At 42.0% G+C, this 142,621-nt stretch overlaps 5 protein-coding genes across 12 annotated transcripts; 2 read left to right on the top strand and 3 right to left on the bottom strand.

Moving 5' to 3' along the window:
• Positions 1–34,335: 34,335 nt before the first annotated feature.
• Positions 34,336–59,678, top strand: ppp2r3b (protein phosphatase 2, regulatory subunit B'', beta). The gene is made up of 14 exons (XM_069663021.1): positions 34,336–34,461; positions 34,951–35,344; positions 46,643–46,828; positions 47,179–47,282; positions 47,925–48,027; positions 49,378–49,452; positions 49,561–49,647; positions 50,459–50,615; positions 51,198–51,246; positions 51,354–51,443; positions 52,533–52,708; positions 55,342–55,460; positions 55,546–55,652; positions 58,608–59,678. Exons 2-14 carry the CDS (start codon positions 34,991–34,993, stop codon positions 58,744–58,746), a joined length of 1,746 nt encoding a protein of 581 aa, XP_069519122.1. The 5' UTR covers positions 34,336–34,461; positions 34,951–34,990; the 3' UTR covers positions 58,747–59,678.
• Positions 59,679–60,236: 558 nt separating this feature from the next.
• Positions 60,237–78,583, bottom strand: LOC138592343 (cohesin subunit SA-2). 2 transcript variants are annotated; one of them, XM_069663120.1, is made up of 33 exons: positions 78,526–78,583; positions 78,363–78,424; positions 77,906–77,997; positions 77,742–77,829; positions 76,020–76,178; positions 75,798–75,894; positions 75,645–75,721; positions 75,491–75,562; positions 73,405–73,609; positions 73,176–73,327; positions 73,024–73,097; positions 72,824–72,947; positions 72,636–72,734; positions 72,154–72,233; positions 71,393–71,500; positions 71,199–71,319; positions 70,985–71,102; positions 70,739–70,842; positions 69,880–69,972; positions 69,708–69,794; positions 69,058–69,258; positions 68,782–68,858; positions 68,614–68,701; positions 68,446–68,526; positions 68,212–68,304; positions 67,957–68,131; positions 65,165–65,301; positions 63,517–63,618; positions 63,266–63,417; positions 63,050–63,178; positions 62,783–62,973; positions 62,641–62,686; positions 60,237–62,566 (listed from the first exon to the last, which is right to left on the bottom strand). In XM_069663120.1, the coding sequence occupies exons 3-33, from the start codon at positions 77,947–77,949 to the stop codon at positions 62,431–62,433; spliced, it is 3,510 nt and encodes a 1,169-aa protein (XP_069519221.1). In that variant the 5' UTR covers positions 77,950–77,997; positions 78,363–78,424; positions 78,526–78,583; the 3' UTR covers positions 60,237–62,430. The 2 variants fall into 2 exon arrangements, with proteins under 2 accessions (XP_069519221.1, XP_069519220.1); XM_069663119.1 differs by lacking the exon at positions 78,526–78,583 and having other exon boundaries at positions 78,363–78,478.
• Positions 78,584–79,211: 628 nt separating this feature from the next.
• LOC138592680 (uncharacterized) lies at positions 79,212–81,938 on the bottom strand. Its single transcript, XM_069663526.1, has 8 exons — positions 81,500–81,938; positions 81,080–81,198; positions 80,860–80,920; positions 80,708–80,775; positions 80,534–80,636; positions 79,985–80,103; positions 79,728–79,873; positions 79,212–79,647 (listed from the first exon to the last, which is right to left on the bottom strand). The coding sequence occupies exons 1-8, from the start codon at positions 81,558–81,560 to the stop codon at positions 79,539–79,541; spliced, it is 786 nt and encodes a 261-aa protein (XP_069519627.1). The 5' UTR covers positions 81,561–81,938; the 3' UTR covers positions 79,212–79,538.
• Positions 81,939–82,976: 1,038 nt separating this feature from the next.
• med14 (mediator complex subunit 14) lies at positions 82,977–99,504 on the bottom strand. 2 transcript variants are annotated; one of them, XM_069663757.1, is made up of 29 exons: positions 99,093–99,504; positions 98,423–98,449; positions 97,557–97,662; positions 97,260–97,433; positions 97,024–97,153; positions 96,803–96,931; positions 96,552–96,659; positions 95,543–95,675; positions 95,275–95,425; positions 95,066–95,177; positions 94,469–94,594; positions 94,223–94,301; positions 93,820–93,979; positions 93,521–93,712; positions 92,858–92,992; positions 92,654–92,730; positions 92,384–92,544; positions 92,009–92,155; positions 91,675–91,919; positions 91,225–91,494; positions 89,712–89,961; positions 89,083–89,205; positions 88,688–88,864; positions 86,923–87,161; positions 86,653–86,832; positions 86,432–86,539; positions 85,389–85,514; positions 85,103–85,292; positions 82,977–83,734 (listed from the first exon to the last, which is right to left on the bottom strand). In XM_069663757.1, the coding sequence occupies exons 1-29, from the start codon at positions 99,266–99,268 to the stop codon at positions 83,661–83,663; spliced, it is 4,305 nt and encodes a 1,434-aa protein (XP_069519858.1). In that variant the 5' UTR covers positions 99,269–99,504; the 3' UTR covers positions 82,977–83,660. The 2 variants fall into 2 exon arrangements, with proteins under 2 accessions (XP_069519858.1, XP_069519859.1); XM_069663758.1 differs by lacking the exon at positions 89,083–89,205.
• Positions 99,505–102,842: 3,338 nt separating this feature from the next.
• usp9 (ubiquitin specific peptidase 9) lies at positions 102,843–142,420 on the top strand. 6 transcript variants are annotated; one of them, XM_069663753.1, is made up of 48 exons: positions 102,843–103,119; positions 107,572–107,840; positions 110,370–110,515; positions 112,008–112,087; positions 112,233–112,345; positions 114,836–115,054; positions 116,576–116,691; positions 116,802–117,053; positions 117,153–117,288; positions 117,382–117,534; positions 117,794–117,898; positions 117,998–118,204; positions 118,294–118,430; positions 119,112–119,150; positions 120,379–120,512; positions 120,631–120,721; positions 121,278–121,391; positions 121,497–121,725; positions 123,702–123,797; positions 123,939–124,150; positions 124,373–124,613; positions 124,815–124,964; positions 125,177–125,297; positions 125,417–125,547; positions 126,268–126,546; positions 126,649–126,786; positions 127,022–127,147; positions 127,474–127,640; positions 127,742–127,850; positions 127,966–128,112; positions 128,279–128,425; positions 128,517–128,724; positions 128,817–129,037; positions 130,039–130,226; positions 130,306–130,479; positions 130,592–130,733; positions 130,848–131,604; positions 133,548–133,671; positions 133,761–133,986; positions 134,109–134,238; positions 134,387–134,572; positions 134,873–135,093; positions 135,176–135,264; positions 135,355–135,511; positions 136,591–136,803; positions 137,642–137,671; positions 139,671–139,769; positions 140,295–142,420. In XM_069663753.1, the coding sequence occupies exons 2-48, from the start codon at positions 107,739–107,741 to the stop codon at positions 140,538–140,540; spliced, it is 7,848 nt and encodes a 2,615-aa protein (XP_069519854.1). In that variant the 5' UTR covers positions 102,843–103,119; positions 107,572–107,738; the 3' UTR covers positions 140,541–142,420. The 6 variants fall into 6 exon arrangements, with proteins under 6 accessions (XP_069519854.1, XP_069519852.1, XP_069519856.1 ...); XM_069663751.1 differs by having other exon boundaries at positions 127,010–127,147; XM_069663752.1 differs by lacking the exon at positions 102,843–103,119 and adding an exon at positions 103,171–103,209 and having other exon boundaries at positions 127,010–127,147.
• The last annotated feature ends 201 nt before the right edge of the window (positions 142,421–142,621 follow it).

The raw sequence follows: 142,621 nt of genomic DNA, 5'->3' as shown, positions 1-142,621 counted from the left end.
GACGGGGAGGGGAGGGGGAGCCTGAGCTGGGGGATGACGGCGTAATTTAGCGCTCCACTTCAATCCCAGTCAAATTAAAAGGGAATCTTAATGCATGTGTCTCTCCCAGCATTGATGTGTTCTCTCTCTGTGATACGGCGGCGGGATGGTAGCGGCAATATGCCTGACAATCTATTCCCAGCCTGGCCTCGCTGCCACTCAAACCGAGCAGAGCGCTACTGTAGCTATTAGACAGGCGCTTTTGGGGAACTGATGGCTTTGCAGTGGAGAGGAAACCATCAGCGCTCTGTTGTGTATGTTTTTGTGAGTGTGTGCATGCAGGGCTACTCGGTTATATCAGCCAGTTAGCAGGCTAAACTGTGCGTCTATGCGTGTGTGTGTGTGTTCAGCATGTGTCAGAACTCAGGGGCCTTGTAATCAGCACTGAGCGAGGCCATTCCCCACCGCTGAGCATTGTGGGGCGGCGGCAAACCGGAACTTAAGACAACATCGCGCACAAAGTGGGTAAACAGTGTTTGACATGTTTTCAATATGGTTACATTAGAACAAGCTGCGTTTGATTGAAAAGCTAATATTCAAGCCATGCAAATCATCAATCATGGGAAAAGGCCCATTAATTATTCAATAAAACAGTCTAATTCAAGAATCAATGTAGGGAAGCGGAGCGAGGGATGAGGGGGCTCCCAGCAGAGAGAGAGAGAGAGAGAGAGAGAGAGGGTGGGTAATATAAAGGAATAGGGAATTACCCCTCTCTCTCTGAGCTGTGGCCCATGTCGTCCCGAGCTGTCAAAAACAACTGCCGCTCCCGCGTTTCATCTCGCCAAGTTTAAAGACGACTTTGGAAACACTTCATTTTCCTCGCGAGAAACTCGTTAGGTCTTTGTTCCTCATTAGTTCCTCTTCTTTTCTCCGTCTCTGTCTCCGTTACTCCTCCTCTGTTGTCCCCCCCCCTCTTCCTATATCGCTCCTTTCTTTTTTCTTCGAAGTCGTCGTTACGGCTCTTACGACCGCCTGGCTCGGCCGTTTTGAAGTTTGGTATTGTGCCTTCTGATCTCGGGGCAATTACAACTGGGCCAAATCTCTTCCTTGGGAATTCATTATTTACGTTCAATTAAACAAATTCATCAGCGGTCTCCTCAGTAGAATTCGGGGCGTGTAAGTGGTCGGCTGTAACGAAGCCGGGGCACAGACCGGCTCAATCAGTTCTAATACAAAGACTTGTAGTGTTTCCTGCAGCCGGGCCCCCCGGCCCCCAGCACCTCAAAGGTGTTTTCACAGGCTTCATTAGTCACTGGGGACTTCTAAAGTCCAACAGTACACCCACTTCAAAGCTCATTAGTATTTATTATTAATGAATTAATATCCAATATCTTTGATAGACCCAGGCTATCGTTAAAAGTTCTGGACCAAGAGTTAACTTCATTGGAGCCTCGTTTGGCTGCCAGCGTCTGAACTTCCTCCTGTGACTTTCTGCAGATAATTTGGGTTACGCCGGGCCTCGGCAGCTCTCTCGGTCGCAGCGCTGTGAACTCTCTATCCTCTCATGCTCGTAAAAGTCATGAGGTGTCTATGAGGCGTTTAAAGCCACTCAACCACACGGCCACAGCTGGCCTATCTGATAACAACTGTGCGGTGCAGGAACAGAGGAAAAGTCAATAGAAAGTGGTTGTGGGGGGAATTCAAGGAAAGGCTCGGGCCGACCGGTGAGTTCAAGAGGATTTCTGCGCAAGTCACACAAGATGTAAATCAATTTACAGACAAGCTGTCGGCATATGAAGTCAGAATGTTTGAGAGGAGATGTTTCAGGACCCGTATGGACACGAGGGATGAGTACAGCCAGCAGAATATCCTTTAAAATGTGCCATTCATTTGCTCTTGAAGATTTTCTGTACGTCTTCTCCAGTTTCCAGAAGTATGAAAGAGTTTGAAACTATTGTGAGACAGTGATTGTTGGATCTTTTAGCGTAAGAAAAGTACAGAACAGATTTAGTGTATTCTTCGGGGGCCTTAAACAATGACACAGTCAAACTGTGAGACGGTCAGCACACACACTAACGGGGCTATAGTGTGACAATGATGCTTCAGATAGGGAAGAGTACTTGATCCATGAGTTTGCACGTTAATCAGATGACAGGATGCTGCACAGTGGTTTATCACACAAGATTTTACCGGTCTGGAAAGGTATCACATTATCACTCAATGGCAGCACTCTTTTTTTTAAACAATATGTTTATTTCCTATTAACAACATAGTTATAAGACATATCATATACATAAGATATACCTTACACAAACTTAATATCCACAGCGTAAATAATAGGCATAGAAAGGACAACACAACAAATAAGGATAATAATAATGACAAAAACATAAAAACTGGAAAAGAAGGTGAAGAAACAAACAAACAGACAAACAAAAATAAATCAAATTAAATTAAAACCAAAAAAAATTCCCAGACAACGCACATAATCACATCACTAGAGGTACTTTAAATCGGACCACAGACGATCACCGGCAGAATGGATCTGTTCCATTTATTCATTTTTTAATTTAAATGTATTTGCTTCTGTTCATTGTTTATCAAAAATTCAAAATCTTTGCCGTATCTGGGGTGTGTGGGGGTGAATGGCAGCACTCCTGATGTAATGAATCTGATTGGTAACACAGTGCGTTGCTGATCAAGTGAACAAAGTTCAACTGTTTTTCCCCATGTTTGAAAAAACGTCGAATAAGTGCCCTCATGGATGCCCCCGTTGTAGATTTAAGAAAGTTATAAAGTGCCCTCTGGGTGCCCTTCCAGTGGATAAATGGTAAATGGACTGTACTTCTGTAGCGCTCAAAGCTGCTTTTACACTACATGTCACATTCACCCATTTACTCACTGATGGCAGATGTGGCTAAGTGCCCGACTGTCATCAGTCATCACATTCACACACTAATTTGGCATTCAGTGTCTTGCCCAAGGACACTTCGACATGTAGACTGAAGGAGCTGGGGATCGAACCTCCGACCTCCCGAAGGAAAGACGACTGACTCTACCACTGAGCCACAGCTGCCCCAAAAAATGATGATGTGGCCTCTATAGTTAAAAATGCCCACGTTGTTGTTTCGCATCACAACTTCGGAGCCCCATGGCATACAGCAGGTGCCCCCCTTTATTTTGCCCCTGCCCCTCAAAGAGCCTGAGTACGCCACTGTGTAGACTCAACACAGATACGGTTTAAATGATGCTTTAAACACAGAAACGAACAATAATCTGACTAAACTCGCAGCTAATTCTAATCATTACCTGAAGTGAACCTCCTGTAACAGGTGAGGCCTGACACTGAACACAGTCAGCTTGTGAGCAACCAAAAGTTAGCAGTTCAGAAAAGGCTGCGTACGTACTTGAAACAGAAGCGTGCGCAGGGTCACAGGCACAAAGAGGAGACAGAGGACAATCATAGGGAACACTACTGCAAAAATCTGTCCTCTTTCTCTCTCTCTCTCTCTCTCTCTCTCATCGCACGCACACACAGCAACACACACGTTCAAGGAGGATCATGAAACGCTACACCGAGGGCCCTCTCTGTGCATGTTAAACAATACTCTGACTGTCAACAATCAGGCATAAATTAGCAGCCGTGGCCTCTACTGTATTTATTCTGGTAATTACCTCCCAGGAGGGCACACACACACACACACACGCAGACACCACAGCGTGCCACGACACACTTGCAGTGCACCAGCCAGTCGCCTCAGAGTGCGCGAGGGAGGGAGGGGTCTGTAGACACCCCGTCAACAATGTGTGTGCGCGCACAGAAACATATGCGTGCAAGACGAAGAATTATTTGTCCCTTTGATTGAGCGCGAGAGCTTTAAACCTCACGAATCAGTGAGCCGATAAAAGCGAATCATTCGCTTCCATTAGGGGACAGCAACCTCCGAGACAGATAGTGACTGATTGATTGACAGTTCAGAAAACAGAACAGATTCGGATATCAGAGTTCAATAAAAAACCTGACAAAGAAGAGTGAAACAGCGAGACAGACCGAGCGAGGGAGAGAGAGACAGGAGGGGAGGAGGATGAGAGACACGGGAGCGAGAGAGGGAGACAGAGGGAGACAGGGACACAGGCAATGACAGCCACATGAAATCTCATCTCCATTTTTGACAATGGGGGAACCATCTGAAGAGCAGAGAACAGAGGGAGGAATTTAACTGCTTTCATCTTGTCATAATTATCTCCAAGAAGCCACATGAAAGGGAAAATCTGTGTTTTTTGTTTATAAATTAGAGAACAAGGACATTTTCTGTGTCAACTTTGATGGCATTTTTCCTCTGTGCATGGCTGAGCAGTCCTGGGCTAATGATCCCTTCTCTTCTTAAAGCGGAGGAAAAAAGCACTGATGAAAATTGCAATAAAAACGACACTAAACACAATTTAGCAAATGAACGGAGAGCCGAAGTGTCAGAATTCAGAGAGCATCATTATCAAAATTACTTCAATTGTTGTGCACTCAAACGTCTGCGAATGCATCAGCATTTCATCTCATCCAGGGTCTGCGAAAACAAACACAACACGTCCATCTGGAGGGAAATTGCGCCGTCTCTGGCCCGAGTCTTAGTGGGTGAAGCAGTTATTTCTCCGACGCTCAAACATCATTAAAAAGAGCCGAGGTCATTTCTATGATCCACGCAGTTGGGCTTTCATGGGCAGATCAACAAATGGAGGCAGAAACCAACGGCAACAGCGATCAATAGACGCACAGGAGCACTCTGGGTATCCATCAATCTCCACCCTCAGACAGGACGTTAACCACAAACTGGAAATAATAACTGCATTGGTTAGTTGGCGCCTTGTTGCCACAACAACTCTTCCCAGTGACACTTTATTATAACTGCGGAGGGGGATTGCTTACACGTACGATAATAAAGTTAGCTAACCCAAATTACAGAATGTTTGTTTTTTTTCCCTCCAAAATTATGCACTGCTCTCTAAGTAGGAGGAACTGGAACATTGTGACATTACTTTTAAATGTAAGTTTGCAAAGCTTTAAACACCGCAAACAAAATCCAATGTCTCCCAACAGCACTGGTGTGATGCTTCTACTAAAACCATCCAAATGACTGTATTAGCCCGTGGGGTGAGTGGGGAAATGTGGGTGTTTTTTGTGGTGTGGGTGAACCGGCTTTCTAAGGACATGCACATCCACTCACTGAGAAACCAGCAAAATAAAGCCCCTGTACACGCTATACAACACTTCTCTTACAAACAGTAACTTTATGAAGCATGTGACACAGTCACTATAGTCTTCTTCTGAATGTTTGTGGTGTTATTTCTCTATTTTGAACCTGCAAACAATCAGTGTTTCTGTCTACATGCAGTATTACTCACCAACATGTGTTGTGTGTATCCCCGAGGCCGGGCAAACATTTTGAATGCATTCACTTCCTCTAAAAACATTTACATGTTGCCAGCACTCTTCTTTGCCCCTGCTTTTTTCTGATGCATCACAGTCTTCCTGGGCTCATTACTGCCACCTGTAGGAAAACAGGAATTGCATGTGTGGTCAGAAGGCCCCATTTCTGGTTGCCTTTGGTAGCGGAGAGGACTACGTGTGTCTTTGTTTTTAACATTACTGTGAAGAAGCTCCTGCTGGTGTTGGAAATCAAGAGGAATCAGGAGTTAAATATTCACAAGAAAGTTACATTTTTTGCACTCTTTTCAGCATGTGGCTTCATACAGTCTTCCTTTCTGTTTTACACACAGGAGTTGTGGAGAAGCCTAAAATCGCCTGGCAGCTGAAGACAGACAGAGGACTACTTGTAAGATCATATGAAAATGTATTTAAAATTGCCTCTATTTTGACTGTATAACTGTAACTTATTCTTCCATCCATCCATTTTCTATACCGCTTATCCTGTTCAGGGTCGTGGGGGGCTGGAGCCTATCCCAGCTGCCATTGGGCGAGAGGCGGGGGTACACCCTGGCTCACACCGACACCTACAGGAAATTTAGAGTCACCTTTGAACCCAACAAGCATTTCTTTGGACTTCTATGCTTTATCCAAAAGAAAAGTGGACTTGGTTGAAGTTCTTGAAGACGCCTCTCATCCGAAAGCTAGAAATATAAGCCTCTGTAGGTCATTAGTAGCACACTGAAACGTCTTCAAGAACTTCAACCAAGTCCAGCTGCCTTTTGGATTAAGCTTGGAATAAGCATGACCTGGATGACTGAGGACCTTCACAGACATGTCTTTGGACTGTGGGAGGAAGCCAGAGTACCCGGGGGGAACCCACGCATGTACAGGGAGAACGTGCACACAGAAAGGCCCACTTCATCCGAACCGGGGTTCAAACTAGGAACCTTCCTGCTGTGAGGCGACAGCGCTAACCACTGCAGCCCCAATTTATTCTTAATTAACATATTTTCTAAAGAATAAATTTAGCTATGACACTTATGATTAATTTTCCTAATTGAATCAATACTATAACTATATTTTATAACCATCTGCAAAGATTTGATGCACTTTTTGATTAATGCGCACTGAGAAACGAAGGCATATAGGCGGAGACCAGACACTGACCAGCCAGAGCCAACTGGCCTCAGCCCCAAAACCAGTCCAGCTCTCCTCCTCAGACTTCCTCCGTCAGTCTGCCAACTGCTGAGCTGTAGCAAAAGGGTTTACCAAAGCCACACTTTATAAAAATGCCTATCATCTATCACCTAGTTTAAACACAAATATCCCATGTTCTTTTCCTTTTTTTAACAGTGCGAACACTGTGAACTTTTTCTCACACAGCTGAAGTGTTGTAAGATCTGTAATCAGCGGCTGCAGGCCCGGCCTAATGTGGCCAGAAAGGATGTGAAGCCGATCCAAAACACGCACGAGGCAGACCGAATCTAATTAATGTTTATTACGAGTCAAAGCAGGGGAAACGGCCAGGTTAATTTCTGCTACTGCGATCTCAAATCCTGATGACTCACATGAAAACCGGGGCCAGCCTCCATTTGGAGGGCTGTTGTGTGCAGCGATGTGCTCGTGTTTAGAGAGAGCGCACAAGGACAGCCCAAAGTGAGCCATATGTCCTCACTCTCTGCACATTAGGCAGCAAAATCTGTGCTCATCCATCACTGCCTTGTTAGAGGGAAGAGAATCCGGGGAGGGGCGACATATTGCAGCAACATATTGGAGGAATACCAACACATAGACGGGAGCGTAATGTAGATTTTTGCAGATCTATGTTTCAGACTCGTATAACCTCGAATCTATTCTCACGTGAGATTGAGAATCTGCTTCCTGTCCCTCTGTCCAGGCGAGCTGTCTCCAGCCATCTGTGGCCCCTCTCACCTTTGACCTTTAGCAGAGGTCAACACAGGTCAGGCGTCTCAGGTTTGGCTATTGTTTCAGATAAGCAGACGGCTGCTGTCTCAGACTGTTCACAGCTTTATCTTTAACATGTTGAGAATGATAAAAAATCACCCCGAATAAACTTTTACAACTCGGTCGGTGTTTCACTTTAAAAAGGGCAACTGCTAAAATTCAGCTCTATCCTGACCAACATAAATATATAGAGAGCAAGAAAGGATTGCATAGTGCGAGGGGAACTATCCAGAGACATCATGCAATATGTAAATCACTCTACTGCAGGGAGGGCGAGGGGCCACGAAATCTGCGGGTGTTATACAACCAAACAGAAACCAAAACAACTCAGCAAAACACCGCAGAAAAGTTGTCTGCGGAAATTAGACAAACAAGCAGCCATAAAGCAGCGGGGGAAAATACTCAAGGTTTTTCCTCTTCACTTGGCGGTCGTACACGTTTTGTTTCACCAACACCTCTTCGCCCGCTTTTCTTTTTTAGCCTTAATTGCAGTTTACAGGGAAAGGGTAATCACTTGTGAAACAGGGCGTGTTATTTTCTTGCCCAGAGTGTGAATCCTAAGCAGGCCAATCGCCGGCTCTATCGCTCCATCTCTCCGCCGGCTGAATCCTAATGGCTGGATGGAGAGAAGGAAGGAGCGCGGGGAGCTGGGAGAGAGAGAGGCTGACAGCGGGGCTTGACATGGGCATTAAATCATGCCCCGAGGAATCCTCCATCCACGGGCTCCTGACAGCCGCGCTGTCATCACGGCCAGGCCACTTCCTATGCCTCTTGACAACACTGGAGCAGAATTAGTCAGAGCATCAGATGTAAATTGGCGCTGTTCAAGGATGATAATGAGCACCAAGATACATGTCGGTGTCACTGACGGGACGCCATCATGATTGGCTGTCCCTCACACCGCGCTCCATTAGGTCTAATGGTATTCAGGCCAGGTACGGGCGGAAGGCGGGAGGAAGCAAGGAGGAGGAGGGAAGGAGGGATGGACAGGGAGAAAGTTTTCTGTTGTGATCAGTTTGTTGCATTTGTGCGTGTTGTGTCGTGTTTCTGTAGGACCCTGTAGGACCCTGTGGCCAGAGACGGGGGCTTTGACACAAGGTCCTGACAGCCACTGAATTCAGCTTCCCACTTACCGACATGCTGTCCTCTTAAGCCGCTCTCCCACTGGTCAAAAAACAGCTTTTTTGCTTAATGGGAAAGGTAACAACCGGCATTCAGACCCGGGTAATTATGGCCTCGGCTCTGATCGGCATTGATGGGGACACAAAACCTGTGTCGACACGCTTATCTCCGCCCCCTTTCCGGCTGTGCTCCGTCGGTAACTTCTGCGACTCCTCGTCATCTCAGCTACAAATTCTGCCCGTCTCCGTCTGAGCATCACTCGAACATTATTCCAATTTGTCGGCGCTGAGTTTGATAAACAGACTGAATGAGTGATAGATACAATAGAGGCCTAACCACCGTAACATCATCACTGTTTAGTAACTCTGCTTTGTGCGTGTTTGTGACGTCAGACGGTGACGCAGCAGAAAAGAGACCAACAGGAGTATACTTCACTGGTGATGGGAAAAGAGACAATCGTCATTTATAAGCGGGTCTTCCCGGGTCTGGGAAAGGGGTATTAGTCTATTTCACAAACATACAGCTCACATATTATCTGTGTGCAAAGATTAAAACAGTTTGAACAAGAGTTTGTCCGATAATAATCGGCCCATACCAATATCTGTATCAGCCGATACTGATACTGGTGTAGATATCGGCCTGTTATTCTGCCTAAAATGCGTTATTGTGTATCAGCAAGTATGCCAGTCAATGCATCTGATACTATAACCAATTAGCCGGAAAAAATCAACTGGTTTCAGGTAAATTATTGTTTGATGCTGTTAACAACAGCAGTGTGGTGTTAGCAAAGAGTGTAATATTAGTCAAAAGAAGCAAAATGCCAATGTTATTTATATCTTTTTAATCACACCTGTATCGGAGGTGTACTCTGTATCGGCCAATGAAAATGGTATCAAAACATCTCTAGTTAGAATGTCGAAATACAAGAATTCAGTTCCTCTATACCTCATCATGTGTTGTGTTTTTATGCATCATGGTGCCAGCTTCAATATGCCACCTGTCCAAGAAGTCACAAGTCGAATCCCAGTCTGAACTCGTGAGAAATCCACACAGTCACTTCCAAAATTTCCAGCCCATTCAGTAAAACTCTCACTAGTTTCCTCTCTCTCGCTGCAGTCTGTATGCATGCAGTGTGTACAGCTTGCTAACATAATGCAGTAATAGTTGCCTGTGTGCCCATGCTAAGGATGAGCCAGGCAGAGCCTGCCCCAGATGCATACATTTCCCATAATGAGGCAGGTGGCCTCGACAGACGGCTCGGTCGTTGTGGGTGACACCGTGTACACCGCAGCTCTGGGCATCTGACTGACAGACAGTGCCAGTCCCTTCCCTCCTCTGCGCTCTCTCTCTCTCTCGCTACGTCTCCTTCTTGCTCTCTCTCTCTCGCTTTCCCTTCTTCAGTTTCCTGAGTTTGTGCAAGTGTGTGTGTTTGTGTGTGTGTGTGTGTGTTTCCGCGGCTTTGTTTCACAGTGGGGTTTAAGTAAATTCCTCCGCTCCACGGCAATTTCAAATGAAGATAGCTGAAGGTCATTAATTGAACTGCCGCCGTTGTAACAGGGTAAAACTCACTGTAATTAAGAGTGAATAAATAATTGATTATGTATATTTTCTTGTAATTGGCTCCTCGTTACCCCTCTACATGCGGAATGCTAATTGATGCTGGGAGTTAATTATCATTTCACTGTGAAGTTGGCAGTATATCCAGAGACATGTTGAAGATGAAGGTCCCATCATCACCATTTCTATAACACACCAAGGTCAAGCCAAAAAATTAGCAGGAAAAAAAAGGAGGAGTGGTCAGGACTTGGAGTGATACAAAATGCCCCGCCAGCCACCTAATTGAGAGTATTTAGCAAACTAGCTTAGGAAGTGGTAAATGGCAAGGATTAAGCCAGAGGCCCTAAGCAAGAGGATCTATTAACAAGGATTCCCCAAGGCCTAACTAAAGACTACAGATTAAGACTCCAATCTGAATGTAGGTCTGCCGCAAGCTGATTAAAAAAAAGAAATCACATCTTCATCGTCGGATAATATTACTCGCGTTTACTGTGATTACACAGATCAGAGGTCAGATTGAAGAAAGTGCCTGGTGTAGTGATCCTCCTCTTCTCCTCCGGATGTCAAGCTGCAGTTTGACACGTCCTCACTTTATGTGTCACGAAATCTGAACTAAAATGATACAGCAGCAAATGTGTGTATTTTTACATCCTTCAAAAAGAGTATTTGGACAGATTTGTGGAAACAGAGTCTAATATCACACCTCTGGGTTGAGCTTTGCGTGGCAGCTGTTGACATTCGAGGGCCAGTGTTGGAGGAGACATGCTGTCAACTTTCAGGATGTGCTATTGTCTGCAGCACGTCATAGCCCTGTATAGCTAAACGCTGATACAAGATGTTTTTTCCTTCCCATTTTCAACAAGCACACAAAATGGCACAATTTAAGACATGTGCGTCTTTAGAATATCCAATATTTTAGCAGCTAGAGAAGTAGATTGGAAAGTAGAGACTAGTTAGCTTAGCCTGCTAATTTTAGCAATGTTTCTTACTTAAATTCGCTTGTCATTTATGGTAATTTAGCACCTGCTTCTGCGTTATTAAACAATTACAATGGAAAACATGGACTTTGGTTAAAAAAAAAAATAGGGATGCACGATATCAGCATGTTATCGGTATCTGCAGATTATGGCTTGAAAATGACATTTTTCTGCCGATATTTTTTTTTTTTTTTTACGATTATTTTTTTGGCCTTTGGCTTTATTTATAGGACAGCCCAAGATAGACAGGAAATGTAGGGAGTAGAGAGTAGGGGATGACATGCACCAAATGATCGGCAGACCGGGAGTCGAACCTGCGCTCAGTGCGACGAGGACTGTAGCCTCTGTACATGGGGCGCCTGCTCTGCCGACTGAGCCAATGCTGCTGCCAATATTTTCTGATGCTTAATTATACTTATATGCTCGATATTCGCAATTAGGTCGAAAAAAACCTTTGCCTAATATATCGGTATCAATATCAGCAAACAGCAAAAAAGGGTTGGAAAATATCGGCATATTGGATATCGGCAAAAATTCATAATAAAAAATAAAATCTAGTTAAAAAATTAATATAGATTTCTTTAATTCAAGCCTCCTTGAATACACAGATGTAGAAGCCGTTGTCATCGCAGAAACATTAATAAAACTTTCATTTCACTCTTTTTATTATTAAAAAAACAATTAACTTTAAGTTCAGCTCAGAGTTTGAGTTTTGCTGTGTGAGAGAGCAGAACAGAAGAGAGCACAAGCCTTCCGCTAAGTTGCTTGCTCAGTCAGAACAGACAGCCGTCGCCTCGTCTGCCAGCCTTCCTAAATGGAGTAATAACGTGTCCAGCCGTGAACAAAGACCACAGACTCCTCTTCACACTGCCTGCCTTACAGGACCCCTTCTGTCTGTCTGTCTCACCGACTGAGGTGTCCTCTGACTTGCCTGAATTAATTTCCTCAAACAGGCCGAGCCTAGGGCAGCTGTGTCAGCATTTCATGAGCATGTTGAGGACTGCGGTTTTTTAGCACGTCTGGTCTGCAGGCCCGCATGTTCTCTGACAGTCCTGTCAGGGAACCAGAGGGCAGGGATGCTGCTCGGCTCCTCTTACAAACGCCTGTGTGATCAGCTGCCTCTCTGGAAGAGCTTTCAGAGTAGGGAAAAGGGAGAAAATGCTCACTTAGCAGTGTCTAACATAGATGGAATATTAGAGATACAAAAATAGATTTGTGTGGCAGCTTGAATTAACTGGGAATTCAAGCAGGGCTTAAATTTCCTCTAAATGAGACAGTAAGCACTTATTTTTTACTCATTGTTGTCTGTAACTTAAAGTACCGTGTCTGTTCCTGGAAAGACTGGGATTCAGCATTGGTGCTACTTTGCAGCAGCAGACAGCTGCGGCGTATTGTACGGTAGCGAGCAACACATTTTCCTTTTTTTTTTGTTTTTGGATGCGTTGTTTTTGTCTTTGAACGCTCCTTCCCTAGTGTCCTCCCGCTGCTTTCTGCATGTTTAATGTATCAGTCATTCAGGTGGGGAGTGACTGGTATGGCATTGTCTTTTAGAAGCTGAGAACTCTGTGTTTTCCAACTGCTGCGCCAGGTGTAACTGAAATTGACACGTCTTTCGATACATGCAGGAAATATGTTATTGGAAGAGACGTCTTTTATTCTCCAGAACTTTACATCACACGCTATCTTGGCCGAGCGCTCTGATCTGGATCCCTCTGTGGATAAAGGGGAGGGGAGGGCTGAACATGTATGTGTGCGAGTGTGTGCGTTAAATAAATAAGTCCAAAGGCAAATCGATTAACTCAGAAGTGAAAAAGTTTTCTGTTGAAACTAGGAGAGAAAAAAAGTTCTATGGAAGTACCGCAACAGAAACACTGTACGAAATGTAGGATTATCATTGTACACACTGCTGCTGTCTGCATCGAATATACTTCAAAGTTCAAAGTTCAGACTGTAGGAGGCAGACGGCTTTGTATAATTTAATCTTTATCTTAAAATTTTGAGCGATATTTGCAGGAACAAAGCATTCGAGCAGAGACTGGGGAGAAAAAAATCAAGCGTGAACAGAATAAAGCGAATGATAGATTGAGGACAAAAGCTATAAAAGGTCAAAGGGCAGCAAAAGAGAGTATCATGGAATATGTAGCATTGCCAGAAAATATGCTTCTCCGCCGCTATATGTAGATAATATATAGTTCTTTTGTCAAAATCAATAACTGTATTCTGAGCGTTATCAAAGCGAAAAATAAAACAGTGCAGCAGCCCTGCGGCAACTCTCTGCCCTCGTCCTCTGGACACTGATAGCGTTAGCACCCTGGGCTCCGGACAGCGCCAAGCTAACACCTGGAGCACGGCCTGAGCTGCTGAGGGACAGGCAGGTGAAGCAGGCAGGAAATGAGAGGAGGCTGATCCTGGAAGGGAGACGCTACTTGGATCCATACGAGTGTTTTCAGCCCAGGATGTTTGAACATAATGTAATTCAGTCGACGCACACTGCTTTGTAAAACGCGCACGCCTCTGTTGGAACGTATTAGAGCTCTTCCGGATGTTTCCTGGCCCGGCTCGTCTTGCTTAGATGTGTTCTTTCTGGCCTGGTGAGAGTGAATTTAACTTGGACTGGCTTGATACATTTGAACGCAGGCCGGGGTGTTTGAACTTGGGTGCCGTTTGGCTCCGTCTGTCCAAGGCCTCGGCTCACCGTCACACACACAAGGCACACACGTTTGCACTCGCTCCCTCACGGCCCTTTCTTCATCCCTTTGTCGGAGTGTGTATAACCGTTGAGGGAGTGCCAAAGTGGGCTGAGATGCTGATACAGGAGAAACCTGCGCTATCCCTTTAATGAGTACACACACACACACACACACACACACACACTTTCCACTGCTTGGCTATTAGGCACCAAGAACAGGAGGAAAACTATTTGAAAGTGAATTTTAGATTTCCGGTCGTGGAGCTTTGCCTAGGAGTGGCAGCCGAGCAGAGGTGCGATCAGTGCACACACACACACACACACACACATACACACACACACATACGCACACACCTCGCTGTTTCGGCTCCAGTTGCTCCTGCACACAGCATGGATGATCAAAAGAGGCCAACGGCTGCCGACCATTATGCCAATGACACTTTGAGTAAGAGTCCAGAGAGCGCAGCGACATGACAGCCATTAGGGATTGAAAGTGGGACTTTAAAAGGAGGGCTGAAGGACAACTGTCAGTGCAGAATCAAAGGCAGAAAGTGAAATCTTCATAATGTATTGCGCTGGAAAAATTCCTTCACTTGCTGTCTCTCTCAAGCGCTCACTCAGAAGTATCCCATACACAGCTATGCCGTTCAACTCCCCCCAAAAAAACATGAAACGGGCAGGAACAAAGGGCTGATGAGCGGAGTTCAGAGACTGGCACTCTGTAAATGAAAGCGAGCAGCGGTGTGGGCCATTGTGCGGGTGGTAGACAGATAGATCATTAAGGACTGGACTGGGTTACAGTCAGAGCAGAGTACGACTAGCTAGCAACTCCGACACTGCACCTCTGATTCCCCCCAGCTTAGATCCAGCTGACAAATGTGAGTGAAGCAGTATGGCAGCACAATTAGAGCTAATGGATCACACTCTGTCACAGTTGCAAAGAGGACTCAAACTTTTTCAAAAGCGTTAGCGGACGCCTTTTTTCTGCCACTCGTCTATAATATCGCTTCATTGCGGCAATACATAAAAATCAATAATGTGAGGCACGATCAACTCCCTCTCTTGTAACTTTTATCCGTCCACTTGTGGTTAAAATTGACAAAACAGAAGGCGTTTTTTGTGTGAGCTATTTAGCGCTTTTCGCTGGTGAAATCAAGGCCTGCTGCTGGCACCGGCCAAACACTCTGCTGCTCTCTCAGCTTGGCAGAAAACTGCCTCTAATGTGTCTCTCTGTCGCATAATCAAGGATTTCACACTCTAAATCTTTGATCTGGGAGAACCCTCTCTGATGGGAGAACCCTCCAACCGCTACCACACACACACACACAAACACACACCCATCTCGGATCTCTGATCTCCCTCCAATTAATGATGTCAAATGAGTGTGTTTACAGGCTCATTAGATTACTGCTGCAGAAGTAGAGCACCGCCCTGCATCGCCCAGCGCACACACACACACCCACACACACATATGCATGTATCCACACCCAGACCAAGACTCTCTCTCCGGCTTGACACGGCCCTTGGAGGGAAGCCTGATGGCAAATCACCAAAGTGCTTCTGCCACCACAGTCATAGCTGTGGCTCTGTATGGTAACTGAGCCATGATGGCACAAGGCCCCATACACACACACATACACACACTAGATGTCCAACCCAGCTGGACCAGTTTGGAAGCTGTTCAGGGCCAGTTAGGCTGCAGCCAAGCAAATCCCCTGAAGAGCTCCCAAAGCCCGGAGACACAGGCTGAGGCCAAGGCCTGGGGACACACTGACAGGTGTGCGGAGTCACAAAATGAAGAAAAAGAGGCGGATGGATGGATGATAGAGGAAACAGAAAATGTGAGAAAAAGCAGCATCAATTCCATCCAGAAATTCTTCATGTTTCATTTATTAACCAATCAGTTTCCCCTTCACAACAGCTTGTTACCATGCAAAGCAGCATGTTCTGTAGCCTTAAAAAGACCTCATGCGCAGAGCTGTGGACAGCATGCAGGCTGGGTTCAGTACATCTCCACTGCCCCCTACTGGGTTGGAGGTCAGCCCCAACCCCCCGACTGAGAGCGCCACGGGCCCGCACTCTCACCTTAGCGCTCGCCGAGGGGCTCGCTCAGGCCCGCGCCTTCCAACCGGCGGTAATTATGACACTAATGAGAAGAGCGAGAATCAGAGGGTTACACGCGGACAGGAAGACGGCTTTGACACGCTGCTTCAATTACAGAGCAGTCTGTCTTTGTAGAGCCCAAAGACGAAAGGGTTTGAGAGGAGTTAAGGGGATGAGAGAGCGGGGGGAAGAGGAGGGGAGGGGGGGGCTGATACGGCCTCTGTAATTCATATTTAATATCTGCATCTGTGTTTCACAGCACCTAGCAGGCCACCGGTGACGTAATCACCTACTTAATTGGGTTGTAATGATTGTTAATGCATGAATCATGTGAAGCAACATTTCCCATTAGATAAAAACACAATACTGAATTCACCAAAGACGTGAAATATGTTGGAAACTGTACGAAAAAGAAAAACGAATTCCTGTTGTTTAACACTAGGGCTCGAGAAAAGTCAATACAGCGTAGTATTGTGATTTTTTTTAGGCAATATTGTATTGATACAAAGCTCCAAGTATAACTCTTTTATCATATTAATTTTGAAGGTTTTAGTGCAAATGCAAATTCTGTATCTAAAATAAAATGAACAGCAGTTTCCTTCCAAATCTGCCGGCTGCTGAAGCGGCCGCATAACTTAAAAGTTAATCTTTAAAATTCTTGTAATTGTAAAGGAGTCCACAAACATTTGCATTAAAGCCCCCCTCCAGTGAAAAGTGTTTAACCCTGTAAACATCTCCATGTGGTGTTCTTCATGTGCTACAAGACATATCAGGGACAACATCAGCAGTCATCTCCATGGCTGGGCCTGTCTGCTTTTAACCTGCAGTGTACCAAGGACAGGCTGAACAACACGTTTTCAGATTGGCAGGTTTGAGACGTCACAAACCTAAGGAGCCAATCCCGTTAATGGACAGGGTGACACTATGCGTATCATTATGTGCAACCTATGGCAACCACTTCAGCGATGTGGAGCCAGCTGTAACCTTCATCATCATTTTCAACGTTAACGTTACTATCACTGATAACTAAATTTCAAGCTAGCTAAGTTTCCAACATTAAATGACGGCAGAGGCATGTTTTGTTTTTGAATGTTATTTTACCAAAGGAGAAACGTAGCACATAGTGGGCGGGGCCTATGCAGATTCAGGAATTATGAATGAGGGAGAAGGAGGAGATGCCTTGAGAGGATTTTTACAAGGCAATTTAACGTATTTTGCAGAAAAAAACAATTTATTATTCCAAGCAGAGCATTTTATGTCTTAAAACATGACTGGAGCTGCTCTCTAAGTTGTATTCCATAATACACGTGCAGTTCAGGGCCTTGCACAGACATTTTTGGGGGGCAGGGGCTCAAGCAAAAAAAGGGCACTTGCCCCAACAACATGCACTAATTCCCACGCTGATGTTGTCACACCGCAGATGGGAACTGTTTATATTTTACTATAGTCCTACTGACCTACTTTATCATTTCTTTTTTAATGGATAACATAAAAAGTAAGTTTTGTTGTGCTTGATTTTATAATTAATAAATACATTTATAAGGCATATTTTTCATGAATACTACTTTACATTTCAGTCTTTATGTTTGATAGAATTAAAAAAAAATGAAATTTTTTTTCCCTTTTTCTTTTTTTGTTTAATTAAGGGCACTTTTCGACTCCGGGGGCACAAGGGCAGGGGCTCAAGCCCCCCTTGGGTCCTATGTGTGCACGTGCCTGGTGCAGCTTGTCAGGTGTAACATATATGGCAGGTTTTTATAACAGTGTTAAAATCTGCTTGAAAATCTATTTTTGATGCAAAAAATGACTTAAACATCTTTCCAGTCTTTTCCTTTTTTAAATATATTTTGCAGTTAAAAAAGATTCAAATTATTGCAATACCGAGCCAAACCAAAAATGTTTTAATCTTCAATTAAATTGTATCGTCTCTTAAGAAATATCCCACTACTAGGCCTCTGGCTATTTCTCCTCCTATAGAACCGTCACTGGCATCTTTCTTATGGGAGCAGTGGACACAATCCGCAAAGCTCTGTGAGTCTGGTAGTTTTCTCCTTAAAGGAATTCAGTTAAAGAAAAGCATTTCCTGTCAGCGTGTGCGACACCGTGACCTCAGCTGGAGTGACATAACCTGTAACAGAGTGCGCTGGCTCAGCAAACACGGCTGTAAACAGTCACTCAAAACATCACAACGCTCACACGCCCCGAGGAAAACACTTAAACACACACACACACACACACATTCAGGAGCCAAGAAGTGACACTGACAGTGACAAATACCTCTTTCAGGTATCATGCTCAGCAGGTCTGCACTTACACACACACATACCAGGAGGAAGTACACAAACAGGTGAGAAGTGGCACACACACACATTACTATTCCATCGAGGTGCAGCAGCACTACTTTGTCCTTCCACCGGGATATTCGATAAGCAGGAAAATCCATGATTCTCCTCTTCTGCTGCCTTCCTGTGCTCTTCCCAAATGTCCTCTTCCTGTTAAGACAAAAACACAGGCAACAAGATTCCTCAGGCTCGATCACATTAGAGCCATTACATTTTTTTTTGTTGGCCTGTATGTTTTAGCCCGGGCATCTTTTTTTTCTATCCTCTGGTCCTCTCTTATCTCGTTACACACTCTTCAGGCTTTGTGTTTAAATTATGTATTAAGGTCAATGTCAAAACACGGAAGATGTGTAATCTGCAGGGAGTTTCCTTTTATTCATTATTACAGTGAAGGCTGAGCACAACTGTCAGCCAGGCGCGGTTGTGCTCAGCATGGAGGCTTTATGTGCTCAGCGGGGCCTCTCTCCCTCGCTCTCCACCTATCCCTTGGCTTTCTCCCCCCGCCTCCTCCCACATACACCCTCTTCATCCTCCTCCTCCTCCTCCCGAACGGACCCCTGATAGATTTACCCAGCTAACCCACCTCACTTTGGGATCTCCCTCTTCTGCAGCGCCAATCTGAGAGCTGTCAAGTGCACCTATATGCCGGTGTCATAAATCTGAAGGAGAGGAATGTGCACGGCGTAGAGACCAAGGGGAAAGAGGAGGGGAGTTCGGGAGAGAAAGAGGGGGGTTGTCGGGGGGAAAGAGGAGGGTGTCATGCCATCAGATTGTAGTTTAGGGAATTTGTCTAATCTGGAATCATGTCAGGATACAGCGAGGTGATGCAAGGCACTCCCTCTCCCCCTCCCATGTGGGATGAAGAACGAGAAGAACAAAATCAAGAAGATAGAAAGAAAAGCAGAGAGATGTTGCCTTAATAGTTTTCTTTGTTTTAATTCAAGGTAAACTGACGTTATGACAGGACAAGATATCATCTGCAGTCCTCCACGGGGGATTTAGATCTGGGGGGTTCACACCTTCCTCTCTCCTGTCTCACAACAGCTCAACACTTGACCTCTTGTTTGCTCAATTGCTGTCAGTCAACGTCAAAGCCCCTTTTCTGCGTCAGATATGTACTGACAGCTGTGGCACGGCCAGCTTTAAGGTACGCCGGGCGCCTTTAACCTCAGCAGGCTTGCAGAAAATCTCCTCCTTTCCCGGCTCACGGGAAGCAGTTTGATAAATCTGGTCCAGCTTTGTTCCAGCCAGCGTAATTATCTTCTGATTAGATTAATTCAGTTAGGCCTCGGTCGCATTTACAACACTAACCGCATCCCTCGGAGGCGTCCACTCTGTCATGTTAACCGTTACACAATTACGTCTGTAAGTGATAATAACTGCTGTTATTATCAAGCATGCGACATGCAAAGAGCCATAAATAAACATGTGCAACAAAGGCGGACACATTAGGATGAAACAAACAAGCACATATATGCAAAATGGTGAGGAAAGAGAGGAGAGGACGAGGGTAGATTTAACAGCTTCAAAGCAAAGAGGAGGAAACAGAATTAAAAAAAAGGGCACAAGAAAAACAAAGTCGACAACCAAGGTTATCACGTATTTTTTCCACTGATGGAGTGAGTGATGGAGCGAGGTTAAGGCACCTTGGTTAAGGCCAAGGTTCGCTTATTTTTTTCAAAAAAACCCACACCCTCTCCGAGCCTCCCTCCTCTCTGCAGCCCCTCTCCTGGTGTTTGCATCCTCTCCCTCTCAACCTCACGTGTTGTGCTTAGGAAAATGCCTCCTGACTGGTGGGCCTAATTACTGGCTCTTCGCTGACCCGCGCCGGGCCGAGGCCTCGTCAAAACACTGATTCGACATGAGCCCCGCACCGGCCAGCACCTCACACTAATGAATACTAATGAATAATTATCAGTGCCTGGCTGGTGCGTCGGCCCACTGCAGGGACACATGCTAACACACCCACTTGTAGATCGGTGGAAGAAGTATAGAGGCTCTTACACGGGGAAGCACAAGGCTGTGCAGGAATATGCAGCAACTGTCCCTGAAGGGATGCAGAGGAAGCAGAGACGCCCTGAAGGTTAAACAGAAGTAACACAGAGCGGACTGGAGAGCTCTGACCTCTGTGTGGACTGTTTTGATTGTCATGACCTGCGTAAGCCTTCATGAGTATCTGGGTTTGCTGTGGCAGTAGATGCAGGTCAACCAGCCGCCCAGAGACAGTGAGCAGCAGCTTGTTTGGTGATATGATGAAACATGTCAGCTCAAATGAAGTGTCAACAATCCGGAAACCTAAACCTAAACTCTGCTTCCTCTAGCTTTACTGTGAGAAAACTGAACTCTGTGTGACTGTGCAGGGCTGCTTATTGGATTTCAACCAGAGACATAGGGATGAATTAAAAGGGTGGCAGCCTATAACCTCAAGTCAACGCTCATCATAGCACATCACAACCAGCACCTGAATGAAAAGATGATCTGAACCATTGATTAATGTTGACAAAATACAAAATACATATTGATCTTTAGAAAGCAGTGTATGCATTCAAAACAAACGACATGTATATCCTGTCAGTTTCCTGATGATGCATCACTACAGTGTGACCGAGCAAGGGTGAAAAGTAGGGATGCACGATATTGTTTTTTTCTGCCGATATCCGATATGCCGATATTTTCCAACCCTTTTTGCCGACTTCGATAACGATATATTAGGCACGTTTTTTTCCACCTAATTGCAGAGAACATCAAGTCTCCCCTGTAATGGAGTTGATATCATGCCTACTCTGATTCTAGTGGCCAAAAACTGCAGACATCTTGCATCCTTCCTCATGCTTGACAGAAGAGGTGTTGTGCATGCAGTGCGCGTGCACACTCGCAAGTTAATGTCGTAGCATTACGTCAGGCTTTTTCAAGGAAGTATCGAGCATTTAGGCATAATTAAAGCATTGTTTTATTGGCGGAAAATATCGGCAGAAAAATGACATATCTGTCAATGCCAATGTGTCATTTTCAATCCATAATCTGCAGATACAGATAACGTGCCGATAATATCGTGGATCCCTCGTGAAAAGTAACTCATTAACTTAAACCTCCTGTGGGGAATTTGGTTTGTGTCGATTTTGGCGCCTCTTGTGGACAAAGCGTACATTTGATCTCTTTGCTGATCTCATCCTGTACATGTAAAAGTTGTGTTTTCAGATGAAAAAACTCATCCTGCTTCAAACATATCACTCATGTTAATCTTTACTGTGGAAAATGTAAAAAAGAAAAGCTGTTTCTGCAGCAGGATTCATCTCACACCTAGCAGGGCAAGGCATTAAAAATAGCTATATAGAAATAATCAGTCTTGTCGCTGATGTTATCGTTTGCTTTTATAGGTCATATAGAGGCATCAGTGTTTATTTCAGTCTGTTTCCTTAGCAGCTAAAAACTCCTCACAGGAGCTTTATGCTCTAAGTTACCTGTACTTACTTAAGGTAATTTCATTTTCCATGCTATTGTATACTTTGCTACATTTTAGAGGGAAATATTTTAAACTACAAGTTCCTTTGCATATTAAGATTTGTTACACAAAACATGTGATGATCTTACAAAACACGATGCATTTTTAAAGATTAAAATACACCGTAGAGCTGCGACAATACGTTGAGCCAATCAAAGAAAAGTAAATGCCAAGTATTTTGATTATCATTTGATCGCTTGTGTTATTTTTCAAGAAGAATTGTCAAACATTGGCCGGTTTCATGTTGCTTTTTGTCTTCATTTATGACAGTAAATAAAGCCTTTAGCTTTTGGACAATGGGTTGGACAAAAGGAGCCATTTAAAGACGATTTTCCACAAATTTGTTGACATTTTATAGACTTAACAATTTATAAATGCATCATAAAAAATAATCATTAGTTGTAGAGAATGTTAATCTATCAAACATAATACTTAACTTACTGTCATTTCTGACTTTGGTTCTCCTCATAATAATATTTACAGTCAACTTTACATCATGAAAAACCCAAATGAGCCAAAGCAGTCAAGCTTATACTCCATTTAACAGGTGTAAATCCATCATATCAGTGGAACTGATTTTTGGATGGAATTACACTAAACTACTCAGTACTGAGTATGAGTGTGTTCTACTGTGCATGTTTGCCCGTGTGCGCGCGTGTGTGTACGTGGGTGAGGGAGCGTGCACGCGCTGGTTTTCCCCCATGTGCGGAAATGTAAAACTTCTTGGTGTGTTATTTTTCTCCCCACCGTTTGTTCTTTTGATCTGTGTGTACATTATCTCCAGCTCTTTGAATTTCAATTTCACTGTCATGTTAGCTCTTTTCATCACAGCCGACGGTTGCAGCTCTAATAATATTCAACTTTTAGGTCACAGTGGAATGCTAATTAGATTGCTATTTTAATTAATATGTCCCTGCAGGTTTCCATATCAAATCAGTTTTAACACTGTATCGTGCACTTTGAGCCAATAAATTACAATGAGAACCCCAAAATAAATCCACTTCAAAAAAGGAGGATTTTTTTTTAGGTGTACAGGAGCAGCGCTCGTTTGAACTGTGTTTACATAAATTGCTTATTGTTGCTTAATAAACCGCATAATAATAACCACATTGGGGTATGTTTGAAACTGTTTCAATAAGCCATAATGGGTGTTTCTATTTTCTACTAATAAATCCATACATGAACCTGCTCACAAGATAAAAGCCTCAGCTTAGCTGGTTATTTTCAAGGGCAGTACAGTGTTAAATGTGCTTTAAACAGGAGGAGATAAGTGTAGGTGTTTCAATATCACAGCCTCTCTCAGTGTGTGTGTGTGTGTGTGCTGCTGGTGGCATTTAAGGACTTAAAAGTGCTTCACTTTCCATCAGTGTGTCATTTGTCTGTCAGCATTTCTGTGTGTGTGCACGTGCATGCAGGTGTGTGTGTGTATGTGTGTGTCCTGCGCCCACCATTGGTTGTTTTGTCCTGCAGCTCGGAGTGTCCCATTCATCATGTTGAGAGGGAACGGGGAGGCCTGGGATATGAGCACTGCTGTATTCCTCTCATAATCAAAGGTCAAACTGGGGGCCGGTGTTCAAATTGCTTTACTTCACTGCAAAGCAGACACTCACACACGCACAGACACACGTGCACGCACACACACACACGTACAGAAATTAGTTATAATGCCAAAATGATATCTGAGAGAGATATCAATCTACACCTGCTTCAGTTGTTTTGTTGTCTTTGCAAACACAGCATCTTTCAGTGACCTCTCGTTATATTCTTCATCTTTAATTCGTGCTTTTATTCTGAAAAATATTATTAAAGTTATGTTGTTCTCCACTTGAACCCTGCTCGTACTGTATCTCAATAACTCTTAAATTCTTCCTGGATCACGTTCACAGCTTCTCTCCGCACAGCCTCCTTAAGAATCGCAGCGCCAGGCTTTTGCACACTAACAGAAATTGATATTCATGGATGGGGAGGGAGAGGGGGGACTATTTGGATGTTTATTATACTTTAAAATGAAGTGATCCGCATTTCGCTGCCTGCGAGGTAATTAATGTGGGGAAATCTTGAATTAAAGATGTAAATCCTGACACTTTGGCAGGGGGGCCGGTAAGGGACAGTGGTCTCCAAGGTCTAGATTATTCTTAGCGTATACCAATTAACACCATGTATCTTCTTTTATGTTCACTTCAATTAAGAGCCTTTACAATTTTTAAGTTCTTTTCTTCTCAGTAGTTAGAGAATGTCAGAGAGACTGATCAAAGGCATTAGCTGCCGTCCGTGCACCATAGGTAATGCTGCTTTGCATAAAGAAATCTGCATATTGCTAAGAAGGTTTTTTTTTCATTTCATTTTGCATGAATTACAGAGCTGGAGATGCAGTAGTAGATCGAGATGTGTGAGGTGTGAACGCACAAACATACCAGACAAAGCATCCAGCACTGAATCATCAAACTTCTTTAAACCTTGGAGGATATTTATTTTAGCATCATGGCGTCAAATCCAGATGAAACAAGCTGAGACCAGATTTTTTTAGTTTCCTGTTGTTCCAGCTGTTGGGATTGTTGGGTTACACAAGGCTTCTGTTACAAGCTGTCGCTCACTATTAAGAGTGTTAATAACGTTAAAGAGTGAGCGCAGCAGTGTTAGCACCCAATAACTGCAGCTCCTGAAGTAATCACACCCTGATTTATGTGGGTGATTTCGCTCCAACTGTCTCACAAAGCTCTGCTTGTTTTCTGCATCACCATCTTTTAATGGGCCTGCAAATCAGAGCGGGGCCTAATAGCCTTCTATTCAAGTCCACTGCTTTCTCATTTGTTTTTCTGCTCTTTTCTTTTATTGCCTATTCTTTAGCCTCAGGACCAGTGGAGGCTCAAACGAGACGTAATACACCCAGAACTTTGGGATTCAAATAAGAGACTTGTTTCATGTGTCACATTTGCAGATTTGAATGCATGTGGCTGCATACGTGCACATGAACTTCTGCACCACCAGTGTTGAAGCTCTATAAACCGCAGCGGACAGATGAAGGCAAAACAAACAAACAACCTGTTTGTCCGTGATAATCACTGCTACTTAATTCCATTACACTGTCAGCTACCGATAAATCAATGCGCAAATGAACTGACCGCCTATGAGGAATAGCCATCCAGTGTGCGTCTGTATTATTCTATTGATGTTCCACCAACCGTCGTCCTGGAGATATTGAATGCTCTTTAAGCGAAGTGCTGACATCATAATAAAAGGCCACCACGAACCGGCCGGCTGTGCGGTTTGGGAGCTCCGGGCTAAAGAGACGGACGGCCTCTGAAGAAGAAGAAGAAAGGCAATCTTCAAAGTCGATACTGCAACCAAGTGCTCTATGTGGTCGCGTTTACTGCACATAATGAAACTACAAATAGCCTCTTACACAAAACACACACACAGTGGATGCACTAATATAAAAGCCAAGCATGGAAACGCTGCAGTCGCTGGAATAACCTCATGGTAATGATAAATAATGTGTTCAGAGGTTTCTTTTGACACTAATAGTACCTTTGACTTGTTTTGAAATCTGTCAGATTAATTGAAGTCTTTACTGATGCGCAAACAAAAAATCTAGATTTGTCGGATATATATCAAAATTGACATTGCATAGAGTTTATTTTTAAACCTACTCACATGCACTTTCACCTCAGTGAGTGCGCATCTGTACCTGACTTTTGTGATGACAGTATATTTAATCCCTTGTTCATGACTTCTTTAAAAAATGAAGGGTTGGCAAATTCAAACATCAAAACATTAAGTTGTGTGCTACGTCTGTGTAGCTGTGTGTTTTCATAACCCAAGTGTCTCAAAGCATTATTAACAAAAATCTTTTGCTCAGCCTTGCATTTCCAGGGCCAATGAAAGCAGCACGGCGAGGCTGCACGGGTGCTGATACAAGGCATACGTAGCACACACAGCCATCTAGTGTCGGGAAGGAGCAGATGCACGGATACGGCAAAAAGGGGGAAAGGCACTTCATTGTTGCCTACACACACGTTCACACCTTCATTTGGTTTTAAGGGCCACAAATGCAGCAGATAAACAGAAAAACATGACAATGAACTAACAAAGCCGGGATTAAGCACTGAGTTATTTGTTGTGTGTCATCATTACACCCACAAATTGGAAGAAAAACTCTCGTTTGTAGTCGGACACCAGGCACAGGAGCTACGCTAATGGTCAGAACTTGTCTTTTCAGCCCACACAGAACACAGCGCCGCCTGGTTTAGCTTAATAGCTAGCCTGCTGAAAAGAGCTTATAACCTCTCCCAGGGATGCTACTGAAATAACAAGGCATCCGCTCCTGGAGACTGCGTCCGTCTCTTTTTACGGGAATCCTTTCTTTGCTATTAGCCACTGCTTGCATTAGAATAAAAACAGTGTTTCTGTTAATGTATGCAACCCAAATAAACAAATATCATAAACAAATGTGTGCTATTGTGTGCATATTGGGGAGCATGAATATGTATTTGCCGTGCGTTCAAACAAAGACACAAAGGGAGGCCCAACCTGTTGTCGGCTCAGCCCCTTTTTCTCCCCGCTGTGAAAAACCCTGCTCCCTTAATAATCGCACATCGTTATGACAATAGATGTTAGGCAAAACACATAAGCAACGCGCAAATCACACGAGGAGACAGACGCACAGGCGAGACAAACACATAAATACTGTACAGCGTGCATAACATCACAGCTTATCACGTGCGAGGATCTGATTCCACCTTGTTTAAGATCTAAAAAATATCTGACACGTTTTCACACTTGATCCTCTTGTTCTCCTCTCCGCTGTAAAGGTCTCGGCCTCTGTAGTCGCGCGCTGCTGCCAGAGACTTATCATCTAATTGCTTTTCATTGATCCTGTCCGATCAGGTGCCTTATGTTCATCCTTTTTCCGACACCGTCTCCCGAGCGCTTCTGTCTTTTTCAATCTGAGAGGAGCTTTTCGGTGCTTATACAACAGCCAGGCGCAAAAACAGAGAGACTATTGTTTCCATTGAGAAACCTCTATAAGAGAAACATTTGCTGGTGTATTTATATGCATGAAACCAGATATCTCCTGGCCTGTTGTCAGTTCCCATGCAGACCAGATGAGGACACTTTGTAGCTTGGAATATTCTTAATGCATTGTGGACAGGCCATAACAGCGAGAGGTTTCATTACCCAAAGACAGGAAGACAGTCTGTGTGTCTTGGACAAGAGCGAGTACAATAATGAGTCTGTTTGCTTTGGAAGTCAAACAGGAGGGCTCATCCTGTAAGGTGAACCAGATCAAGGATTTGGGACAGAAACCCAAGCTCCTCCTAAAGATTAAATGATGTCAGCATCAGAAGTGCAGGCCAATGTGTGTTGGCAGGCGCTGAGCTGGACTTCAGAGGGATATTACAGTTTGTATGACTATCAATGGACAGCACATAACTCTGAATACATTTACTTTGGCTTTTTTTGTAATAGCCTTATCCTGGACTACAGCCATCAGCCTCACACACACAAAACTCACCCGCCTCTCAGGAGCTGTATCGCGGCATCGGTTTAATATGCAGGCCAGTTCTTGGTGGTATCAGATCAATGGAGGGTTTCAAATCAGACACAGCCGCTGAGACAGACAGAAGAGAGCATCTTTGGCGCACATTAAGAGAACACTTTCCTTCCCCTTAAGATCACAGTTATTGCTTTTTTGATGGACCCGTGGAGTAAGACTCGACCGTCTTGTGATGCTCGTTAAAAATATTAACTTTAAATGTGGAGATTTTTATCTTTTTTTTATCGCACCAAATCGTTGGATTGGGTTACTTTGAAAATAATGGCCTAATTAGAGTAACTTAATGTATTATTACGCTCGCCCATCTCTGGAAAGATGTAAAATGGTAACCTTGAGAGCTTTGTTTCCGATCCCTTTGCAGGTCTGCTGTTAATACTTTCCAAATTCCTTCAAGAGAGAGTCTAATATCTGCTTTTAAGGTAGAAAAAGATGACACACTTAGCTCACATTTCGTTCACATTATCCGCTTGATCTACAAATAATTTTGTTTTTGCACAGCCTGACTATAGAAATCAAAGCTTTTAAGGCTCTTTTCATTCATTTCAATGTGTTTTACCGTCTAAATCAAGGAGCTGCACTTCTGCCTAAAAACAGCTCACCTACATCCTGCTTTACCTTGTAGTGCAGCGATGCAAAATCCAAGCAGCTCTATGATCTATTCCTCTCACTTCATATATACCCTAACTGTTTCATATACGTGTTGTAAGGAGGCAATCATCCGCGCTGTTGCCGACTCCCTTCCAGCTTTCCCCTGCCTTTTCCCGTGCATTATTCAGTCTTTTCCTGAAGTAACAGCCGCCCTCTACACGCCGACCACTAACACACCACCACACTAATGTTATGTAAAAATGAATGATGAAATTCAAGGAGGCCAAATGAAAGAGAAACTGATGTGTGTGTGTGTGTGTGTGAGCGAGTGAATGCCGGCCCTGGTGTGAGCTGGTGTGTGCGTTCAAAGGTGAGGCCTTGGGTGATGGAGAACAGGATTCCCTTACCTCCTATAAGTACAGAGGAGGATAAAAGCACGCTGTAATGACCTTGGTATAATGAAGGCCTTGCTGATTTCCATGATTTTCTTGCTTTCATGCCACGAATCGGCCGTTTCATAGGAGGGGCAAGAAGTAAAAATAAGGGGGCTTTGTCTGGCCAAACATTAGCAGACAACAACATTAGCTCAGAATCGAACTCAAACTCTTGTTCCCATGTTCGAGTCATTATGTAAATGATTTTTATCTTGAGGCAAATTAATACATGAAACACAGTTTTCTTAATGGGCTGGTCCTTTTTTCCCTCTTTCTTTTTAGGTGACCAATTTACGTGCAATTTCCTTAATTCATGAAGTTATTTAGAAAGTGATGTAATGCTTGTTTCTTTTTATCTTGAAAGCAAAGGCAGCACGTTGTCAAGGGCTGCTCGGTGCAGCTAATATGGCACAACGAAATGAAAGGCTTCAAACGCGCTTTTCCACTCGGAGCTGATGTAGTGCTGTGGCTGACCTCCAAATATGATTAGACTGCGGTAAACACAACAATAGCAAACAATAAACAACTGGTAATTGGTGTGATCCTCTGTTCCAACAAGATCTCTCTTGATTTGCTATGAATTATGAGCGTTAATGTTTGTGCTCGCCATGCCCCTCTGAGGATATCAAAAAGCTCCCGCTCCGTCTTGATGGGCCTGTCTCATTAAAGGAGAAATGGAGGCCAACGTGGGGAAGTGATGTTCGGTGCATTCATCAGAATAACTGGCATGAACTCACCTCTAATTCATTCTGTCTCTGTGCCTGATATAAGATGATTATACTCTGATGAATATTGTTTATATGTGTGTGTGAAGAGAAGTAGAGAGAGATGGGAAAGGTGTAGCCCTGAAGCATCCCAGGTGAAGTGTGCCCTCTACAGGCAGCTGTTATATACAACTTTATATCCTTGTATATAAACCAAATATAGTGCGAGGCAGATTTTGCAAGTTTAAGCAAAGATTTCTGAAGAAAAAATCACATAAAACATCAAATATACGCAACGTAGCCTGTCATATATCTGTGCACATAAAGGCAGCTCTCCTTAGCACGCTCACTACCAGGTTTTCCTGCTTAAGCTCTCCAACTCCATACATGCCACCTCTTTCATTAATACGTGATGAGAGAGAAAATCTCCAAAGACCCCAATAGGCAGAGGCATTGTTTCTCTTTTAAAGTCATCTCAGATGGAAGGAGCAAACTTCAGAGCCTCAGTGAAGTGTCTAATGAAAGAAGTCTCCTCCTCTGCGGCTCCGTTTCGCGCAGCGTATTAGGAATCTAAATGTTGACTGAAGACAGTTTGATTCTCTGTCTGTGATTTTCTTAAGGAATAAAAACAGTGTGGCGTGTTTACAGTGTAAGCCATGAAAGAGCTATGAGAAGGCTCATCACTACCCGATGCCATTTTGGGAGGCGGAGAGAGTGAGGTTCATACCACGGTTCATTTGAAAGCCATATCAAACGGAGAGAATGTTTAAGACCAAGATCAAAGCCAAGTCTGGTCAAAAATATCACGAGAAGAGCTACATTCTTGTAAAATTGTGACTTCATGCTAGCAGTTATTTCAACAATGTCTGGCTATTATTGGAAATCAGACAAGAGGAGAAATATCGACAAATCTCTGCTGCCTCTTAAATTCACAGTACGACTTTATAATATGCACAATGGGTAACGGCAAATAGACTTAAAATCACAGGACAGTGCAGGTAGCTCAGCTGTATAAGATTCACCTGACGTATGAAAGTTTGAATCAGCCTGTGATGACCGACAGCCTGTAACTCTTTTTCTCTTTGTGCAACCAAGCAGAAGTGACCTTCACAGTGATCTTTTTAGAGGGATGATTTGAGATGATTTCATAGCTATTGTAGCTATTGTAATACATTTTGTTTAATAGGTTTCTATTTCTATTTTTAAAATAAGAAGTATTGTATTATATGTATATGTAATAAAACAATAGGTATTCATATTTTGTTGTATACGCCTGCTTATAAAAACGGCTTTGTACACAAGTAAACATAACTTCTGGATAAAACAGTAGAAGTCATTTTTACTTTAAAACTGTAATGTACTCCTCAAGTCCAGTGGTTCTCAAAGTGGGGCCCTAGGACCCCTGGGGGTCCGCAAACCATAGCCTGGGAGTCTGCAAAATAATTATAATAAATTATAAAATTGTGCTGTATCATTAAAAACTGCATGTCTACACATGAGGACCATTTGCGGCAATGAAACAAGCATATTGTGTCCATTACTTGCACCCACGTTAGCTTTGACCAATAGAAACTGTTATGATTGTTACACATCAAGTCAATCTGTCATGAATCACTCAACTAACTCAGGTCGCAACGAACCGTTCCCGCGGCCGTCTTACTGCTGTACATTTTCTAAAAGCTTTTAAGATCAATTACTTGAAAAGTATAAATGCTGTGAAGTTGAGTCCACAAGAAATTAGAATAAAATGAGCCTCTGTTTTAAAGTATATATGAGGTATTAACATGATTTTCTGTTCATCACTATGAATCAGGTCTGAAGTATTTAGATTAGTTTTACAATACAAATAGTTCCAATGGCATCTAAGAGCGCAAATGGTATGGATATGTTCTCCCCTGTAAGGGGTCCCTGGCTGGAAAAGTTTGAGAACCCCTGCTCGAGTCAGCTGAGTGAAAATGTAATCTTTCACAGATTAACTACTAGTTCAATAAAATACCTAAAATCTGAATCTGAAAAACAATTTAAAAGTAATAAAGTGAACTAAGTTTGAATCAAAATAACCGTAGCCAATCGCCTATTCTACTATTTGACAAGACTACGGTCTAAATAACTCTCTACAGAACATAACTACAACACAACACTTTCAACTTTATTCACTCCCCTTATTAGAGCAGATTGCTTATCGCCTACTTCACAGAGCACCCATATAGCATAGCTGTCAGCAGTAAGGGAGAGCTGCATACATGAACTCCTCACTAACACTTTCCTACGCTAACCAGCTGTCCCCCTGTGGTTTCAGCCTCGGCCAAACCTTTGAAATGTCCTTCAAGGCGTAAAAAAACAACATGCACACTGCTTTGGGTAAAATCCTATTTGTACACTGTAATTACGCTTTGAAAAGTTGCAAAGTTTAAAGTTTCAAGACCTTCACTTTTTTCTCTTCTCATTTCTGATATTGATTAGGCTCTAAAACACATGTTTCTAAAACACACAGTGTTCTGAAGAACAAAGAGGTTTCTCATTACGTGCTGCGCCTCAGACAACTTTGAATGCTTCAGAATTGGTTTGCTGGTGTTATCAAGGGAAGCAATCAGAAGACTGCAGTCAATATTTTTCACAACTGTGCACCCACCATTAATTTGCGCTACACTAAAACACCACAGGCGCTATATTTGTGGTTATTTACAAGATAGAGGTTTAGGGAGGTAGTTGTCCCTCATGTCCTTCATGTTGAAAAAAATAACAATAATAAATGTTGTTAGTCACTGTAACTGTGAAAACATCTTCATAAAGAATGAATATTTTCACTATTTGCTTCAAAATTATTGACAAAATGGCGTAGATACAATCATTCATATCAAAGTAATAATGTCAAAGCAAAACAAAATAGAAGTTAGCAACAAATAACTAAAAAAATGACAAAAACAATAATAGGTAATTATGATTTAGACTGTTATTTGTCATTGTTAGAAGGGACAGATTATAATATGCCTGGATAATAAGAATAATTACCCCGCCACACGGACACACGAAGTAATTGAGTTGTTTACTTTGGTTGCAATGCTTGTGTAAGAATAATTCCAAGTACAATTGTTATTCCACCATTAATGTCTGACCTTGTGATCATGAAAAATAGTTTCTGTAATTTCCATGTTACATGTTAGCTTCTCAAGCGCAACCAACATCTGTTTCATCATCTCTTTAATATGCCTTAAATCAAGATGTTGGTCACTGAACCTGCTTTCTGGATTACGTACGAGATACAGAGTTGGAAAGTCCCATTCTGCCCAAAACATTACGCTCCATTTTTTGCCCCTGATGTCAAATATGGTGCTCTCTTCCCGCACTGACCTTCCCATGTGTTGCTTGCTTTCTATGCAGGAGATACAGCGAGAGAGGCTGAGATGTCCGGGACCATTGTTCCCAACAGTAATCAATGAGGATCTCAAGCTCTATACACGCCAGGTGCTCTGTCCAGCTGCATCGAGGAGACGGTATGCGGATAAAGAGGAGAGAGTGGAATCAGATCACAGATGTATCATTATTCATGCAGAGAGTGAGGAACAAGTTCATAAGAGACTTAATTGAAGGACTTCTTTCCTGGAAATGAGTGCTGCACCAATGACCAGTGCAAGCTGTAATTTGACAAAAAGAGTGCGATAAGTATCAAGGTAAGTATGTATGTGCCTCAACTTGCAAAAATCAAGAATAAAGTTCATGTAAAGGTAGAATAATAATAATAAGAACTAAGTACATTTACTGAGCTACGGAAGCCCTAAGCAGACATGCATCCATATATTTTATTTACTCTGAGTAATTTCAAGTTGCTTTCTCGAGATCTCAACTTATTTATCTCATTATCTTGAGATAACGACGCTGCACTACCGTCACATCAGATGATCATAACTCATATCCCCAGAGCCATCCCCAAATAAACATAGAAGCAGGCTTAACTTACCTCATTAGTGTGGGCAATGGCCGCATGGCATGTCCTGGTCTGTAATGTCACAGTGACCAGCCTGTTGTTTTGTTTTCTAGATTGACAGAAAATTGTTTTTGTTTTGTTATCTCGAGATAATGGGCCAAATTAATCAGTTATAATGGGAAAACCAGCTTTGTTTTCCCCTGATAACGAGAAAAATAAGTCGAGATCTTGAGAAAACGACCAGAAATAAGTCGTTATCACAGTAAAACAAAGTAAATAAAATGTATGCATGCATGTCCACTAAGGGCTTCCGTACTGTGCTGTACCTGAGTGCAATTTTTTAGTATTTAAATTTTTCCTACCTCTTACTACTTACTACCTTGTGGGATTTCATCGGGGAATTGTGTAATTTTTACGCTGCTACATTTATATAAAGCATATGGTTATACGGATTAACTTGGCCTACAGTGAGTAGTTAAAGCTGCTGTGAGGAACCTTTGAATTTTGTTGATTTTGGCGACCCCTGTGGCGAAGCCGTACCTCTTATTTCTTTGCTGATTTTGTCCTGTACAAAAAAATCTCATCCTGCTTTCTTTGACAGTCATATCAATCACTTTTAATTTTTGCCCTGGAAAATGTAAACAAAGGCAGCATGCAGTTAACTGCTTCATCTAACACCTACCCCTCGCCAGTGGTTTCAGGCATTAAAAATAATCAGCCTCGTCGCTGATGGTCTGGTTTGCTTCAGTAGGTCATATAGAGTAATCAGAATTTGTTTCAGTCTGTTTCATAACCAGACAAAAACTCCTCACTCAAGTCAAGTTACTCCAGTACTGTAGCCCACTTATGTACAATTTTGAGGTATTTCATTCGAGTATTAACATTTTCTTTTACTTAACACAACTAAAAATAATACTACTAGAGAAATATTGCATTTTTAAGCCTTCCCTCTGTAGTTTTATTTGAAATACTAATACTAATCCATTATTGTCTTCTCACTGTCAGGGGCCATTAAGCAATATTATTATCTTATTTTCATATATTTTTCAATCATTCTGATGGTAATACTCACCTTATTTTTCCTAAGGATGATATCGTTTGCAGGACTTGCAAATGGAGCATTTAAATCGCAGTGTTGCTACTTTTACTGAAATGAACGCTGAGAATTCTTCATTAAACCATAAAACTGGGGCTTAAAATGAGGGAAACTTCTACAATATACTATGCTGTAGCACTAATGATGGAGACAGTAGAGATATATATTTGCAGGCTACACAACGTCGAACACTGAAGCAGACTTCCTTAAGGTGGAAGGTGAGAGGACTTCTTTTTGAAGTAGTAACCGTTGGGTTGAGAGTTCATCTCACCCTACTGAAGATCTCGCGATAGAAAGTAGTGGTTACCAGGGGAACGCGAGCCTGCCTGAGAGGTTGCGGTTCTCTGCACTGTTTTCATTCAGTGATATGAACACCGGAGACACATCGTTACTTTTCTAATTCAGAGGTAAACAGACATGCGTACAACATCTTCGAAAATGAAGGAAGTAATGTAGCGTCTTCTCAGCGTATTTGACAGTACCGTTTATTCATCCCAAGGTTGGTATCTTTATTAACGACTCAGCGTTAGCTAGCTTGCTAAAGCTATCGTAGCTAACAAACTGTTTGTCTGCTGCTACTTAGCGCAACTTTACCAACTCTGTCGACCCGGAATTGTCTTTCCTTAGTACACTGACAGCTTTAAGTGAGGCTGGTTAAGTAAAAACTGAATTTAAGCAGCCGTTTTTCCTCACAATGTAGTTAAAAATAGCTAACTTTAACGGGGTCGATATGGGTTCACTATTACTTGCCTGTGGGCTAAGTCATTGACGTTTCGCGCTAAAACTCAATAACGTTAGTGAATGTTTTGTGTGAACTAATAGCAAGGACGGCTGATATCAAGCTATTGCAAGTGTTATTTTCTATCAGTCACTGCTTTTATAGTAACTTGGATCGCCTTCAGTTTTACAGTATCGTCATATTCATTTAAGATGTGCTGGAAATACAGAATGAAAGTGTGTTTTTAACGTTACTCTTATTTCTACACAGGCACTTTTGTCAGAGAAGACAATTTGCAAAATTCTGCAAGATGCCGTCACCACAAGTCCTCCAGCCAGTTCTGAAAATGAAGGTGGACGAGCTTTTCCTCAACTGGTTGAGTGATCATGCAACACAGTCACTACTCAAGGATTATCTTGACCTAATCAAAAATGGACAAAACATTGATTTGAGCAGTGGGCAAGCCCAGGACAAAAGGTTGATGACCTTCAATGAGAACAACAATGTGGCATCCCAAAAGAACCTAGCAGAGAAAAGGCCTGCTCCCCTCGGCACACCCTCCAGCCCCCCATCTTCCAGCACGCTTCCCTCTGGTAGTAGCAGTAATACAAGAGTGACTGGACCTAATGGCAGAGTACTAAGGAGGTCTGTCAGCACAAAAAAGGTAAATGACTACAGGGCATCCAAGGTGTTTCATAAGAAATATATAACAAGGTGTGTCAGCCTTCTTCTAGGAGCTATTTGAGGCACCTATAACTTATGGGTGTGTTACATTGTCAAGGTAAGCCCTGTTGGCAGCGGGTGTTGGCAATAGAATCTGGTGCAGGTAGACCTCTGGGATATGTGATTATGTTCTTATGTAAGTGAAATACTATTCAATACCAAAGTCATATTCATCACAGAGATTAAAGTGGTAATATATTCTTTAGTAGTATGTACACTATAAATTAGCAGCGCATTATGATGCATTCCAATACTGGAATGAATTCCATATTTCCAAAGTTATTAACCAACAAGCATGTGCTTGTTGACGTCACGGAGACAAGAGGATTTGTCACACTTGCAGAACCAAGGTGTCTGAACATTATGTATGTTTTCAAAACTGAGTTTGAAGAAAACATTTCACAATTGAACATGAAATGTAGAAATACATTAAAGGTTGCCTAAAACAGTTTGCAACAGGTCTGTTTTTCATAGAAGACATTTTGACATGTAGAAAAATCACAGAAATCACACAGAAACATTTTAAAGTGCTTTATATAAGCAAAGAGAAGCATTTAAAAACACATTAAAAAATAATGTAGGTAGAATAAAAGAGTCCAGTGCAGTTAGTGTACTATGTTGTATGTTTTCCTATCTGCACCCACATAAATAAAAACATAACCTCTGAACTAAAAACCTAGATTTCATTGTTTTGACAGTAGTTATATTTTAATGGATTTGTTAACAAGTGGATCCTGCTGTAAAGGTTGAAGTTGCACCTCATCAGACATAACATAAAGTACCAATTTTTCCTGAGTCAACCTTGATCTTTTATGCTTTACACCCCAGTTTGTAGAATTTCCATGTGATTGTGGCAGCTTTCAAGCATATAGAAGGAATATAAAAGTAGTTGAAGTTTTAAATCTTACACACAGTGGCTTTAATTTATTTAGCAATTAAGATCTAAATTACTAGTTTCTTAGGCCTTGCCCTGCTTAGATGTTTTATTTTCTCAGGCTGACCACAAGAGGCTGCTGAGTGGCCTACAGGATCAAAGGCATTGTCCACTGTGCACTAGCATAGTGGAGCCTCCGTGTCTGTAGGCATATGTAGTGATTGTTAGTCAAATACTTTCCAAATGTTCAGGCCTTACCCACGAATTAGTGCGGTATGAGAGGTGGGAGTGTCCAACCTAGCCTATCCCTGGCAGTCTGGTTACTCCTCTCAGCCTGTGTGTTGCAAATCTTGCTATGCTGTGACTGAGGTCTCCAAATGTAAACAGGATCTGGGCTGCTTTGATAGGAGAAATCAAGGAGCACTGAAACAGTTAAAAGGCCCAAAATGTTTTGTATGTCTTTTTAAGGACTCCCACTCTGAGATGATGAGACATTGTGCACACAGTAAGTGTGATGACAGTGTCAGCAAGACAGCTGAGGCACGTGCTCTTAGAGACTCCCCCTTCTACATGTTGTTGACATGCTAAGGACAGGCATGAGGAGGCGTTCAAGTGGTCACTGGTGCAACAACTGTTCTCTCTCTAACTAAAAAAACCAGGGCTGGTAGAGCTTGGTCCAATGTCTGACCCAGAGCAGATTATGATTTTCTTATTATTGTGTTATGCAAATAACTAAAACCTTCTTGTACGGACTTCAAATACTACTAGATTACTCATAAAGCATGTTTGATATTCACCAGCTACAAAAATGGAAGTTAAGATTTATAAGTCCATCATGCTTTATTTTCCTGTTTTTTAAGACACATTTAGCTTACTAAAATGCATCTAAATTAAAGTTTCATTACAGTTTTGGATTGTCCGTACACCAACTTCCTGAGGTGTAAATGAAAATACAAGCATAGTCTTACTAACACCTTTTTGGTGACCTGTGAAAAATGTATTCCGTTCTAAAACCTCCTAACCACAGATGGAAGAAAAGAGCATTGCAGCAGCGTGCTGGTTGACTTTTGCAGGTCTCAAATTTTAGTTTTCCTCGCAAGAGTAATAAGCTGGCTTTGAATCTTCTTTAACAAGAGCTCTCTCTCTCTTTCTGTCTTGTCTATTTAACATGAGCGAGAATAATGCAACAGTAAAATGGGCTAACAGATGGCTTTTAATTTTTTCCCCCCAGTGACCAATGGACCCTAATACAACTCTCTCACCCCAGATTATTATAAAGCAACTGCTGGACAGTACGTGTATTCTGCTGTGATGTGTCATGGCATGTGGCAACACTGTGTCACTCAATATTAAAGGGATTGTGAGGTTGTATAAAGTAATACTTCTATTTTAAGACAACAAAATGAATTCCTGCATACAGATGCATTCTTCAAAGGATTAGTCAAAAATTCAATTTATGTCACGCTGCTGCAGCCGGGAACAGCTGGTGTGACTTTGACATCAGACACTGATATAGATAGCCTTGGTTCCCTTGTGTTGGCATTAGATACCCAGAACTCTTGCCAGTGAGATGAGGTGTGGCAGGAAATTCATCCTGTATAATTTACTCTGAAACAACTTCTGTTAGATGCTGCTCATTGTCAGAATATGTGGAAGTAGATCTTGTATTTACACCATGTACAGTAAATGCCAGCTCCCAAAGAAGGCTTCCCTTTCAGTTCTGCTGTGTAGCTCACAATTTTCCTCTGTTTTTATGAGTGCAATAAGTCACACTTACAGACAATTTAGTGTTTACTTTTTCTTCTCTTCACAGTGTCTACATTTATCACTGTTTATTTCTCAAGACGTGTTTTTATTTTTAACATGCTTAGTTGGTCTGAGCAACGTTGAAGCTATTTGAAGCAGGGGTCTAGGGTCACATTATCGGTTGCCTGACCCGTCAGAGTACAGGGTGTTGAACTGTTTCCCGCAAGTCCTTTTATTTTGGAGTCTTGGGAGTGCAAAGTGTACGATTGCTATTTTGGGTTTTGGCTTTGACTGAGCAGATTGAGGCCTTAGCACAAAGAACTACTTGGTGTCTGTCAATGTCTGCATATTAAGATTATGGCGACTTCTACATCTATCAGATTTGAGCCAAATTCCAGTTTATTTTTGTTTTTTCCCAGGCTGATCTATCGGTAGGCTGATGGCGCAGCTAAATCGATAACTGTGTATATGTTTTCAGATATGAGCCGATATAAAAACTTTCTGTACAGAACATGCAATGCAGCAAACTCCTTTTATACAATATTCTCAGGACTGTCTGCAGCAAATGTATCAGAGCATCACAGCTGAGCAGACTGTGGTCCGCACTGGATTTGGTTGACAATATATAACAATGTTACATATACTGTAATACAGTTATTTGTTCAAGAAAGCAGCCATTTGGATACCCTAGCCTAATCATGTCTGAGCAAAGTTGGAGCTACATACATAAAGAAAATGTTTAAGATTATTATATTGGCCGTATCTGTAATCAGTGAATTTCCCCCTCAAAGTGTTGTATCAGTAACAAAAGTCAGCTAGGCTCTGGTTTTGTTTTTGTTTCTTTTAGTCTTAGTTTTTAATTGGTTTTAATTGACCTGTTGTCTGTGCAGCTTAATTCCATTTTAAACAGATAATTGAACTAGGTAAATATGTACAAACTCTACAAACAACTGAACTGAACACTGAACTAATCTCCTAATCTTTGTTTAGTATATAGCCACATCTTCACTCACATCAAGTAAAAGCATGCTTTACATGCAGCCTAACAAACTTGCATGTTTTTTTTAAAGTAAACAGAATATGCTCTAAAGCTGTTGTCTCTAATGACTAATAAACTGTCAGTGTTTACATAGAAGTAATACTGTTGTGTAAATGTGTGTCTGTGTGTGGGGTGGGGGCTATTTACAGTAACCCTTATCTGCAGCTTCTCTCTTTAGCGTTTTGACCCTCTGCTCCCCCTCTGGTGCCATGTAGACTACATCGACTTTACAGCAAACCTCCATGATAGTTGTCAGACTCTGTTTTTGTGTTATTACTCTTATGCAAGCCAGCTGATCTGCTCACATCATGTTCTGCTTGCCGGCCCTCCCGCAGCCCACCATGCTGTCAGTCAATCAGGCCTATTTTTGGCCCATGTTCACATGTGTCCCAAATCCCCGTCTCAGACATCTGATTGTGGTGGATTGAGCTGGAGCTTTCTGGATTTGGGTTCCGTACCCAGTGCTGTGAGCCAGTTGTGGATCTACCCCACTGTCATGGGATGGTTCGAGTCACCTCAGAGGGCACATGTCACTGGTTCAATCATGTTAGTGATGCAGATACTGAAGCCAACCCGGCATAGTATTTGTGGGACAATGTGTGTGCTTGTATTGACAAGCTGGGGAAGCCCTCTGGGGAGTTTTGATCACTTTTGCTCCACCCTTCTGTGATATATTCCACTTCATTGTGGTTGCCTTTCTGCCCTACATGTTGTCTCTTGTATGCCGCTGTTTTAAAGCATCGGTGTTGAATTCCTTTTTAATTACAACTCATCAAATTAACAACCTCAACAACCTGTGAAAAGTCATCTGACTGTGAGGGGCTCTGTAGCCTAGACCTGTGAATAATTTCTAACTCCCGACAGTGTGTTTCATAATCTTAGCTGTTATGTAATGAAGTAAACAAGACTGGACACATGTTTCTGTGCAAATCAGATTTGGCAGTTTACAGATAAGACATACTGTGGGGTCAGCCGGGGTTCTCGTGTTGTTCTGTGTGTCACAGTGACCTATTAGAGTGTGGACATAATACTTAGTACAGCCTGTATGATTTAAAGTTATCTCTGAGGTTGATGTTTTTCTGATACTGATACCAGTATCGGGTATGACAGAACCTAACATGTAGGATCGGGTATGAGATTTTGCCTATTCTTGCACCAATTCCATATATTAACTTGGTGTACATTTAGTGGGGTTTTTTAAAAACATAAAGTGTACAAGAAAAAGATAAGGATTAGGACTGCTTAAAGGGCCATTTCCCTGATTTTCAACCTCGGTCCTTTCATGCTATTATGGGGAGCTAATGCCTTTGGAGAACGCGATCCGCTTCTCCAATGGGCCCTGGAAAACCTCCGCCAGATGACACGTTTTACGTCAGGGAGGTCTCAGTCTAGGACGCCCGCCTCCGACATCATGCCTCGTTCAAAATCGTCAGGTTTGAAATGTATGCTGCAGACCTGAAGATTTTTTAGACGATCCACCGGTATATTCTCATCGTATTTCGGATTCTGTACCACTCTGAGCCATTGCCTGCAGCGATCAATGTCCTTCACTGGAAAATGGTAGTGTTTCACTCCAGCGTTTCTCGCTGGGCCATTCCTTTCAGAGGGAGGGGCGCGATGCATGCTGGGTGTTGTAGGAATGTAGAATGGACGAAACCACAAGCTGTTTGTACAGCTTTCTCCACAGCTATGGCGCGAATTTCCAATATTATTGCTTCTATCGATTACAGAGAACACCAGCTTTGACTGACAGTGGCTTTTTCCTGGGGCGAACTGCTCCTTTAAAGAATATACCAGTTCAGATTGTTACTGCAACTGTGGATCTATAATGGCTGCCACAGACAACTATATAAGGTTTTTAGCGGGATTGGAAATTGGATCGGTACAAGGAATGAGAAGATTTTCCAAATTCAGGTGTCAGAATAGATATCGAGAAGGAAAAGAAGTATTGGAAATTCTCCACCTGCAACCGGCCCCTGAGACGATTTAGTGGTAATGCTTGCTGGAGCTTGTCTTTCAGGTTATCTAAAAGTCACACGCTTCATACAATCCTGAAGGGAGCGTACATTCAGAGCCTGTGTGTGATTTTGCATCTGCGTCGTTGCTGTTCACAACATGTGTCTTGGATTTTAAAACACCAACCGAGCTAGCTGCCTCATATGTAACCCACCACATCATTATCCCTGCTGCGTTGTGATCTGTTTGTAAAACACTGCAGTTTTGTTTGCTCAGACACAAAAACGGTCTTCCATGCGAGTTGACAATTCCATGTGATCTACCAGGTTATTTTTCGGCCCCAATGCTTTCCTTTCCATATTTGGTTTAAATTGATGAGCCCGAACAAAAGGCAGCCAGTGTGAGAAGCCAACATACAAACAGCTTATCGAGCGTGTGCAGTGTCCTGTGTGGAGGATAACAGGAAGTGGGTTTGAGCAGAAAACAGTGGAAAACTGCGGACGTTGTGATCCTATCATCTAAAAATAATGTGGGTGTGCTTTCTCTTTCTGCGTAAAATAACAATAACATTAAGACAGATTGGCTTATTTACGCAGTTTAATGATGTGGACATCTGTATAACATTTCCTTTCCATTAACTCTTACATCAGTAGGCACGTAGGTGTTGGGCTTTCCCTTGTTTACAATCAGTGCAGTGAAGGCAACCCCGGAGCTGTTAGATCAGCACATTTGTGGAGAATTGATGTAATTGCCATCACTCCAGGACAGCAGCAACCGGAAGCGGATGTTTGTTTGCGGACTAAAGATACACCCTTGTTTCTCCAGATCTTGTTTCTTGGATTGCCCAAACAGTGTTTGCCGGCGCTTTTAATAGGCGCAGACTGTTTCGGTCATCATTCTTTGAATTTGACATGCACCCCCCCCCACCACCCCCCTTCTCTCTATCGCCCATCAACTATAATAAGACGTGGAATGGCTGGCAGCCCAAGCTTGCAAGGAGAAGGCAAAACAAAGACCACCATTAGATCGGAAGCAGAACAGTTGATTATATTTACAGTGTCTCTCCTCGTGTGTGTGCATCATCTGGTGATTGACCTACACCCTTGTTAGTAGTCATACCTTGGTTCTTTGTTGTCTTTATTTGCCAATCCCTCGTCAAGTTTATTTTGTCCGCCTGTGCTGCTCTTGTGATATAATAACAGATGCAGGCAGGTTTAGCTGAAGTCACGTGTGTCTTTTATTATATTCTGTCACTTTAGCGGTTTCGTTCTGAATTTTCCCGTTGGCAAACTTTCTCTGAAGTTTTGGTAGCTTTTTCCGATAAGACGCCAGTGAAGATGAACATTATGGTACTGAGGTGCATCCTTCAATTGGCTCTGGTAGCTGCTGCGAGCTGCAACAACAGGTCTGTCTCTTTACATAACCTTCATGAGCAGTGAGGAATGCAAACTGGAAAGGGCAGATCCATTGCACACACCCCTCCTATTCCACACATACACTAAGTGACTCCCACACACATACACCCCGTCACTTCTTATCTCCCCGGCAGCTTTGAGGCAAGGGCTCCCTGACCCTGTGCAGTGTGTGTGTGCGTGTGTGTGTGCACATGTTATGCAGAGACTGGGACAGAGCGGCAGGCAGAGCTGAGATTGTGCGACCAGATCTGGAATGGGAGAGAGAGTCACAGTAGCAGCTGCTCCCTTGCATTAAGAGGCTCTCACTCTGACAGAGGACAATCACAGGGACACACAGGACCTCCACTGCTGCCACTGCCTCGTGCTTACAGTGCTGACTGCCGCTCAGTGATTTGTACAGTCAAGAGGATAACACTGGATTGAGGGTTGTGTTTGTGTATATGTGTTCCCCGTCCTGTCCGGAGCAAGGATGAGGATGAGGGAGCTGTCTCTGCGTCAGGACCCTGACCTGAGGAAGGAGTTGGCTCTGCTGGCACGCGGCTGTGACTTTGTGCTGCCCTCTCGGTTCAAGAAGAGGCTCAGAGCCTTCCAGCAAGGACAGGCAGGTGTTTGTACGAGTGTGCTCTGTAACACACAGGCTTTTCTGGCCTGTCAGCCTGTGGGCATGTCTATAAATGTGGAGTGGTATTTGTGGATTTCATGTCTTGGTATTCAGATTGTATTACAGGCCTTTGAAGTAAAGTCATTTACTAAATTCCTCACTGTAACCAATTATTCTGAACTAAATGGAGGTTTTTGGAGCCAGTTTCGCCAGTGAGGACAAACGCAGTTACATCACAGGCATTCAAACCTGTCATTAAATAGATCATACATCATATGTAATGTAATTGTGTGTTGCAAGCATTTCCCCTTTTGTTAGTGTTGGTTTTTTGGGGGGAAAGGTATTCTTAATTGTTACTGAGAGTAATGAGATGAGCCTTTGTTATCTGATGATGTTTCATCTTGTGTGGTATGTTGTGCTCAGCTGCTTTGCTGTCCTCTTTCAGACCACATCATTGTGGATGTGCAAAATGTCATGGGGCTTAGCGGTTTTGCTCAAGAGCCCTGTTAGCGGTTAGCTTGAAGCGAGAGAGAGAGATATAGAGGGATGGAGGGGGGACAGCGCTGGGCAGGGCAACAGGAGATGTTTATGTCCTTTTATAGCCATGGCAGACACCAACACATGGGACAGAGAAGAGCAGAGGATCAGCAGCATTTATCATTTAAAGGGTTATAATGAGCAGACATGGCTGGATTTTTTTTATTATTATTTGAGTTGAAGATCAAATTTTACAAAACATTTTAGAGTATTCCCTTTTTTTAAACCAAACCAAAAACAAACAAATACAACACAAACTTAGAGATTAACTAGATTAAGCCCCTTTTCACGACTCTCTAATTTTAAAGTTTTCAATCTTGTTTTTACAATTCTTGTACAAGTGACGGTTACACGTAGGCCCTTAGGAAATTTACCTATAATTGAGAACAATGAATGTTTTGTTCCAACAATGACTAAAAAAAATGTATTTTTATCTCCTCACAGAGGGCCGTGGGGGTTTGTTTATGTGATTATTAAAAGCCATGGAGGCTGAGCTAGTTAGCAGATTTCTGAGTCATGTAAATAGTCTTGATGATTGAGCGTGAAGCATGCTCGGCTCAACCTGTTTTTAGTAACTGGCTTATACTCATTTGGTTCCTAATGTGTTCTAGCTTTTTATATGTGTGGCTGTGAAAATATCTCCTCACAGTATGTCAGCAGTGACCAGTTAGCTAATTAAATCCCATTTGTTTGGGATCAAATATGTAATGACATAAAGACACAGGCCCAATGTTGCATGATGTCACTGTCACAAGACTTAAAAGCATATGCTGCAAAGCTCTGACACACAAAGCTATAACTTAAAGATTCAATCTTGAAGATTTCAGCTTTCTCTATGGTGGCACCTTTGGCAACAAACGGTAACTAAGGGAGTAAACTTCCCAATTTAACCAGACGTCTTCGGTTGGCTCCCTTTGTTACGGCTGTTAACTCACTGACGGTCACTTTCCTTTTTAGACTGTTTGCCTTCATCTGAGCGTCGAATTGTTTTTTTTTCTTTGGATTCTCACTTATTGTTGAAGTTGTATCTGTAGTCATCCATCTTTTCTTTGTTTGTTCAGCCATAGTAGATTACTGTTTACTCACAACACTTGCAGAGACAGGAAAGCAGCCTCCTACCCTCTCTGGCAGACCAACCACTGCTGGCTGATGGAAAACGCGTCACTAACTGGGCGCTGCTTGTGATTTTTTCCGCAAATGTCGCCACAGACAGCCAGTCTGTAATACTGCAAATGCAAAGGCTTTCATCAGTGGGCCATAGGCTCAATCACCATTGTGTTACCTCATTCGGCGATAGATAGTGACTTAACAGACATTTATTTAAATGAAAATCTTCGAGGTTAAACCTTTAAGGTCCCAGGAAGGTTTCTCTGTTGGAGTTTGTTAGAGCTGAGTTGCTCAGGTACTGTGAGTTGAGATTTTAGATAATGGATGTTAGATAGTGGATCATAGCTAACAGATCCTGAGGCCCTGCTGTACCTCTGCAGTTCAAACCTCAGACACACACTGATGCTACACATGTCCGTCCTGCTTCGATGTATACAAAGACTGCTTTCCTGAAATTGGGTACACTGTTTAAACCAAGACAGGTAGCTTGTTCGCTGTTTTTTTGCATCTTGAATTGTAGCCTTTCTAGTCCTATAGAGTGGCGGAAAAAATCCTTTGTTATAATTAATAGATTTTGACATGCCAAAGCGTAAAAATAGCAGCTATAATTAATAACATGAGTATTGCTGGTATTTCATTAAGGTCTTTTGCTTCAAAGGCCATTATATGTTCCATGCTGGCTCACAGTCGTAGCTTACTGGGACACTTAAATGAGCCTATATGAAACATGTGTTTCCTTCTCTGGTGTCAAATATCGAGAAATGGGAAAATTTCCAATTGATTGATTTATTTGATATTGATTGCCTCCAGATGTTTGTTAAAATTTTACAAGCATTCTGTGTTTTCCTCAACCGACAGTTGGATATATTGGTCTTTTAAAGGATAACTTAGGTATTTTAAAAACTGGGCCCCATTTTTTTTTTTACAAATTTGGGTGTCGAAATAGCTCATAGGAACAAAAACTTTTGGAACAGGTTGGTGGAAACGTGAGCTAAAGTTGGAGAGAGGATTTGTTTACGTAGAGGACTGCCAGCAAGATTATATTTCAAAAGCCATGGCTGAATATTTACCTGATCGACGATGAAGATGAGGCATTTGAAGCACCACCCTGAACCATCTCCTTGAGCGAGACTTCTGTTTCTGGTTACACAGAAAGGATCTTACTCTTGGAAAAAAAGGACAATCTTTGTAGGGAGCATTTCCGTAATGTTGTCGGACACCTGGAGTAATAATCTGAGCCTGTCAGTGGCAAAAACAAGCAATTTTAGTGGATGTACTTTGATCAGGCGCATTTGCCCCAGGGGATTATGTTGCAGCCACTGTGGCCATATCGCGGCTACGGCTGAGGCCAACTACTGGACTGATTCAAACTTCTCCTTTGATATAACTGATAAAAATTACACGTTAGTCAAACATTGTCTTGTGTCACTATATCTCATGTTGTTCAGAGCTATCTTTTTGTTTACACTTAGATCACAGATTATCTTGTTAGAGCCAAAAATATATTTCTAAACACTATTGTGATGCCAAACAAAAGAGCTCTTACTTAGTCTACAACCAAGACTGTTAATCCCTGTCACTTACTCATGCATGTTCAAATGCTTGTGTTTATCTTATCTTAAAAATGTGCACTGGTTAAGTCTTAAACATGACAAGGTTAATCAGGGTTTTATTTATGATTATCAGTTTGTAATGACATCTAATACAGTGTAAGAATCTATTAGTAGGGATTGTGTATGACAGCGGTAGCTATTACAGATAAATGGATAATAATTATGATTGCTAATTAGTCACAACTCTTCCCTGATGAGCCATAGGGCTGCAGAGAGATGTGGTTAAAGTGCAAGCAGTGTAGAATTGTGTTAAGGCGAGGCTGTGCACATGCTGGAATGCTTCAGCTATGGGTGGTTAGCGTTTGCTAGCATCAGTGGCTAACAGTCTTTTTTTTTCTGTGTCCGTCTCAGGCCCAGGTGAGGACCGAGGAGCCCGTCACCACCGCGCTGAGTGAAAGCATTCCAAAGTTTTACTTCCCACTGGGCCGGCCCCAAGCCAACATCAACATCGACAGCCTCATTTCCAAAATTGAGAAAATATTTTCCCAATTCCCAAATGAAAGGGCCACCATTGAGGACATGGGGCAGGTTGCCAAGGTGAGAATGTGATTTGCGGCATCGAGGTTCAGCTGCCACCCAGCAAATTATTTTCATTAGCACCATTTAGCTCCTGACTTTATGAATGTTTGCTGATTTTTAAAACCTCTCGGAAAATATTATCTCTCTCCCCGAGGAATGTTAGCAATGGCCAAAGTGTAACCTGATGAAGAGAGAAATGACAGCTAGGTTTCCTCAGGGAAGTCTTTAAGTGATGCAACACTGACTCTGCCCTTGTGCTGTCTGTTCTGCCTTAAAGATCACATGTGGGTCTACGAAGTTCAAGAGTTTGTTTTATTTTTTCCACGTCTCTTCATATTCTCACCACACACTGCCCTATCTCCCCCCAGGCCTGCGAGTGCCCTCTCTACTGGAAAGTGCCATTGTTCTGCTTGGCTGGAGGCGACAGGACCGGCTTCGTGTCTGTTCACAAGTTCGTGGCTATGTGGAGAAAGTAAGACAATGCCTCCTCTTATTCTCACTGGACCACTGGTTTACTCATAGCCAAATGTCTCACACAGACGCCTCTGAACAATGATGACCACTCGCTGAGATTACACACACCACATGCAGCTCTCTGCTATAATGCCATTTTTCTTTTCATTTGCAAACAGAAGTCATTGATTAAAGGCCTCGTAAATGCCCACGAGGGAATAGAAGCTGTGCATATACAGTATTTGAACGAAAACATCCATTCTGTGTAAAATTGAAAGGAATACCATAGGGCTTTTGTAACGGCGGCTGCACACTTAGCTAAAAGCTGAATGCTTTGTATGCAATAGGCATGCTCTTGTATTAATGTGTGAGCCTCCAGAGAGCTGGACAGACCTGGCATTTGACTTGAGCTCATGACTGAGCCATTCTTAGATGCGAGGCCACAACACACGCTCGCATTATTTCCCTGTTGCAGCTCTAACACTCACCGGGAGCAGATTCAGAATCCTAATTTCAGAATGTATTATGGTTGCACTTGCACTTTTGAGTGGAACACTTTCAAACTTGTGCTCTTGGAAGAATGATAAAAAGGATGGAGGGAACATAAGAGCGAAGGAGGGGAGTAACCTTGCAACCATCTGTTCTCTCTTTTCTTCTCCAGAACTCTGCAGACCTGTCACGACGACGCTTCTAAATTTGTGCACCTCTTGGCCAAGCCTGGCTGTAATTACCTGGAACAAGACGACTTTATTCCATTCCTGCAGGTACTGGCTTCAGCACACCCAGGGAGAGGGCCGGACTTGGCAAACGCAGGATGGCTAAAATTGCATTGGCTGGGGGGGGGTAAACTGGACTTAATTTTTGGACTGTCCTGCTGAGGCAGTACTTTTTTTAATGTGGCGGCGGATTAATTCAGGGACGTTACTGTAAGCTAGTGATATAGTGGAGGGTTCCACTGGTGCAGGAGTCGAGGTCAGCAGAAATTAACGAAGTGGAGAAAAAGATGGAACTTGGTTTAATGTAATACAGACATTATAACACCAGAGAAAGTTGAGGCAGATTTATCAAATTGTTCCATAAGAGTAGCCTAATTGTTTGTTTGGTCTTACCATGTGGACCTGCTGTGTTGGCTTTCTGTATTCTCATTCCCCCTGACAAGCTGTTGCTGCTTCACACTGGCCCCGCCCTACACCTGATTCATTTTCATGCTGGCAGGAGCTGCTGGGCTGCACTGAACACCCGTTAGCATACCAGCAGAGATGCCTTGTGGCATACGCTGTTTAATTTGTTTGGTTCCACTCAGCGAATCGCCTTTGACTGTTGTGATGAATGAAAGGCGGATTGCAGTGGAGTAGATTTGACTGTCCCCGCCTGTTTCCTGTGCCCTGTGATTTATGTGTTTCTCTATGATTTAATTTCTCACAGTAAGAGTCAAAGAGGCACGACGGCTGCCCTGAAATAAGGCCTTTTAATTTCATTGCCGCCCTCGCATTTATGTCAACAATTCTTTCCCTGAGCAGAAAGGAAGGGGGGGAGAATAAAGAAAGGACAACGGGGAGTTCCATTGCAAGGATATAGCTACAGTTCATTAGAGATGCAGCACACCCCCTGTGACTTTATGGCGTGAGGAAGCAGAGAAGGTTAAGAGCAGTCACTAGCAGACGTCTTTCCTCCGGCCTTCTCACCACTAAGCTGTCAATCAGAAAGCCTTAAGCTCATCCCCAAACCGGTCGACCCAGTGTTTTCCGACTTCAAAGACACATTTACATTTGATGGCCTCTCCCAACGAGGCCTGGTGCCTTTTATTTATATAGCACGATTTCTAAAGCATATGGTATGACAGAATGACGCAGATAGACACTGACAGCTTCTGATGTTTGAATAAGTATGCATTTAAATGCCTTCTCCGAATGTCATGTGTCAACCAAAATAAGAAAGACAGATGTGGTTTGCCATTAAACTCGTCTCTGTAACTGAACACACTGTGTGTGCTCGCTGCAGGTCACCGAGTTGCTCTTTTGCAATCGTGTTTGTTAGTTTTGTCGGGTTTGTTATGGAAATGAGTCAGATATGCAGGAGAAGCAAAGTGAGCTGACTTTACTTTGTGTTTTCAGGATGTGGTGAACTCGCATGCAGGCCTGGCCTTTCTGAAGGAGGCACCGGACTTTCACTCACGATACATCACCACGGTATGGTACATTAATAAAGTTAACAGAATATTACACCTGGAAAGATTACAACCCATTTATTAAGTGTTAGTATTAGTATTCACGGCCATGCTGTCAATTGTTTTCCAGGTGATACAGAGGATATTCTACAATGTGAACCGGTCATGGACTGGAAAAATAACATGTTCTGAGCTCAGGAAAAGTAACTTTCTTCAGGTATATGAATTTTTTTTCCCCTTGTGTGTTGCTAAGTTCTTCTGCTCAATATGTTTGAAATTGACCAGGTTTTTAAAGTGATTAAATTGGTCTTGGATATAAACATTATTTCACTTAAGTCACGTTTTATATGAAAGGTATTAAAAGAAATCTTAGTCCTTTATAGTGATAATCTCGAAGATCTCAGTTTTGTTCTTTTTGGCAGCACCTATGGCGATAAACGGTAATTGCAGGAGCACACTTCTTGGCACCCGTTGTAGCTCTTGATTTTCCTGGCTGGCGGTCGCTTTCCCTTTTAGACTGTTTGCTTCATCTGAGCGTCGAGTTTGTTTCTTTTCTTTGGATTTTCACTTATTGTTGAAGTTGTATCTGTAGTCATCCATCTTTTCTTTGTTTGTTCAGCCATAGTAGATTACTGTTTACGAGCAACACTTGCAGAGAGCGGAAAAGCAGCCGCTTAGCTCCCAGTCACCCAGTCTGTAATACTGCAAATGCAAAGGCTTTCACCAGTGGGCTATAGGCTCAGTCGCCATTGTGTTACCTCATTCGGCGATACATAGTGACTTAACAGACATTTATTTACATGAAAATCTTCAAGATTATTACTTTTACGCTGAAACTAATATACAGTTATAATTAAATTGCTATTTTCCCTAAAGAAACCCTGTGTTAATTATGTAATCTTAGTTGTAGGTTGTAAACATGTTAGGAGTGTTTAATTATGTGACTTTTATTAATGATTTTTGGTGTGTGCTCCTTTAAGTATTAAGTCTTTCTAAATTTGACCGTAGCTTCTCCTCTTCTGTCTCAGAATGTGGCGTTGCTGGAGCAGGAAGAGGACGTGAACCAGCTGACAGAGTTCTTCTCCTACGAACACTTCTACGTTATCTACTGCAAGTTCTGGGAGCTGGACACAGACCACGACCTTTACATAGACCAGAAGGACCTGGCGCAGCACAATGACCAAGGTGCATACACCCACAAGGCTGGACTCAGACTTTGAAATATGTTGCAGAACTTGTATCTGAATGAACTTTTTACAGTCGAAAAACAAATGGCGTAAGACAAGTGCTGATACCCTTTCATTCACACTAAATGAACCTAACCCTCTTGGCATTTGTTGCCACAGTCGTTAGGCTGAAACTACATGAAAAGCATTTGTAAATGTTATTTGGTCGAGGTCTACTACTTGCACGCAGACTCCTTGTCTTTGGCGCTTCCTCCCACACACTCAACACCACATGTTCCTGGTTGATGGCCTGCGAGTGAGACAGGGGAAATGAGACACAAGATCAATAAAAGAGCAGCGTATATACTCTGCTCGAATGACGCCATGCCTGGAACAATTTCTGCCACTATATGGTCAGAATGATGACCAGAGGATTTATGGCATTGTCAAGATAAAACAGAGCTACATTAGCCTCTCTGGATTTACAGTCTGTGAGAATGGATTACACATGTTGTGAGAAAGTTGTACATTAACTGAGAGAGCTGTTTTTCCCCTGGAGTCTGGATTGTAAGTAATCTCTTTGCTGTTTTTTTTTTCCCAGCCCTTTCCCATAAGATGGTGGAGAGAATATTCTCAGGAACAGTTACAAGGCAAGTGAACTATTTAATAGAGGATGATTATCATAAGTAGTGAACAAATCTTTTTATGTTTTATTAAACTTTGGATCCAGTAGTGATTGTCTGTTTCGTTCCATCAGAGACAGACGGGTGTATAAAGAAGGGCGGCTGAGTTACGCTGATTTTGTCTGGTTCCTCATCTCTGAAGAGGACAAGAAGACGGACACCAGGTATGTAGATACTTTTTCACTTTAAGTTTCTTCTCACATGTCCTCCTCTTCTTGTCGCTTATCCTACCAAGGATTTGAGTAAGAGCAATCTCAGATCCCATCGGCTATAGTCTGACGCAGTATAGCCTCTGGGGACACCGGTGAACATGTCGGCCGACAGTTAGCGATAAACGACTTCCTGTCAAGGCTTCCTTTTCCGCGTGCTGCATTGCTTACAGAAAACGAACCCTGACTGACTTCAAGTAACGGGTCTTACCTTAGCCGAAATTTTAACATCATGATGCCGATAAGTAAAAAGTAAAAATGAAGCTTTGTCCGGTCTGTCCTCAAGAGGAGAAGAAAACACCTTTTAAAATGTTCGTTTGTTGAACGGAGGTCGGATCAATCATGATGCATTTGAGGAAGTCGGGACATCTGAACGGCTTTCGTGGCACCACGTCAAGTGAATTTATCTCAAGTTGAATTTTAGATCTAGAACAGATTGTTAGCTGTTAGCATGCAGATGTCTGTTTAAAGAGATTAATAAGAAGCTAAATCGTTAAGATACCAGAAACCAGAACCCTGCCTACAGATTCTACATTTCTATGTAGCATCTGTAAATGGAGATTAGAGTAAGAGATGCAAGAAAGAGAAGAAGAATAGAGGAGCCAAAGCTACATCATCTTAGATAGATAGATAGATAGATAGATAGATAGATAGATAGATAGATAGATAGATAGATAGATAGATAGATAGATAGATAGATAGATAGATAGATGGATGGATGGATGGATGGATGGATAAGATGCATACATCAGTAGATAGATATGATGATTTTAAGCTAATTTTTAAGCTTTAAATTTTAACTTTTTGTTACTTGTTTTAATTACTCTGCCTCTTCGTTTGCATTATTGTTTTTTTTACAACAATATACCAGACAGCTGCATAAGAAAGTGTGCAAAAACTGTTTAACGTAAAACTGCTTAATGTAATACTACAACAGCGGAGGACCAAGAGTCAAACTTATTGTATCATCTGTTTCTCAACAGCGTTTACATCTTTTCTCACAAGTATCTCTTCTCACTGCTCTGTCCGTTCATCTCCCTCCAGTATAGAGTACTGGTTCCGCTGTATGGACCTGGACGGGGACGGGGTGCTCAGCATGTACGAGCTGGAGTACTTCTACGAGGAGCAGTGTCAGAAGCTGGAGACCATGGCCATCGAGCCGCTTCCCTTCGAGGACTGCCTCTGCCAAATGCTGGACCTCGTCAAGCCTGAGGTCGAAGGTCAGCCCAGTTTTACTTTTATGCACACTCTCAGAAGTTCACTCACTGGACGGTCTGACAGGCTCCGCAGACACAGTTTCAGGCCGGGGCATTGATCACTAGCTAACTAACTGATCCGCACTGCCAGCTGTCAGTGTCATCCACACCGTCGACAAATTCCCTCCAGCACTTAGCTTTACTGCTATTGCATTTAGAAGACACTGGTCCGTGGTGAGGGTATGCATGTATAGTATTGATAGCCACAGCAAGAATGTGACCCTAAGCTGACCTGCTGGTATGCTGCAGTACTGGTGCTGCGTAATAGAACATGTAATATGAGATGTTACAACTTCTTGCCAGCTCCTGACAGCACGACTCTATATGTTTTTAACACATTTAAAAGCCTATTTAATGTGACACCAACACTAGTTGTAGATGTAGATGTTGGGTTTGATTCCAAGGAGCATGACATTATATGCAGAATAGCAGTGTCTGATTTAGTCGTCCTAATAACCTAGAATATGTCTGAAATCGTCGAGGACTGCAGAACTTAATTCTTCAACCAAATGAGTCTTTTATGAGGATTTTTGAGAGCTTCAAAGATTCAGGCATTGCATTAACTTATCTGTTGGGATAAGAGGTGATTTTAAGATTTGAAACATCACAATTAAAGCACATTAATATCTTGTCATAAGGGAAATCAGACATTTTAAAATGAATGTGGGTAAAGCGACAGCCGAACATCAGGCTCTGCTCCAGTTCCAGAGGTTTCATTTGAATGCTTAAAACTAGAGATAGACCGATATGGTTTTTTCAGGGCCGATACCGATTATTAGTAGTCAAGGAGGCCGATAACCGATATTTGAAGCCGATATTCATTTGCAGTAAAAGTGAAAATATTGGCGTCAAAATTCTGAATAATACAAACTCCAACATTTAACTTTGTTTAAATGCCTTTAAGCATATGCATCAGAGCCAAAATAACCCAGTTTTAAATTGATCTCTTATCGGGCGTCGGATTTAAAAAAAAAAAAAAAAAAAAAAGGCTGATGCCGATATGCGTCAAAATGCCGATTATCGGCCCTACTTAAAACTAAAGGCTGTTGGGTCTATCACACATGACATATTTAGGCTGGCAAAATCAGTAAGACACATGTCCACATATCGCTGTTTTCTGGCAGGAAAGCACTTGTGCAGTGAGAGAAAAAATGCTGCACACAGGTTTTGTTTCTATGACAACAGTAAGTTAATGATAATGCTCCCACAAATTCAATAGCTTTTCGGTCTCTATTAAAAGAGGGGGGAAAAGCGCTTTTCGGAAAAGTTCACAGTAGGGATGCACAATATTATCGGCACGTTATCGGTATCTGCAGATTATGGCTGAAAATGACATATTGGCATTGGCAGATGTGTCATTTTTCTGCCGATATTTACAGCCGATAACACAACGCTTTAATTCTGCCTAAATGCTCGATGATTCCCTAAAAAAAGGAAAGAAAATGTTACATACAAATAAATATGGCATCTGCCAGTGGGCCACTACAATAAGAGTAGGCAATATATCAATTCCACTACAGGGGAGACTTGATGTTCTCTGCAATTAGGTGGACAAAAACATGTGCCCAATATATCAGTATCGAAATTGGCAATCGGCAGAAAGGGTTGGAAAATATCGGCATATTGCAATAAATCCAGTATCATACATCCCTAGTTCAGAGATTTTCAACTCCAAGCGCTCGGAGAAAAAGGCGGATCGCTCTGAAAAAAGACGCTGGGTGCAGCACTTTCTCTCTCCGTGGCATACGCTCAGTCCTCTTTGGGAACAATTGAAAAAAGGTGCAGGCGTAATGTGGACACGGGGCCTAAGATGTTAAAAAACCAGCCAGTTCATCCAGATATTATGAATCATATAATCTTTTCTGCACACAATTATTTATTTCATTTCCTTGATTCAGTTAAATTCCAAACATTTGTTGGCTACAGATTCTCAGTTGAGACGATGTGCTGCTTTTCTGTTTACACGTGTTTAAAAATTGAATATCTTTGGTATTTCAACGAAAACAATTTGTCACAGAGCTCTGATAACTTCTTACAGACACGTTGTTTTACATTTCAAACACAAGAGGATTCAGTTAATTGGAAAAAAATGATTGACAGGTTAATAAATAATGAAAGAAAAAGATTAGTTGCAGCCCAAGTTTGAAACATTGTGTCCCAGTGTTTGAAGTTTGAGCAGTAGGCAAATGATCACATGTTTAACCGCTGACACAGAAGACTGTTCATGTCCATAAATCTACTTTTACCGAGTCAGGCTGATTCTAAAAGCTGGATTTGATGGGAAAGTTTGGCTACAAAAAACTCATAGTTAGACCTTTTAATAGTTTAATAATATCATAATTGTATTGTATTGAAGGGGCCGCTTGTTAAGCTCAGTTGTTAGAGCAGACGCTCCAAATACAGAGGCCATAGTCCTTAACGCACTGATGGCAAGCTTGACTCCTGGTCTGTGAACATTTGGTGCATGTCATCCCACACTCTCTCCTCCCCTCATTTCCTGTCTCTCTTCAGCCATCCTATTTAATGAAGGCAAAAGCAAATAAAACAAACTTTGTATTTAAGAAACTGTCTGAAGTGCTTTTTTTTTTCCCATCCAGGTAAGATCACTCTGCGGGACCTTAAAAGGTGCAAGCTGTCTCACATCTTCTTCGACACGTTCTTCAACATTGAGAAGTACCTGGACCACGAGCAGAAGGACCCGTTCTCTGTCATAAGGGTAAGAAGGGCAGATGTGAGATGGTATCATGACTTGTTTTCCTGTCAGAGGTCAAGTGGCTCATGTAACTGGTCATGTTTTTAAGGAGGTGGAGACAGACGGACAGGAGGTCTCCGACTGGGAGAAATATGCTGCAGAGGAGTACGACATCCTGGTGGCCGAGGAGGCGGCCAACGACCAGTGCAACGATGTGTAAGTCTAACAAACCCATGTGTAAAGTCAGAATCAGGTTTATGGCCAAGTAGGTTTACAAGGAATTTGTTCTGGTGATTTTGGTGCAGAGCAATTCTAACAGAACCTGAATAAAAATAAGTGAAAGAAAAAATACCCAATAAGAATAAAAATATAAAAAACAAAACGTATAATACAAAATATGTTCAACAGGTGTGTTAAAAACTGTACAGTTGTGCAGGATATTGGTGAGTGCAAAAAGCTTACATTATAAAATAATAGTGCAGTGTACAGACAATATAAAAGTCCAGTGTGCATTTATGTAATGCATAGAGTGTGGATGAGGCTGCTACCACAATCGCGGGGAACTTCTGAAAGACTATCTTTTGATATTTTTCATTTAAGAGATATTTTTTATCCTAATCATTTTTTTTTAATATCAATTTCATCTAATTTCCTATCATTTTAATCCCTTTTGAATGTTAGAAAACTAATTCGATTGTTGTTAATTTCAAGTCTGAATTGCTACAATTTTACACAAATAAAATCAACTTTTTGAATAATGAAATAAAATAATTTTTGCAGACACATTTTTTCTGTAAAACGTGTTGATTAAAACACAAATACAAAAACAACAATGCAGATGAAGGTGAAATCCTTCTCTTTGATTGGCTATTCCTTTTTCTATATATACTTGTGGTTAATCAAGTATTAATCAAGTTATCACTTAAAGGTTTATTCTTATATGTTAAGAAGGAGTTTATTGCTTGTTTACTGTGTCCTATCTTTCCTGTGATTTAGTTTTTTACCCCCAATTTTTTCAAATGTATTTATAGATTAAATTATTCTGAAAGGGACAATACATGTAGGCATTGTTACATTTAAAGAGAAATGCAACAAATGCATTGTTGTCGGGTTTTTTCAGAGTAACAGAATTTACGTATTTGTCATGAACGGGGAAAGGAAAACAGTTTCTGTTCGACTAACTTGAATCTGTCAGTACTCATTCGACAGTAATAATGATGTAAAATCCTCCATTCAGTAAAACTGTATTAATTTACAATACAAGCATGTTCTGTATAATGTGCGGCTGACTTATATCCATAAAAATAAAACAGTCAAATATTATGAGCTACAGTTTCTGTGTAAAAATACACAGACAGACCTCCTAATCCATTTTATGTGTAATGTTTAGAAGTCTCCTAAAAAAGGGGCCCTGGTTATTATATTGTCTGTTATAATTACATATATTTATCCACATTATGAGTTCTGTATTACTGATGTTTTGTGGTTTTCAAATGTGGAAACATATCGAGGCTTTTTTTGCGGCGTACATTTCAACATGTCGTGGCAGGAAAAGCGCTGGTGTAACTGACAACAGCCAGAAAATGATGGTTTAGAGCAAAGTTAAAGTACTTACAATGCTAACATTGTTTTTAATGTTGGTGTGATGTAGATGTTTGTAAGTTCAGCTGAGGTAGAGTAGATTGTAAACTATTTTCTGTCTAAGTGGAGGATGAATACAGCAGACTGACAGAGTTTGATGTCTCCTAGCTAAGGCCGGCGTTGTGTCCGGCAGCAGAGCCCCTCTGAGAGTCAGTCAGTGATAGATGAGGCTGTTGACAGGTATGTTGTGTGGCGGTTTTAGGAACACCACCGACTTCTAAAGACAGGCTGCTAACCAGAGCAGGTAAGACACTCAGGGCACCAGCAGGGACTCAGTGTTCTCCTCCTCCTCCTCCTCCTCCTCCCCCTCTCTTGAAAGTCTAGTCCTAAACCCACTCCTAGCTTCTGCCCCCAACCCCGCAGTGTGAGCAAACTGTTGACAGCAGATCCTTGTTTTGTCAGAGAGCACAGTGTCGTGTATGTGGCACGTCTTCGAGAGCTGGGAGTCTGTTTTTGGATTAGATAGCCTCTGTTTTTATCCTTCCTCTCTTTCCTGCACCATCTTCGTCCAGCCTGTATGTGCTACTCCTTTGTCCTTTTCAGTCACACTGGTTTGTTGAAAGTCTGTTTTAGGAATAGTTTTACATTTTGGGAACTAGACTTGTTTGTCTCCCGGATATTTGATTTAAAGATCAACACCAATCTCATACCATGATTAAGAATGTGAAGCTACCACAGGCAGCTTGCTAGCTTAGCTTAGCATGTAGACTTGTAATGTGGAAAAGCTCAGTAATTAGCATGTTGCATTTAATTTGTTTAACCTTTATTTAAACCAACGTTTAAGCAGTGCAAGTCATGGTTTAACTGGGTTGTGCTAGACTGTTGGACTAGAATCATGTTGTTATTGTGTGGAGACATTTTTTCAGGATTAAACAAACAAGAATGACAACATGCTAATCAGTGCTTTTTAGATGTTTATTGTGATGTACTTTGTTACCTTTGTGCAGAGCCAGATTAGCTGTTTACCACTGTTTTTAGTCTTTGAGCAAAGCTAAGCTAATTGGCTTCTTGTGGTTGTTTCAAAATACCCCTTTCCCACCAAAATTAGCGTATTGGCGCAGGTTTTTCAGACGCAGGAAGACCCGCTAATAAATGCCGATTGTCTCTTTTCCCATGGCCAGTGGCCGCTCAGTAATTTGGGACGATGTTCAAGCGCTGCTTGGGCGGAGATGGGCGGGATATTAGAGTGTCGACGTGTTAGAGTGTTCCCATCATTGCCCTTTGGAGCCGAGGCTATAATTACCCGGGTCTGAATGCAGATTGTAAACTTTCCCACTAAGCAAAAAAGTCGGATGTTAGCAGGTGTTAATGGGTTTAATTACCAGTGGGAAAGGAGCGTACGTCTTCTATAACTCTCTGCAAACTGAATTCTCAAATGTGGAACTATTTCTTCAACAAGGTTATTCTTTAGCACGTTCACCAGAGTACTAGTTCTCTAAATGTTGAATGTGTTTAATGTCACTGTTAGCAACTACAAGCTCTCTTCCTTGGTGATATATTACTGATCATTTTCTCCATGTTTCTGTTTAGGTATGATAATCCCTTGAGCCCGTTGGGGCAGCACATCTCCAGTGAGCTGGGTCTGACAAAGAGACACTTCTTTGAGATCCCAAGTCCGCACTGCAACCTGGACCTGGATGAATATGAGTATGAAGACGACTTTGAATGACCCTCGATCACGTAGCGTTTTCTTACGAGGCTGCTACAACAGCATCATGTTAGATATGCCCAGGTTCAGGCCCCGATTTCAGGACACACTTCAATAAACAGGAAGTGCCCGCAAAGCCAGAAGACTCAGAGCAGTGGTGGAGTCAGGTGGGCCGGAGAATTAACACAGAATCACACATTTAAGGAACAGGAAATGGAAAGTGGTCCGAGCAGAACACTGTTCTACACCAGATGTTTTCACCACTTTAAGAGGTCTCTGCAGCTGATTTAATGATGTCACAGGCAGCACATTCAGACCTGTCTTACATCCCCACATGTTAACAGAGGAAGTGTCGTGATTTGCATGTAATGCTTTGCACTGATAATGTTTGGGGCGAGTGTTATTTCATCGGCGCTGTGTAATCACACTCACATGAGCTAAAGTCACATTGTTTGCACACTGGAGCTCGCTGGATTTTTTGCACAAAAAAACACGAAGATTAAATTCAGGTTTTAAACTAATTATCATCTGACGTCATTGGCTAATGTTACATTCCAGTGATAATGGAAGACTGTAAATTCATTCATGGTTTGTTGTTGAAATGAGGAGTTGCTGTAAATGCCAAATAAGCCACCGTAAAGCCTGCTGTACACACAAGCACACAGTGCAGACTGCCAGACACACACACACACACAGAGTTTATTGTACAGGTCTGTATTCATTATGATGTAGAGTTTCTGTCTGTGTGAGATGGGGTTATAAATTATTAGAGATGAATTTATAAATAAGTGTAAATATTTATTTGGTGCTTGCTGTGTTGTAAATGATTTGGGCAAATGTTTTAGACATTTTTTTCTATGTAATAAAGTCATTTGAATGTACTTTGACAGAACAAAAGGAACCAATTTTAAAATGTTTTGCTTTTCTGTAAATTGATAATAAAGCCTTGTTAATGGAAGAGTAAAAATAACAGACTGTGCTGTTTAATTATAGTACTTGAGGTCCTTGTTATAAGCATAAGTTAACAGGTAATAAGACCCTTTTAAGATTCTTATTAACGTTAAAGAGGGGGTATTATGCTGTTTCACATTTTAAGACATATATATATATAATGTTATAATGTTGGATGTCCAGACTAGGCGAGTAAGACTCAATGAATGAGTTTGTAATGCTATTATAAACAATTATAAGAAACTTATAAGGCTTTTATTAACACTCTTAAGCGTTTAAATTGTTTACAAATTTCTTATAAGTGCTTATAAATATCTTATAATCTAACAATAAACATGATTATGATACTATTATGAAAACTTACATAGTCTTATTAACATATATCTAATGTTAATAAGCATCTTATAAGGACTTATAATGGTCTTAACTAACGCTTATTACAAGGACCTTAATACAAAGCGTTACCTATACGTTTACTCAAGATGTCTGTGAACTTAATACCACAGGAACACAACATTTCAAGAATGTAAAAAATAATACAACTTTGGAAAATGCTCATGTTTCTTTATTTAAATTAATTTACAATACTCAAGTCAGTTTTGGCAAACTTTAACCCAACTATTTCCTATAAGGAGCAATAATAAAGTGGCAAGCAGAGCAACATTCCTAATGTACTCTGAGATAATTAAACAATTGGAGTGTGATAATAAAAAATAACAAAGGTAGATTATTTAGCATCACTTGTTACTCAAGTACTGTAAAGAAGTGTAGACAAATATTTTATACATACAGATACAATAGGTCCACATTAAAGAGAATCTGAGGTCGACGCTTAAAATAAGGAAAGTGTTTCTTCAAATCCAATGATCCACCGCAAATGATCGCAATTATGTTGTTTCCCTTTTTTAAATTAAAGGTTCTGTAACCTAATAAATACATTTTACTTATACAAGAGTAAAAGTGCATTTCAACAAACTTTAAAAGCCAGTTTTTGATAATTCAAATCAACTATTTTCAGCTTGATTCAGAACAAATTTGATGACAATTGCTTAAAATTGTTCGGAAGAAAATCGGAAAACAAATTTAGACAAAACTCAATATGGCAGTTTGTTTCTGAGACTCAGTTCAAGAGCTAACGGCTAAACCAGTTTGGAGTTATAGAACCAGCATCTGCAAATGATCAATCGACATGATTTCAAGACATGTCCACCAAATGTGGCTGCAATAGGACATTTTTTGTAGTAGAAGCACTGTCTCGAGCATTAAAGCACAATTTGAGTGTCAGTTATCACAGAACTTGAATATAACAGAAAAATCCTTGTTCCAGCTTGGTCCAAGATTGTTCTGTGCCATATTTGGTGATGTTCAAAATATTTCAACAAAATTCAAAATGACAAAAACCATCGAGACAAAAATGGAGTTATTCAACTGAATCCATAAAAGCCAAGAAAAATGATCAATCAGGGCCTGTGTCCACTAACGGTGTTCTTCGTGCTGGCAGTGCCCATTACCTCAATTTCAGAGCGTTTCTCACCGGCACTAACTGTTGCTAGGTTACAAAAGCTGCCTGGCAGCTCTTCCGCTTCCCTTGGTAGTGACCAGTAAGTCTGTTTTAAATTCCTCTGTATGCTTTAATTCAAGGAACTTTTACGAAGAAAACAGAAATGTAAAGGAAGCGTGTCCTGGCATTAGCAGCAGCTCTAGACCTGGAAATTGTACCCGCGAAAAAAACGAAAGCATTAACTTTTCCTTCGCCATTGTTGTTGACAAAGTTAATATCAGAAGTCCCGCCCCTACTTGACTTTGATTGGTCTGCGAGGGAGAAGTGACATTGACGAGCGCGGCGATGTTCCAAAAGTTGAACTCTTTACAACTGAGAGCGCAAAAAAACTGAGCTGCATTGGTTATGTTTAGAAGATATTTGCTGCCAGCGCAAAAAAACGGCGTTAGTGGACACGGGCCCTTAAAGTAATTGAAGCTTTTGATTTAAATGTATCGCTGAATGAGGTAACACAGTGGTGACCGAGCCTATGGCCCACTGATGAAAGCCTTTGCATTTGCAGTATTACAGACTGGGTGTCTGGTGCGACTTTCCCAGAAAAAATCCCAAGCGGCGCCCAGTTGGTGACGCGTTTTCCATCAGCCAGCAGTGGTTGGTCTGCCAGAGGGTAGGCGGAGCTAAAGGGCTGCTTTTCCGGTCTCTGCAAGTGTTGCGAGTAAACAGTAATCTACTATGGCTGAAAGTAAATGAAAATCCAAAGAAAAAGAAACTAATTCGATGCTCAGATGAAGGCAAACAGTCTAAAAAGGAAAGCGACCGTCAGCAAGGAAAATCAGTTACAACCGGAGCTAACCGTGGACGTCACACATGCAACACTGTCTGGATATCTGGGAAGTGTGCTCCCGCAACTACCATTTATCACCATAGGTGCCGGCAAAGAGAACGAAACTGAGATCTTCGAGATTACCACTTTAAGGTCCAAAAAGTTACAATCCAAACTGCATCAAATGTGACACTGCACTCCCTCTGGTCATCAGCAAAACACCTGCAAGGGCTGGAGGTCGATCAGAAGTATGGTTGTTACAAAAACAGACATTAATACAGACAGAGGATTTTTTTCTATACAGTTTGACATCTACATATAAAACATGATGTACTGCATTTATCAACACCTGTATTAACAGAATAAATGACACAGGGGAGTCTCTTTCCAAGTTTCCAGTTAGGTCCAGACTGAAGCACCGATTTCTCTCTTACACCTCGACTTCCACCGTGTCGTCGTCCGCCTCGTTGCTGGAGCCGAGGATTGATCCCTCCATGATCAACCTTTTCGCTGGCGGTTCCACAGGGACAGAGAAAGGATCCATATCTGTCGTCTTTTCCTGATGGCTGAGGATTTAAATGAGGAAAGAGTCATTCATTTGGTGTAAAATAAAACAGCGTAATCTTAATTAGAGTCTTACCTTGGACTGAAGCTCGACCTGTGAACTTTACAGGGGGACCTGCTGCCTAAAAATACAAAAGATACACACATGATGCAGCTGCTGCTTGGGGACTATAATGATATGAAAATTCTGTGTTTGATTTTGTTGTTTAGAGTTGTACCTTCTAGTTTTTGTTTGGAGAAGGGAGAGCGATTGTGCAGGTGCGGCCTCCTATCAGAGCTAACATAAGACACAGCATCCTCCCCTTCAGCTGCAGCCAATAGGGACGCACGATAGTAGATAAGTGGCTGCCAGCACTCCTCCCTGAGGTCAATGATGTGCTCTGCCGTGTGCTTCTGCAGGTAGGAGAACCTGCACCGACAAGAAAAACACTCTCAGAAAGTCAAACATTTAAAAACCTGTTTGTAACCCCGTGTGCTGCACTTACACTGTTTTCTTGTCTGGTTTGAGCAGCTTGTTGGAGAACTCGCTCAGGATGGTCAGGTAGGAGAGGTATGCAGGTGTAGGTGTTTCTGGGGTCTGACTAAACTCCTGGAACACAAACTCTATCCCGTTCCTGCACATAAAACAACACACAAACTTTTGGCACAAAAGAACAGCACAAAAAGCCCCCAAGAAATGAGAAATAAGAGCCCGTGCTGACCTGTGGATCATGACGACGCACTCACGGAACTTCACGAGGTCCCCGAACGTGAGGGCGAAGCGCCTGGCGAGCTCTTTGATGCTGGTGAAGGTCTGGACTCCTGGGTGAGCCCTGCCGCCGCTCTCCTGCTCTCGCTTCAGGCGGACAAACAGCTGGGGGAAATGCAGAAAAACACTTCAGCATCGTGCAGCTCACAAAGGCCAGAGAACAGATGAATCCTGTTTTTCAGGATGAGCATCGAGCCACTGTACCTGCTGCAAACAGAGCACCAGAGTACGAGCGCTTTCTATCTTATCTATCTGCCTGGTGCGGTACATCGTCTCCTTGATGATGTCTCCGAAGTCGTTGTAGTACTGAGGACAAAGAGGGAGAAGTTAAAACAGGACTCTCTAGCCAGGATCTGTTGTAAATGCTAACATTAAAGGATAACTAGAATTCTGTGCCTCCCCCAAGCAGCCAAGTTGAGGTATACATAAATGTCAGTCAAACAATATAGCAGTATGAAATGCAGAGAGGGAGAGGTATTGTATTGTGCGACGGTATTTTACCAGACGATGGCGCTATAATCTAGCTCAAGCTTCGTCACAGACATGTGCCGTCATGATCCCCAGTGCAGCCGCCATCCTCACAACAATCACCGTTACCATAGGCTGAGCTCAACTACCGCACCGGTAGCTAGCAGGGTCGCAAACTCAACATGGCGAAAACAAATGGTAGGCTGTAATTTGTGTGTGTTTTGAATGTGTTGAAATAATAACACGTTTGTATTCATAAATAGCTATTGAAAAACCTTTGTCCCCTCTGGGATACCCCGCAAAAACAGACTGCGTCTTATATTCCAGTGAGCCTTATATTCTGGATTTTACGGTAATTATATTTGGCAAATAATATTTTTGGCAAGTTATCACTAAATGTACGATTCCAGTACAGATGAGCGCATTGATGAAATGGGACGGCCATGAGGTCACATGACATTTGACGAACACAATCCAATCAGTTAATTTGCCTATAACAATAAGTCTCAAGCTCACTAACATCATATCAATTTTTGCTTAATCCATACAAAAAGTGTGTCATTAAGTCCAGTTCTTTTTATTAGTTTTGTTCATCATCTTTTTATGATCTTTGTTATCCGTTTATTTGTACGGCTTTATTGCTTTAACTACCTTTCGAGATCACTTTTATTCTTGTTTAGCTTTTGCGTTTGCATTTTGTTCTTGTCGTCTCGTTGAGTTCCCGCCTTTGTTTTGTCTGTGAAAGCACTTTGGAAACATCTGTTTCTAAAGGTGCTTTATAAATAAAGTTATTATTATTATTAATATCATCATTATTACATTGGTAATCTTTAAGTCGAAGGTCTCGTTTATTAAATCCCATTTACCCTCTTGAAGTAACTGTATTCCACTGTTAGTACAAATTAAACACCTTCTTTATTTGTTTCAAATTAAAAGCCATCTCGCATTAAGTAGACAGAACTTCTTAATTTCTTTACAAAACTTTTATTTTGAAATTCTTTTTTTTCTATTATTGCGCTAAGGAGAATGTAGCACAGTTCCTACACAGCACTGACAAACTTTAGCTACTGCCCTCTAGTGGCAGTTTTACGTTACTACAAAATACAGTTTGGCATATAACATGAATGAAGATTATATAATTGGAGTTATTACATTAGGGACTTTATAGGGAATTAGGCAGTTTATCCACCTTTGTGTTTTTTCTCTTGGTGTATTTGGGACTGGATTTTGTTCGTCCATGTCAGCCCAATCCCCGATTTGACTTTACTACCAGCTGTTATTACAGGAAAGTATGGTATCTATCATACAGACAAGAGAGTGGTGTCAATCTACCCTTTCAACCCTTAGCAGGAAAGCTGTTCCCAAAATGTCAAACTACCTTTACCTTCATATAGTACATGAAGATCTCAGCGGCCATGCTCATCTCCAGCACTCCATGCACGATCAGTTTGCAGAAGGCCGCGAGAAGATTTCTCCGTCTGTGCAGGTCCTCCAGCCTCTCCACTTCAGAGTTTTCACTGACTGAGGGGGCCAGACGGAGTTGAAGTGTGTGGTCGGACGTGAAGTGGTCGAGAGCGAGATGAGAGGAAAGAATAGACGAGTGATTAATCATGGGAAATCGTATAACAGAGAGAAAAGAACAAAGCAGAGAGAGTGTTAAAGTAAGTTTCGGGACAATGGCTTTAGCAGGTGGAAATCAAAGATAACATGAGACGAGAGTTATGGTTGTGACACCATGTGGCTTCAATCTTTCACAAGGCTAATAAAATAGGCTCGGAGGTGAGCCAGAGTTAATGGAATTTTCTCACGGAAAGAGATTGCCCTGATTTTATGATTTAACTCAGTGCCCTTGCCCTCCGAGTGATCTCTGATCCAGCAGCTAATAGAAAACACTGTCTATATATATAACAAAACCATAACCAGGCAAATCCAATAAAACAATCGCTTTTTATTACATGTTCAAAAACCAATAATCCCCTATTGCATTCGGTTGAACATTTAAGAGATTCCCACCAGGACGGCGACTGCCTTCTCTGAACTAGCCCATATTTGGATGCAATATGTCTCTGAAAGCAGAAGCTGTGGTGGAGATAATAAAATGTTTAAGTTACTTTCAGACATGAATGAAATCACAAGTTTACCTGCGGGACTTCAAACAGAGAACGCCGTGTGTTTCCAATATTTCCCTCTTGTTTTGCTCATTTTAACACACGCTGCTGTAACAATGTACACGCTTCATCGCTTTGCATGCTAAGTCTCTACCTTTGATACAAATGAGGCAGGCTTCAGTGAGGTTGTTAACCGGGCGTCCTTTGTAATTGAGGGTTAATTGTCAGGTCAGGTTGGAAAGCAGACCTGGTTTGCAGTCAGTGAGCAGCTCTGCAGCGAGTTATTAAGCTAAATGTGTGGCTGTGCATTTAATACCTGCGTGTTTTGACCACTACAAGCTGCAACACTGAGTCAATGCTTCACTCAGAGCCTGGAAGGAGCAGAGAAAAGAGTGAGAGTGCCATCTACTGTGTGACGCTGCAATGTGTTTACTCCTCTGTGTCTCTGATACAGTCTGATGTGGAAACTGTGTTAATCTCAATGTGTTCAGTCCAATTGTTGTGAGGACAGTTTCAGTTTGGAAAGTAACTAAGTACATTTATTCAAGTATTGAACCCCTCACATTTATTACTCTTTAAAGTGTTAATCTCGAAGATCTCAGTTTCGTGCTCTTTGGCGGCACCTGTGGCGATTAACGGTAATTGCAGGAGCACACTTCCCAGATATCCAGGCAGTGTTGCATGTGTGACGTCCACGGTTGTAACTCTTGATTTTCCTCGCTTTCCTTTTTAGACTGTTTGCTTCATCTGAGCGTCGAGTTTGTTTCTTTTTCTTTGGATTTTCACTTCTTGTTGAAGTTGTATCTGTAGTCATCCATCTTTTCTTTGTTTGTTCAGCCATAGTAGATTACTGTTTACTCGCAACACTTGCAGAGAGCGGAAAAGCAGCCGCTTAGCTCCGCCTACCCTCTCTGGCAGACCAACCACTGCTGGCTGATGGAAAACGCGTCACTAACTGGGCGCCGCTTGTGATATTTTCCACAGAAGTCGCCACAGACACCCAGTCTGTAATACTGCAAATGCAAAGGCTTTCATCAGTGGGCCATCAGCTCAATCACCATTGTTTTACCTCATTGGGCGATACATAGTGACTTTAAATGAAAATCTTAAAGGTAGCCCAACCACTACATTGTAAACTAGAGGACTACTATTCCTTACTTTGTAACTAGCTTAGGCTCCAGCAGCTACAAAAGTAGCTTATTAAATACTGACACAAAATGCAGCACCGTGACTTGCAGTGAAGTACTTTTACTTCTGCTAAGGAGGTTATGTTTCTCTGCCTTTGGTTTGTCTTTTTCTCTCTCTGTCTTTCTCTCTTGAAACTTGGAGGACGGGTGAAGCGTGGCACAAGGAAGGACACACCTCTACAGTCCAACTTCATCCATCCATTATCTATACGGCTTATCCTGTTCAACGGGTCGCGTTGGGGCTGGAGCCAATCCCAGCTGTCATTGGGCAATCACAGGTGTGACACATAGAGACAGACAACCTTTCACACTCATACTCGCAAGCTGGAAGGAAGCTGGAGTACACGGAGAGAACCCGCGCATGCACGGGGAGAACATGCAAACTCCACACAGAAAGGCCTCCGATGTCTGCACCGGGATTTGAACCAGGAACCTTCTAGCTGTGAGGCGACAGCACTAACTACTGCACCGTGCAGCACGGACCAACTTCAAATAAAGTTAAAGAAAATGCCCCAGAAAGATTTACATTTTATTTAATTAAAGCAAAAAAAAATGTATGGGATAATACAGATACCTGCAGACGTATGGAAATCTCTCCCTCATTGACGAATCTAGAATCCATTATGATGCAACTATCTTTCATTTAATTTCAACTGTAACTTCTGAATATATATAGAATATTTCCTAAAAAAGTTTATTTGTGCTCTGGTGGCTTAGAGTTTCCACATCATACTTCTGTAACTTGCATATTAGACAAAGACTGGCTCACACACTAAATGTAAAGTCAGTAGATTTAAGGTGAGCCAAAGAAACCTTCCCTCGTCAGCAGATAAACTCCAATTAAAGTTACAAAACACATGCTTCATGTAAAGAGGTCTCACCGCCGCTCTGGCTGTCACAGTCTGCTCCGACAAACACGTGCTGGCATACAAAGGTCAACAGCGCCCTCTGCAGTTTGGGACTGGGAGTGTAGAGCAGCGGACCGAAGGAGGTGGGATCCCACACGTGTAGCTGGTAGGAATGAGCCGTCAGAGCGTCACACACACCCAGGAAAGCCTGACGAGGAACAATGAGAGAGAGTTATAAAAGCGGGAAGAAGAAGTTAATGATGCTAACATTTATAAACTCTGTTTTACCTGATGTCGCACACTGTGGTCAGAGTGAGACAGACAGTGATGACCTCTCTCGCAGAAGAGACGCAGCTGGAGCCTCTGGGCCACAGCCTTCTCCTAAAACACACATGTAGTACTTCAAAGCCAGGAACACAAATACACGGCTGATTGTGCAGCATATATGCACTAGTTAGAACCTGCATGCTTGTTTACATATTTGAAAGCATCAGTTTAAGCCCTCAATCAGATGTAACTCACTCTGGAGGTTAAAGTTTCACCACTCGTGTTCAGAGACCAGATCATGTAGTAACACAGACACTGCAGCACCTCCAGCAGCACCTACGCAAACAGGAAGAGGAAGAGACACTGAGGATGCTTATAACAGAAACATTGATTTGAAAGAAGCTAAATTCTCAGCGCCTGTACCTCAGGCGATGGTCCTCCCTGATTCCCCTCCACTGACAGGAGAGGAGACAACAGCTCGAACAGGTTCCACTGGGAGAGGTCGTGACAGCTGACAGGAAGAGAAACACACGATAAATACACGACACTGGCAGAATATTGTGGGGTTACACTTTATCTCTCTGTTCTTACTTGTGGAAAGCTCTGAGTTTCTTCAGTGTGACTAAGATTTCTTCAGTTTTCTGCTCGTCAGCAGAGAAACTGTCGACCTGCAACAAAGAAACCGAATCAGAACATGTGAGGCTCTTTATTCTTTGCATCCATCAATGTTTAGGAAGCCTCTACGCCAAGGGTTCCCAATCTTCTTGCCGTGTGACCGCTTAGAGTAAAGAAACGTCTGCTACAATGCTTTCGCTCTTCTCTGGTCCAGTAACACAAATAAAAACACACTGAATGAAGTGAACTTACCTTGAGTGATTCCCCGAGCAGGGCCGTCAGTCGGTCCACCCAGCCCTGGATCAGAGAGTCTCTGGCTGCTCCGGCCGCGGAGCAGCAGCTCGTCTCCTCCCCGCACAGACTGAGGTACGTGCGGGCTGCAGCCTCCAGGACGGCAGGGCCTGAGTGGAGGTCCAGAACGGCTCCAATCTCTGCCAGCAGGTCGGACAGCGCCTGAGGAAGAGAACCGAAACAATGCAGATCATTTTAAAATATGCGGAAATATTGATGATGTAAACATGCTTGTTACAGGCACAAAGATGTTTCATGTGATTGGAAATTTTCATTTTTCAGGAAGTTAATGAACAAAAAGAAGAATTTCAGAACATCATGCTTTGTTTCTTTTGTATTTATACATATTTCTGGACTATTCATAAAGTAATTTCACCTTAACTTTGATCAAAAACTACGCTTTTAATAGCAAAATAATTAATTATGAATTAAGAGGAAGGAAGTTTGTCACACTTTCAATTTTCATTTAATTTAATTCTCTTCTGTTTTTGTTTTTCCCCTGTTTTTAAATGTAAAGGGTCATGTGTGTTGTGCGTAAGGTGCTATATAAATAAAGTTGAGTTGATTCTTCACGATCGTGTTTGACGGATCAGAAAGGCCGGGATGCAGACCTGTGTGTTTCCAGCCTGAGGACACTCGAGGATGAAGTGCTGAGGGATCTTCATCAGGGAGGCAACAACATCACAACTACCTGAGAACTGCAGACGCACAAACAACATCAAGTAATGTGACGAGATCTGAATTTGTAAAACAGATTCAAACTAATATATTGAAGTACGTCACCTTGGACAGTAACTTAGGAAGCACCACGATGAGATGTTCAGTGAGTTTAGTCGAGTCATCAATCTGAATTTTCTTTTCCCGGGCGCTCAGGACCTGAAATATAAAGACACACTGATTGTATTGACTAAGTCTTTCAGTGTTAATCACATTTAAACTGATGTTACAAACAGAAAGGCTCTCTTAAACAGTAGTTGGGATGTTCCTAGGTAGGTTAATATTGTACTTTTAACTCTTCTACAATTATTAACAGCTTGGGTTACTTTTTAAGTAAATTGAATTAAGTTATTTTTTAAGATTTTACATTAAAAAAAGGTAATAAAATTCAACAAACTTTCAGATTAAACCAATAGTTTTGAGTCTTTTTGGATTTTGAGCATGAGCTATAGTGGGTTCCACCGCAGAGGCGCTTACTCCTCTAAACTCCTCTGATGGTTTAATTCAAATAACTGTTTAAAAATCAAACTACGTGGGGTCCGTTTCACAAAGCAGGTTCAACCAACTCTGAGTCTAACCCTGAACTCTGAGTTGATCTTCTCTGAGATAGGAAACTCTGAGTTTTCGGTTCCAGAACAGCTGATCAGAGTTAGTTCAATCAACTCTGAGTAGGTTCAGCCAGAGTTAAGTGCGTGCAAGCTGACTGTAAAAAGCCAGCACTAATGGAGCCCCGATACCACGTTTCACCATGGCAACGGTACACAAAAAGAGGTCCTCCTACGTCACACCAGTGGAGCTCGAAATCCTCATGCGGACGTTCAGCGAATACGAGTATGTTTTTAGACAAATAAAGTAACACGGCTGCAGCTGCAGCTTTTTGTGAAACAGACCCCTGCTCATAAATGCCAATGGATCTCCCACTAACCTTCTTTGCTCCGCTCCGTCCTGCGAGCGCTGGTCCCTCTGAGGCCTGACGCACCGACGCTACCAGGATCTCAAGCAGCACAGCTTGTTCTTCATGAGAAAGACCTGAACATACACACACACACAATGCTGACCGCGATATACTTACTGCATGTGATAGTATTTAAATCCAGAGAAACTATTTCAATCAAATCAACTGAACGATTTGTCAAGCCAAATCTCCTCAAACACACACACACGCAGTTACCCTGACTTTGAGAGGGAGGCTCCTGTAGCAGTACAGACGTGAGGGCAGGCCAGTCCTTCAGCAGAGCTCCACCACAGTCCCACAGACTGTCCACCAGGTACACCACGTGCTTGTGCAGCTGAAATCATACACAAACACACACATATTAGTCCCTCCATGTCATGGAAGACAACATAATTCACAAGGTTAATTGAATTAGCATGCGTATCTTCACCTGTGACTCCTGGTAGAACTGCAGCAGAGCTTTCAGCCTGGCAAATGTTTGTTGTTTTTCTGCCTGCTCCTCGTTTAGTTCATCCTGAGTATCTGATGTAGGAGCTGCACTGTTGAGAAGTCTGACAGAGACCAACAATATGCAGTCAAACACTGATTGACTGTTTGTTTTGTTTTACAAGTGTTTGAACTTACCTGGAGAACAACAGCTCCCCTGCAGTGGCCGCTAGAGGGCGCTGTGAGGAGTAAACAAACTGCAGCAGCTGTTTGTAGTCGTCCGGATTGAGGATATCGTCAGAGGTCCTGAGGGGACGGAAAGAGTTTGACGTTGAGAAATGAAGAAGGAAAAAATTAAGACCCTGAGTCTGGGTGGGGAGTGAGTCTCTGCCTCAAGTGAAGAAGTATCTCGGGGTCTTGTTCAAGAGTGATGGTAAAATGGATCATGAGATTGACAGATTGTCTCCACCGGACCGTCATGGTGAAGAGGGAGCTGAGCCTGAAGCCTTTCGATCTACGTTCCAACCCTCACCTGTGGTCATGAGCTTTGGGTAGAGACCGAAAGAATGAGATTGCAGATACAAGCGGCTGAAATGAGTTTCCTCCGCATAGTGGCCGGGCTCAGCCTTTGAGATAGAGTAAGGAGCTCAGACATCCGGAGAGAGCTCGGAGAAGAGCCGTTTCTCCTTCCTATCGAAAGGAGCCAGTTGAGGTGGTTCGGGCATCTGGTTAGGATGCCTCCCGGGCGCCTCCCTTTGGAGGTTTTCCGGGCACGTCCAATTTGGAGGAGACCCTGGGGTAGACCTAGGGCTCACCGGAGGGGTTATATATCCCACCTGGCGCCACTGATCCCCCAGGAGGAGCTGGTAAATGTTGCTTAGCCTGCTCCCACCGCCAGATAAGCGGAAGAAAATGAATGAATGGATGGATGGATAACACCAAACAGGCTGGTGACTCACTTGGAGATGAGAACCAGTAGTTTCATGGTCTGAACAGCCACTTCGTTGTCTTTATCCAGAGTCATGGAGATCAGACGTTCCTGGAACACAGACAATAAACACGATGCATAGAGTGCAAAAAATTAAAAGTGAAAAGGTTTTATTTGTAATGTCAAAGGCAGCAGATTATCACCTGAGATTTATTGTTTCGTTAAGTCTTGCCGCTCTTCATATATCTGGATCTTACCTGCTAAATGCTCCACTGTGTTCACCTGCAGGTCCTTACCTTTCTCTGTCTTTTGTTTGGAGCTAAGCAGGTTGTGTAAAGTAACTTTTAAGCTTTTCCTCTTACAGCAGAAAAACTAAATTCAAAACTAGCTATTATTGCTCTAGGTTTGCTGAAACATTGACTATCTAAATGTATATCTAAATCTTATATCTCTATAACTGTTGATTTTTGGTGGTTGAGAACCAGTCAGTTAGTTTTAGGCAGAACTGTTTACCTTGAAGCGACTGGTGAACAGGTCAAGTTTAGGTAGCAGTACTGGATCTCCATACAAACCCTGAAGACTTAACACACACTTAAGACGCACATCTGGTACCTGCGAGACAATATGCAAGTCAGTGCAGAGACAGTTCTTTTTGTGTTACATCGCATCATCCCTGTTGTTATGTTTCTGCTGATGTTTACCTTGTCGTGCATCATCCAGCCCACGTATTTGAGGTAGCTATCGTTGAGAAACACGGAACTGTACAGCTTCATCCACAAACCCAGCTCCTCCATGCAGATCGAGCGGATTTCTGGAAGCACGTCGCTGCAAGAGAAACACACAGAATCAGCTCCAGTACTGAAAGAAACGCTGCAACAAAAGGAGTCAGAGAAAAACTTACCGGTATCTTTTCAGAAAAACTCCTTTGAAGATAATATCCATCATGCTCTCTATCTCCGTCCTCTTCTCCTGCAGCTTCAAGAGCACGAGGAAGCACCAGTTAGATACTTCACTCAATGATAAAAATCTTTACACTCCTCTCTATAAAGTTACCTCTGTGATCTTCTTCTGTATCCTCTCCAGCTGCACGGTGCTCTTCTGTCTCAGCGTCTTTGTCTTCTGCACCTCAAACAGCTTCTGACTGTTCTCAACGCTGACGCTCAGACTCAGAGCGACGCCCACCAGAGAGCTCAGCAGCTTCACCGCTTCTCAGGGAGCAAAAAGCACAGATTAGTCTATTGAATGTACGTATGTATAAGTGTGTGTGTTTTTTCCTCCTTACCTGCTAGCGTGCAGGTGTGTCTGAAAGCCCGTACGTAAGAGTTGGACAGCTCGGTGAGCAGCGAGATGATGGTGTTCATCAGGTAGCTGTCGAATATGACGCTGTGCTGACACTGAGCCACCAGCACCGAAAGAAAGTCACAGAACTCGGAGTGAAACCAGCGGCCGTACGGTCCAGACTGTGTCAGAGGATACTCCACACTGTCCTGCAGTTTAGAGAAACAGATCAGTTATTGGGCTTCTTCACTTTCATCAGGAGTGTGTGGGGACAGAACATAAGATGATGAGGATACATTGAGACACATTCAGAGGCTGTCTTGGCCACATATGGCTGCATTCCTTAAGCAGTATTTGTCCTGGGTCACATTAAGGAACCACCTACTCAACTGATGTCCTCTGTTTAAGCAGATTGTATATATTTTATTATATTATTAATCTGCCAACTGCATCATAAATAAAGAATAAAACACAAGAGACTGAATAGATTCTCGTGCATGGAGCACACAATAAACACACTTTATCCACTGTTTGAATGCACATCACCTCGGTTTTAGCATCTATTCATTGGCTCCCGGTTCGTTTTCGGATTGATTTTAAAATTCTTCTCTTTGTTTTTAAATGTTTTCATGGTTCTTAGTCCGTAGTTTTTAACGAAACATTTCAAAAACAGCTTTGTTCCAGCTGCAATCACACTGGTAAACAAGCTGTAGAACCTTTGCACAAAACTGCACGAGTCACTTTGAAGCATGTATCTTATATCTTACTTTTTGAGTATTGATTGGTTCTTATCCCATTTTTTTATTCTATTTTATTGAACTGTTTTTATTCTTTTAACCTATGTCTGGTAGGAATTTTTACTTGTGGCATTTTTTAATTATCTTAATTATTTGCTTTTATTCCATGCTTGTATTTCATGGATTGCAGCACTCTTGTTTCTTGTTTATGTTTCTTGTTTTATGTCTTGTCTAGATTGTCAAACTGTGTTGGATGTTTCGACTCTAGACTGCAAAACTAGTTTACCCTTGGGTATCAATAAAGTAACCTGAACCTGAACCTGAACCTGCCCTTCAGTATCTGTCTGACCGGCCGTACGCTCCCTCACGCTCCCTCAGGTCAGCAGATCAGTTATTGTTAGTCGTCCCAAAGACGAAGAGGAAGTCGAGAGGGGACCGAGCCTTTTCAGTTGCTGCCCCCAAAACTCCGGAATGAGTTGACCTTGCACATTCGGCAGGTCGACTCACTTCCTGTTTTTAAATCCTCTTTTAAAACACATTTTTTCTCTTTGGCTTTTAACTCAGTTTGAGATGCTGGCTTTTATTGTCTTCCATTGTTTTAACTGTTTTGTGTTTTTATGTGTGTGTACAGCACTTTGGCCAACTCTGTTGTTTTAAAGTGCTCTATAAATAAAGTTGAGTTGCATTTGTAATTTGCAAACAGAAATGATGTGTTTAGCTGCATATAAAGTGGGGAAAGTAAATACATTTACATTGGTCCTTTAAGACACAGTTTGAGATGCATTCTAATGCCAGGTTTGCACTGACACACTTTGAGCTGTACTCTTGTTATTTAGATATCCGAAGAAGCATGTTAAAGCCGGGTGTAAACAGGGACAAAACAAGGTGTTCCTGCAAAACAGGATTCATGCTCAGTGAAACAACCCTGGATAAATAAAGGAAGCGAAACACGCGGTCAAAATTACTTTCCGCATTTTACCAGCACCGAGGGACTGAATTCAAAATGAAATGCACTTTATGGCTCTGCAAAAAATGTTATGAAGATGTCAAAACTACAAAAACACTTGCAGCATACAGAACAACTTTAACCCTAATGAAGGCCACAAGCAGAAATATGAAGGTCTGACAATAAAGTTTTGCTGCTGAAATGTTGTGGCCTCTAATCCCTGTTGCGTCTGTATTTGGACAGGGATGACAGGTACATGATGATTGTATCAAATATAATCATGCACAAAAATTATGGCTTAATTACTCTTAATTCTTGTGCAAAATTTAGATGTGTTAATAACTGAGACCCTCTTATAAAGGACATTGAAAGATGTAACTGTAAATACAAATCCATTAAACACTGACTGTATCCATGGGCCAGGTGACTGTGAGGATCCACGGAAAGGCCAGAAACTTCTTGTACTGCAGACCTGCGACCTGTAACGCACACAGTTCAAAGTGCTGAAAGTGATGCAACAAAAAACAACAAGGCAGAACCACAGATTGAAGAACCTCGTACCTCATCCAGCTCCTCCACCATCTTACTCATGAGGTCACTGTCCTCTTTGTTCTGACACATCTCTGCTGTGACCACACCTGCAGAGACAGGAGCGAAACATAGACCTCGTTCTGTGTAGTCTATGTGTGCATGTGTATGTGTTTGGTGTCTTACCTTTGCAGCCACAGCTTTGGATGAAGAAGCTGATGAGATCGAGGAGAGAAGAGTCTCTGTCCGTCACATAAGCCTCGATCCAATCATCAACCACCGCCTGCTCAGACGTCACACAAGCGTCAGTAACTGTGCAGTTCATATTCTGCTAATGAGCTTTATCCTCGTTAACGTCTGAGATTGGACATTTCACCTGACCATCCCTGAATATACCTGACGTCGTACCTGCATGGCGCTCCTGCCCATGGTGATGACCTCGAACAGTGTGACGGCCTCCACATGCTTCTGTTTACTCCCTCTCCCTCTGCTAACGCTGCTGCAGCTGACTTTGGCACTTTCGCTCTTGACATTTTCTGACCCTTTGTGAGCTCTTCTTCTGCGTCTCTGCAGGTTTTAAAAATGTGATGTGATACAAGACAGGTTAAACAGGTGCTTCAAGTTATTCACAGTCGTATAACAAGGCAATTTCTGAATGAGAAACTCATCCTTAAAACAGAGTCAGACACTTTACTCCTCTACCGGGGCGCTAACGAGCTTCATTACACATCAGTAACACTTAGCAAAACAGCTTTCAACACCTGATTATATAGAGGATTTAGCAAGACCTTTACAGCTGCATGTAAGTATATTCAATTCCTCCGGTTATTTTCTCAATTACTCAAATAGGTGCGTGTCTTATAGTAGTAAAATAAATCTCTCTTTTCCTTTCCCAGAGGCCGAGTTAAATTCTTCAAATTCCTTATGTCACCTGCCCAGCAGTCCAAAACACAAAAACATTTATGAAAATATCAAATAAGCAGCAAATCCTCACAGTTGACACTTGTGATTGTAAATTGATTATCAAAGCGGTAACCAATCAACTAATCACAAGTGTTACTAAGCACAGGTTTTTACTAAAAACAAAACGATGACTAACCCTGCATTAATGTGGTGGTAGTATAAAGCCGTGGTTCTCAACTGATGGGTCAGGACCCAAAAGTGGGTCGCGGGGCTGTTTTTAGTGGGCGGATGTGTGCTTGAAAAAAAAAAACTTCTATGCTGCACTTTTATTTTGAAGGACATGGGTTTCCTATGATGTGCGTGCAGCAGTAGTGTAGTTTATTCACACTTACTGTATCCACTGATTGGGTAATCCACGCAACAATTACATTTATATTCTTGAAACTTGATGAGCCCTACAGTAGTTGCATTTATGTTGCACTTTTTAGTCTATTTCTGCTGAAAAAAAAAAAAACACTAATTGGATGAATAGTAGAAGGAATGTTTTCCTTGCTCTGCTACCTGCTTAAATCAAGCCTGAAGACCCACTTGTTCACAGCTGCCTTTTATTAAACTATTTTAATACTTTTATTTTAATAACTATTCTAAATTATTTATATCTGCACTGTAGCGTTTACCCTTATTTTTTATTTTTATTTTTATATTTTAGCTTCTATTTTAGCTGTTTTTCTTCACTTTGCTTTTTAATGTCCTGTTTTCTTTGCCTTCGTTGTTCTATGTAAAGCACTTGGAATTGTTGCTGAAATGTGCTATATAAATAAACTTGCCTTGCCTTGCTGGTCATTTCGCTCAACTATTATAGTACTGTGTTTTGTGATGTTGACATACTGCGATGTTCCGTCTCAGGTCCAAACTGAACCATCTTTCATTAAAGAAATTTGAGTGGTTGAAAAATTGCAGAAATTTGGGTCGCAATTTGTCATTAAGGATGTTGAGAACCACTGGTATGAAGGGAAACAAAAGGTACTGGGAAACTACACGCGAATGCCCCCCTCAAGAGGGAACAATAACTCTTAAAGTTGGTGTAAATTTTGGTACATACATTATCACCAAGAAGGCTGTACATAGGGCTGTACATTATATGTGCTGTTTGTGTTTTTTCTACTATTATTTGACAGATTCAGGAGGAACCTCTGCATGCCAAAAAGTCAATATAACAACACCTACCACGCTCTTCTGTCTGTTCTCATTCCCAGAGTCATCCTCTGAGTGATTGACAGCTCCAGAAGAGTTCGCTCCATCCCGAGAGTTCTTCCTGGGAAGTAAAAAAAACCCCAACATTAAATAGGATTACATGAATAGGAAAAAAAATTGCACTCAAGGATGCGTACCTCTGCCTTGAGGACCTGGATGCAGCTGCAGGCTCTGGTATCATCTCCTCCTCAGGTCTTTACACACCAGGCTCAGGTGTGTGTCTCTGCATCTGGAGAGACAATTCAGACACTATGTGCATCAAAAATATCACATAAATATCATATAACTCTATAGAGTGATAATGCATGTCATAAGCAGCATGCAGCCATTCACAGGCAGGAAAGGTAGGGGTTTAAAGGGTTGCTCCAGGACACTGAGGCAGAGCAGATGTTTATGTCCCCATGGGGCTTTAACGGTTTAAAGACAACACTCTGCTATCTTCCGGCTCTGTTAGCAAATATATATTTTTCTTTAAACTAAAATATCAGTAATTATTTTCTTAAAAAGTCCTATGATGTTTTCAATGTAACAAAGATTAAACCTGAATGACAGGTAAACAGACAGCTCAACCGTTCTAAACTTTTAAAAACTCACCTTCTTTACGTAGATTAATCCTTCCTTGATGTCCATTGATGAATAATATTAAGGGCTAAAGGCTAAAAGGATGTCAGATAAAGAAAACTCACATAATAACTCGAATATCCTGCTTCTTTTCCCACAGCTCTCATAGTCAAGTTACCCGGACAGCCTAACTTACCCTGATTGGCTGACGAACTAAAAGGAACGTAGGTGATTGGTTCTACTGACACGTCACTCACTGTTGAGTCCCTCCCCCCGGCGGCTGTGACAGACAGAACTCGTCCGGTTTGGTTTTCTTCAAACCACAGCGCTCAAAACATCTGTTGAAAGAGACGATTGACACGTATGGAACATGAGCTGGTCGGTAAACATGAAGCATACAAACACAATAACACAACACCTCGTATTGTGTCCTTCCTACATTTAGTTTGGTGTTAATTGTCTTAACTTAGCTTTGCCTGTGGCTGTTGTTTATTCGACTTGAAAACACCAGTATAATTCAGAAGGGAGCAGTGGCGGTATTTTCTGTTTTATGAACATTTTGCAGGAATTGAACAGCAGAGGGCGCCATTTACTCACTAAAGAACCAGTATTGGGTTAATTCAGACCAGTGAGAGGAGCTCAATACAAAAAATTCTAATACTAATTCTAATAATTAATGTATGTGAGTTATATCTCTTGTAACTTTATTACAGTGCCATGAGTGTTGCACAAATATGGGGCAGAGGAGCCTTAGCTTATCATTCCACCTGAAACAACACGTCAAAACTTCTGCCTTAATTGTTTTTTTCCTGTGTACAATGACATCTTATTCACCTGTCTGGAGTGAGGACATACACACACCCATTTTTTCTGTTGCATTTAATTAGTTTATTCCACTTTAGGTATAAAAATTCATAACAGTAGGTAGAACAGTAGTGCAAGGAGGGATTCACCAAGCTTACATTCATTTCCAAACAACTGACTCACTGTAAGGACTAGTATTCGCCACATCATTGAGGACAATATAAAAACCTACATGATTTGTTAATGAAGTAGGCTCTCTGTTCCCACCATCAATCAGTTCAGATGTTGTAGCACCTTTTCACAATTGAAACATATTCAGTTCATGTAGAAGCAGGCAACTCCCAGAGAGACCTGATGCATCCGAACGTCAGGGTTCATAGACATGAAGGCATTTGTCTGGGTAAGTCAGGAGAGGAACTGTGACACAAAGGTGACGGCCTGGTGAAGGTCTTCAGTCAGCTCCTCCGGCAGCGACAACACCATGGAGGTTAAGCTTTGAGTTACTTCTAATATCCTGCATGGAGAAGAGCACACGGTTGTGATTGCTGCATTAATTATTATCTCTACAAGCTTGACATTTGAATTTTAACTCACCAGTTGATGTATTGAGCAGCCAGCTGAGGCTCATGCCTGGAGCCTTCCTCTACCACGAGACACTGCTTCATCTGTTTGAAGTTGGCCTCAATGTCTTTCTTTATGTCAGAGAAAGCCTGAATTCCTCTGAACGAGCTGACCACTTGCTGCACAAAAAAAGAGACATTAAAAGGCACAAAATGTAATAATATAACATAGAGGCTGATGCCTTTTGAAAACGAGGGGAAAGAATAATTATTTAGATTTATTCTCCTTACATATATGACTGAGAGCTGGTGGGCGATGTATTTATGACTTCCGAGGTGCCTGATATCTTCTTCCAACTGTTGACTCAGCACCAGGAGCTGGTTCAGTTTGGCAATGTGGAAGAAGTATTCTGCAAAGAAAAGCATCAGCTTACATTCAACATATTCACACGGTGGCCATTTTTCTCTGATGTCCTGTTCAGGGTAGGAAACTGAAATTCTGTTCTGCTGTGTTACAGGTTTTTGAGTTGAATAAACGTAGTTATAATGTCACACTTTTAGTTTTACCATCAACAGAAAAGATGATGGAAAGTGAAACTGTAGAGAGATATTTAAACATAAAAAATAACTATTTCAGTATCGACAGCTCAACCAATTTTTAGCAAATGATGCCACTGGCCAGGAATCTCAAACTGCAAAGAAACTATGTCTGTCAAGTGGAGTCTTGAACAAAAATGACAGTTAGTATTAAAGGTTTTTTAATCTACACACGATCTTTCATGCTATAACAGATTGAAATACCTCATATTCCTCTTGGCTGAGGATACTTTACATCCTTACCGTCCATTGGCGGCCTCTCCAGCATGTCCACCGGGCTGCCTTGAATGAGGAACACCTCCACTCGAGGAAACATTACCGACAGACCCACCATGTCCAGGTAGTCCTAAAGAAACACGAATAAAACCTCTATTACTCTGTTACATTTGATATTTGGACAGTATTATTGGTTGATACCTCCAGCTGTGGCATAGGCTTTGGTAGGTGTTCAAGGCACTGCAGCATCTGGTCAAGAATCTCTGATCCTGGAAGAAAAGAGCCAGAAAGACATCAAACACACGGGAGAATTACAGGTCAAATGAAACACTTGGATGCTTTGTCTCACTGACCTTGAGCCTGGAAAGTGTCTGCCTCCTCTGGGCTGCAGCCTTGTCCTAACTGCTCCTGAAACTGTAACATATGGCCGCTCATAAGCTTTGGTTCATTGATAGAGGTGAAGATGGGGCAACAGTGACTTTTGCTTTATTAACCCGACACTTTAAAACTGATAAAAAACAGCAAGGAAAGTGGGCATAGATGTGTCAACATGTAGTGTTCAGGTGACTCTACCTGCTGCATCTGTGCCCTAATAAGGAGGTCCAGCTGCCCACACAGACACAACATCTCCAGGCCCACCTGCTCTGGACTCAGCTGGACCGGCATCAGAGGTCTCTTCACCTGTAGCTCCACTGACCACACAGCAACCCAATCAGTTTCAAATGCACTCTTTTTTATCCCGCCTTTGCCCCTTCACAAACACAAATATACAACACAGGTGCACCACTGCAGGCTATGACACAACATGCATTATGTCATCTATCTATCCTACAGGTCCAAGGAAGGAAGGAAGGACACTAATAAGGACAGAAGGGGAGTGGTCAGAGACAGTTCCTGCCGGGCGCACTTCTCCCAAGATGCAATTAATTTCAAACAGCAGTCAGATTTCAAAATAAAGACAAATAAAGACAAATGGGTGATGCTGGGACTTACCTTTAAAAGCTTCATGGTAATCACACGGCAGGCAGAGCGGCTCTGTAATGCTTACTGCCATTTCTGATTGATTATCACACTATTCTCCTAAATTTGCCCCGCTGATAAAAGCCATATAAGGCGCGTGGAAGCAAATGGGAATAGCCTTGTTAAGACTATTTTACATCTATTTGTATTTTTAAGGCATTTGGTCGGGACTACCTATCGCAAGTGGTGCGTTCGAGTGCCAAACGTTCGAATGAAAATCCGATATTCATTCGTTAATCGTCGTTTTCCTGCAGGTGACGATGCTCACGCGCAGCAGCAGCAAGGTAGAGAATACATCCTTTTATCCTGGAGGATCCATGAAGCTCAGTGTAATACAAAAAAAAAAATAAACAATGCCCACGCCCTTTGCAACAACAGCCGTGCAGTCACAGTCTGGGATTTGCGGTTTTGAACGCCCCCCTCCACATTGACAGACTGAGCGCGAGCCTCTTTGTATGATGTCATGTTTTAAGGATAAAGAGCTCAGCATTATGATTTGGATGCGGATTTAAAAGAGAGCTGTTTTCTACTCACGACTTAAGTGATGTTAATTAACCAAGTACTGAACAGAAATGCAATTATAAGATACTTTAATTTTATACCACTTTATAATCTACATTGATGATGTAATGTTTATTCTCCAACGACTATTAGGGTTGCATCTAATTTGTTATTGATTCATCTGCAGATTATTTTCTCAATAAAACGTTTGTTTTTATAATTTTAAAGTCTCCTAAATCCCAAAATGACAGTTTATAACCGAAAAGATCTTCAGAAATATTCACACAGGGAATAAAAAGCAGCAAACCCTCACAATTGAGACTCTGCGACAGGGAAAGGATTGGATTCCAATTAATCGCTTGCCAAAATAGTTGCATTAAACCACAGTCGCTCCTTTGATTACATGTAGTTATTTGTTGCCTTTCAGAATAAAATCAGTCATAAAATATGATCCATTGTTACAGATTAAATCCCCTGAAATTATATGAAGCTAATACATTCCTCTTTGACCAGCAACACTGAAAACTGTGCATTTGCTTTTCCTGTTTGCACATGTAATGGTTTGAAATACTGAAAATGTTTAATAAATATTTAAGTGAAAGTTTAATTTAAAATCAGAAAAAGGTCAGATGGGTTTAAGTGAAGTTGTTATAAGTGTCAGAAGGAGACGAAGAGCAAGATATGAAAGCTGTTTTCACTGCATAACGACACGTATTGGTTGATATATATTATATAACGGTTATAACCTGGTCACTATACATTATCCCTTTCTTAATATATTAGTTTAGGAGGAATTATTCTGCATAATGTGTACTTACTTTTGATAATTTGTGTTCATTCTGTTGCCATAATTTCTTTCCTTGTGCGTAAATTAAACGAGTATTTTTATAGTGTGATTCTGCTTTTTTAATAAAAGGAAATATTTTTTGGCACTGCCAGTGGAAGATCCTGAAAGCACAAACCGACTCTGGGCTTGGTTTATTAAATAGCAAAGTCAGACAGTTTGTTTCAAATCCTTCAATCTGGACTCAAAATGGGTCTTAATAAAATACAACTGGCTTATAAAGTTTGTTACAGTTTTCCAGTATCCAAAGTGACAGTTTGAAATAAAAATGCAGAGGTCTTAACAAACAAAAAGGCGTGGAAACATTTAAATAGTGTGCTAAGGAATATATCTTCTGACACCATAATAGTGTCAGTCTGGCGTTATAAAAAGAAAAAAACAAGGAAAATTCTCTAGCAAAAATCTAACTCACCTGATTCTTTTCAATACTCATATATACAACAATGTACATATTTTCGTAAACAACCTTAAATTCAATAGATAATCTTGTTTACAAGTGCACCTGGAGGAAAAAATAACATTTATACCCTTATACATGAAATGTCCCCTGTCAAAGATTGACTTCAACAGTGAGTCCTGTTTGTAGCTTCAGAATAAAGACTGTGGTCCACATCTGTACATATTTTACTCTCTTTCATAACAGCAATTATACATCAGGTCAACAGTCCAGGGGCAGAAGCAGAGAGGAGACATGCTGCATTTTGACATCTTGGGACCACAGTCTCTTAGCTCGGGGATGAACCCGTCCTCAGTCTCGGAGGGACTCCATTAATGGCTCTGAATGTCTTCCTACTGACGAGTGCCGGGGGGTAGAGTGAGGTTGGCCATCAGCTCGTGAACAGAAGCGAATATCGTACACTCACCTGAAAGACGGACAGAAAAAAATATCCAGCATTAGCAAAGTCATTTTCAAGTATGGGTAATAAAATGGAATATTCAAGTTGATACAATTAAAAGATATCATACATGGAGTGCTGTTATAGGGAATATTAGCACGGCTACAACTTATGCTGCGTTCACATGGATTCAGGCAGATGGTAGGCGGCAAACCGGATATCGCTTTAGTGGACGAGAGCAGGACGGTAAAATGTGGTGATCACCGGCAACGATAACGGTAGATGTCATTAAAGTTAAAATTGTTTTAACTTTTTGCCATCCGTATAACCGGATGTGACGTACCTCCCTCACACAACAAGAAAACATGGGCGATCTTGACAACGAGAGGTCAACCGGTCTTCATCCATCTTCAGCTCCTGGATGAGCTGATGAAATTCCCCACGTATTATGCGCTCTTGCAGAATAGGCTGCACCCACATGCGCTTCTGTTTTTGTCGTCTCTTTTTCAGACGCAGATAAACAAGCGATACACAATCGGCAGTTCTCCTTTCACTATCTATATTGTAAATGAAAGACTTAGCTTACGTTTAAAGGGAAATCTAACAATTTTATGTTTGCAATAGAATATCAACAATAATAAGCAATAATCACATCAAATGATGACACAAAATAATTTTTCGTTTTGCAGTCCTGCCGTTCCGTCCGAGCGTTTGTTTACTTTTCCTGTGCCGGGCAAAAGGTGTTGTCTGCTGTCTACTGTCTGCATGAATCCATGTGAACGCAGCATTAACCACAGCCGTGCTGATATTAAGTAAACAGCATGACATTGCTTTCAAATTAGACTTCTAAAAAGCGGCAGATAATAGTAAACAAATGTGTATATTATTAGGACTAATCATGTATTTGGCTCTACAACACAATTCAGTCAGCAAATTGACAGAAGCTGAACTGCAAGCAACCAGAACATTTCTCCTTGTGATATAATAAATATAATTTTATAATTGCACCAAAACCACCAAAACAAATTCCTTGTGTGTGTAAACCTACTTGGCAATAAACCTGATTCTGATTGTCTGTGTCTACTCACCAGATATTTTGCATTATGTAAAATTATTTATACGTTTCGATTTATCGTGCAACCACTGAGTAGGTTACCAGTTGCTTTAGCACTCTGTGTGATCAACAAGGGCTGTTTGCTGTAACATTATAAACAGTATTTCAAACACCAGCAGCAGACTGACTTAAGTTCAAAGTCCCAGTGCAGTTATACTCTGTATCAGCACTACTGGAATGCCTCTTGTCCAATCAAATTACTTAGTTGGAACTAACTGTTGTAAACGATTTTTCTATCACTTTTTCAGTAAATTATTCAGAGCTGAGAGTAAAAGTCTCACCAGGTCTGGCGGGGTGCAGTTCATTAAACCTCTTCAAGATGTTAGAAACCATCATGGCTACGGCCCCAGAGGAGCTGTGCTGTCTGGGGATGTCGGCCTGCTGAGTGACGCCAGTGGCCATGTCGTACACGATGGGCACAATGATGCTCACTGGTTCCTGGGGCACTGGGATACGCTGGGTCAGCTGCAACTGTGAGGCAAAAGAAAACCAAACACACCATCAGTTGGGTCTATGTGTTAAAAAAAATGTGTGAGAGCTAAAAGGTGAGGCCTTGTAAAGACTTACAAAGAAGAGCATCTTGGACTTGAGCACCACAGCGATGGTTCCAGGAGGGGCGATGGGGGGAGCGCTGGGAGGGATGGTTAGACAGAACTGGACGTTCCACTTGAGCTGTGCAGCCTGGTCAGGGAACTGCAGAGAGAGACGAGACAAGTTAATAAACAAATCAATTGATCGTTGCAGTTGTCATGATGTACATAATTATGTTGCTATGACATTAAAGCATTTGCATGTGTATAGTGTGCACACTATGCAGGGACAAAGACGGGTTTATCCTGGCATATGGTGCACTTATTCTGTATCTTGTTTTTCCTACATTATTTTAACAGCTACAATACCAGATGAGTGGAGGGAACTTTCGTGCATTTAAATGTTCTTGTATGTAACAACCGTGTACGGCTGTCAATATCTAGTTTGGATATAAATTGAACATACTGTAAAATTCAATGTATAAGACGCACTTTTAATACTTTTTTTTCATCTAAAAAGTGGGCTGCGTCCTCATACCGGTGCGACCAATATACTAGTATAAAATGCAGAGATAGGTATGTTATTGTGTTACGGTATTTCACCCAGATGATGGCGCTATAATCTAGCTAAAGTTGTCTGTTGTTAAGTGGTGACGTCACACCTCCGTATTAAACTCTTTCTGGATCCAAGCCGCTACAACGTCTCCTATCTACAATATGCCGCAGTGCTATTCCTCTCTGTTTTAAGCGAGGAACTTGATTGTTGCTGACGCTTCGTCATCAACATGCTACAGCACTGGTAGCTAGCAGGATTGCAAACTCGACATGGCGAGAACAGATGGTAGGCTGTAATTTGTGTGTGTTTTGAATGTGTTTCAAATCAAAATAGTGTTGAAATAAGTTTACACATTTTATTTATAAATAGCTGTAGAAAACCTTTCTACCTCTGGGATACCCCCAAAATAGACTGCGTCTAATATTCCGGGGTGACTTATATACTGGATTTTACGGTAGATAAAAATCAAACTGACTAGGCTCATACACGATCATGCATTAATATATGTAACAAGAGCTACCCACCAGTTCCAGCTTCATGATGCGCACACAGTCCCTCAGGATGTTGGTGGGCGCCCCCAGCAGCTTAGTGAAGGCATTCAGAGTGTTGTATTTAAAGGGAGGACCAGCAACCTAGAGAGAAGATAACAGAAAATGGATCAATACAACATTAATAAGAGTACCTCAGATATATATGCTTGACTAAATAATGAACAAGGCTTTAAGTGGAAGCTGCTTACACATACCCGCGTCTCAAAGAACTTCTCCAGCACCTGAAGCTCCTCCTGCGACCAGGGACCTGTGTTCTCTGGAGTGACTTTGAGCTGCAGTGTCTGGTAGTTCTTTGGGTTGAGAGCCACGCGGCACTTGAGCACATCCGTCTTGAACATGATCACCCCCGGCTCGTTAGAGTTCACGATAGACAGCTGGAGGAGAAATGACAGAGAAGGGGAAGTTAGAGGAGGAGCAGAAAATATAATTTAACTCCAAATGAGGATGAATTGTGCCGCACTTACGTTGGCCTCCTGCTGGATGATCCTTTGCAGGTGCCGTCTCATGATGACTGAACCCAGAAAGCGCTCCAGTGGTGAGCAGAGGTAGCTTCCTGCCAGGCCCGGCACCAGGCAGGGAGTGGGTGAGGGGAGCAGAAGCACATGCAAGGCATTGTGGGTGAGGATGGTAGGAATGGAGGCGGCCCAGGGGCGCTGAGGTAGCTTGCGGGGTGGAGGCATACTGGTAGGCATGACTTGTGAACCTAAAGACAGGGAGAAAAGAAAGAGACATTATTAATAGAGAGGGATTTTTTTCAGTGGTCAATGTAAGCTCACAGCAGTTGTACTGGTGTTTCTTTACATGCTTTTCACATAAGTAAGATTAAATTATTTCTTCTTATTTAGATGATTTAGAAACAGTGTCACCTTGTTTCTGTTATATAGTTTGCCCACCAGAGAGCACTGCAAGGTTCATTTATCATCTGTTTAATTTCCTACTAAGGATGTGCTTTGAAAAAAATCTACAGCACAAGTATCCAGGTGTGTGAATCTTTCAATCTCTCACAATTCGATTTGATTCTTAAGGTCGCGATTCGATCATTCGACATTAAAGCACGGTAAAATGTGCTCAAGATTCTGCAGCTTTTATATTTGATACAATAAGGTAAATACACAGAGGCAAACCTAAGACAAAGACAATTTATTTTTGATTGACTTGCAAAAATAAAACATTGTTTAGTACCGGACTTCAACTGTAAAATTTTAAGGAAACACAAGTTCCAGTTATGCCAAATAAGAAATACTTCAAGTTAAATAAGACCAGCTACCTCTGTATTTATCACAAACTTTGCATTTAAAATTATATTTTTACACAAATAACACTGTAAAACTCTTATTTTGTATGTTGTTCAAAACAGTCAAACAATAATGTTCGACGGCAGATTCACGTTCACAGCTGTGTGGCTTTCGTGCATCACTCGCGTTCGTATACGAGACTCGAGCTGCCAGGCATCCATGATGTAATGAGCGGTGAATGTTATAAACGACTGGGTGGCTCGAGAGGGCCACGCATCGCAGGTAAGAGCTATTCTGTGGGCGTTGATCGGGGCTTTCCCCGGACATTTACCAACGCCAAGAGCTAGCTAACGTTAGCAGTGCTGCTGACTCGCCAGGACCGACACACTCCTTGCTGGAACCGTGTATAGCGGAAGCTGGAAAGGGTGCACGGTAAACAATGCATGCAGTGGGTTTGTCGTGCGCAAACTGGCTGCTGGTGAAAATATACACAAAAACATTTCAAATCGTTTCAGAATTGTAGAATTAAGAATTGCGATTCTGACATGAATCGGTTTTTTGTCTTATGTTATATGTGGAAAAAAGTAATGTTGCTATTGCCGTTTTATTTTCACTGATAAGAAAAAAAAAACAAGGACATTTCACAAGATCCATGCAGTGTATTTTTGCACTTCATCCTACAGCCTTTTGGAACAGAGATTAGTTATATGTTTAAACATATAAACAAATAAAATATACAACATAAATTACACTTAGACTTTGTCATTTGGATAATTTAAAGATCTTAAGTCTTTACAAAACAACCCCCCAGTTTCAGTTAATTAACTCGACATCGCACATCCTGCGATGTGATAGCATTCAATGCCAATTGTTTTTGAAACAATTTACCTGGAAGCCCTAGTGTTTATATAAATATAAAACGATTCTGCAGATTCTAACTCCCAATTATCAAAGTAAAAATAATGCAAGGAAACACTGAAAAAGCGGAACTTACTGGTCCCAGCCCGTGGAGAATGAGGGTCAGGGATAGGCGAGTGCAGCGATGGGTTACCAGGGGACATGCCGGGGATCCTTGCCCCAGGAGAAGGCCCTGAGACCTGGGGAGAGCCCGGCCACTGACCCCGGTGGCTGGGAGACACCATGGCATATGGAGAGCTGGGGTCCAGAGCTCCTAAGGTGAAGGAGAGAAGACGGCAATTAGAAACAGAACAACACTGAATATACAACATTAAAAACACATGAATACACCACTGTGTGCCAACTATCTACAGGCCTTTTATCATAAGCTAGTTAAGTCTGCAGCCTAGATATGCCCAGTGAAGATGTTCGGTTCAGCCCGTTCCAGCTCTTGCCCAGCAGACCAGCGTTAACTACCACCCTGCTGCTTACCGTGGGGACTGGCAAAGCTGGTCTGACCCATCGCTATGCCCAGAGAAGACGGCGATGGGGTGGGCCCGAAAGGAGAGGGTGCCCTCAGAGCTCCACTAGGGGAGCCAGAGGCATGGATGTTCCCTGCACACACACACACAAACAAACACACACACACACATACACCAAATGGCTCGTCAGACTCTGAGGTTGACAAGTTCTCCTTGCACGCACACACAGAGACTCACACATGTACACACACGCTAAAGCAGGGCGGAAGGACTGCAGTCTCTGGCTGGCGGGCTGAGATGGAGAGGAATGGAGGGAGCAGGACTAAATGCATGCTTTGTTCCCTCTCGGCTGCGAGGCGTGTGCACGTTGCATGGAAAACACAACTGATATCATGGTTTCACAGAAATTAAAACCGGCACACATGGTTGCTTTTTCTCCTCTTTGGCATTCACACAATTTGATCTTGCAACAAATAACACAAGGCAGCAGTGAGGTTGATGACAGCAGTGTGATACAGTCATAAACAATGATTTGTTGATTACAATCTTGTATAGCGGCTTAAAAAGCTCAGATGACACAGATATCATTCACTCACATATACTTTGACAAACACCAAATATCAACTGGGCTATTATTACCTGGTGACTGGGTGGGCATTATAGATGGTGAGGGGGTTACATTAGCGTGGTAGTTCGGCGGTGGTGAAGTGAGTGGAGGGTATACACCTCCCGCGCCTCCTCTCATTGTCTGCGTCTGCTGTTGAGCTTGTAACTGGTTCATCAGACTGTCCATCACGTCCACACCCACCGGTGAGGGCGGGTTATCGTCTTCATTTACGGAGCGCCTGCGAGCATCCTGATTACTGTCTACAAACATGTTCAGGAATGTCTAGACAGGGGAAAGATGAGAAGAGCAACAAAAAAAAAAAATATATATTAGTCATTATAAAGCTGTGTCTACCATTTACCTTTGGAGTCCAGTTGTATTCTTAAAGGGCCAGTTCGCCGATTTTCAACCTCAGTCCTATCATGCTAGTATGGAGAGCTAATGCCATTATGGTAGTGTAGTAGTAGTATGTGCCTTTGGAGGGCGCTATCCGCTTCTCCATTGGGCCCTGGAAAACCCCTAGGGAGGCCAGGAACTTGGTAAACTTCACTTCCTCAATCTAGGACGCTCGCCTCTGATATCATGTCTCGTTCAAAATCGTCAGGTTTGAAATGTTGACTGCAGACCTAAAGATTTTTTGGACGATCCGCCGATATATTCTCGTCGAGTCATTGCCTGCAGTGAAATTGTAGTATTTCACTCCAGCGTCTCTCACTGGGCCGTTCCTTTCAGAGGGAGGGGTGCAATGCACCCTGGGTGTTGTAGGAATGTAGAATGGGCGAAACAACGAGCGGTTTGTACAACTTCCTCCACAGCTATGGCGCCAATGTCAAATATTATTGCTTCTATCGATTACAGAGAACACCAGCTTTGACTGGCAGTGGCTTTTTCCAGGAGTGAATTGCTCCTTTAAGTTCTGTTTATTAGAAAGAGACCCTTTAAATTCTCATGGCACAGGATGTAAGATGCTTTCACACTAAAGTGGTAACCAAGATAATATTAGTTAGCTAAGCTTAGCATTAAGACTGGAAATAGGGAGAACAGCTAGCCTGACAGTGCAAAAATAACAAAATCTGCCATCCAGCACCTCTAAAACTAACTTATGAATATTACATATTTAGTTTGGCTTAATGGGGGGTTTAATGGCCAGTCAAATTCTAGGTCAGCCGCAGCATCTTCCTGGGGCTTCCACAAATAACCTGGCAGATGAAAAGACTCTAGATGAGCGACTTTAGAGGTGCTGTCAGGCTAACGGTTTCCTCCCATATTCAGGCTTGTGTGCTGCATTATGCTGCGGTATTTATTTCAAAAGAAAAAGTATGACTTTTCCATTTAAAGAAGACACATTTGGGACGCTCAGAGGCTAAATCGCTTGTACAGAGGCTACAGTCCTCAATGCGGCAACCCTGGGTTCAACTCCCACCCCTTTGCCGCTTGTCATCCCCACTCTCTCTTCCCCGTTTCAGACACTATCCACTGTCCTCTCTCTCTCTCAATAAAGGCATAAACACATTTTTGGTTTAGCAGATTACATGGAAACTATACCTTGAGTCCAGGAGCTGGGTAGAATCCCTCTACAATCTTAGTGTTGTCAAAAAGACTGTAGGCTCCATCTCTGATAGCCACCACACCTCGGCTGCGGCAGTAAATGTCGATGCAGTACATGTTTCGGAACGCCAGGCGGATGTGTGTGGGTGACTGAGGTAAGATGGAGAAGCACTGGTAGGCAGTGTTGGTGCGCTGGGTCAGGCCCAGCATGGGCACTGTTGGTAGCTTGTTGATTGCATTCAGAGGGGCCTGTGTGTCTGAGAGCACCTGAGGGAGATGATGAATAGAAACATTACCCAGGCAATTACACAGAAAACTTAAGAGTTGAAGCAAAGAGGAAAAAGTTTCTCTTACAAAACAGAACTTTACTGATTTTAAACAATCAGGTAGTTAAAACGCACGGATGTAAGGTGAATAGGAACCCTGCATTTTTTTATAACTGTGTACCTGCAGGAGCTGCATCACATTTGGACTCTTGTTAAACATCTCCTGTAGCTGATGGAGGATGATATTGTGGCAGTTGGAACAGCCAGAGTTTGGCCCGACAGTTCCCAGGGCAAGGTGGAAACGATGGCTGTTGGAGTTCCACTGGATGGTGACGGAGCTGCCCTTGGTGGTGCCGTAGCACAGCACCAGCTTACGGTAGTTGTACAGCCGCACCTCGGAGAACAGGGTCAGGAAAGATGGCATCTCTGGAAGGACGTGCAGCTGTATTAGACTTACTGGCCAAATTCAAATGAACTGACTTTAAAGTGCGACCGCTGCGTTACGGAGGACATACCTGGCAGTGCACGAGAGAAGTTGAGGACACACTGGTAGAGCTGGCTGATGGCGCTCCAGTCATTGAGGAACATCTCCACCACTTTCCGCCCGCCCACCGGCTCCGACAGAGGGTTTTCATAGGTCAGGTACACGTGTCGTGTTGAGGCTAACGGACAAGACAGATAGGTATTTTCAAAATTCACATGAATGCCATATTTAAAGCAAAGCACGTTCTGTTTAATGCAAGATAATTTGTTGTATTTATCTTCGTGAATCTCTTGGGTTTGGTGATATTTCTTTTTTGGATTTTGATTTTTCTTTTGCATTAATCTTCTTCAAAACACTCTTGAATGATGTAAATGTGAAAATGTAGGGGTCTGTATGTGGTGTGTACCTTGCTCCTTGCTGTGTGTGCTGTTAAGAGGACAGTTAGCCAGCACGAGTTCAGCCACCCAGGTTCGGTTGTTCCTGCCCTGCAGTCGGAAGGTGCAGTCCAGTAGGGACCGCTCTAAAGCTCTCCTGGTCTCCTCTCCTACACCTTTACAGGCAGGAATCCTGCCGAAAGGGAATTAAATGTAAAGTTAAATCTTTTTATTTTATCAAAATTTGAAGATAAATGACATATGGCTGGTATTGCGTGTGTATAAACACATGCATGTATTACTTCAGTAGACGAATCGCATGACTGCTGCCATCACCCTCCACTTGGACACCCTGGTTTGGGATCTCCATGTTGGACAACTACTCAAACAGACAGACAGACAGACCTGCAGCATTAGCCAGAAAACACAAAACTGGGATTGCCGTGCATAAGCCGGTCTTTAAGACATCTTAAAGCGGTGTAAAAGGTTTAAACCGCCTTACTTACCTCCGTTCTGAGGCCAATGAAAGGCATATTGGTGTCACACATCGCTACTAGGTGAGCCAGCTCTTTGTTGAAGGCACACATCTCTCCAGAACGCTTAGGCTTCTTTGGCTCTGGGTCTCCCTGGTCCCCTGAAATCTATGGAGCAAAAGAGGCAAAAGAATGAGACATTGAAGACACATTTAGTTTGATTTATCAAGCTGCTCAAGTCAGACCAGAAACACCAGAAAATAATACACATATATCTGGATTGTAGATGTTTTTAGATATGCCACCCTAAGAAAACATACTTAAAGAAAATGTAATGCTGAAAACAGCGGCTGCCAGTTGTCTAGCAGAGCGCGTTTTGACTACATAGTTTACAATACACTTCTGTCTGCAGTGTCTGCAGCACTTGTAGTACAGCATCACAGCTGATGGTCTGCACAAGAATTTGTCCACAATGTGTGAAAAATGTTGAATATTCTATAATTGAGTTTAAGAAAGCAGCCTTCTGAGGACATTTGCACAGAAATTTCATTGCAAAATCAGTGTACAATCCTCATAGAAAAGGACAAGTTTTACCCCTTCACATTTGCATTGGTCTAAAAATCCCTTATAAGCAACAATCAAGCAAACAATGTAATATAGTTTACTTTGGTTTATAGCTAGTCTAGCAGTGACTACCTTTCTCTTAGTTCCGGGTCGGATCCCTCTCGTGTTGGTGTCCTGTACAAGATGTTCTAGGTTGGGTTTGAAATGCTGCAGGAGCTGTGCACACATGGGTCCATCCTCTCCTTCCAGCTGAGACACTGACAGGAAAGAGTACTTGTACTGCAGCGCTGTGGGACTGCTAGGCACTTCAAGCATTTCCACCACCTATAACAACAGACAGGAGAAAAAGGAGCGTTATAAAAAAAGATTCTATCTATTTAAGACCCTTTTGTTTTGGTCCTTTCAACAATGCATCGGGTTAAGGAACTCACAATGTAGTACTGCGGCAGACGTGTGAGCTTTATGAAGAGTTTGTGTTTGGACAAGTTGCCAACAGGGTGAGAGGCTGAGTTTGACAGGTGAAGGACATCGGTACACACAGTGGGAAGGTGTTTTACAGACTGTCGACAGCGCTGCTCCCCCAACCAGAACCTGAAAAGGAAAAAAAAAAAAAGACTCAGTGTCACCAAAACATCCAGGGTTGATGGCTCACACTTTTACTCTCAGCATTCACACTGTTCACTAGTGCAAGACTCGTGCAAGATTTTTAACACCCATCTTGCAACCTGCTAAGCCACGTGTTGCCAGTGACAGACCACTGAATTGTGACAAGCTGGAGCCTTAAATATATATTTCATGTGCATACCTATTTAAAAATTGAGGAAGTCGACTTACTTCAGTTGTTGAAGCCAAGTTATGATGCGCTTCATATCATCGTTAATGGTCTTCTCAATGTCGTCAAGCATGGACTGATCTAGAGAGAAAAACACAACAAGGTTCATAACAGTTCAAGTTGGATCAAAGAGAAACTAAGTTTGAATTAAACTCATCCTAGCAAATGTGTAAGCCAAACTGTTCATGTATTTGACACTGAACAAATACAAAACAATATTAAAAGGTTCATTTTTATCTGTTACTTACCTAGGCCATACAGCATGGGTTGGAACATGCCAGAGTGCAGGTCGACAAAAATGTGCAAGCACTCCGAACGACCACACGGCTCAAGAATTGGAATAACCAGTGTGGGTAAAGCAGTCTCGATGAATGCTGAAATAGACAACCACACGTGTCACCTTTTAATACTGTAGATGTCTCAGAAAATTAAAAATGTTCATTACAAAGTACATCACTTAAAAATAGAGAATCAGGGATATGTGACATTGTACATTTCAATGGGCTAATGGGGATTTTGAAGCGAAAAATAGAGTCTGTGCACTGGATCATGCTCCCAAGTAGTTCTTGTGCCTTCTCTGCCCAGCACCTGGACTTTATCGCCTGGATGTGCACGCTTTGGTAAACTTTTCTAATGGGGATTTTGAACATGGAATTCATCATACTTAATACCATGAAAAATGATGCCTTCTGCATTTTAAACAATACCTTTACTTTCACGTGTTGTCAGGAGTTAAAACAAGGCTGCAGCTACTGCAGGACGTAACACTGGTCTCTTTGAATTTGCTCATTATATACCTTGTATGAATGTATTTTAATTAACAAGACATTACGGTAAATACATACAGTTGTCACTGGGATTGCTGGTCTTTAGAATGGCCTTAAGTTCCTGCAGCTTCTGATGGGACCGGGCATGCACGCTGTCGATTAGAAGTTTCTCCACTGACAGATGGTCAATCTAAAAGAAGGAAAACCGACATTATTAAGTTGCAAGATATTTGTGTTAATCCGTACTGCCCCGTACGCAGCAATACACTGAAAATACATGTCCTTACCTTCATAGCTCTCTCCATTAATTTGGAGTCACAGGCAGGAAGAGGAGGTTCATGGGATATTTGTAATGGCTTAGATCCATCAGATTCATCAATCTTGATGGTGACTTTATGTACCGACGCCGTACCTGTTTTCCTACCCAAAACCTGTTGGCTGGAGAGAAAGAAAAAGGACGATTCAGAGTTGCAAAGTCTATGAATACATGTTGGTAGTATTTTGAGGACACAGTGTTCTTGTCCATAAATGTGAGGGCAATTCATAAAGTCTTACTTCCACACAGTGAGAGTGAGGTACTTTGCAGGCACGTATCTCTCCTCCTGCACCAGGTCGCCCCATCGCTCTCTGATCAGCATCAGAGTCTGAGAGTGGAGCACTTCTAGCTGCAGTGACAGACAGAAGGAGTCTGGAAACAATGCGGTTAAAGAAAACACAGTGTGGGAAAGTACCAAGTCCAGGTGAGTAGAGATCAAGCACTACACACATCTCTCGCCATTAACATTCAAAACACACTCACACACATATCCCCAAGACACATACGCTTTGTTAGTAAAAAGGGGTATTTGTGCCCAGCACAGACTGCTCTTTGACACGGTAAGCTGCACCGCTAGTGGTGGTGGGAGGAAGCGCAGAGAAGAGATGTACTGATTAGCATTGTGATAAGCACAGTTGTGCTCAGCTCGCATGCTTGATTAGGGTCTTAGATATTAGCATGAATGCTAACGAGGTGTTGTTTCTCCCTACATTTTACTGATAGCTGACTCTGACTGTCAGGTCAGAATATATCCTCTCCTACGTGTGTAAGTTACAATAGCATTATGAAAGTCACAAGTATAACTGCCTGACAATGACAACGTTACATGACATGTTGGTATTCACACTTATTTAGCTGTCATTTCTAAGAAGCACGAAGACATAAAAAAACCTTGTCAGTACAGTTTTAGCAGGTAACTGAAACAAACATCTCCATAAGTAGTTAACTGAACCTCACATGACCTGACTGGGTGACAGGTTGTAGGGAGAACAGTGCTGCTCTTTCCCTGTCATTAACAAAAGAGGGGGTTCAGAAGGATGCAATTCTGCAGCTGTGTTTCTCATTTGAATGCAGCACGGGTCTGCAGGACTAGTCAATACCCTATATGCTCAGACACACACTCCCACCCTACTGCAGCAGTTCACATCAGACCAGGACCTAAGCCAAGTGCTTTTTTTTCTTGCAGGACTTTTAAAAATGTATGTGCACGGATGTGTGCAGATAGACAAACATACAAAGAAAGGATACGTAGGCAGTTGTACATGTCCTGTAGGGGCTTTTCATCTGCACACAGTCGTGCCTGGACCAACTCATGGATGAAGTTCACCTGCAAACTGTGCACCAAGGCTCGGCCATCTGTCAACATAGATGGATAGATTGCGTGCGGGAAAGGGGTAACAGACAGACAAGTTGAGAGAGAATGAGAAAGTGAAAGACATTAGGGATGAGGTGTAAAAATGAAACAGTGTGGAGGAGAGCTGCATTAGCGCATGACTTACCTCCAGTTTCTTTGTCCTCCACCAGAATCTCCAACTTCAGCAGCCTCCAGGGAATATCAGGGTCATCTCCCATCACCGTCAAAGTGGCCTCAAATTCTCCTTCCACACGAAACTTTACACGCCCATTCGCTACACAAATTTAAACACAAGCCCTTTCTTTTACAAATGTATTTAAAAATAGACATGTAAAATATTGTAGAGCGGGTTTACAAGCTGCTTACCAACTGTGAGGTTTGCTAGCTGTGGTGGCAAGTCTGTGGTGACAAGGCGGTGTCGTAGAATCTGATTAAGCTGACTCAAGGTGGTCTGCTTCTCATTCTTAGTTATGGGATCTGGAGGAATGATCTTATCCTACACAAGCAGGCACAGAGACACAGAACAGTTATGTTGACATACCAAAAATGCAAGAGAAAATCTATATACACAAAGCTATAGATTAGTACCGAAATTCACTTACTCGTATACATGTAGGCAAGCGTGGGTATGACCCTGTGGTAAGAACATCAATGGCAAAGGGGATGGCAAAGCTGGGCAAACGAGCATGTACAAGGGCGTCTCTGGCCAGCGATGCCAACCTATCAGCGGTATCCACAAACAGGATGGTCTGCTGATCCAGAAAACTAGAAATCATCTATAAACAAAGAAAAAGGTAACATTAAGTGAATTTGTGTGCTGATGGAAACTAGACAATTTGTATTTTATCATCACCATACAGAGAGTTCAGGTGAATCAAGTCAAACTAGACACAACATACCGCACACTTCTCAACTTTCCCTGCATTGCTCGCCCACTTCACCAGGGCCAGCAGACGCACAAATAGCTGCCTTGTACGACTGGCAAACTGGACAATCTCCATTTTCCTGGGGGAAAAGAAACAAGAGATAAGAGATAAAAGATTGAAACTATAGACTGCATAAAAAGATGGACGACATGACAGCTCCCTAAACGTGAAGCCAAAACATTTCAAGGGCCCCTGCTGACTGGCTGCAATATAGGTCATTAAGCTCCTCCATGTTAACAGATGGGACATGAGTCAAACTATAAAATCAAAATACACGTCAAATAAATTTTTTGTCAAACATGGTTTCTGTCTGCTGTTTTATGTCAAAGTCTTAATTTTCCTGTCAAGTTTATTTGATGCTGTCAAAAGAACGATTGACAGCTCTGTTGACAAATACGACTCCTGCAGCTGATCTGTTCCGGATTAGCAGAGCAGAGAAGGATCGACAAGTGAAAACGTAACTAAAACAATCACTAAAGTCATTGAAGTTTCCATATCTGTGAACCTCTGCTTCGGACCAACACAAGAAGCTGTTCTGCTGTTAAATACACCGACGTGTAGGATCCTTGCTGTTTTTTCAGTAATTTGAGTGTGCGTTTTGGTTAGCGGAAGTGGCTACTGCATCACCACTGCGCAACTCTGGCTCCAAATGACGTCACCAACGCAAGATGGCAGCGCCTATCACAGGGACGACTTTGGCATCAATTTCGTACAGTGAGAGCAGTTGGAGACATATCGGCCATCTACAGTCATTGGTTGAAACACAACAGTGTAACAGAAATTGTTTCTTCAAATGTGGAGGGATGAAGAAGTAATGAATGAAATTCATAGGCACATACCTCTCCATGTCCGTTTTCCTAGGAAGTCTGAAAAATAAAACATTGAGAGGTTAAAACAAATAGTATGGTATGCTTAATGCTTTTGAGTGATTCTATTTGCCTTATATCTCATTATATTTTTTCTATGTGATATAACATGTTTAGTTTTAATGGCTTTAGTCTCTGCCTTTGACATGAGCACGCTGTAACTGTGTTTTGAAAGTTGCTATATATATACACAGCTTTTATTTGTATTATTATAGTTACATACACCGGTATGATACAGAAAATGAACATAATCTTTTCAGTTAGCAGCTTGGGGATAAGGGACCAAGATACAGATATAGTATCTTTGGGAAAGTAGACTGATGCAAGTAATCCATCGTAACCCTGGTGTCCAACAGAAAACCATTCATTCAACTTTAACTTTTGGACCTTCAGATGTACTGTGTTGTTTACTTGTACGCCCCCTCATAAAACAGTAGTGCTAATATCTGTGTTTTAAACTTAGTATAGCTCATCTACAGTGTCAAAGTGGAAAGCATCTTCAACCTTCACCACCTGATGAGCCCGTTAGAGTGAATAAAAGAGGCTGAAAGAAGAGCATCCTCTGAGTTTACAAACGCTAGCTCATTAGCCCGCCTGTTAGCCCGGTTAGCATTGAGGCCTACAACGCTAGGATGTTACTTACAGTTCTGCCAGCAGGGTAATTTCATGGTAGGTCCTCTGGAGAAGAAATTCAATTAGCAGGCTCAGCCGGACCCCCTGTGTGGCCGGGGTCCCGGGTGGTGGTGGCTGTGGACCCGAGACCACCGGACCTCCAAGTGGGACGAGCTGCCCATCTGACCCAATCTGCACCGGAGCCATTTTACAATGACGATACAGGCTAGTTAGCTACTGCGATGAACACCCAGCGCTACAACGGGGAACTAGCGAGTTGTAGTGGCTAACTCCTTGTGAAAAGATTTTCTTCGCAGCCTCACAACATTTCTTTCACGAAACGAGCTTCTCTGCATAGGCTTAATTTCCTTGGTCAGCTGTAAACTCAACAAATTCGCCAAATTTGGGAACTCATTACGGAGAAGGCTCAACGCCGCTCAGCCGCCATCTTTGCTGTCGGGAATGCTTAGCATAGGGAGGGAGGGAAAGAAAACCCTAAAAAGAGCCTTAAGGAATTGGAGCCATGAGTGTTTTCTTGTTGCTGTGTAGTACACAGGTCATTGGTTTTTCAAACCTGGCTAACCGTGAGAAGAAACAAAATGTTCAATGTTTTGTAAAATAGTGTTGTTAGCAGCCTTAGCTCGGTACCTTTTTATTCATTAACGTCTTTAACGGTCTTATCTGTTGCCCTGGTAACAAATTACAATATGTAAAGGTAAGCTCACATGAACAAATCAATGAAATCTGTGAGGATAAAAATACTTAAATAATGATGAATAATAATGTTAGCAGGCTTAGCTCAGTAGCTTTTTTATTTATTAACGTCTTTATCTTATTTGTTGCCCTGGTAACACATGACGAAATGCAAAGGTATATTAACAAATCAATGAAATTCAAAGACTTCTTTTTTTGTTTAAGGTCTTTATATTGGTATTTTGAGTCATATTTAGTAGCATTCTTCAAAGATGGAATTAACATATTATTTGCCTTTTCCTCCCTTCCTTTTCCCCATGTCTGCTCAGGACTCAAGGGCAACAGTGGTGTATGAAAATGAAGCAAAAGTGCTCTCTTGGATGCCCCATGGTGGATAAAACATGATAACGTGCCATGTATGGTAGTCCAGTGTGCAAGAAAACATAATAAATTGTTCTCTAGAGTGCCCTTACCTTGGAGAAAACGTGATGACATGCCATAAAGGGGGCCATTCCATTGGAGAAAATTGTGGCAAGGCCCTATTGGAAGCGCTTTCATTGGAGAAAATGAAAAGCAGGGTCATCCAGGGTTCTCTTTTAGGGGAAAAACTTAGTGAAATTACCTCTAGGATGCCCTTCCAGCGGATTAAACCTGATGCAGTGCCCTCTTGGTTGCCCTTTCAGTGACAAAAACGCATGTAGGGTCTTACAGGGTTCTCGACCAGTGGAGAAATTTGAAGCAGGGCTTTCTCCGGTTCGCTTCCAGTGGAGAAAAGGTGAAGAAGCATACTCTAAGGTGCTCTTCGAAAGGATAAAGGGCCTTCTAGGGTACCCTTACAGAGGAGAAGATGGGATTAAGCGTCCTTTATGGTGCCCTTCCACTGGAGAAAAATCCATCGCAAGGGCCTCTAGGTTGCCTGCTCTGTGGACTCAACAGAAACAGGGCCCTTTAGGTAGAACACATGAGGCAGGCCCCTCTTGGGTTAACCTCCCCTGGGGACAATGCAAGGAAGTATCTTCTTAAGTACCCAAACTGAGGAAAAAACATGATTAAGTGTTCTCTAGGGTGTCCTGTCAGTGGAGTAAAACATATTTCATGGCCTTCTTCAGTTCCTGTCAAGTGCAAAAAGCGTTTAGCATGGTGTTCCAAGTTGTTCTGCCAATGAAGAAAACGTTTTGAAGTACCCTCTAACATATCCATCCAGTGTAGAAATTGTGTTAACATGACAGGGCCCTACCAGTGGTAAAAATTGTGATGAAGGGCCCTCTAGGATACCCTTAGAGAAAACAAGATAAAGGGCTATAACCAACATAGTAAAATTACAATATGGACAGTTAGAGTTACAATGTCCTCCTAATATTAATCATTTTAGTTTTATAGTGGTTCGTTCCCAGGTCACAGCTTATCTGTATTTCAGTTTATTGCTATATCTCAACCCCTACAGGAAGCCCTCTCAGTAGGGGTTATGAAAATTATACTGTATATTGTATTTCAGTTGAGTAAGGGATCTCCTACTTTAGACCAAGGCAAATCACAGTCAGAGCACAAAGAACCTGAAGCAGGATGGGAGGGGCAGCTAAGTGACTTTTCACTGGATCATTTCTATCGGCCTTGTTTTTTGCTGTCTCATCAGAGAAGCGTATCTGGATATGTAAGCAGATCCGTTGTCAGTTTAGTATTTCCTGTAATCCTTCTTTGTAGAAAATACAGTTTAAAGAGCGGTAGAGAAAATCTGTTAGAGAAATATAACTGGATAGGAAACATATTCATATTCATACTATGAATTATTTTGTATATTCTTTGATCTAATTGCTGACTTCTTCTGCCTCACTGTGTCATTATAAAGCTATTCCAGTAGTGTGTTTTGTCAAAATAATTTGCCATATGCACATTGTTTACAGTGACATAAAGCAAGCAATGCTTCAGCAGATTCATGCCTTAAAGGGGCTCATATTGTTCCCATAGGCACCCAAAACCCTGGGGCTTCCAGGAGTGGGGGGATACTGTGTATTTATGTCCACAGAGGCACACAACACATTGGGTGTGGCAGGCAAAACTGACAAAATACTGGGAAATTGTGGTGTTACAGCAGCAAGTTATCAAAGAAAAAGATACAGCGCTGAAAAAAATATAAATACAAGGTAGCTAAATATAAATACACTAAATACAAAACTAGGCTATAGAAATATTAACATCAAAGAATGATACTATACTAAATATGCACATCTCAAGAAACTATAGATCAAGAAAATATTTATTTCGTTTTTATTTGTATAGGGTAAAGTATGTACTATGCTGATGCCACATACTGCAGCATTTATAGCTAAGCTTTTTTAATTGCCTGTAAATAAGGCTATTATAATAAATAAAACTAAACAAATACCTTTGCATTAAATTTATTCTATGAGATAATCTCTTGTCTATGAACCAAATAAAACATAAATAACCATTATACACCATTATTAGCCATTCACTTGATTTTCCCCCTTAAATCTCTGTACTTTCTGACAACGCAACCCCTCTTGTAGGGACCTTTTTGTGGGGAAAAATAAAGTCCCTGGAACTCTATTAAGTACCTTATAAAGTCTAGAGTCTGGAAGGTTCATTTTGTCGCTTGCCTGTATTTTATTCCGATCAAACGCCCTCTGATAAGTGTCAAAATGTCAGTAGTTGTTATTTTTATTTATGTATTTTAATCTATTTATTTATATATATATTTATGTTTCAGCATTTGTTTTAATTTGATTGTGTTTTGTTCTTTACTTTTAATTTTTATGAACACATTACCCATTTTATCTATGGCCACCCAGTGCGATAGGAGGCGATATAGTCAAGTGCGTCAGGTTGCACAGTTTTTTCGCCTGGTTTTAATGAAACTACGGATTGTGAATCCCTGCTGGAGCCGGAGTCCTTTATCGGAATTGAGAGGGGTTTTATGCCCTTTCCATTTAGCGGGTGTTGTGTTAGCTGAGCGGACTTTTGTTGCGGTGCAAACTAGCTCACAGACAACGCGGACTGCTGAAGTTCACACAGTCGTCTAGCCTGTTTTTTTTGGAGCAGCATTTGTGTCCGACTGCGCTTCCGCCATGTTGAACTGATTCAAGTTGTGAGTGACTGCTGGGACCGAAGTGACAAGCCCCAGAAATCGGACTAGATAGAGTTAGGGGGCTGTTACCGCGCCGGTGACGCAGGAAAAACACCCAGAAGCAGAGGAGAAAACGTAGGAATTAGATCTTTCTAGTAACAGGTTTGTGTCCTGCCAAACTGTCACCGATATAGGCCACGTTTATGTAATATACGACGACACCATCGTTCAAGGCTGGACGTAGCCCGTGAATAGAGGGGGAAGTCATATCAAATTCCTGGTGAGTTGTTAGCTAACTAGCTCTGAGCGCTGGCTGCTGATTGTTAGCTGGCTCCTGCTAGTGTTAGCGTCAGCTGGTGGTGGATGCAAGGTAACATTGCTGCATTAGGACAACTTGTGCTATTCAGTTGCTTATGGGTTTTTCTATGTGAGATACCCCTTATTGATTCTTAAACAATGTCAACGCGATTAAACTGCAATTCATGGTCTTGACAGTACGTGTAGTCCGATTAGCTCACCCCACTGGATTCACTGACGCCAAGCTAGCGCGAGCTACCCGCAAATGGTCCTCGGCTCTGTCTACAGACTGAGCAGGAACATTTCCCTTAAACGTCTCATGTTTACAAGTAACTGCAATTTGGTTATCCTATATTCACAGTGTTAACATCTTATAAATACTAGCTTTACCAAAACGACATTTCTGTTCATATTTTTTATTACTTAAGATGCCAAGATCTTATTTTCAGATTGTTTTAGCTTAGTTATAACTTAGGTCAGAACACTCACTAAATGTCAGGAAATAGACGCCTCCCCTGTCACTATCATAATTTGCGTTATCTAAGATAGTTAGCTGGGTAACTTATTTTGGACTGCTGAGTAATGTTTATCGTAACCGCAAAATGTTTCTTTAATAAATGGTGAAAATAGTTTGTTGTCGAGTCATATCAGCAGGTCGCTTGTCAAACTAGAATCGTTAACGTTTGCTAGATGTACCGTCGGTTATTTACTCGCACGTAAGCTAACGGCTAAGCTAACACTAACTGTTTATCGGGATTGCTCCTCGTTAGCACGCTAGCACGGCTCATTGTAAATTGCGTTACAAGTACCAGGTTGGTCAACAGTAATATAAGGGAGTGTGATGTTAGATGGATTGTTATTAGTTATTAAGGACACTCGCTGTGTGTTTAACCTCGTAAAGCTTTGATGAACAAGTGTAATGTCAGGCCCGACCGAATAACGAGGCCTGTGTGTCTTAGCGCCTCCAACGGGCTTTGGACGACAAGGCCGTCAACGTTCTGCTGTCTGGGCGGATCGCCTTGCAGGCTAACCGAACGTTAGTTGCCGCAGCTAGCTAGCAGCAGGCGTTAACTAACCAAAGCACCAGCTGTTAACGGCTATTGACGGCGCTAGTTTGTAATGATAGTTACGTAATGTTTTCGTGTATTTTATATGAACCTGGACGGTTACATTTTGAAGATGTAGCATGGTAAAACACATAATGATACGTGACCGATTTCTCCGTCCATAAGATGCTTTTTAAAACAACATTAAAGCCGGTTCAGTCCTAAAGGCCGCAGTTGTACCGAGCTTAGCGTTTGTATTAATACTGAATGTTACCGCATGTGTGCCACTTTTTTGACAGAAATACACAACACTGTTTTTTGACAGTCACTGAAGTAACCCACCATATCCCCTCATTAGTAGTTAGCTAATGAGTGGTTTCACATGTAGTAGCTTGAGATACATGATGTGACACAGTTCTTGGCAAACCACAGTAAATCACCAGATTTTGCATGTAGTAGGTTAATGGCTGTAATGACATTTAATGTACTATCTGTTTTGACAGATGTAACCCAAATCGCTGATGCTGGGGCAGATATCACTGGCCACCTGTTAAATAGGAAATAATGTAGTTTCACTACCCTTAAACTATAAACACATTGCAACCAAACTAGTTTCAACATTTTGACTCAATTCATGTCACATTAGAGATCAAATTGTATACTAATGTTTACTTCTTGTAAGGCACATGCTTGTAAGACAGTCTGCTAGTATAAGCCTTAATCATGTAGTCATTTCTCTCCAAGATGGCAGAACAAGGCAGTTATTGTTCCCTATTATGTGTATATTATGTGTTTTGGGTTGTCTTATAAGCATGCTAAGTTTTTGTACAGAATGCATCAAATACTCTACTTTAGTTCTGCCTTTATTTTAAGTAATTTTGTTGATCTGGTAACCTGCTGTTGTTTCTGAGCAGAGCACACAGTGGAAATGGCCTTTTAGAAAGTAAAAGAAATTGAGATCATAATGACTCATGTATTTGTGTCCCTAGTATCTTGATTTTTAACTTTATATTGTGATAGTCTTCTGAACTAATGCTTTCAGCTGGTCACAGAGGATGTCAAATTTTTTCTATTTTTGTCTATAAACACTTTCAAGTCCATATTCTTTTCCCTTTATGATGCCCTGCACCTCATTGACTTTGATCACATGAATTTCTGCTTGCTTCATTGCCAGTCTGTAAAACTGATATAACAGATATATTGTAAATGGAATTTAAAACAGTACTGACTTTAAACCAAAGCCTAATGTCAATTTTAATGACTTTAAGACTGAAAGGTGTGGTGTTGATTGCCTTGACAGTGGTGCATAATATAATCCGTTTACTGAACCCCATCCTTTGTCATTGAATTTGACTTGATATTTAACGATTTTGGGTTGACTTTTTTCCCCATTGTTTTTTCTCTGACATTGTACAGCACAAATAAATAACCCCTAATTGCATATTTAATAATACAGAAGTTAGCCTTCAGGTTTAGCCATCTGCTGCTGATACAAAGGCACGTGCATTTCATTCAAGTTCTATCGATGTACAATATTCCATTCCAAAAATATTTTTTAAGACATGTGCCTGCCAATCTTTCACCTTATTAACAGATTCTTGTAGTTTTAGACTTTTTGAATGCTTAAAAAGAAAAAATGTAGGATCACTGCTTTTTTAATGTTATTTATTATGAAAGCTGAGGGATAAAACGTTTAGATGCAGATATAGCTTGAAGCTACTGAAATAGAGAATGTATTTACTTTCAGGATTTATGATTAAATAGACTGTCATAGACTGTGCCTGTGTCTTTTCAAGGGCAAATCTAGTGTCATACAAGCTGTATCTTATTTTTCTAGTTTTGTCTGTCAGTCCTATTGGTAAAAATTACATTTCACCCACTTAAGTATTTTGTGTAATCTCTTTTGCAATTTATAGATCAACTTCCTGGCTAAACTTTGACCTGCCCTACTAACCGCAGTTTCATGTCCACATAGTTTACCTGTGCAGGGAGTGAATGTTACCCGCATTACAGGTTTTACCTCCATATAAAGTTGGTTTGATAATCTGGGCAAACGGCTGGTTTGAAACTGTTTGATTATCTGACTGCTCATGGTTCTTATCCCTTTGAATAGTAATATGTTCTGCGATCCTAGCAATTAATGTAGCCATTGTAAAGTTGTAATGATCAATAAATATAAATTAACAAACATACGACCCAGATTGCGCTAAACAAAATCTGCGAAAACAACAAAAGTATCCTGATGAAGCACGACTTCAGCAGACTTGAAGCAGTCTGTTCAAATTCAGTATGTCTAGGTCAGTATTACTTAAATACCTCAGATAGAAAAACAGTGTTTTAACTTCACAATCTATCACAGATGCTCTATTTCTATTCATTACCATACCCACCTGAGGCTGTATGTTCATGTCTGTCCTTGCACAGATTTGAAATGGTGCCGCTGACTGTTGTTTACCTTGAGATGGATTCAGTCAGTTAGTACTCTCTGGCTGCTTATTCATAGCGACTGTCCAGGGCACGTGTTAGCATGATTCAACAAAATTTCAGAGTAGAACTAAAACTAATCATTTGGGGTTCATCAGAGGTTGTTGTGTCCCGAGGGTTGGCCAAAGTTTTAGAAGAGCCTTGAGGCATTTTATCCAGTTTAGCAGCTGCTGTGAGTGTGACAGAGAAATGTAATGGGACATGAGATGCAACAAGTACGGGGCAGTGTTGTTATTGCAAGGCTAGATGAGTTGGTAGTGACGTCAGTTGATGCATTGTTGTCTTCTGGTTGGCCAACTTACTTTGTGTCTGGAAGAGATTTAAAAATGTTAGTATGTAATATATGTAGGCAGGTAAATTAAAACAGGCTGAATATGCAGGTGTATATCAAATTTCTGACTAACGTAACATTCCTTACCACACTGTTGTGTCTCATCATAAAATGCCTACATAGTTGCCAGTTGCCGCCATAATACATCCATAGTGGCAGCAAAGATCTGAACTGTCTTTGGTGGTAGTATAGTGGAAATTGCTACTATTTCGGAGCAACAAAGAAGCATTGATTTCTGGTATAACAAATGTGTTAATGAAATAGTGTCTAATCAGTGCATAGACTGGCTTACTTGCTGATTACTAATTCAACATTTTTGGTTGTATTGGAGGCATATCCTTTATTGATATCAGTATTGGAACAGCTCTGCTGTCAGCCCTCTTGGGCCTGGCTGGAACATCTTTATCCATAACCAATGTAGTTGGTCACTGAATTGTAAACTTATGTATTGTAGTTTGCCAATGAAATATTTGTATTTCTTCTTTTAGAAGTATATTTTTCTGTTGTAAAAATTAAAAGTAACCTCAGCAACATGTTGATGATTCTGACCTTTCCCCCCTCTGTCCCGCTCCAGGTTATGCAATGGTCTCAGCGGCACATCCAGATCTTCAGGTGCTTGTGTCCCTCTCTCGTGTGTCCGGGCTCTCTTCCCTCTGCTCTACAGCTGAGGTGGCTGTGATTTCCCTCCTGGCCAGCGCTCCCTAAGAGGCCAAGATTGCCAAGATCTGCCCTGTGGCGAGCATGACGGCCACCACGCGTGGCTCTCCGGTGGGGGGCAATGACAGTCAGGGCCAGGGCCAGGCACCTGATGCTCAGAGCCAACCCCCACTGCCACAGAACCAGGTTTGTTTCCTCTCTTCTGCATATACTCAACATTAGGCCTCTCTCTTACTCTCTTTACTTATACACACTATATGCTGTTGTTTATGTTGATTATTTTTTATCTTGTCCACCGTTTTCTGGCTACTTTTGCTTTTATTCAGTCACCTTTTTCTAGTATCAGTTTAAAATGATTTGGTAGACACATGTATTTAAATTTTGGAGGCGGAAGGAGAAGGTGTGTTATCAGACATTGCAGTTTATTTTTTAAACAGATATTGCTTGTACCTAACCACACACTAGTGCCAAGAGGGGCGAAAAGGGAGGGGAGGAGGGAGCGGAAAAGAGGGAGCAGGAGAGTGAAGGCGAAGCATCAATGAACAGAGCCTCCTGAGTGATGGATAAAGGATGTGTGTGTGCTTCAATCTTTGTGCGTGTGCAAGTGAAGGCCTGTGTTGGTTAGAGATGAGCCGTGGTGAGACGTGAGAGGCAAGCTGCCTATGTAGGTCAGCCAAGCAGAAGGAGCCTTCACCACACACCCCCACATTTCATATTTCTCAGTTGTGCATCCCTCCCGACTATGTGTATCCCTGTTTTACTCTCATACACAGATGCTCACACCACCAGTGACGTTCATACACAATCATTCAATGAGGAAACGCATGAGGAAGGGAATGGTCACATTGGTGCTTAAATGCACATTGTTTCTCTTCCATCCAAAATTTCATTTCCACAGCAGCTTAACAACGATACACCCACATACTAACACAGTTACACTTCTAACACAACCATGTCAGCTCTTACTTTTTGTTTCCTCTAGGTAGATAAGGATGAAAAGCGCATCGCTCTGTGTGCCAAATACTATGAGTATAATGACTTGAATGGCTTTGTTTAAAGGCCTTTCACGAGAGACACCTGCTTCTTTATAACAAAATGCATTTGCACTTAGTGACCACAACAATAGAAATCCTACCCCATACAATAAGTGTCCTTGCCTTTCCGTTGGTATAGGTCACCATAGAAACAGGTGTGTTTAAATGAAATAAAGTTGCACTCTTGCAATGCAATTCATAAAGTTGCCATTGTCTATTTATCCGACAATTATTTTGTAGTTAAATTGAATAGTTTTCAGTCTAACAATGTCTTTAGAATAGATAGAATTGTTGACTGGAGTTTCCAAAAGACAGAGATGATGTCCTCAAACAGAACAGTTTTTAGAGAAGAGTAAACAAACCAGAAAATATCCACATTAAAAATGCTAGAATCAGAGGGTCAGAGGTTTTTCAATCACTTAATCACTAAAAAAGTTAATTAACTTAATAGTTCTCAACTAATTGATAAATCTTTGCATCGCTTCCTGATATATTTCAACCAAAAATCACTGAATTCGCAGCCCATTCACTGAAAATGTATAGACGTTTTGCAGTCCTAAATTCTGGCTTTACTACAGATTTGGATCAATACATGCAATAACAACACAGTCATTATTATAATAATCATTCTTGTTGGCTTGAAGGGAGGCAGACTGGTGCATAAAGAGTGGGCCAGTAAGGCTTTGTTTTATTGATTTGTATCACCTCCATAAAACAAGGCCTATCTCTGATCCTTTTGTATTCTTTGCTTTGGGTACAACACTGATCAAAAATGCCCCATTGTGCTCCATTCAAACACTGCAATTTCGCTGCGTTGTGAGCGAGTGACCAGACAAGCACACAAATTAAATAAACAGCACCCTGCCGTCTCATTTAATGATGTGACAATGAGTGTCATTGAGCTAACAGCCAAAGCTGCCATGCCTCTCCGCATTTTATCACACCCAAAAAAATGATGCTGTTGGTTAAAAAGCTGTGTTCGAACTTATTCTAAATTCACACTGGAAATGAAGCTAAGCTGTCTAAATCCCTTTCTTGTTCTCTCTTTTATTTATAGTTAAGTCATATTTAGAAAGACACAACATCAAATCAATTTGCCTGAGGCGACCAGGTAGTTTACTACACTTGAAATGCTACCTCGATATATAAACAACTTTTGTTGCAAGTAATAATACAGTGTTAACTTTCTCTACAAAACATTTCATGCTATGAAAAAAATAAAATTAAAAGGGATCACAAATATAAAAACAAATGATGACATAATACAGTTTCGATAAAACGGCTCCTTCCACTTTACATTTTTAACCACAACAAGTGGTAGGAAAACAGCTACATGAGGCCTTAAGTCATGAGTCTTTTTATTTATAAATGATTACTAAAGTTGTATTATTATTCAAAGCAATCAGTATCAGAAAAAGTATTAATTTTCATTAAATAACAGTGTGCATGTGGTCATTTTATTATTTGTCTCTATAATGCATAAAGAACGCTAAAAGCTTTATTTTGAAATCTGCCTACGAATTCTGAAAGATTGAATCTAAAGTCACCTGTATGACATCACCTCTTGGAGTTCCACCCCTGCTCCGTCAAATGATTGCTGTCAGATTTTGGTTGTTCAATGCATTCCCAAAAATCAGTCAGGCATTCAGTGATTTTTGATTGCCTGCAAATGTTTTTCCAGACATCATCTCCTAACTCATCTAATGAGAACTCTCCAGTGAGCCCACCAGATGAGCAGGGCCAGGGGGATGGGCCCCCTCAGCTGGAAGAGGAGGAGCCCGCCTTCCCTCACACTGACCTAGCCAAGCTGGATGACATGATCAACAGGTATTTACTCGAGTGTCACAGAAGCTGCATCCTCTGTCACCACTAGTTCAGCAGACGTGGTTGTTTTCAGTTTTCAGTAGTTTATTTTTTGCATGCACTTAAGGGGCCCCCATAATGAGAGTGAAAGAACAGATGCAGTTCCATACATGTCAAGCGAAGTCTAACCAAATGTGAGCACAATCTAAACAACTTAATCACTTCTAAGGCACCGATTGTGCCTTTAAAACATCAAACATAAAGCGCCATGTAACGTTTTTGGTAAATATGGAAAAAAAAAAACTGAACTTTGCAAAACACTGAACATGTTTAAAGGCACTAAAGTGTCCAGTAATTAGACAGAAAATAAATCAGGACAAAGCCTACATCTAACAGGGAATCTACACCGACACTGTAACATCAGACGAATGTGCGCGACACATAAGCGTCACGGCAGCATCTATTTTGCATTCTACACCGGCTGCGACTACAGCAAAGATGAGTCTCAAAGTTAGCCAGTGGTAGTTGCAATTCCTGGCCATAGAAGTGTCCAGTCTGCCGGAAACAGTAGAAGAAGACAACTTTGCAACTGACTTGTAGACTTTTTTCTTAATTGTGCATAAACTCTGTATTTATGTGGGATGTTGAAGTCAAATGAGAATGAATTAATAGGATTGTAATACCCAGATCAGACTCATCGAGCCTATCAATAACTTCAATAGGAAACTGAAAGCGAAGTTAGCCGAAAAATAGACTTGACGCGTAAAACGGACAGAGCAGCAGAAAATGACTTGCCTCCCGCGCAGCATACGCAGCTGGTGGAGATTGCTGGATTGAATAACATTGTAGCGTTTCTATCCCGGCACATGCATGTCAAAAATGCGCTTCAAATACATTGCCTGTGTAGATTCCCCGAAAGATTTTGATCTGTGTCAGTCAAAGTCCCCTCAATGATAGGAAAACCTTTTTTTTGTCTGTCCCAACGGCGATAGGGAAGTAAGAAAGTGTGTATTAGAAGTTGTACCAAAAATAGGAGAAACTAGAAAGTGTGGGTCAGTTGAATTCCATCAATTGTAGAAAAATGTCCTCGTGTGTCACTAAGAGACTCCACAATAATACAAAGAAAGTTTGTGTGAGCAAAGGTCACCACAAATATAGGACAACTAGAGACAGTGTCTTAAAAGAATTCACCAAAATAAATATATAACACCCAAAAAGTGTGTCAGTGAAAGTCCCACAGTTATAGAAAGTAAAAGTCTCTGCAAGGATTTAACCAGAACTTGTGTATCAGCTGTTTGTTGGATAAAGTCCCCACAACAGTAGAAAAACATGTATGTGTGTGTCATTAAGTTTCCACAAAGATATAAAACCAGGAAGTGTGTTGGTAAAAGTCCCCACAAAGATAGGAAAACCAGAAAGTGTGTGTCTGTAAAAGCCATTACGGTGATATTAAACCAGGTATTTTGTCAAGTCTGCACTTTTTCTGTTTATTGATGTTTTTCTTTTTTTCTCCCAGGCCTCGTTGGGTTGTCCCAGTTTTGCCAAAAGGAGAGTTAGAAGTCCTTTTGGAAGCTGCTATTGACCTGAGTAAAAAAGGTAAGAGTACGAAAAATAATCTGTAGATAAGCTGCATTAGGCTCTCTACCTCCTTCACACTCGTTCATTACTGTCTTTCATTCGACTTTGTGGCACATTTTATACGAATCAGAAGATATTACATCGGCGATGTCTCTCCTTGCAGGACTGGATGTGAAGTGTGAGGCGTGTCAGAGGTTTTTCCGAGACGGTCTGACCATCTCCTTCACAAAGATCCTGACGGACGAAGCAGTGAGCGGCTGGAAGTTTGAGATTCATGTGAGTCTTCATTGTTTCTTTGATTGCTGGACTTGAATAAACTAATTTATTTAAGTATCAAAATACAGTGTCAACAATCTAGTAAAGTAAAACAATCAACCCCTAATACATTTCAAGCTGTACTTGATATGAAATATGGTTGCTGTATTCATTGCTCAATTTTAGAAGTTAAGACTTCCTGATTAGCATAACCATCTTTGGAATTTGACCCTCCTTTCAGTTCCCACAGAAAGCAGCAACTTAACTGGGTTAAATGGAAGGAAGCAAAGGTTTTATGAAGGGTTGACAGAAATCAATATTATTGTAAGGTAGCATGACTCAGCACAGTCAACGTAGCTCTGTTTATCTCATAGGATGTTTGCTTTGTTCAGAGCTGGGTCCTGTCTGTAAGTTGAGTTTTCTCTTTGGGCTGAGGGAAAGAGGCAACGCCAGCAGTGATCAATGATCTTTTTGTTTGCAGTAGCCGAGGCTGGCTGCTAATGTTTGGGAAACCAGTGAGACAAACAAGGATGTAAAGTAGCAAAACGTCTTTGTTCCTTCTGTCAACCCTAATAATACCGACTAGCTTTGCATTTCTGAAAGTTGAACCTGATTACATCATATTACATATGATCTCACCTTTCATAACCCCAAGTGTTTTTCTTACTAATGAACCACTAATGTTTAGGAAGAACAGATTCTTGTAAACACCATGACTGACATTTGTGAGAGAGTGTTTGGAAGCTCTGAGGAGTCGGCTCCTTTACATCTGTGAGCCAGTCAGGAGACATGCAGAAGGGAAATTGCATGACTTCAAAAGTGTGACTGATAATCAGATTATTTTAATTTGTTTATTTGGGAATGTAAATGTTTACATATAAAACTTGTTGATGATGTTGGCCTTAAACATGTCTAATGAGTAAAAGTCTTATAAGTAAAACAGACAATGCCCAACTCACCTCAACATTCTAAAGTTGGGAGTTGCTGGTTGCAGTCTTTAGAAAACCAGCTGCCAGCTCCACACTGCCCAGACATCAGCTGACAGGACAGACTTTTGTTGCCTACTTTTTCTCATTTATGTTTTTGCTTTATTTTACATGGTTGAAGTGGAGGGCTTGTTAACTACGGCCAATGTAGTCATGGTCTACCTGGGGCAGGTTTCACAAAGATAGACTTTGACTGGCAAATAGTCAGACTTCAGATAGATGTGTAAATTCATCCGTTTCGCAAAGCAGTTTAGTTCTTGACTATCTTAAGCAGGACTATGGTGCATTGAATTCTGGGTAAATTAAGACTTTTTTTCAAAACATAAGGGCATTTTACTTTGAACATTCAGCAAAGAGTGTAACAACAACACCAAAAACCTGATATGTAAAAGAAATTATAGCAACAGTAAACAGTGTTAATCCGACCGTTGAAAGGACCGTCGAAAACATTCAAGATTTGGTGCTGCTGGTCAGCAGCTGTCACTGATTATTACCATGGTAACGTGGGTCTTTTCCTTTTTATGTTTTTGGCTTAAATTAGTCAGTCTTTATCTTTGTGAAACAGTCTAACTTGCATTAGACTAATCTTTGAGCAAAATTAAGACTGACCTAACACTATAGACCAGTCTAAAACATCTTTGTGAAACCCCGCCCCTGGCCTTTAAAGCTGTTAGGCGTGTACAGGAGAGACAGCAATCAAGATGAGCCAGGAGGAGACTGTGGAGGAAACCTTGGATAATGCAACGGAGTGTATTCGAATTTATGTGAAGAGCCTAGTTCTGAAGACTCCAGCTTCTCCGCGATGTATTTCACTGCGTTTATCTTGCTATCGCGGTCGGAAAATGCCTGGGTCATAAAGTTGGGGTTTCTCTTCCCATAGCTCGATCAGGCATTTTTCCCATTCCTGGGTCCGGAAACCAGCCATTTTAAAGTTAAATATTAAACCTAAACTAAAGTGAGTGCAGACAGTTTATCGACATTAGAAAAAGAAAGTCGTGCGTACTGATGTTCCGCACGCGAGTATAGGCTTGTTGTCAAGGGAACGCACTCTCAGAATGTTGCGGTTTGTTGGGAAAAGGCGCACATTGGTCCGACTTTCCACGACTCCACCAAACCTGACTGGACATGACAAACTCAAACAACATCTGACAAACTCAGACAAGCATAAAGTGTCAGCACACAGTGACCCAGCTGTTGGTTGGAGTTGGTCGGCGTTTGTCTGGACAGTGTGCAGCCACCTTCAGGAGTTGACTGCAGGGTAACAGTTGAAAGCATGACTTGTATATTATTTCTCATATTTCCAGACACAGTGTATTAATCTAAAAATATTGGTTTTTAAGACTAGATTTTCAAGTTAAAAGGCAAACTTATCGTCAGGAAACCAGGAGTGGAAAACAACATTCCTGAGGACGGACATTTTCCAGTCAAGGCCTTTATTCTCCTTCTCACTCACTCATGATTTCTTTCTCTGCCTCTCACAGTCCGATGCTTAATATGCCGCTGTTTTGTTTTGTTGTGTTCACAGAGGTGCATCATCAATAACACACACCGGTTGGTTGAACTGTGTGTGGCCAAGCTCTCTCAGGACTGGTTCCCTCTACTGGAGCTGCTGGCAATGGCCACCAACCCTCACTGCAAGTTCCACATCTACAACGGCACACGGCCCTCCGAGACTGTCCCCGCCGGAGCACAGCTGGCCGACGATGAGCTCTTCGCCCGACCACCAGACCCACGCTCTCCTAAGGTGAATCACCACTGCAATTGTATATTACTTACCAAATGTATTTATGTCATATGATAAATGTTTAGGCGTGAAGAAAATTAGGAATAATCTTTTTAGAAACAGGCAGTTTCTTGGTCCAGACGAGAGCTAGTCTGTCTCTCTTCAGTCTGGACAGAATCCATGGAGTGGCATTTTAGTCTCACCCTGAGGGCCGTAATGAAACAAAGAGAATCCCTCTCTGGAGAAGCCTGATAATGAAAAATATGGGACTCACAGTCCATAAGACACTTAGTGCTTGTGTCAGGAACCAGATTGTATAAAAGAGAAGGAGGATACACTAGAGAATATGAATTTTACAGTGAAAGAGTGATGAATACAGCGTGGGCACAGGGTCAGTATGAACAGCACTGCAGCACTGCTAGCCTGTCTGCCTCTGCTGGCAGGGGGCCCAGGACTACTTAGGGTTCCACTGTGCAATTATGAAGTCAGATATTGCTACTGCTTTGTTTTATTAAGGTTGAAATCTTATCAGTCATTCCTAAATACTAAACGAGAATCCAAACTTTTTTTAAATCTTGAATGGATATTCTCATATTTTGCATGGGTTTCACATTTTTGGGTGTTTATCGTTCACAGTGAAAAAGTTTTTCCAGAATTACATTTTAGGTCGCCTCTGAAATGGGCTGTTCAGAACAGCTGCAGGTTTCTATGTAGAACCTTGCTTTTGCTTAAATCGACCAGTCATTCACCTCAGGCTGCCAACTTAGCCTGGCTGGGAACTCCTGGGTAGCTGCACTTGCTCCGGTGTACCGCCCTCCCACTCAGGGTCCGATTCTGACTTGTACATATAAGGCGACTAACCGTTCCTAGAGCAGCCATGTTTTCTACAACTTTGGCTCTGCATGAGAGTTACCTTTTTTTTATTTTCCTTTCCTTTTCTAATGGTCTTAACACTTTGTACTATTTTATTGTCCTGCTGTCTTTTATTTGTCTTAGTGTTTTATTGTGTTGTTTTAATGGCCTTTATGTTTGATTGTATAGCACTTTGGTCAACGTTTGTTGTTTTTAAATGTGCTTTATAAATACATTTGGATTTGGAGTAACTGTAGTGCGGCCGCTCCCCCCACGTGGGATCACACATGTGGGGGAGGGGCTACGCAGCCACTCCAAATACTGTCAGCCAATCGTGGCTAAGGTCCAACCTTCGAATGGCAAAACGGCTTGTTAGTTTCAGGAGGAAGGAGAGGCTCTGAAAAATAATGTATACAGTTTTTAAAATGAAACAAACTTTACCAACGTGATTCAAAAACTCTATGTCCCCTTAAGCTGTAATTTGGCTTAAAAAAAGAAGCTAAATATCACAGAATGAGAGGGAAGTCCATCTCTTATACTGTGTGTCTTCCTCAGTTCTTTGACTCTCTCTAAAATGAGATCAGCACTAGTTATGCGGAATAAATGTTTTTAAAGCTTGTAATTGTGAACTTGTCTGTGCATCTGTGAACTGCCTCAGTTAACATGTGTCTCTTGTTTTTGTCTCCACAGGGCTGGTTGGTGGACTTAATAAACAAATTTGGCACGTTAAACGGGTTTCAAATGTTGCACGATCGCTTCATGAGCGGCCAAGCACTGAACGTCCAGATCATCGCTGCACTTATCAAGTGAGACTTTTGTTTAAGAGAAGTGCACAATGTTCTTCAACATGTCAGTGGGCTCTTGTTGTTGTGCTTCCAAGTAAGTGTGATCTGATTTTGTCTTTCCTGCGTTACAGGCCTTTTGGCCAGTGTTACGAGTTCCTCACATTGCACACGGTAAAGAAGTACTTCCTTCCAGTCATCGAGATGGTTCCCCAGTTTCTAGAGAATCTAACAGATGAGGAGCTGAAGAAAGAGGCCAAGAATGAAGCCAAAAACGACGCACTGTCCATGATAATCAAGTCTCTGAAGAATCTGGCTTCTCGTGTACCAGGGCAAGAGGAGACCGTGAAGAATTTAGAGATTTTTAGATTAAAAATGATTCTTAGGTGAGAATAGAAAGAGCATGTTGTTATTTGAATGCAATTATCATCATGCATTTAATATATGATGGGATTATAATGTAATTAACTCTATTTTTTCACCAGGTTATTGCAAATTTCTTCTTTTAATGGCAAAATGAATGCACTAAATGAAGTTAACAAGGTGATCTCCAGTGTGTCCTACTACACTCATCGGCATAACCCTGAAGAGGAGGAGTGGCTGACCGCAGAGCGCATGGCGGTAAGCTAAGCTCCTCACTTTTGCATTTTCATCAAAGATTTCTCTGTAACTGAAATCCGCCTCGCCTTTCTGCGTCTCCTTATCTGACCTCAGGAGTGGATCCAGCAGAACCACATCCTGTCCATTGTGCTCAGGGACAGTTTGCATCAGCCGCAGTACGTGGAGAAACTGGAGAAGATCCTTCGCTTCGTTATCAAAGAGAAAGCTCTTACAATGCAGGATTTGGACAACATCTGGGCTGCACAGGTACACAGCAGTTAACAGTGTTTTTATTTAGATTATAATGATGAATTGTGCACTGTATACTGTATTTGCTTAAGGATTCTTATGGAGACTTTCTGTATTAGTTGAATAAGTAGTTCTGCATTAACCTAAAAAGTCTATCTTGTTGTTTGCAAGTTGTCTGCCTTGCAACTGCAGCTGATCCCAGACACTGCAGGGCTGGTGGTCATTAGAAGTATTTTGCTAACAAAACACTTTGGCTGTTTACTCTGTGTATCTGCAGGCTGGTAAGCATGAGGCCATTGTGAAGAACGTCCATGACCTCCTGGCCAAGCTGGCGTGGGATTTCTCCCCCGAGCAGCTTGATCACCTTTTTGACTGTTTCAAGGTGAGTAAGAGTAGTATTAAACACTTGAATATACATCACTTTAACTTACTGTAGTATCTGCTACGTTAACCTCTGGACTTGGCTGTTCATCCTGTGCAGGCGAGCTGGACAAATGCCAGCAAGAAGCAGCGTGAGAAACTGCTGGAACTCATCCGGCGCTTGGCCGAGGATGATAAGGACGGAGTGATGGCCCACAAGGTCCTGAACCTGCTGTGGAACCTGGCACACAGCGATGATGTGCCTGTGGACATCATGGACCAGGCTCTCAGTGCTCACATCAAGATATTGGATTACAGTTGCTCCCAGGTACATGTTGGGGTGTTCTTGGTGAATATGTTTAATGGTTAGTAGATTACAACATTTAACGCAAAATGCTGTTACATTTCCACTCACAGGACAGAGACACACAGAAGATTCAGTGGATAGATCGCTTCATAGAGGAGCTACGAACCAATGACAAATGGGTGATCCCTGCCCTGAAGCAAATCAGAGAAATCTGTAGCCTCTTTGGAGAAGCCCCTCAAAACCTCAGGTAAGGTCATGGTGAAAATGTAGTTAGCAACATATACAGAGGTGTTTCTAAAGTTAGCATGTATAGGGTGTTTAATAAGTATAGTAATGTATTCTGAACTATTGATATTTCTTTTGCACTTGATGCATGATCACTCGCAGGTAAAGCAAAGCACAGTCCTTAACAACTCCAAGCTTTAACGCAACCACATCCATCCAATCAGAAATGCCCACCTCTGTCTACAGCTAGCTAGTTATCGATGCAGTCTAGTAGCTAGCTTATTAAGTAAATGTTGAGTACATATAGTTTATTTTTATAAGGCTTTTTTTACATCAGACATTTTAAAGTGCTGTAGCAGGAAAAACCATTGGAAACGGATTCAGCCGTCATTAACGTGCTGTGCTTTTTCCTGCTCCAACATGTCGAAATGTCTGCAATAAAAATCCTATTTGTTGTAGCTGATTTCAAAGCATAGGTTTAGCGTAATTCAAAACGTGTTCTGTCAGTGAGTCAGTGAGAACTTTAAGTTGGAAAGGGAGATGTCAGTCAAGCATTAATGTAGCGTTATTATGGTAAATTTGTGGAAGTATTGTAAGATTGATTTGAAGTCATTTTGTTCAGCATTAATGGTAAAGCACTATTTTCATTTGAATTCTCTAGTCCATGTAGAAAAAAGTAGTATACATGCCTGTTGTTTTTCAGAAAGAAAATGCCAATTAACATACAAACGAACTTAGCGGGGTAAGTTGAGAGCTAATTCCAGGGTTCTACCTATTTCTGTGTTACGTCAAGTCTAACTTTCTCTTTGACATGTTTATGATGTATAAAAGATGTAAATCTCTGCCATGAATCCGCTTAAGCAATTCTTTCTTGGGTTTCATCTCAAATGACTAGTTCCTTATCTTATCTCCTAAGTCCAAAGTCCTGCACACATGTAGTTCAGCCAGGCAAGAGAAACTGTGTTAGAAAGCTTGAGTTTAAAGTTCCTATGAAATCAAAATAGATGTTAACAGTTATTTTTCACATGTCGTTTGCTGATTATTACACATTTGACAGGCTCAGCAATGACAAAAATGTCATTTTGTTAGGTTTTAGAAATGATACTTTAAATTAAAATCATATTCTCGATACACAAGCAAATGTCCATGACCCATCCTGCACATTTTTTTAGCATGCACTGAAACACTTTTCTCAGTACTGATCACACAAGCCACAGTGCACACACACAGAGTAGTCCTTTTATATATATAGGCAACTGCAAAACGAAACCAAAGGTCCTTTGAGATGCAGCCCATTCTTCCTGATGCCAGCTCCTTTCAGCACAAATCACTCAATGCAAAATATCAGAGGCATTTCATGCCTTGGATCCACTTATTCAAATTAATGCTGATGTTGTTCCTACTGCATTTGCATCTCAATATTTAACACGAGAAATGTAGTAACACTAGAATGTTTTGCAGATGCTAGTTTTTCTATTGAAAGGAATGTAGCCACTGCTATTGTGTAAACTGGAGTCATAATTTAACTGCAGCATCTTAATAAATCTGTGTGAATTATTTCTTATAATAACTGGGTATTGGTAAATTAATCTGCAGATTAACTTGTGGCTCTTTGCAGTTTGGTGGCTGGATAAACTGAATAATGAACAGCAGGCTCATTTTGTTCTTGAGTCTAGTTTTAAAGCCAAAAAATAAGTAAAAATAAGTGGAAAACAAGGCAGGAAATGGCTTTTATTGATATGACTTCTTCTGCTGGTTATTCTATGACAAACACACACACACACACCAATACACCAATAGCTGCTTTCTTAATGTCCCTGATAGAAACAAATGAGAAATCAGTCAAGCGATGTTTTCTTAATCTGAAATTTCCTCTCTGAGTGTAATACCAGATTAATTCTCTCTCTCTCTTCCTCGGATCCTTTTTTTCTCCTTTGCAACCTCCTCTCCTCCCGCTGTTCTCTCCTCAGTCAAACTCAGAGAAGCCCTCATGTGTTTTATCGTCACGACCTGATCAACCAGCTGCAGCATAACCACGCTCTGGTCACCCTGGTGGCTGAGAACCTCTCGGCCTACATGGAGACCATGAGGCAGTTCTCCAAAGGTACATTGTTGCAGCCAAAAATAGCTCCTGGCGTTTGTCTGATATTTTATAGATAGAGCAGTTGGATCAGGGATGTGCGCTGTGAGTAGTCTGACATTTAGTTTCTGTGCTTTTACAGAGGAACAAGCTGAGTTTGACCCCCAGACGGTCAGGCCAGGAAGCCGCTACAGCCATGTCCAGGAAGTACAGGAACGACTCAACTTCCTGAGGTACAGCATAACCTTAAACATCGAACACTCAAATTGTAGTTCCCTAAAAGCTGAAACTGCAACTGGGTTAAATATTCTACTTATTTTTTTGGCTTCTATGCCTTTATTAGGATAGGAGGACAGTGGATAGTGTTGGAAACAGGGGAAAGGAGAAAGGGGGATTACAATACACTAGGTGTTGATTTAACCGCTGAGCTAAACCGGCGCCCAAATATTCTACTTCTAAGTTAGCTCGCTGAATGAGAGTCTGTCACTGTCTGAGCAGGCAAGACACATAGACATGTAATGTAAGAGAAAATCTATAAAATGCTGTTCAATGTAAACCTACTACTCTTACTCACACACAGCCTAATGCTCTAGCTGCTTAGTTGAAGTGCCTGGTTCAGGGACAAGAGTGTGTAATTAGGGAGGAGGAAGTGGCTCCCAGTGACTTCACTGGCACCAGCAGTTACAATGCAAGTCTGGGACCTACAACGCGACCTTCACAAGCTAGTTTCTCTAACCTTCGGACCACCAGTGTTCACTATTGATTTTCTTTCATGTTTCTTTTTGCCAGGTTCCTGCTCAAAGATGGCCAGCTGTGGTTGTGTGCCCCTCAGGCCAAGCAGATCTGGAAGTGTCTGGCTGAGAATGCCGTGTTTCTCTGTGACCGAGAGGCATGCTTCAAATGGTAATGCTTGCTTTGATCTCTTTCTGCCTTAAATAAATTCCCTTACATTTATGAATCATCAAACGTTCGTTCTGAATGCCGTTTTACTTCCCTGCCACCCAATAGGTACTCGAAGCTGATGGGTGACGAGCCAGACCTGGATCCAGACATCAATAAGGACTTCTTTGAGAACAACGTTCTGCAGTTGGACCCGTCTCTGCTGACGGAGAATGGCATGAAGTGCTTTGAGAGGTTCTTCAAGGCTGTCAACTGCAGGGAGGGCAAGCTGGTAGCAAAGCGCAGGGCCTACATGATGGATGACCTGGAACTAATAGGCTTGGACTACCTCTGGAGGGTAAGGACACTTTGCAACAGGCACACATAAAGACATGTTTTTGTATATTTGGTAGTTAAAAGTGTAGCTTTAAGAAATTGAGGACCTTGAAAAGAGATCTCCGGTCAGCCACCTTGAGCACCACTTAAATCTCTTGAACTATCAGAGTTGTCTGAATTTAAAAGCCTCTGGTTAGATAAATATTATGTTTGCGTATTGCAGAGAGGCAGAGAGAGCAAAACACTTTGATTGGAAACACGTAGGCTGCTGTTCTGACTGCATGACCGTTTGCTATGTGAAAAACTTGATTAATTCAGCAGGATCTCTCCTGCCCTTAGAAATTTCCTGAAGACCTACATCTTTCGGGAGCAATTACTCACATAATGCGCGCTCGCTTTCTCTAGTTTTCTCTCCTACTTGCATGTTACTTCATGCATCTGAAAGCCTTGTGGCACTTTTGTCAGGTGGAACATTGCACTGAGCAGAGCAGGTGTGGGGAGGGAAGCGGTGAGAAGCTGTATGTTCCCTCAGCTCCTTCTGTTCTAATTCTGATTCAAATGCTGTTTTGTCCTTTATACAGCTTTCCTAAAATTAGATTAAAAGAATGGTGATAGATTTTCTGGTGGTATGGTATCCTTACACATCGCAATATATTGAACTGTAACCTCTTTAATGTGATGCGTATAGCCAAAACCGTACCAGAGCGTACATTAAAACAAGCTCTGAGGCACTTATTCTGATTTATTTGTATGTTGCAATGCATGAAAGCGTCTGCCAAAAGGAATTCATGTAATCGTTCAAATTGCACTGACAGTCTCTCTGCTCTGTGATTACTCTTCAAAGTGCGAGTCCTAAAGTTTTGCAAATGAAAGCAATAGAAGAAGAAGAAAATTTATTTATTCCGCCCCGTGAGGAAAGTAATCTTTTTACTCTTGTTGGTAATTTTTACACACCAGTGCTAATTTCATTAACGAAAATAATGACGAAAAATGTTCATCAACCATCTTTTCTCTATGATGAAGACGACACCATTGATAATAAAAACTCTGACGACACGAAAGTTTTGTTTTGGTTAACGAGACGAGACCGGACTAAAATGTTAGTGGTGGCTGTCGGACATATGTTCCCCCACTGTGCGTCTAATCTGTGAAAAATACAAGCAAGGCATTCCTGTAACTGGGTAACCTGGTTGGAGATAACAGGTATCACGAGGGTGGTCGTGAACTTTCTCTGTTAACCCGGGCTTTCTGCTTCAGGCTCTGTGTGTGCTCACAGAAAAAGGGGCATTTTACGCGCCATTTGACGCTTCCTCTGCACACAAAAAAGAGCGATTATCGGCTGTCTGCTTCAGTCACACTGTTTAAATGAGAAGCGGTGATGAAAAGTAATCTTTTACATGCTGTGTCCTAATCGCTCTTTACTGTGTGGATGAGCTGCTGAAATTCAAAGTGTTAATTTTACCTGAAGCAAACAAGAGGGACACTGGAGGGAGGTCATATTTTCTCAAGAGGGATAATGTTTTGACTACCATTAAGGAGGAATGACTAAAATGTGACTTTTTATTGACTAAAACTGGACAAAAATGTTTTGAGTTTCGTCGACTAAAACTAGACTAAAACTATAAAGGGTAAAAAGGACTAAAATGTGACTAAAACTAATAAGCATTTTCGTCTGAAGACTGAGACTAAATCTAAAATAGCTGCCAAATTTAACACTGTCACACACACAGAGCTCTGCGCATACACAGGCCGATGCAGAGCTGATGTGGAAAAATGTCACAGCTGCAGCGTTACATTTCTCCGAACAATTACGGGTTAGGTTCATGGCTTTCTGGTTTCCAGTAAATTGCAAGAGAAAAAGCACAAGTCCTCAGTCCTCGTGTCAGTGGCCGTAATGAGGCTGCCTTTTGTGTTACACCACAAGCTGAGAGTGTGACTGTCATGCTCATGTCCGTGGAGGTCAAAAGCACTAAAGTAAAGCTTTCTCCTCTTTTCCAGGTTGTTATACAAGGTAGTGACGATATCGCCAGCCGAGCTATAGACCTGCTGAAAGAGATCTACACCAACCTCGGACCAAAACTACAGGTCAACCAGGTACAGTGGCCGCTCTGCTCTGTAGAAGTTCAATCTGTGTTTTTTCTTCCCTCCTGTCCAGGTTTATCCAACGAATGCTGTACTGTTAAAAGTTCAAAGTACCTCGACTTCATCTGCTGCACCTGTTTTCTCTCCATTCAGGTTGAAATTCACGAAGATTTCATCCAGTCGTGTTTTGACCGTCTGAAGGCGTCCTATGACACCCTGTGTGTGTTAGATGGAGACAAAGACAGCATCAACTGCGCCCGTCAGGAGGCCATTCGCATGGTGCGAGTTCTCACTGTGCTCAAGGAGTACATCAATGAGTGTGACAGTGACTACCACGAGGAGAGGACTATACTGCCTATGTCAAGGTAGTCACAATGATGTCATACATTTATCATTGATTTCAATATGTTACTGTATGTCAGGCTGAGGCTTTGATATGAAAAAGAAAGACTCAAAGGCTTAAATTATGAGTTTTAGTTCAACAAAATAACAATAACTGCAACACACACACCGCAGTGAGCTTTTTAACAAACAAGATGGCCTGTCTTTACTCCCCTTAAACCTTCTTTCTTCCATTTCTCCTGCAGAGCTTTCCGTGGGAAGCACATCACGCTGATCGTCCGGTTCCCCAACCAGGGGCGTCAGGTGGATGATTTGGATATTTGGTCGCACACCAACGACACAATTGGCTCGGTTCGACGCGGCATCCTAAACAGGATCAAAGCTAATGCTGCGCATACAAAGATAGAGCTTTTCATTGGTGGGGAGGTCGTCGATCCAGCTGACGACAGGAAGCTGATTGGACAGCTCAATTTGAAGGACAAAACGGTGAGAATATTCAGACTGTTTTTCTTGGGCATCAACAAAATACTGCTTTACAGTTTATTAATAAGTAATATGAAAAATTCATCTTCACTATGGTGTCTACATCAAAAGAAATGTATATTTTGCAGCCAAAGTCTGTTGACACCATGGATAGTTTATTATCACTTAGAGCGGCATTAACTGGCTGTTGTATTTTTTGTTTAGCTGATCACGGCCAAGCTGACCCAGGTGAGTGCCAACATGCCCTCAAGCCCAGACAGCTCGTCTGACTCATCCACTGGCTCTCCTGGTAACCATGGCAACCACTACAGCGATGGGCCCAATCCTGAGGTGGAGAGCTGTCTTCCTGGTGTGGTGAGTTAAACAGATAATAAAGCAGCTGAGATATTTCCCGTTGATTTTGAATACGTTACTTGTGCCATGGTAACAAGGGCAGATCTTTTTGTAAAGATATCAACATCACTTCATCCTAATGTGCACACGTGTGTTCTGTGTTCTAACACCTGAATCAATAATTGTTTTATGTAAAAAGCAACACTCTCAACGCCCTCTGCCATGTTCCACAGATTATGTCGCTGCACCTGCGCTACATCTCCTTCCTGTGGCAGGTGGCCGATCTGGGCTGCAACCTCAACATGCCACTGCTTAGAGACGGTGCTCGAGTTCTCATGAAACTCATGCCCCCAGGTAAACATGCGCCTGTGCTCATCATAATACCCAGCCAGTTGACTTGATGAAAAGGGTACACCTACAAAGACTCGGACAAAGGCAATGTTAGCTCAACGGGCATGTCTCTGTTTCCTTAGATAACACTACAGTAGAGAATCTGCGAGCTGTGTGTCTGGACCATGCCAAGCTCGGCGAGAACAGCCTCAGTCCTTCCTTGGACTCGCGCTTCTTCGGCCCCTCACCCTCACAAGTGCTCTACCTCATTGAGGTGGGTCTCACTGTGCTTTGCATCACAAGTGGTTATCCTTGTTTTATTCATTGTTTTAAGTTGTTACTTTTTTTTCTCCTTTACTCCTTCTGCCTTTTTGTCTATTTTATTCAACACACTTGGTTTGGCTGGTTTGGATAAACGCTATACAAATCAGCCTACAGTAACGTTGATTGCAGTGAGGGTGGCACTGCAATGGCAATCACGATGGTGCATGTCCGTGACGAAGCGTTAGCAACAATCCAGTTTGTTTCCTTCGCTTAAAACAGCGAGGAAAACAGCACTGCAGCATATTGTAAATAGGAGATGTTGTAGCGGCTTGGACCCGGAAGCGGTTTAATACGGAGGTGTGACATCACCACTTGACAACCGAAATTTTAGCTAGATTATAGCGCCATCGTCTGGGTAAAATACCTTAACACAATAAAATTCTCTCTGCAATTTACACTGCTATATTGGTTGCACCGGTATAGGGTATTAAATGTGCATCTTATACACCAAATTTGACGGTAAATATGTGTCCTTTCTCCCAATGCAAAGTTAGATTATGATCTGGATAAATACAGAGAATAGAACATTTAAACTATGTGCCACATTTGAGAGTTGTGCGTTTGCTCAGCAAAGATTCCAAGATATACCTCTTATCTGTCTATTTGACCCATGCTCATACTTCCTGTTTAAGGTCTGTCGATCTTCACACTATTCTTGCCCATGTTCCAGGTTGTTTATGCTCTGCTGATGCCAGCTAGTGCCACTCTGGGCGAGGACGCCAGTGACTTCCAGTACAACTTCTTGAAGAGCGGTGGGCTGCCCCTGGTGTTGAGCATGCTCACCAGGAACAACTTCCTCCCATCAGCGGACATGGAGACGCGGCGTGGGGCATACCTCAATGCACTTAAGATTGCCAAGCTCCTCCTCACTGCTGTAGGCTTTGGGCATGTGAAAGCTGTGGCTGAGGCCTGCCAGCCCAATGCTGAGGGGAATATTCCTGTCTCACCGGTTAGACCACACGTTTAACTCACACGGAGACATACCTGCATGACTGGTTCCTTAATGGTTGGCTGCTTCATCTCTGACGTGTTGTCTTCTACTTGTGTACAGATTAATCAGGCCACTCATGACCAGGCCCTGGTGCTCCAGAATGCTCTGCAAAACATCCCCAACCCTGCCTCAGAGTGCATGCTGCGTAACGTAGCGATCCGCCTAGCCCAGCAGATCTCTGATGAGGTGACAGAAAATGTAAGAGAAACTTCTTTTCTTGGGTTTGTGAGATGGAAATCAATTACTTTAGATTTTTTATTAATATTATTTACAGGCATTGTATTTTTTATTTAATAAAACGCTGGTTGTACATAAAGATAAGAAGAGTATTCTAAGAAATGTGCTGGATACTGGATAAGTTATGTATTATTGAGTATTGTTTTCTGTAGTAATGGCTTTTATGGGAATATTTTTTCACCAGAATTTCTTCCAGGCATCGAAGTACATCCCAGACATTTGTGTGATCCGAGCGGTACAGAAAATAGTGTGGGCATCAGGCTGTGGTACAGTGCAGCTCGTCTTCAGTTCAAATGAAGAAATCAGCAAGATATATGAGAAGGTAAGTGGCCTTTGTAAGAGTTTTTTTATAATGTAGTCTAATAATTTTTGTTTCATTATAAGTGCATTAAAATGAACAGGAAACAGGAGCACAGTGAGTGACAGTTGTGCAGCGCAGACTTGAATAATAGATGCAGACTGCCGGTGAACTGCGGAGGAGGAACAGTTAAAGCTCGGTCCCCAAAGGTCCTAAGCTTTGAGCAAGTTCATCCGAGGGACAAAGCGCTTTTGATTGGCTTAGTGGACTTGCAAGGGATTAACAATTTAAAAATGGCAATGCTGCGTGTATTTCAGCGTAATATATTTCATCTTTCATTTTCTTTTCAGACAAATGCAGCTAAGGAGCCAGATGGGGAAGATGAGCAGGTGTGTTGCGAGGCCCTGGAAGTGATGACGCTGTGTTTCGCCCTCATGCCCACGGCTCTGGACACGCTCAGTAAGGAGAAAGCTTGGCAGACCTTCATCATAGACCTGCTGCTACACTGCCACAGCAAGTAAGTACGCAAGGATGTGTTCCAAACTGGAGACATCCTTGTCTTCTTCACTCTATAGTAATGGATATCATGATGCTGATGTTGTCATTCCTGCTCAACAGATCTGTGCGTCAAATGGCTCAGGAGCAGTTTTTCCTGATGGCAACTAGGTGCTGTATGGGCCATCGACCCCTCCTCTTCTTTATCACCCTGCTCTTCACTGTGCTGGGGGTGAGTCGTTGTCATTAGTCTCTCCCCCTTCTATTGTAAGCATGTAGAGCGTCATTATAGTGCCAGTCAACTCCTTAAAAGATCCTAATTTCAAATTGTCTTCTCCAACGTCCAGAGTACAGCCAAGGAGCGAGCCAAACATGCTGGAGACTACTTCACTTTACTCCGGCATCTTCTGAACTATGCCTACAACAGCAACATCAACCTGCCAAATGCTGAGGTGCTGCTCAACAACGAGATCGACTGGCTGAAAAGAATAAGGGTAAGACAGCTTTTTAGGTACATGTTCATTACCTGTTTTTAATACCTTAATTGTTTTTAGCCAATATGTTTTATTTCCCTTTGAAAAATCCAATTTGAAGTGATGTGTTATTTTTCCTTCAGAGTGTAATTAGGGACACGTTTAACGGTATGTTTTCATTAATTAGGATGAGGTGAAGAGGACAGGGGAGACAGGTGTGGAGGAGACCATCCTGGAGGGCCACCTTGGTGTCACCAAAGAGCTACTAGCCTTCCAAACACCGGAGAAGAAGTATTATATCGGCTGTGAGAAAGGAGGGGCAAACCTCATTAAGGTGAAACATACAGCCCATAAATAAAACATTTTATATGTGTGTTTCTCCCAGAAAATACCAAGAAATCATTCCTCTCTTTCTTCTTAATTAGGAGCTGATCGACGACTTCATCTTCCCTGCGTCTAATGTGTACCTGCAGTACATGAAGAGTGGGGAGTTCCCCACAGAGCAGGCCATCCCAGTGTGCAGCACTCCTGCTTCCATCAACGCTGGCTTTGAGCTCCTGGTGGCTCTGGCTGTCGGCTGCGTGCGCAACCTCAAGCAAATAGTCGACACCCTGACTGACATGTACTACTTAGGTATGGAAACACCAGTGCGGCAATTTCACAGAAGCATTTCACTGACTATTTGTGAATTACATCATGCATGTGGCTGTTGCTCCTCCCTCCAGGTTGTGAGACGCTGACAGAGTGGGAGTACCTGCCTCCTGTGGGGCCTAGGCCCAACAAAGGCTTTGTAGGTTTAAAGAACGCCGGGGCCACCTGTTATATGAACTCTGTCATTCAGCAGCTGTACATGATCCCTCCAATCCGCAATGGCATCCTGGCCATCGAGGGCACAGGCACAGACGTGGATGATGACATGTCAGGGGATGAGAAGCAGGAGAACGAGGTACATGGAAAGTTTGTGTTGCAGTAAAGCCTTTTCCCAATGTAGATCTCTTCTCTGCGTACTGTGGCTGACAAAATGGCTAACCCTTGGTTTGTATGCAATGCTAAGGTCATTATAATGACCAGACCAGGGATAAATTTCATGTAGAAACCAATGATTATAACAACTCAGGCATTACCTCAAATTTATAGCTATAGATTGAAAATAAATGTGTGTAACTTCCTTTAAAGGGCCAGTTTACTGATCTTGAACCTCAGTCCTATCATGCTATCATGGGGAGCTAATGCCATTATGGTAGGAAAAAAATGCAATGTCGCTCTGTGCCTTTGGAGGACGCTATCCGCTTCTCCAGTGGGCCCTGGAAAACCTCCACCAGACTAAGTAAAACGCGTCATCTGGCGGAGGCCAGGGAGCTCGCTAAACTACACTACCCCTACTAGTACTAGGACGCCCGCCTCCGATGTCATGTCTCGTTCAAAATCGTCGGGTTTGAAATGTAGACTGCAGACCTGAAGATTTTTTTAGACGATCCACCTGTATATTCTCATCGTATTTGGGATTCTGTACCGCTCTGATCCATTGCCTGCAGCGAAACGGTAGTATTTCGCTCCAGCGTCTCTCTCTGGGCCGTTCTTTTCGGAGGAAGGGGCGCAATGCACGCTGGGTGTTGTAGGAATGTAGGATGGAATCCATGAGCTGTTTGTACAACTTTCTCCACAGCTATGGCGCCAATTTCAAATATTATTGCTTCTATTGATTACAGAGAACACCGGCTTTGACTGGCTGTGGCTTTTTCCAGGGGCGAACTGCTCCTTTAAAAACTACTTTAATATCGAGAGGCAGTGTTAAAGAGCATAAAAACAGAAGGCAGGCACAACAGTTCTTTAATTTACTCGTCTCTTTAGTGAACACAGTATCATACAGTAGCAAAAATGAATGAAAAGTTGTTGATGTGGGAAATGTTGGTTACTTTTGCTCATTCGTGCGTTTTGTCTCCACAGAGTAACGTGGATCCTCGGGATGAGGTGTTCAGCTACCACCATCAGTTTGACGATAAACCCTCCAGCAAGTCGGAGGACAGGAAAGAGTACAACATCGGGGTTCTGCGTCATCTACAGGTCATCTTTGGTCATCTGGCTGCATCCAGGCTGCAGTACTACGTCCCAAGAGGATTCTGGAAACAGTTCAGGTACTTCAAAGGAATTCTGACTGGATTTGTGAACGCTTAGCAGTGCCTGATAGATGCCTAATAATTTCTCTTTTTTTAGGTTATGGGGTGAGCCTGTGAACTTGAGGGAGCAACATGATGCTCTGGAGTTTTTTAACTCTTTGGTGGACAGTCTGGATGAAGCTCTGAAAGCCCTGGGCCACCCCGCCATGCTCAGCAAGGTGCTGGGAGGGTCCTTCGCTGACCAGAAGATCTGTCAGGGATGCCCCCACAGGTGAGTGCAGCAGTTTCCTCTCTTCTTTGTTGCTGTAAACATTTGAATGGTTTGAGTATAAACTTGAGTCTGCTTTGAACTCTTTTAACCTGATGATGTTTTGTGTTCTCAGGTATGAGTGTGAGGAGTCATTTACAACACTCAATGTAGACATCAGAAACCACCAGAACCTGTTGGACTCCATGGAGCAGTACGTTAAAGGAGATCTGCTTGAGGGAGCCAATGCCTACCACTGTGAGAAGTGTAATAAAAAGGTGAGATGTGGCACCCAGCCAATGTAAGCTAATTGTATCTGTGTTCTTTTACTTATTCACTTCTTTGAGATCTAAGATCTAAAACGGTAATCTGATGATTCCTCTCCTCACCAGGTGGATACAGTGAAGCGCCTGCTGATTAAGAAGCTTCCTCCTGTACTCGCCATCCAGCTGAAGCGCTTCGACTACGACTGGGAGAGGGAATGTGCCATCAAGTTCAATGACTACTTTGAGTTCCCCAGGGAGCTCGACATGGAGCCGTACACAGTAGCAGGTGTGGCAAAGCTAGAGGGCGATGATGTGAACCCGGAGAACCAGGTGATCCAACAGAACGAGCCCTCTGAACCCACACCTCCGGGCAGCTCTAAGTATCGTCTGGTGGGAGTGCTGGTCCACTCAGGCCAGGCCAGTGGCGGACACTACTATTCCTACATAATCCAGAGGAACGGCGGTGACGGCGAGAAGAACCGCTGGTATAAGTTTGACGACGGAGATGTGACAGAGTGCAAGATGGACGATGAGGAGGAGATGAAGAACCAGTGCTTTGGAGGGGAATACATGGGCGAGGTGTTCGATCACATGATGAAAAGGATGTCCTACAGGAGGCAGAAGCGCTGGTGGAACGCCTACATCCTATTCTATGAGCGAATGGACTCACTGGACAAGGACAGCGAGCTTGTCAAGTACATCTCGGAGTTGACCATCTCCTCCACCAAGCCGCATCAGGTCAAGATGCCTGCTGTCATCGAGTGCAGCGTCCGCAAGCAGAACGTCCAATTCATGCACAACAGAATGCAATACAGCCTGGAATATTTCCAGTTCATTAAGAAACTTCTGACCTGTAACAGTGTCTATTTAAACCCTCCTCCAGGTATGCATCTTTTCCTGTGTGCTACTTAATGAGTTTTGGATGGATGTTGTGGTTAATATTCATCTGGTAAATGATGATTGGGTTCATAAAAAAAATACTGCGTTGCCAATCTATTGTAACCTCCTTTGGGTTTAACACCTTGACAAGGTGGCAGCCTAATGAAACCTCTAATTAAAACAAGAACAGGATTTACATTTACCACGTTACATTTAGTCTATGTGAAACGCAAGGAGGCATAATGGTGCGAGGTTGTTCTGCCTCTGAGACGGCATCGGAGGTAGTAACAGAGGTGAAACGGCGTCAGTGTAAACAGTGGGAGCTGGCAGGGCGGAACAGTGGCCTGTGTGTGTTTGAAGCATGTGCTGTTTGTTTACAACATGGTTTTGCTTGGTTTAATGTAATGGCAAAGGCGGCATAACGGCGGAGCTTTGTTACGGCGCCGTGGTGGAACCGCAGTGTATGAAGTGCTATTGTTTACAGTCAGACTCGCACATTGAGAGGCAACAATGGAGTTGCTATTGATGGTTGACATCTTAGGTTTAGGTATTTTTAAAAACGCTTAACTTCAGATGATAGCTGGTTCTGAGGTTGCATTTTGTTGGGCCTATTTTTCTCTCCAAACTGGCATAGCTAACTCAAACGTGATTCATGAATAGTACATGGGCTACTAAAGCAAAACAGAAAGCTTAGGGTATCTGATCTTTTCCCTCGCCTACAGATTTTGTCTGACGATGAACCAGACATGTCTGTCTTTGTTCTGAAGCATGCATAAATTGTATTTAAAGGATGGTATAGTTCACTCCTTGCGTGTGAAGGATTGTGAGAATCACAAAAATGAAGCATGTGATTTGGTTATAGCTGCACAGTATGACGTCAGTTCTACAGCTATAACTCTGCATATCTGATACTTCCTCAGGGCTTCTTTGATCTTCTGAGCAGTGATGAAGTCATCCTCTTATCACTGCTGTAGATTTGAAGACACAGCAGCTGTCCTTATAACTTTATCATGAAATCTCTGCACTGCTTGTCTTAGCAATAACACTTCACAGTGATGCTAACACACAGCATCCCTGTGGAAAGAATTGGTGGTCAGTAGCGTTTAGCACGGGCTGCTGAGAAATGCACTGATTCAGTAATGCATTATTAATGGAGCCAGAGCTCCATAATGTTCCACAGGAAAATACATTTTCAAAGGCAGTCATCAGCAATGAAGCACTGTATCGGGACAGGCTGATTCACATCTTAAAGAATATTTAGTGCATGGTTGGATATTACTTTTTGTTTGTTTGTCTCATCCCTACTGAGGCAGCAATGATCAATCAGTGGTGGTTTGAAAGCTCTTTGTATTTAATCTTTGTTTATGCTCAAAGAATGAAGATGCGACATTATTTTCTCGCATTCAGCAAGTGCAACACAACTATTAATCTGATGTATTTGTAAATAATTATAGGCTTTGCAGCAGTCATACATTATTCGTTGTGTTGATTCTGTATTCCAGCATGTTGGATTTGAAATGAAATTATTGCTCGGGGTTGAAAGCGACGGTGTTCAACTTCAAATTGAGGATAAACAATTGGCGGGTTAATTGGAAATACATAATTGATTGTTCCACCCTCTAAAATTAGGATATTAGTCAGCAGATAATCGCTCCACAACATCATCAAGATTTTAAGTATATTCTGCTGCAGAACCAAAAAGAGGAAATTGTGTCACTGCTCCTCGACCTTCACACTACAGTTTTTTGTTTGCTGTGGTGCATGTTGTATGAGTGAGAAGTGACATGCTTGGAAACAAGTCAGTAACTTTATCCTGTTTTTTGTAAAATCGAGCACTGATTAGTGGCCTCTTTCTGTAGCTTCAGACACGGTTGTTTGCATGTGTTACAGTGCTGGGAAAAAAAGCAAATAACCTTTCAGGTATTCACTGTTTGGTGTTTTTTTCAGGACAAGACCATCTTCTGCCAGAGGCAGAGGAGATTGCTATGATCAGTGCTCAGCTGGCTGCTAGGTTCCTCTTCAGCACAGGTTTTCACACCAAGAAAGTAGTACGGGGTCCTGCCAGTGACTGGTAAGCTTCGTCTGCCTTGGTTGTTTTTTGGGGGGTTTTCTCTCTGTTTTATCCTTTTCTCTAAATATTCTCCTTGTCTGTCTCTGCAGGTATGACGCCCTCTGCATCCTGCTGAGACACAGTAAGAATGTACGCTATTGGTTTGCACACAACGTCCTGTTCGCTTACCCCAACCGCTTCTCGGAGTACCTGCTTGAGTGCCCGAGCGCTGAGGTCCGTGGTGCATTTGCCAAGCTCATCGTCTTCATCGCTCACTTCTCCCTGCAAGACGGCCCCTGCCCCTCCCCGACCGCCTCTCCTGGACCCTCGGCTCAGGTGGGTGCCAGAGTTAAGCTCTTACACAAGCTTTTATTTGCTCTGGAAGATGTTTTTTTTGGAAGTTTCCTCAAAGATATTCATTCATTCATCGTTTGTTGTTTTCTGTGTTTGTATATCAGGGCTGTGATAACCTCAGTCTAAGCGACCACCTGTTGAGAGCTGTACTCAACCTGCTCAGAAGAGAGGTTTCTGAACACGGCCGTCACCTGCAGCAGTACTTCAACCTCTTTGTCATGTATGCCAATCTGGGTAAGGAGCGCACAGCAATCACACTCCTGTCGTGAACATCTGTTCCTCAGTCAATTGTTCAAGCAGAGTTTATGCAGAATATAATTAATAATTTGTGTGCTGCTTTTTTCCCCTCTTTCCGTCCTCCCTACTCTTTCCACACACACAGGCCTGGCAGAAAAGACGCAGCTGTTGAAGCTGAACGTCCCCGCCACCTTCATGTTGGTCGCTCTGGACGAGGGTCCCGGCCCTCCCATAAAGTACCAGTACGCTGAGCTGGGCAAGCTCTACACTGTGGTCTCTCAGCTGGTCCGTTGCTGTGATGTCTCCTCGCGCATGCAGTCCTCCATCAATGGTGAGTTTTTTTTTGTGTTAAGCTGCTGAATAAGACGAACTTTGCTGATGCAAGCCAGGCGAAAAATAGGGTGTGTTTCGGGTGGGAAAAATTACAGCCCAATGAAGATTTTCATCCTTGCTCACGATCTAGTGACTGACAATACCAGCCACTCTGAGCATCAGCCTTGTGTGGGCGTCGCTCGGAGCTGAGGGCTTTTAAAAGAATAGCAAGCGAAGACAACATCCTGTCTAGATATCTGCCTCTAACATCTTCATGTATTATAGGAGTTACCCTGAATATCTTCTCTACTCTCTCCAGGTAACCCGCCCCTCCCTAACCCGTACGGCGACACAAACCTGACGGCCCCGGTGATGCCTGTGCAGCAGCTGGTGGCAGAGATCCTGTTTGTGAGGACCAGCTACGTGAAGAAGATCATCGAGGACTGCAGCAACTCTGAGGAGACGGTGAAGCTGCTCCGCTTCAGCTGCTGGGAGAACCCTCAGTTCTCCTCCACTGTGCTTAGCGAGCTGCTCTGGCAGGTAAATGTGTCATGCTTCTACTTCTACTTGTGTGTGACACTAGAGCCTGTGTTCAGATTAAATATGTGTTGTGTTTCTGCAGGTGGCGTACTCCTACACCTATGAGCTGAGGCCTTACCTGGACTTGCTGCTACAGATCCTGCTCATAGAGGACTCCTGGCAGACACACAGGTCAGACTTGTTGATCAGTGTGTAAATAATTTGTGCTGCATAAAACGTGTTCAGAGTTTGAATTTCTGCTCTCTCCGTTTTTGTATTTAGGATCCACAACGTGCTGAAGGGCATTCCTGATGACAGAGACGGGCTGTTTGACACCATCCAGCGCTCAAAGAACCACTACCAGAAACGGGCCTACCAGTGCATCAAGTGCATGGTGGCCCTCTTTAGCAACTGCTCTGTGGCCTATCAGATCCTACAGGTACAATAACTGACAGATTGAGTCATCTATTGTCATCACCGTTCTTGCATCCAGTTTCTCACAAACACTAGCTTACATATGCTCAAGATTTATTGCTTTAATATGGACCAATGCTCAGACTGCCTTTTCCCTGCACAAATAGTCAGTGGTATATTTTGATTAGATTTCTGATTACTTTGCTCCGTGGCGAACAGAAGTTCATGACTAAGTGTAGAAATTTTCCGTATTTGGCATAACAAGTTTTATTGACCCCCCACACGCTCTGTTGTCTCACTTAGTCACTCGTCAAACCGTCTTTATGACACATAAAAGTGTCAAAATTCACAAGTGGGTTATTGACTGACATATTTAATGTCAACGAACAAGAATAAAAATCTCTGAAAGGAGCAATTCTCTCCTGGAAAAAGCCACTGTCAGTCAAAGCTGGTGTTCTCTGTAATCGATAGAAGCAATAATATTTTAAAGTGGGGCCATAGCTGTGGAGAAAGTTGTACAAACAGCTCGTGGTTTCGCCCATTCTACATTGCTACAACTCCCAGAGTGCATTGCGCCCCTCCCTCTGAAAGGAACAGCTCATGCTGGGATGAAATACTACCGTTTTCGCGGCAGGCAACGGCTCAGAGTGGTACGGAATCCGTCTAATCGTCTAAAAAATCTTCAAGTCTGCAGTCTACATTTCAAACCTGACGATTTTGAACGAGGCATGCCATCGGAGGCGGGCGTCCTAGATTGAGGAAGTGTACTTTAGCGAGCTCCCTGGCTACTTTAAGCGCGTCATCTGGCGGAGGTTTTCCAGGGCCAATTGGAGAAGCGGATAGCATCCTCCAAAGGCACAGAGCGAAATTGCATTCTTGTTCTACCGTAATGACATTAGCTCCCCATAATAGCATGATAGGACTGAGGTTGAAAATCGGTGAACTGGCCCTTTAAGCTTAAAAACTCCTTACTTTAGACGATAGAATTGAAGAGCAGAAATGCTAACTCATGTCAGGTTTTAGTAATTATTCCTGCAGCACTCTATTCTCACATCAGCCGGAGCCATAAATGCTAATTATTATTTTCTCCTCTTGTGCTCGCAGAGTAATGGTGATCTGAAACGAAAGTGGACGTGGGCAGTGGAGTGGTTAGGGGACGAGCTGGAGAGGAGGCCATACACAGGGAACCCCCAGTACACCTACAACAACTGGTCCCCTCCGGTTCAGAGCAACGAGACGTCCAACGGCTACTTCCTGGAGCGTTCGCACAGTGCACGTATGACACTGGCCAAAGCTTGCGAGCTATGTCCTGAAGAGGTAATGGCATTTACAATTTACCCTTAACACACATACACACACACTGTTTTGCCTTATTTCACGTTAAGAGTATCCTCCAGTGTTAGGGATTGTGCTCAGGGAGCCAAACTGTATCTAAAGCTACAGGACACTGTATATTCTGTATGTGTACAGGCATCACCTGGTTCTGTTGGACTTTTCTGATGAAGTCAAACATCAGTATGGAAGGGGATTTTCTGTTATGTGATAATACCGTGTGTAATTTAAAAGATGCAACATCAATACGTTAAACATTACCTAAAAACGCCAACATGTCTTCATGGCAGAGGATGCTATGGGAGCATTGGTGTACAGAGGTGAAAATAACAGAAAATCCCACATAAATACTGTATGACTGAGCCAGAGGAGCTCTAACAACCAGATGAACCTGATGTTTACAACATGATTTGAACACAACGAGCCACCGAACATGAGCACCTTTTAACCGGGTGAAAGGGAGAAACTAATAATAACGACTTTAGTCATTTCTCTAACTCATGTCTGATAAATATGATTCGGTGTGTAGCTGTTGCTTGTTTCTGACATTTGATAGATATAATGTTAAAGACACATTTCTTTTAAAAGACATTTAATTAATTGGACCCATTAATCTCCAACAGGCTATTAAATATAAATGTCCTCCCTCAGCATCAGCTATGACGTGTTTACTCTGTATGTTTTTGTATTGATTCATGGCTGCAGTTCACAATGCATTAAAATATATCATATTTTTGTTCTCAATTTAAAATAAGTTACTTGTATTTTTATGTTGAAAAATCCAGTCAAATGACACACTTCTCCTGTAATATTCCATACACAGCTCAAGTGTACTCAGGGAAGCCCAGGGAAGGTCAGTATTCCAGGCACCACAACATAAAGGAAGGAAATGGAACAAAATTTTAATTAAAGCATCAGCAGAGAAACAGTTTGTCTATTTATAGGCCTCGCAACACAGATTACACTTGTTTACATTGAGCTGCAGAATTTGGGGTTTCCTGTAGCTTGGATTGTCATCAGGGGCTGAGGCTAGAAAACATGTTGGTATAGTTTTCCCTTTTTTTTTTGTCCAACTTTCTTTTGTTTTGAAGCTCGTTTTTCTGCCAGTGACATAAAAAAATAAATTAAAACTTAGACTACATGATAAAAATGTCCCCAGATATTATTGAGGTTAAAAATCATATTTATGAGATAGGGAGTTAGAAACTTTGGAAATTATGAGAGACTGTCAAAATGGTGAAAAAGCCAAAATAATGAAATAGAGGCCAATTTTTATTGGATAAAAGGCATAATTATTCAATAAAATTCATAACTGTAAGATAGACAGTCACAATAATAAGATAAATGGTCATAATTATGACAGAAGAAAACTAAAATGATGACAGAAAGAATGTCAAAATTTAGATTATTTTGACTGAGAAAGTCATTCATAAAAATCCTGATTGTAAGAATGAAAGTCAAAATTATGACATAAAAATCATAAATATGTAAATAAAATCTTAATAAAATATATAATATAAATATGATACAGTTAAAATGATATAAGTCACATTATGAGATGCAATGCCAAGATTTATTTAAAATTACAATTGACAAAGAAGTACAAAATACTAAGTCGAAATTGAGATAAATAACTAACGTAATGACGAGATAAAAATTAAGAATTACAAGATAAAAATGAAGGATATTATAGTCATAATAATGAGATAAAAATTAATAAGAGTCATAACAAAATAATTAAGAATAGCGAGATAAAATTAATACGATAAAAAGTAGTAATAAAATTAAAAGTCATAATAGAGATAAAAAGTCATGTCATCTCATAATAATGACTTATTCATGACTTGTAATCTCGTTATTGTGATTTTTATCTGACACAAAGGGTTTCCATATGTTTCTTAAGATGTGAAACAAAAAGCAAAGGAGGTTAAAGCAAAACTATACACTGTTAATTAATAAGCATTTTGAGTTGTCGACAGTTTTGTTGTATTGTTTTTTTTATTTTTAAGTATGTTTATCTGCCACCTTAGATTAATGTTTAATTTATTAATATATTCAAGCACTGCCATCCTGTTGTCCTCCTTGTATAAAACTAAAGGTAGATAGTGTGACTGGCGTAAGACGTCATGTTCAGCTGCAAACAGTGAACAGATCTTTCGCCAGTCTTCAACTCAATTCAGCGCCATTTTTTGCTTCTCACCTAGTCAAACTCTGATGCTGCCAAACAACTGCATCTCTCCATCATCTATTTTTCAGTACTGAGAAGCAGTCAAAGTATTTTCAATGTAAGACCAGGACTGACACACAACAATGAATAACAACTAGAGAAAGAGACGAGGATCATATTTATGATGGCAGTATTGGCGCATGAGCTTCGCACAAGTACAAATTTGTCTTTATAATAACTTTATTTTGATAGCCCTGACAGGTTCTGTTGTTTTACCACTTATGACTTTACACCATGTTGTAAGATGTTTATTTGCAAACACACACAAGAGATGTAATTTACCTTGTTGCATTTTTCATACTGTCAACTACAAAAATAAAAAGCCTCATCATTTTGCAACCGGCAAAAGAAATCCCTGAGAAGCTCTCAGATGTAGAATCCACCCACACACATAATCAAACCTCATTAAAGCCTCATCTAGTTCAAAAAGTAACACAGTTGGAGTTTCCCCACACAGCCCACTCACAATTTCACACTGAAATGCTGAAGCTTAACATTGTACACACTATTTTGTTCTGATAGATTAGCCAATCCTGCTGTACACATTTTTATACACATATATAAAGAAGTTTTCAACTTTGACAGCTGAAATTAATGATGATAACGTTTATCTCATGTCTGCTAGGAGCCAGATGAACAGGAAGCACCTGATGATCAAGACTCCTCCCCTCCTGAGGACACCTCTCTGTACCCTCATTCTCCTGGAACCACACAGTTTCAGCAGGTAGTGTGTCAGGGTGCCGTTGACCCCACGTCCTCCAGACAGTCAGCGATGTTTGTCCGCTTTGGTTGAGATGATGCGTAAATAAAATGTTCTGTCATCTCCTGTTTTAATAAATGCTTCAATCTAATCCCAGAAATATATGATATGGTATGTGGGGAAAAAAGACAAGAACAAAGCCAAGTCTCAGCCACGCTGTATTTTGTAGTAATGTAAAAGCACCACTAGGTGGCAGCAGGTACATTTAAAGGACAATCTAGGAACTATGATGGCATTGAATTGACCACTTCACAATAAAAGCCTTGCTGGGATTGAAAGGGGAGCTGTCTCCTAGGAGGCTTTTAATTTGAAGCATATCCAGGAAGTCTCTTTTAACAGCATAGTGCAGTAACCGTAACAGGAGCGATAGTACTGAGATATTGTCCTCAGAGAAACATCATAAAAAGAAGATACGATATATATGAGCCTTTTACAAAAGTTTAGTCTTTATAATTGGCTGATTTCTCTCCCCTCTCTCCTCCTGAACAGAACAACCACCCCCATGGGCAGCCGTACACCGGGCCCGCTGCTCAGCACATGAACAACCCCCAGCGTCCTGGTCCTGCCTCCGCCCCGACTCCGGGCCCCACCCAGACCCCGACCCCGGCCCCTGGTCCCACTCCCGGCCCAGGCCCAGGCCCGCGAGCACAAGAGAACTGGGAGAGCACCGAGGAGGTCGCCCCCGCCCCAGCCCCCACCACCTCTACCCCAGCGCCCGCCCCGCCTAAGGAGTAACACCCCCCTCCCCCTCTCCTCTGCTGTGCCTCGAGCCTCCATCGTCCCGCTCTCCTTCCTCTCATCCTTCGGTCAACAGAGCTCCTCGTCGGGCCTCTCTCTCTTTATCTCTCTCTGGCTCCAGGGCAGGGCAGAGCCAGACCTCCCCTCTCCTCCTCTCCAGGCCCACTTCTCTCCTGCAGCCTGCGGGGGGTGCTCTTCCCTGGCCTGGGGCTTCCTGACCATCGTGGCAGGGGCCTGCTGGCGGCTGCAGAGGCGAGGGAGTGGACAAGAGTTCTACTAAAGAAAAAACAAATTTACCCAGAGCCGACGATGCTGACGCGCTTGTCTACACGACGAAAAGGTGTACATAGTATGTTAATGTTTTTGACTGTTCAGATCCCCCAGTAGCATAACTCTGTGTGGTTTGCTGTTGGGAGATGTTGCAGATATTACGAAAAACAAAAATGGATATTATAAATACGGAAAAAAAAACACCCAAAAAAAACTGTAAGAAGACAACAACTCCTCTTTGTTTTATCACCCATGCTCAGCAGTAAAGTTTGTTCTACCATCGGACGGTTACTGGTCATTCAACTGTAGAAGGACGCATTGTTATTATCATAATTATATTATTATTCTTAAGCTCCTTGGCAACTTTATGACCGATGCCAAATCAACTCACGAGCTGTGGTTGGTTTTAGTGTGAGACGTGGAATGGTTGGGTGGACTTTTACGGTGTTTTGGTTGATGTGAAAAAGCAGTGATGCAACATTGTTCTGAAACTCATTGCCTTTCTTTTTTCTTTTCTTTTGTTCTTTTTTTTTTCTTTTGTTTTGTTCTGGTTATTAAATTCAATCCTTTTTCGAAGCTCTAGTTAATATGCTGTAACATTTAGCATGGCTTCTCACCAGAATAGTGTAGCCCAAGGGAAGACTTGTGATCATAACAACCTAAAGCTGTTCTTAATCCACATCTCCAGAGGGGTGTTGTTACCCTTAGGTTTTTTTTTTTTCTCGTTCCTTTTTCTACTCATCTTCCCTGTCTACAATGAGGGCGATATTTTGAACCAATGTATGAATAAGTGGCTTCTCAATTGCACATTATAATCCTCCAACTTCACATTCGGCAGTCAGTTTTTGGTGGGATAGACGGCTTAGCTTTCATCTTTAGGAGATCTGAAAAATGAAACACATATGCAACAGAATTGCTGCACTGGGCTGTCTGGTGTAAAATAGACTGCGTGGTTTGCTTCTGTCTCTTCAATAGAGCCTAGTTGTAGACAGACTTGTTGCCCAATCGGCTTCCTTTCTGCCACGGAGCGGGTCGGGTTTTGGCGTCGGGCTGCGGTTCGGGATGAAGATCCCGAGCGGCAGCCTCGCGCTCCGTGGAGAACTGGATCCACAGCAGGGTTGTACCGTAAGAATAGCGGCTGGTTAGTCATGTTGCAACTTGAGCTAACTTGTAATTCTGTAGGAGTAAAAGGTAAACATCAGTAAATACTGTATTTAATTGGTAACTTGAATGCATGTATTTTTTTGAATTTTCTTTTTTTTTTGTCTAAAACATACCAAATACTCCTGCAAATGAAAATATTCTGCCCATCGTATTATATTTAAATATTTTGCTCTTATTTTATAGAATTTATTTTGTTGTATTTCACTAAAAATAGAATTTGATTTAAGAGGAACATTTTTGTCCTTGTGTTATTTTTAAAGAAGATATTGACTGTACAGAGTTCTGCGCCCTGTTTTTTGCCGACTTTTGTTTTGGCCATGGTGTGACGTTGAATTCTGGAGCTACAGTCGCGATGTGGACTTTCACTTTGTGAGGTTTTTTGTGCACAGAAATATAACAAAAAAAGCATTGCGCCCTTAGCAAATAAAGAACATGGAATCTTGCCTGTGTCTCATTTTGTCTTGTGGACTTTCATCAAGATAATCCAAGTGTACACGCAGCAGCTACCTAATGATGTTCAGTGATCTTACAAAATGCATTAACATTTACTGGTTTATCGCTGGGGATATAAGGTGCTGTTTTGTCAAGGAGAGTGTAGGTTGATAAAAATCTTGGAGGTAATTTGGGGCATAAAAAAAATGTCT

The sequence above is a fragment of the Semicossyphus pulcher genome, unplaced genomic scaffold (assembly GCF_022749685.1).
Source record: "Semicossyphus pulcher isolate SPU_LCO1_2020_fin unplaced genomic scaffold, fSemPul1.0.p SCAF_15, whole genome shotgun sequence".
In the NCBI taxonomy this organism is placed as follows: domain Eukaryota; kingdom Metazoa; phylum Chordata; class Actinopteri; order Labriformes; family Labridae; genus Semicossyphus; species Semicossyphus pulcher.
Note: the sequence above shows the minus strand (reverse complement) of the source record. Positions and strands in the feature narration are given on the sequence as shown.

Excerpts from the sequence above, each read along its gene's own strand:
- LOC138592343 (XM_069663120.1), bottom strand. The coding sequence starts at position 77,949 with ATGATACCAGAGCCTGCAGCTGCATCCAGGTCCTCAAGGCAGAG. Across the intron at positions 70,843-70,984 it reads GCCTCCCTCTCAAAGTCAGG|GTCTTTCTCATGAAGAACAA; the intron begins GTAACTGCGTGT and ends GTGTATGTTCAG. Across the intron at positions 63,179-63,265 it reads TGCGTCGTCATGATCCACAG|GAACGGGATAGAGTTTGTGT; the intron begins GTCAGCACGGGC and ends TTTTATGTGCAG.
- usp9 (XM_069663751.1), top strand. The coding sequence starts at position 107,739 with ATGACGGCCACCACGCGTGGCTCTCCGGTGGGGGGCAATGACAGTCAG. Across the intron at positions 126,787-127,009 it reads CTGATGAGGTGACAGAAAAT|AATTTCTTCCAGGCATCGAA; the intron begins GTAAGAGAAACT and ends TTTTTTCACCAG. Across the intron at positions 128,725-128,816 it reads GACTGACATGTACTACTTAG|GTTGTGAGACGCTGACAGAG; the intron begins GTATGGAAACAC and ends TCCTCCCTCCAG.
- ppp2r3b (XM_069663021.1), top strand. The coding sequence starts at position 34,991 with ATGCCGTCACCACAAGTCCTCCAGCCAGTTCTGAAAATGAAGGTGGAC. Across the intron at positions 48,028-49,377 it reads ACTTTATTCCATTCCTGCAG|GATGTGGTGAACTCGCATGC; the intron begins GTACTGGCTTCA and ends TTGTGTTTTCAG. Across the intron at positions 51,444-52,532 it reads GACAAGAAGACGGACACCAG|TATAGAGTACTGGTTCCGCT; the intron begins GTATGTAGATAC and ends ATCTCCCTCCAG.
- med14 (XM_069663757.1), bottom strand. The coding sequence starts at position 99,268 with ATGGCTCCGGTGCAGATTGGGTCAGATGGGCAGCTCGTCCCACTTGGA. Across the intron at positions 92,156-92,383 it reads CACACACAGCAAGGAGCAAG|CCTCAACACGACACGTGTAC; the intron begins GTACACACCACA and ends CTTGTCCGTTAG. Across the intron at positions 85,293-85,388 it reads AGTCCAAGATGCTCTTCTTT|TTGCAGCTGACCCAGCGTAT; the intron begins GTAAGTCTTTAC and ends TTTGCCTCACAG.
- LOC138592680 (XM_069663526.1), bottom strand. The coding sequence starts at position 81,560 with ATGGCAGTAAGCATTACAGAGCCGCTCTGCCTGCCGTGTGATTACCAT. Across the intron at positions 80,921-81,079 it reads TTAGGGCACAGATGCAGCAG|TTTCAGGAGCAGTTAGGACA; the intron begins GTAGAGTCACCT and ends CATATGTTACAG. Across the intron at positions 80,776-80,859 it reads AGACACTTTCCAGGCTCAAG|GATCAGAGATTCTTGACCAG; the intron begins GTCAGTGAGACA and ends CTTTTCTTCCAG.